Raw genomic sequence first — 122,121 nt, 5'->3', positions numbered from 1 at the left:
ATGTAATTGACAATTGTCTATCCTTGGAACAAAAACAACTTTTTGTTACATAATACCTAATCACTTTTTTTGTATTAAACAAATTACTTAGCACTTTTATGCCTACGTATGTGATTTCAAGAGACTGTGAAGACACTTCGTATTAATTATTGTTTGTTATTAACAGGATTTCTATTATGAGGTTTCACTGTATGCAGATAAGGGACAGAACATAATTTTGCTGTTAACTATGCTAAAAATTTAAACAGTTTCATGGGTTGCACCATATATTTGTCTTCAGTATCGTGCCTTAGATACTGTTGTGTTCTGCTTATAGGCGCGTAAGTAGTACAGCACTGGTGTTGACTCGCGGTCCTGCTTTATTATTACTGTGGGAGGGCTTGAGTCTGCAGTCTCCTCCCCTCTTTGCAACCCCTCCACTTCCACACCAGTGTTTGCCTTTCCAATGTATTTACTTGCATATAGGTCACCATCGCAGATAGGTCGCACCCATAATGTGAGGTCTTGAATTTGGTATTATGATTCCCCCCATATAGATCGCACTGGTAATTCATTACACATACACATTGCACCACAGTAAAAAAAATTTTAAAAAGGGGCCGCAAATTGATTGAAATTTACCGTCAATAGCGCGTCGTGCGCGGAGAAAGGTCATTGTACTCGGTCAGCTGCTGTTACGGTGTGCCGGCTGGCTCTTTGTTCACTGAGGTGCGCATTATTTACTCAATGCTCCGCCCAGGCTCGTGACCTTCCATCAGCAGTCAGCCAATAGAAGCGAGCTTAGCGGAAAAAAATATAAGCTCCACCTCCCGTGTACCAGTTTTGTCCAGTTCTAATACCAGTTTATTGGTATATGCACCAGTTTTCTCGCTGCCGTGACATGTTCAAGTTTACGTTCATCTTGATGTCTTGATACCAATAATTAATTAATTACGATCCCCAGGAATAAATTGTTAGTTTAAAAAATATGCGTCAACTGTACAATACTTCCGAAATTATAAAATACGTATAAAACAGTTACCAAGACTCCGCTCATTTTATCTTGTGAAGTTTGTCTCGTACCAGTATTTCGGCTAAGTTGTGACATAAATACAGTATCGGAACTTAACAATCAGCCACGTTTATACATTCGTGAGTTTACGTTTTTTCCTTGTGCATTTTAGATTGTCTCCTGCTATAATTACTCGGACTTTTGCACGCCTAGGCTTAAATTATTACATGTTTAGAAATAAAAGCAACTTTTCATGTTATAAAATATGTATATTTTGCAATTTAAAATGTTCATTGCCGACTTTAAACATTACGTTTTTCATGATGTTTTTAGGCCTACTAGCCAATCTTATCTACTCTTAAAGTACTCACAGTATTTTCTGGTTGTTACGTGATGTAAATAGCGGGATGGATTCGATTTTTGAGGCGTAATTCGCGTGAAAGTATTGTATTGGACTAAATGGGAACTAAACGGGACCTGAAGAATATAGTGCAAATAACGGGAAAACGTAAATAACGGTAATGTAAATAAGGGGTTTCGCTGTATGTGTACATTGTAAATAATTTTGCCTATGCCTATATAAACTTCTTTTTCGCATTTTAAAGCAAAATATTGCAAAAAAAATTCCTCAAAAATTTTTTTTTCACATATAGGTTGCACTTCATTTTTTCCCCATCAAATCTGGTAAAATTGCCGCGACCTATATGCGAGTAAATACGGTATGTATATGTATAAACAGTGACAACTTTCAATGTTTCACTTGTTTTACTGTCCCCCAAGATATTGTAGTTTCAATGGGCATTTAAGTAAATAAAATTATAAAATGTGATTTATATTTTTCTGTGAAAGCTTTTTTTTTTTTTATTTTAATCAAATATTAAATTGTTCATAAATATTGAATATTTAATGAAGCAGGTTGAAAACGCAGTAAGACAAAGTAAAGAGGAAAAACTGTCAGGTGACCGTGCACCTAAGGGGCCCGCCACATAGTCCTACGTTCAGACAGAATGTACGCGTCACCCCTCTTGTGCCTTGGGAAGAGGGGTGAGCTGATACTACCCCCTCCCTCTGATCAGGACGGTACCACTGGCAGTGTGTTCCCGGGGCAGTGAACCCTGCAGCACCCCTTGTGCTCTAACCTACGCCTGCACTACCGGGCACCATCACCCGGTCGGGGGTCAGGGCCAGTTTGGGCACTTAAAGGCAATCGTCTAAGGCCCGGTTTCGACGCTCACACCTTGCCTCGGTCCTCATCTTGGAGCTAATATACATTAATACATCTGGAGAGGACAAGGGAAGGCCAGCAGAGGATGCGAGGTGAAGCCGGGTATCGGCGTTTTGTTCCCTGCTTCCTACGCTGGAAGAAAACGAAAACGAGCCAAACACGCCTCGCGCGGCCGAAAAATCCTCCAAACTAAACTCGCAACAGCTCCGAAACTATCAAAACAATCAAACTAAAATTTTACTGGAGTATCTGTAAACATTTTTCCCCACACAGCTTTATTTTTTTCGAAACATGAATACTTTCATTTTTAAAAATTAAATACCTATTTACTGCCAAACATTTTTGTGAATACGCAGAGTAAATTACATTGAGGAAAAATTTTTGTTTGCAATTATAAGTGGGGGACACCAGCGTATGAAATAAGGAAGAAGCCTCAAATTTTTTATATACCCCTCTTGACGCATTCAACCCCATACTTTTATTTGTACAGAGAGTTGAAGTGGGAATAATGTTTCAGTGGGTAACACTACCGACATGTCTTCGGAACGCACTTCTTTATGTTATTATACGTCTCAAAATTTATAATTTCATACACAATGTTTATAAAAACGAATTCTTACTTACCTCATTTAATCTATTACAAACCTCTTGTAATATACGTGTATTAGTAGAAGTTAGAAGTCTTTTCAATAACATGTTCATGTTCCAGTCTACTTACTCAACCAACATAACATGCAAACCTTAGCTAAACACTGGTGGAGAATTTTTTGGAATAACTGTAATGCTATACATATACTGACAATGTAAGAAACTTTCAATTTTATGAATTGTTTGCATAAGAACTGATAATTTTAAAAAATCATAGAATAGGCCTTTATAGACTGAAAACCTTTCACGTAGTTTCAAGTCGCGTACATAAAAGTTTTTAAATATATATAATTACCAAATATTGTTGAATATATTTAACATTTTTATACATGTTACAACACACATATAATAACAAGCCTATATAGTATATAAAAAGACAGACGCCAAATTCCAGCATTTTGTATTTCTTTTCTCTGTGTGAATAAAATAACAGTTCTTAACGTAGTTGCTAATAACTGTACTATATTTCTAAAAAAAAATACGAAAACCCCTGACATCATCACCAAAACAATGATAAATTTGCAAAATAATTAAGGCACATCTTTTAATGCTACGAAGCACACTCTTAAGAGAAATGTTTTTAACTTATGTTGGGATTTATCTAATATCTTAAAAGCATTGTGAAACCGTTCCTTTGAGGGAAACCTTAATATACCGAACACCATACCATCCTTTAATCGAGTTCGATTTTCGTTTCTTAAGACCCATTTGTCTTCAAAATGCACTGTACACAATGCATGGTTCAGAGACGCAGTTCAATTTTTCCGCTTTTTCCCAGAGCTGTCGTTGATCGTCACGTTTTGGAAATCTATGAAAAAAGTAAAGAATTGTACTTACAACTAAAACAACTTCTCTTTGTTAATTAGTTTTCTTAGGTTTGTCGAAAAGTTCGAAGATTAGTTACTTCTGTTTAAAACATTTTCCACTTTTTTCTGATGCTTCAAAAGTTTTGGGAATTAATTTAGTTAACAAATGAAGAAAAAAAAAATTGTTATTACCTATGAAAAGCAACGCCATCCGGATTGGAATTCCATCGATTTGTACAGCCATATGCGCTACAGGAAATCACCGCTGTAGCCGCACACCAGCGCCACTCAAGCCTCAATGACAAGTGGGCTGGGGCTGTGTTTCCAGTAGAAATACGCTCTCTTCCTCTTTTTCATCCCTTCTTCGCTCTCGCCCTACACATGTCCGCTCCAGATCTTCTTACATGCTCCTTGGTCCTCACCCACACCGAGCTGCCTGGACGCTCGGGCAGGACTGCAAGTACTCGGCGACACTGGTTCGCCAGGACGAGGTGGACGGTCGGCAAGCCCGGCCGACAACCGGCTTCTCCCCGGCTCCTGCCCCCGCCTGGCCCTCGGCCGCGCTGCAGGGGAGAGCAGGAGCCAGGCTGCCTACCCGCCACTCGCTCCCCGGCCACCAGCACTAGGGATGAGCTTCCTCTCACGAGACCACCGCCCCAGAGGGAGTCGGGGGGGTGGGGGGGGGGGGGGCGAGAAATTACACACACACATATTATATATACGTACATACATATTCAATTTATTCACTTGTACAAGATTTTTTTTTTTTTTTTTTTTAAGTTATCCAAACTGACAGTCAAATCAACCTACTAATTGCGACCACCAGCAAACCTTATTCAATAAACTTTAAAACAGCAAAACATTACAAGAAATTAAACATATATATATATATATATACATATACATAAGCATATACTGTGTGTGTGTGTGTGTATATATATATATACAAACAGTACATATATATATGGTAGCACAATGGTGGTGTAAATTGCATAAAAATATTTTTAAAAAAACCTGGCTATGCACTCAACTCTCTTCGACCGGGAGAGTTTCAAGCTGTTTTAAAAATTGTACTGTCAATCAACTGATTGTGTACATGAAAAAAGTGAATTCATAACAGTTAAAATCATAACCATAAATTATTTGTTACATATATAATTATACAGTAGACTCCCAATTATCTGGGGTAATGATAGGCAAGGGATCTGTGGATAACCAAAAAACACAGTTAAAGAAAAGTAAAAAAAATGTAACCCAACTATCTAAACACTGTACAGACCCCTTCGAAGTAACACCCTAATTTGTTTTTTTTTTTCAATAACAAGAGTATTTTAATCAAGACACTTCCCATTAAAATTATTACACAATATATGTATGTCTACATTAGCCACACATTTAAATTTAATAATTCATGTACTGCATTGTTTACATAATAAGGCTTAAGCATAACATTTCTATGTAGACGCTGCCAACATTTCAAAATACGTAATAATGTTTTTTGATATAAGAGATATATTTCAGTTGTAATAAGATTTTTAAAAAAACTTAACATTTTCCTATTATTAAAAAGATCATTTAACCTGTTAACATAATTCCTGACACTGTTATTTACTAAATGTGTTTCTGCTATGATTTCCAACTAGCACATCCTAGGAGGTGCGAGGTAAATTAGCCCTGAAAGTTTTTGGCTTCTCTCTCCAGAGCTACCGCTGACACTCCTGACGTGAAATGACGGAATATAAACATTGACTGAAACTCAGGGGTCATCGGAAATAAATAAACAATGAAGGAAGCTAGCAAAATATTGTTTGATGTTTCGTCACATTTATAATTTGATGCATTACTAATTAATTGCTTTGGTTTTAATGTTACACAAGTGTCGTTGCCATTATGCACGCACGGAAATAAAGATTTAAAATTCAAAAATTGTTAATGATTTATGTACGTGAAATATGCCACGGTTAACCTGCAAACTGCATAATCCACACCCGGATAATCAGGAGTCCCTATACTATGCTGCAGAAAAGAAATCCGAATTTCTCAATAAAACACTCTTCTATATTTATACTTTTTGTGAATAAGTCCCACTTGTATGTATTGGTAACGTACAATTCAAAAAAACATTATTGGATTCACATCACTAATTGAATATCAAATTATTCACAAATACAAAATATTTTCTAATACTTGCCTGCCCCTATTGATCTGGAAAACTTAGTTCACAAAACAAATGTTTAATAAAGAGGAATTGGACTCATTACAAGTTTTGTTTTTTGTATTAATTATTACTGTTTATGTACATGAATAATGGGCACCTCAGAAATACAATATTACTGTACAAGAGTATATACAGTACCTATGCAAACTACTTCAATTAGAATAAGCTTCACCTTACAAAAATACACTTCAGTACAACATTATCACATTAAAATAAAGGCATTTTGCCAAGTATCACTTATAGTTTTTACAGTTCATCCATATAAATTGGCATACAATACAATTACTGGCACTATGAAACTAACATATAATTAGTAATTTGACATCTAAAAGCAAAAAAAAAAAAAAAAAAAAAAGGCCATACTGTACTTTCGTTGTAGCAAGCACCTTTCTCAAAATTGAGAACCAAACACACAAATTTTTCTTTCACATATTTTTCGTTCATATATTATTCTCAAACAAAATAAAATCATAACTAACAAGGAACCTAAAGGAAGGGTTTAATTAAACCGGTTTCTGATTAATCTATTTTTTGTTATTTTCAGCACCTATTGCTCAAAATTTAAGCATACCAGGGGGCAAATAATAACAGTTTCCCCTGCTTTATTAATCATTATCTGCTGTTTGGTTCTCATTAACAATTTTACATATGTAACCACCTTATTTTATATTTACAGCGTATCTACTAATACCTGGTGTAATTTCCACATTATTTAAGTGGAGGATTTCAAATTATTTAATTCACAACTATAAAATGAAGATCAAAAAATCTACATAAGCAAAACACTCCTGGAAAACTAAGTTTTATGACCTGTCGACACCCTGTATTACTGATTAGTGATTATACAGTTAAAAAAAAAAAAATTAACTGTAGGGATATGTATAAGCACAAGCCACCAACCAGCACAGAAAAAGATGAAATTGTAAATTTGTGGACTGTGTTAAAGCACCAAAAATAAAATGTAATATTAAAAAATCCCTTTGGCTTACCAAACCACGAAATAAACACTAAACTTACTTCAAAATCTGTCCAGTAAGTTGATTTGAAAAATGAAAATTGATGATGGCTGGGGTCAATAAAAAGTTAACACAAAAAAAAAAAACAACCTTGCTTATAAGATAATGTACACTAACTCCAAGTTCCTAAAATGTGAATTAAAATTTTTTTTTGTATGTAAATATATTAATTATAATAATAAATATGCTCTCTCCCCTTCCCAAATTAAGTCTGTTCCGGTATTCAAGTACACAGCTATGTATTTGCGACCTGCATACTTCACTTGTCTTCACTGTGTACTAGAGTGGTTCAGACATATATAATTTTTATGGCTTCTATAAATAGTATTAGCCAGCTTAACAGGTATAAAAAAAAATTTAAACCCAAAACTATTTTGACTAATAAAGAAATGTTTTAACACATTTAGAAACATTGACTAATAAAGAAATGTTTTAACACATTTAGAAACACACACATTTATTGGTGATTTACTTAATTTATATAAGTTAAAATTGTATTTGTATTCGTTAAAATTTTCTCATAACCCTGCTAAAATATATATTTCATTAAATGTGTTAATCCTGTTAAAAAATAAAATGAAAATTATTACAAATCTTATAATTACTTGGGTGTTCCATCATATCAAATAAAACCAACAAACAGCTTTCAAAGTGGCAGTACAGACTCGCTAACTTGCGTACGTGCATACTTCACTTGCAGGTCAGACAAACCTCGTGCCGTCACTTCCCGGGACAAGAAGGCATAAGTACAGTAAAACTCTGTCGTTACAACCCCCTCACGGTTCCTGGGAACAGTCATAATTAGGGAGGCGAAGGGGCCGTAATAAACATTGACCTGCCCCCAACCCCAATACGTCATAAGATGCCATTTTTTCTCTCGCCAAGTTCATGTTCGGTGTTCTCTGGCACGAAATCAACACGTTTTGAAAATCAAATAAAAATTTATTTTAATAACAGACGTCTTCCGAAAAGGGAAGATACCCAGGAAAAGCAGACTGTACCACATACTGTCACTGGAACAAGCGTAAACATGGTGCAATAAACTCAGGGGCATATGCAGGGGGTGGAGATGAGAACAAAATTCTGCCAACAAAAGGAAAGAATTTGAAAGCAAACAGCGAGCAAGGTGGTTCTACCCCCATAACCACAGATTAATTATGCATACGCTCCGGTTGCAACTGTATCTTTTAACCAGCGCTAAGTCCATTTGACACTGCTTTCATAAGGAAAATGAAAATAATTTTCATTAAAATGTTAATTTATTAGACTTGGGCTGCAACTATATACCACGCCAGAGAGGTAAAGAAGGTTAAGCGCAGTGACATAGCTTTGTTATCGCTCGTTCAAGCGGGCAAGACGTGGAATGTTACGCAGCGTGGAGAAAGAAAATTCAGAGTAGGATGAATGGTCATGCTTTGGTAAAAAGAACAAACAATTTTTCATGCTGTGAAGCTACCTTTTTTTGTTAACCCACAGGAAAATATATACAGTAGAACCCTGTTATAATGTTCCTGCATATAATGTTTTCCTGCTTATAATGTCATATTTTTAAAGTCCCAATATTTCCCCCATAAGGACAATGTATTTATTTCCTGCATATAATGTTCATAAATAGTATAATTTCCTGCTTATAATGTTTTCTTTCTAACATTCAATAAATGGGGAAAAAATGTTTTAAAACCAAATTATTCCAACACTTACGATAAAAAGTTTCCTTTATGTATGTTTATGTTTACAATCACTGCCATACAATACATGCAGTTTGTTAAAATACAATTTTATGCAATATACTGAAGGTACACAATGTTCATAGTTACATGTCAGTTGGCACCCTTAGTCAACTATTCTCTTCCTTGCCATTCCAGTGGGTGTTCAGATGCACGTACATAATCCTACGATATTTAAGTTGCCAACCATTGAGTCAGGGCATAACTAAAAGTGTTTTCTATTGCTTACAAATATTTTTTTTTTCATTCATACTTAGGAATTCCAAAATTAAACATTTTCAGGTGGCGAAGGAGTAGACGTTCTCACTCTTAATGTTGTCATCATGAATCGTTAGACAATTTTACAAAAAATGTGGCAGTGTATCTTTAAAGACAAACAAAATTTAACCAGGGAACAAGACGAAGTTGAAAAATTGTTGGCTTGTTTCAGAAAATTCATGTATCAAGTAGGTATACTATCTTTGGTTTTAACATTAAAGTTGTTTACATAGCTGGGTGAGTCCATTGGTACAAAGCTCGAACATTGTTAAGTGCTAAATTGAGATTTCCTGCTTATAACGTTTTCATGCTTATAATGTTTTTTTCTTGTGCTCCCTTGAAAAACATTATAACAGGGTTCTACTCTATGTCTTAGCCTTCCAGGTTAAAAACCACGGCGGCAGTTAAAACGCTAAGGGCAAAGGGGCGGGCATGCATTTGGTTGGTCGTTGAGTATAGTATAACTACTCGAAAAACATGCTGCAGCATCAAATAGTGTGCAATATTTGGTAGTATGTCAGGATAATGGAATCACTGACATTTTCTACCAGATCCTTAATAAGCATTTACAACATAAGTTCAGAAATTACCTAAAAGGAGACATTTTGTATGAATATGTATTATCTATGTACTTTTTAAGCTGTTTCTCCATCCTTAAATGAACTAACAAGTTGGCATCAGTATTATTTCATTTGAAATTTCACATTCTTTTCATCATTCAGTGACTTTTGTATTAACTAGGGATGGGATTTTTGAATCTTTGATTCGTCGAATATACAGAATCCTATGGATTCGAGGATTCGTAGGATCCGAGGTGGGATTCGAGGTGGGTTTTTAAGAGTTTTAGGTAGTAATTGAAAATTGTAGTGCTGGGCGAAGTTTGAAAATTTCGAACCGAACCCTTACGTTCGGTTCGGTTCGAAACCTCTTAAAATATATTCGAAAAACCGAACGTTCATTTAAAAAAAATTACGTTTTTCTAATTTTCCAACCCCCATTTCAGACCATTCACAAAACAGCTCAACAAAATTCCATTACTTGTAATATTCCGACTTTTATCGCATAATCGTCGCCTCAACAGTTTCAAGCGCATACAAAATAAAATAAAAAATTATTGATCGTCGCATAACTCTCATGGCATTTTTTCATATACGCGCGCTTGGTTTTTTGTTTACTTTAGAGGATTTTGTATGCATTTGTCGTACTACGTAATATAAACTATCGTACAAATGCCAAAGGTATTGTATATTATACCTTTAACTATAGTGTGTGTACGAGAAGTGTTGTAAAATCACCAAAGATTGCGTACCCCATACGTTAAACTAAAGCGCATGTACGAAAACTCTCGTATTTCGGCAAAACTAACGTGATCAAGTAAACACACGACAAATGCGGTAAGAAATGATTACGTAAATTACGGATTTTAAATTACTGGGATGTATTTATTTTCTTTGGCCTTTTTGGTTATAACAGTCAGGTACTGAAAATATTAATTTAATCTTGTGTATTAAAAGTACTGGTCCAGTAAATTTTACAGTACGGTACTTAGTTGACTAGCGTAGTCGCGGCAGCCATCATTATTTCTCGTGTTTTCTTTTTTCCGACGCAAATTTCTATAACCACACTTCTTACGTTACGTTTACAATATTATTGTTCTTGAGGTGATTTGCGATGAGCAGGCTAACGTCGTTTAAGTTTTCCAAATGGAGAAAAGATAATGACGACCCAAAACCACCCAAAAAAAAAGTCTAAAGTTTCTTCTGACAAGCAGAATTCTTCCAAGAAAACAGCAACTGCAGTCAGCGGGTTTTGTAATGTAGATAGGTAACTTAATTCACATTCCACTTTTTTATTGATGTCCTATTAAAAAGTTTTACTTATTAAAAATGTTAGGTTATGTCTACCACAAAAATATGTTATGTGGCCTTATGCTGAATGTTCGTCATCTTTATAATATATTTTTTTTAATGAAGGTTAGTGTACACTGAAAAAGGAACATAGTCTTTTTGAAATTTAGATGTAACTTCATGAATTAAAAGTAGGTACCTATATATATAAGCTAAGCTATATAATGTTAGAATTTTACATATGGCTGGGGAACCTTTCTTTCTCACCTCTCAGTTAAAGACCAAAATACTGGAACTTCTTCATGAATTAAAAGTTGGTATATATATAAGCTAAGCTATATAATGTTTTAATTGTACATATGACTGGAGAACCTTTCTTTCTCACCACTCATTTAAAGACCAAAATGCTGGTCATAGGTTCATTTAATTCAAAACAATTATTTCTGTATGAGGCTCGGTTCGGCTTGGTTCGAAACCAGAGAACTGAGGTTCGTCCAGCTCTAGAAAATTGTATACCTAAACTATATCATAAAGGTAATGGAAATAGTACAAACATAAGATAAACTACGCTGAATTTTGTCAATTAGCATAACTACTCAATCATTTCCAACCTTCAATAATATAACATTACAGAAAAAAAGTAACCTTTTTAAATGGTGTCTGTTATACAAACATATTTTATTTAAAACATAGGAAGGATTAATTTAACAGAGAATTAGACAGATGCAAACTTACGTGTGTGGTTTTTGAGGTTATTTGTCTCTATTTTATATCAGGTGTATACACTGTGCACTTATTTTATAATTTTATAAATACACATGTGATTTTTTTTAATACATAGGCCTATGTAATTTTTTAAAATAAATGTGTGATTTTTTTTTAGTAACATGTGGTGAAGTTTAGTGTGGGACTGGGATTCGAGATTCGATGACAAACACTGAGGATTCGAACAAGGATTCGGATTCGACCAAAATGTGGATTCGTCCCATCCCTAGTATTAACCATTCTTTAATACATGTAAATGTTTCACAGTGTGACAAAACCAATTTATATTACACAATAACCATGTCTTGTATTTGACTGATAAGCATTATAACTCCTACGTAGTATCTAAGAACTGTGAAAACACTGTATTAAGTATAGTTGAGAGTTTTGTATTAACAAGGTTTCACTGTAAACATTTTGCAAACAAACACATACAACATAACAGCAATTCATTATCATAGTCATATCTGAATAATATAAAAGTGTGTTAGATACTGGAATGGCTCATATGCCACATATGAAACGAAACACTATGTACTACAGCATAGTAAACGGGAACTTACACACTATCATCATCTACATTGCAGAAGAATATATCTAGTGATTTTTTTTTTAAAAAAACTAGTAAAAACCCTTTTAAGAAGTACCCACCTATGGACTTCACCAACTAAATACCATGTTCACTAGCGCAAGCTCCTCTACACAAAATCTCCATTCTCTTGTTTTTTTTACAGGTCCAAAATAGGCCTTCCTTCAAAAGCTGCATAATTTCCGCAGTATTTTATACAGCAGGTGAAGCAAGACAGGGGCCCACTCCTGAGAAATGGCAGTGTACAGGGAACAGAAGTTCATGTCGCAGTCGACAAGTTCTCGACCCTGTCATGAAACACAGTCGTTAAGCAGTCGGCTAGAACTAGACGTACGATAAAGCACATCCGCACACAGGAAGTTGCCATCTCTTACCCCCTAACTTGCTATTCTGTTCCTGTGAACACCCAACGCCCTTCCCCAGTAAATAAAATATATATAAGATGGGGGTAAAGTGGAAAAAAAAAATATCTCCTACTTCAGGGTGTCTACAAAAACCTAGCGAACAATTTCAAAATTTCTTCAAAACTTTCCAATTAAAATTTTCTGACTTTTTTTTATTTATAACACACTATGAAATAGAATGTTTGCAGAAACATGCTCATTTTTTGCGTTACAGAGATAATTTCCACCTGATTTAAAAAAGTCCCCAAACAATTTTATATTTAACGCGCGACTATAAACTTATAAAGGGGCTAGAAAACAAAATTCAAGCTAGCAAAAGGTTGTTGGATGTTAAAGGTTTCATGACTTCCAGAAGCATTACTGTTTATTTGTTTATTTCGGGACTTTTTTCATAACTTTCGTGTTCTGCGGACACCACGAAATTGATCACGTTTTCCCCATTTTCGGGTGAAAACTTTTGCAAATTTAGTGTGGAGCTAGCATGAGTACAGTTCAAATAATATGAAGGGGTAAGTGGATGAAGGTTTGTGTTACTTTTTTATTTGAAAAATTGCACCAAGTCCAGGGATGAAGGTGTTATGACGCATTCCATGTAATGGTAAAGACAGACACCTTCCCTCTAACTTCAAAAAATAACATAGTTACGAGTTGATGAAGGCGCTGTGCACACATGAGCAAGTAGCAATCAAATTACTTTCGGAGCCTTTTTTTCTCGAAACAATAGTTTCGTAACGTTAACACCTTCATCCACTTTACAAACATGCGTGAACTTCGAGTTCCGAGGGAGAACTTCTTAACAGGGTTCTTGCCGCGAGCACGGCGAACTTGTTGAAAAACTGCGTGTTCCGACGAGTGTGGAGCCAGCGTGAGTAAATATGGTAAAGTTAAAAATAATTCTGCCCTTGATTTACAAACACGTGTGAACTTCGAGTTCCGAGGGAGGACTTCTTAACAGGGTATTTGCCGCGAGCACGGCGAACTTGTTGAAAAACTGCGTGTTCCGACGAGTGTGGAGCCAGCGTGAGTAAATATGGTAAAGTTAAAAATAATTCTGCCATTGATTTACAAACACGCGTGAACTTCCGAGTTCCGAGGGAGAACTTCTTAACAGGGTTTTTGCCACGAGCGCGGCAAACTGAGGGGAGCTCAGCCGGCGAGGCCCGCCCTCTCGCGGCACTTGTGCATGAGCGCGCGCAGCATGAACTGCCTGCGTGACAGCGCGCGCACCTGCTTCAGGAACACGTCCAGGTCCACCACGCCCCGGCGCAGCGCCTCGCCCATGTAGTAGATGGTGTCCTCGATCGCGGCCTCCTCCGCGAACGCGTTCAGCAGCCTGCGGGGCAAGAGGGGCGGGCGGGGGGTCGGTCGCGACGCTTCGGCGCCTCGAAACACACACATTCCTTCCATTCCGATTCCACCATTTCCCCTCGATTCCGATTCCAATCCCCAAGCTTCTCTTTCTGAATTAACGACATTACGGAAATTCAAGTAGAAGGTTAACCTAAAGAACAACACTTAAAGAAGTCTAAACATACGTACTTCAGTGCCTCGAAACACACGTGGGCCGACTCCACGTTCCTTCGATTACGATTCCAATTCCCCAAGCTTCTCTTTCTGAATTAAGCTGGACTCCCAATCATCTGTTCCATCCGTCCGTCCGTCAATCACGTGACCGGCAGCCAATGAGATGGCCCGAAAAATTCCATCCGTCCGTCCGTCAGAAACCTTGCCAAGCTTTAGCTTTTGACGGACAAACGGATGGTCCACCGCCTTGTTAAGTCGATCGTCTTCAATACGACTTTCCGAAAACCGTGTTAGTTTTTTTTTAATTTGCAATATATAGAAGGCTGTGTCGTATTGACCGATTATTATTGTCATAATAACGGTAAAGATTGCTTATGAGAATGAGCTTTTCGGAAGAAATGCTGATAAATTATATAGCAAAGACTATCGGGATAAGCAACTGAGGGAAAAAGCCTGGATAGAAATAGCTTCTCTCTGTTTCCTTTGACGCAGTAATAAAAGAAGCATAATTTTATTTATTGCTGGCATGACTAATGTTATGTTTAAGACGGCACCCGTTTAATCCACTTGTCAAAGCACGGTTCCCGCCTGTCAAATTATTATCACATTCATAAAAACAAATGTTAATTATCCAAAGTAAATTATTTCACCGAAAGTTTACCTACAATTGAGAAAATATGTGGCGGAAAGTTGTAGCACTGATATTTTAGAATAGTGACGGACGGACGGATGGCGGATGGTTGAGAGTCGGTAATAATTGCCGAGAGAAATAACGGACCGAAATTGACGGACGGACGGGTGACGGACGGATGAAACGGATGATTGGGAGTCCAGCTTTAACGACATGACGGAAATTCAAGTAGAAGGTTAACCTAAAGAACAACGCTTGAAGAAGTCTAAACATACGTAGTATTTCGAAAATTAGCACCTGAAAAGCTTGCGTGTATTGCGGAAATACATGATTAAAAATAATAAAAAAATTCCATGATTTTTTTTTGGTTATTGTGAAATTCTTCTCGCCTGCCGCGATCTTTAACAATCATGATCGTTGTGTTTTCAATTGATTTAGGTCCGTGAACACTTGCACTGAAATTAAAACACCCACCAATCATGAGATATTTTCTATTTATCATGATTCAATTTCGCAATAATTGTTTATTAAATTTGTTTGTTTATTATTTATAATAATGCAAACTATCATTGTGACAGAAAATGAAACATCAACACAAACCTGAAAACGGTAAATTTTGTACAAAAATTTGTATACACACAGGAAGGAACATGTTAGGCACAAAAAAAAATCTTTAGCATTTGATTGAATGACTTTATGTATGCCTAAATTCAGATTTTAACTAAATTCTTTAAAGCAAAAAATATTAACGTAAAAGTATCAAAAATATAACGTAAAATTAGCTTTAGCAGATAAAAAAAATAAATAAAACTAAAATGTTTATGAATAACACAGTTGGCCAGCCTGTATTAAATTGTTTACTTCACATGGCAATGTAATTTGTCGTCCACATCGGAAGTGAAAGTTATTATGAAAATATCTTACCGATGTGCCTATAGCAGCCCACAGAATGTATCATAATAAATTTTTGAAAGTAGTGTGGTGGGTTGACTATACTATTATGAATATAGTAATAAATTAATAAATGTGAAAAAATAATAATAATTATTATTATTATTTTTTCAGGTGAGACAAAACATTTACTGTGAAAGTTCAAAAAGGACACACACACACACACACACAAACACACACATAATTTCATATAATATTAAAATTTTTCAGTTTAAATAGTGATACATTTATATCAATTTATGCATATAACTGAAATTTCATATCATGTAAGTAAGATATAGTATTTAAGTGAGCTACCCTTGAATGCTTATAAATACTTTCAGATTTAAGTTTTAAGTGTGAGTTTCTGGGTTTTATGTATCAACACTCGAAAACACTTTCATCACACTAACTTCAGTGCTTCAAAATACTCAGGGTTCGGTAGAGCTGTGAAATCTTCGTTGACAGGACCTCTAGGCGGATAGCACACCCTCCAGACAGTGTGTCCACATATCATGCAATTAGCGAGCTATCAATATCTATATTCGACCATGTGCCCACAAGACTATGGACATCAACATAACCAAAAGCGTTGGCTACATTTTTATAAGCAATACACAGCGGCGACAAAGATAAACAGAAAAAGGATATAATGTTTGAAACTTCTTTAAAGAAAATTTACACTTCGGACAATTTCGTACTTATGTTAACTAAATAACATAAGCAGTAATATCCCAATTACTAATATGTTTCAACTTTAAAATACGTTGTTTTATACGGGAAAAGAAGTTTATGGGCAACTTCTTGCATGGAAAAAAAATAAAATATATCTTATTGAGAAAATGACTGGGCAAAAAAAAAATAGATCATATTGGACAGGAAATCATATATAGTGTGGGAACATCTTAAACGTGTTTTACTGTAATTGTAATTACTGTATTTTCCCATTATGACTACCAATCTGCATAACAGCAACTTGAAAACTTATTGCTGTTGCATGGTGCTTTATCCTGTCATGTTTACTACCTACACAAAGAGCTCGGGATCTAACAGCAGGACCAAAAACATCATGTGATATTAATGAGATAATTTTGACGTGATGTCTAATAAATCGATGAACGCCCGCTGCACGCACGAAAAAGGATGACTCATTGTCCAGTTATGCACATTGTCCTATTACGCTTTGTCCCGTTACGCCACATCTATCTCTCTTCCACTCGATTGGAACCACCATCGATTTGACTTTTTCGAGGCACATTAAACTTGAAACACTCCCATTCGTTTCCTACTTTTCCTATCATCATCCTATCCTTAACAGAATAACACAGATTCGAACAAGTTAAATAGCAAAAATGTATAAAAGTTATAGTTAAAATAATCTGTTCGTTAAAGTAATAAACATATTTGAATTAATGAGTGCAAATAAAAGTAAATTTATCAAATTAAATTGTAGATTTCGTTTCACTCCTTCTTTGTATCCATACAAAATAGTGATAATTCAATAAAAAATTATTCAATTTTATTCATAAAAGTATGCAATCATTTCATCAATGTTTCGTTATGACGTCGTCACGTTAAAAGCTATCGTCCGTAAACCGACTTTACGGACAACCAATTTCTTTTTTTCCCCTTCGAATTTCGCCACCTTGAAATAACGATGCGATGATCGTGTGGCGGTACAACACGGTAAAATAATCGTCGAGGGCGGAGTCTCGTGCTTACTGCTTGTACAGCGGCGTGGTGGTGGTGACTGCCTCGTCCACGTCTATGGGCTCCTGCTCCGACAGCCGCGCTATCGACTTCTCCAGCTCCTGCTCCTTGTCCTTCAGGATGGAGATGTTCTTATCCAGCTCCAGCTGGAACACCCCCGCAAGCCGTCCAGCCGGTCAGACCGCAACACTTCAAAATTCGCACTAAATGTCTCGGTGACATTGATCTTCCTCCAAATGTGCTGATTAAATGAAAAGTGAATGGTACATCGCACATGATACAAAGCTCTGCCTTGTAGTTTTACAAGTAATATCCTTGGCAACAGGGTTTCCAAGGATTTTCCTTGTAACATATACAAAAATTTCTTTCAGTGTAGAATTATTCCAACTAACATCTGAAGCAAGAATGCTTAATCATTCTCAATTCTTAAACACCCCTTCAACTTTTATTCAAGATACCTACCAAATTTTCGATCATACGGAGTAAAATTATCATTAGGGATGGGATTTTCGAATCTTGGATTCGTCGAATATACCGAATCCTATGGATTCGAGGATTCGTAGGATCCGAGGAGGGATTCGAGGTAGGATTCGAGGTGGGTTTTTAAGAGTTTTAGGTAGTAATTGAAATTATAGTGCTGGGCAAAGTTCGAAAATTTAGAACCGAACTGAACCCTTACGTTCGGTTCGGTTCGAAACCTCTTAAAATATATTCGAAAAACCGTACGTTCGTTTAAAAAAAATTACGTTTTTCTAATTTTCTAACCCCCATTTGAGACCATTCACAAAACAGCACAACAAAATTCCATTACTTGTAATATTCCGACTTTTATCGCATAATCGTCGCCTCAACAGTTTCAAGCGCAGACAAAGTAAAAAAAAAATTATTAATCGTCGCATAACTCGCATAGCATTTTTTTCATATAGGCGCGCTTTGTTTTTTGTTTACTTTAGAGATTTTTGTATGCATTTCTCGTACTACGTAATATAAACTATCGTACAAATGCCAAAGGTATTGTCTATTATAGCTTTAACTATAGTGCGTGTACGAGAAGTATTGTGAACTCACCAAAGATTGCGTACCCCATACGTTAAACTAAAGCGCATGTACGAGAACTCTCGTATTTCGGCAAAACTAACGTGATCAAGTTAACACAAGACAAATGCGGTAGGAAATGATTACGTAAATTACTGGGATCTATTTATTTTCTTTGGCCTTTTTGGTTATAACAGTCAGGTACTGAAAATAATAATTTAATCTTGTGTATTAAAAGTACTGGCCAGTAAATTTTACAGTACGGTACTAAGTTGACTAGCGTAGTCGCGGCAGCCATCATTATTTCTCGTGTTTTCTTTTTTCCGACGCAAATTTCTATAACCACACTTCTTACGTTACGTTTACAATATTATTGTTCTTGAGGTCATTTGCGATGAGCAGGTTTACGTCGTTTAAGTTTTCCAAATGGAGAAAATATAATGTCGACCCATATGACCCAGAACCACCCCAAAAAATGTTTAAAGTTTCTTCTGACGAGCAGCATTCTTCCAAGAAAACAGCAACTGCAGTCAGCGAGTTTTGTAATGTAGATAGGTAACTTAATTCACATTCGACTTTTTTTTAAATGTCCTATTAAAAAGTTTTACTTATTAAAAATTTTAGGTTATGTCTACCACAAAAATATGTTATGTGGCCTTATGCTGAATGTTCGTCATCTTTATAATAATATATTTTTTTTAAATGAAGGTTAGTGTACACTGAAAAAGGAAGATAGTCTTTTTGAAATTTAGATGGAACTTATTCATGAATTAAAAGAGAGAGAGAGAGAGTGTGTGTGTGTGTGTGTGTGTGTGTGTCTATATATATAAAGAAATTAAATGCAAAATGATTTTCTATAAACTGTTTTATTTCCTTCATTATTTATTGCATAAACTTTACTTATAAAATGTTTTGCAATGTTTTAATAAAGCTAACCTATATAATGTTTTAAATTTACATATGGCTGGAGAACCTTTCGTTCTCACCATTCAGTGAAAGACCAAAATGCTGGTGGCCGGTTCATTTTAATTGAAAACAATTAATTTCTGTATGAGGTTCAGTTCGGCTCGAAATTTTTTTCCTATGGTTTGATTCAGTTCGGTTCGGTTCGAAAACAGAGAACTGAGGTTCGTCCAGCTCTAGAAAATTGTATACCTAAACTATATTATGAAGGTATCGGAAATAGCACAAACATAAGATAAACTATGCTGCATTTTGTTAATTAGCATAACTACTCAATCATTTCCAACATTCAATAATATAACATTGCAAAAAAAACGTAACTTTTATAAAATGGTGTCTGTTATACAAACGTATTTTATTGAAAACATAGGAAGGATTAATTTAACAGAGAATTAGACAGATGCAAACTTACGTGTGTAGTTTTTGAGGTTATTTGTCTCTATTTTATATCAGGTGTATACACTATGCACTTATTTTATAATTTTATAAATACACATGTGATTTTTTTTAATACATAGGCCTATGTAATTTTTTAAAATAAATGTGTGATTTTTTTTAATAACATGTGAAGTTTAGCGTGGGACTGGGATTCGAGATTCGATGACAAACACTGAGGATTCGAACAAGGATTCGGATTCGACCAAAATGTGGATTCGTCCCATCCCTAATTATCATAATTTTTTTTAACACACACAACAAATAATAATGTACATGTTTAAATGCATATGTGGTTTCGTACTTAAATACACAATCAATAAGAAGTCTGCTGCCCCCAAGATTGTGTTGACCCACCCACGTGAAGAATACTAACATGAAAACTGGCCGACGGCTCACATTGAGTTTGACACGCCTGTGTTACAAAAAATAAAATGGAATAAAACTGATCTGGAACTGGTAATTATTAGGATCAGATGTTCAAATTGTAATCTGCTAGTACGTTTTCATTCAATTGGTGCATGTAAAATTGGTGTATGTAAAATTGACACATAATTAAATCAGCTTAACCCTAATTGGTACACTCTTAATCAAGGAATCTCTAACTGATGCATGACCTTAATGGCACGTACCTAATAAGCATATCCCTGAACAGTGCGTACCTAAATGGTGTGTCCATCACCCCACCATGTCCCTAACTAACAGATTCCTACTCTGCACATCCCTAATTCAAACATCCATAATCAATGCATACATAATCTAAACATGAACATCCATAATCTATGCATAACTATTTTCAAAATAACCAATTTGAACATCCCTAATACAAAAACCCCAATCAATGCTGTCCTAATTGATGCATACATAATTCAAAAATTCCTAATCCAAACATCCCTGTTCGATGCTCTCCTAATCGATGCATAACCAGTTCAAACATCCCTAATTGATGCATACCTAATTCAGATATTCCTAATTGAAGCATTCCTAATTCAAACATCCCTATTCGATGCTCTCCTAATTCGAAAATCCTGATTTCCAACATCCCTATTTGATGCTCTCCTAATTAAACATCCCTATTCGATGCTCTCCTAATTAAACATCCCTATTCGATGCTCTCCTAATTAAACATCCCTATTTGATGCTCTCCTAATTAAACATCCCTATTCGATGCTCTCCTAATTCGAAAATCCTGATTTCAAACATCCCTATTCGATGCTCTCCTAATTAAACATCCCTATTTGATGCTCTCCTAATTCGAAAACCCCGATTTCAAAAATCCCTATTCGATGCTCTCCTAATTATAAACATCCCTATTCGATGCTCCCCTAACGACAGTACCTGCTCCTTCTCCATGCGGCCCAGGATGTCGTCGAGGCGGTCGCGGCCCTGGGCCAGCTCGCGCTGGGTGCGGCGCAGCGTCTCCAGCTCCGCCTGCGCCTGCGACAGCTGCTCCGCCATGCGGCGCCGCAGCTTGTCCTCCACCGCCGACAGCAGCGACAGCCGGATGTGCTCCTCCGTGATGGTGCCCGTGGCCCCGCCCGACTGCGACACACACGCGCATACTCACGCGCCGTCCTCTGCATCCGAGTCGAATCCAAGATATCTTTTTCCCCTTCGACTTTGGCTTCGACAAAAATAAACTCCAACAGGAAAAGTCGGAAGATTTTTTGCCCGGAAACGTTTGGCCCACTATTTGGATCAATATATTGATGGCTTAGAACAAAAAACCTCGTACCTCAATTTTTGGACGAAAATACGTTTTTTTTTATTATTATTTTTTTTGGCTGGAAAACCTCGTATCTCACAAAATGTTTGGTTGAAAGAAATAAAAATGTGCATCCTACTGCTTTCTATCGGTAAATCGCATAAAAGAATTGTACAACCATTAATTGAGGGGGGGGGCGAAAGAAACGGTTTTTCGTCTCCGCTGTAAAATTTGCATTTTATGAGATATGTACACGGTTTTCATTCTAAGCCATCGATATATATATATACTGCCAAAATATATCTGCGGCAAGTAGTTTCCCCGTTTATGTGCACAGCAAATTCTCTCTAGTGCGTCCCTCTTGTTAACGTACAATCCAGTATAACGTATAAAGCGCACACACACACACACACGCCGCCCTGCATCGCTCCGTCCGTACCAGCGTGTGCCGGCCAACTGTCTACTGCATTCGTAGAGACAAATATTATATAGTTTTATTTCAAGTCCAATATTGTTTTTAAAACAAAGCGAACTTGTAATACTTGCTCCACCGAAATACGGGTAGAAGTTGCATGCTGCATTTTTACGGCGAAATAATTTTCTCGATGAATTGGTCTAAAGATGCATTCAGGACAATATAAAAATTAATTAGCGAGCATTTGTGGTTTTAAATTGATTCAATAAGAGGTGCGCAGTAAAACAAATTGAATTATTGATTTTTTTTTTTGGAGATAGTTTCTGAAACCCTAAACTGTTTTTAATTTGAAAAAAAAAAACTATCAGTATTTCCTGGAATGTTTTCAAATTATTCCGCAAGATGGCATTGTGATATTTCAAGTAGTAGCTTTTCCTTTTTATCAAATGGTTAAGTTAGGTATAAATATAATAACGTGATATTTACAAATGGGTTGGTTGGTATATTTTAACGGCATTTAAAATACTGTAAAATCATTAGGAATTTCCAATTTAAAATGTAGCTAACAATCTCAGCAACAAACAAGTGTTATGATGAAGCATTTTATATGTGTTAAAATTTTTACTGAATCTGAGACCTAGATTTTGATTACAGGGGTGGATTCGAGGCACTCTTTAAAATTCATGATTGGAATTCGAGAAAATTTAGATTCAACCCATACTAGTTTTCGTGAGTGTTTTTAAGAACCGTTTTACTATCGCAATTGTTGAAAAATACACATCTTTATAGATGAACAAAATTAATAAAATAAAATATAAAAAAACACCCTTTTTCCTTTCAAACGAAACTGCCCTTCAGAAACCAAACAATCTTGTGGCTATATCGTCACTTCAGAAACAACACCGCCTATGTGACTAAAAGCAAATATTTCAAAAATATCATAGCGTACCATTCCTTTGGATTTTCGGCTAATTTACCAAGTGAGAAGATGCTAAATGCTTATGTTTCCATGGAGAAGCAAAAATATAATTTTCAGAAAACACATCACTTAGACAGTGTTTTCTCTTAAGCGATGATATATAACTAGGGACAAGATTATGTGATGAATTGTGATAAAACCGAAATAACAACGAAAAACGTGTTCATACACCATGTAACACCGCAAGGCAAGTTAATACACCATAAAAAAATTGACATGCAACTAAAATCATGAAATTAATCAGCATTTATAACAAAAATTGGCTGAAATCACAAAAACCTATCCTTTTAACACAGTAATAAACATTAAATAAACGTAATTGATTTAGCAGGAAATTTGTACCAAAATGTATGCACTACCGGTATAAATATGTATTGGAAAAATTTTTGGTTTTTTTTAATCTTACTACTGTTATTAATAGCTCAGTTTTACATTATGATAGTACATTTTCCACATATACAAATACTTGCTTATTAAGAATTATTTTATTGTAAAAATGCAATCTATATTAGTCAAAATCACTTAAGTGCCATATTTGTTTAATAATATGCTATAGTTACAGTAGAACCCCGATTTTGCGAACACGGATTTAACGAAAACAGCGATTTAACGTAAAGGTTTTCAGGAACTATCAAAAAACACCAATTTATTAAAATAATAATATAGATTTCCAAAAAATGAAAGTAAATTGTAATGGAATCTTAATAAAAAATACACTCTGTGGTGTCAGTAATAGAATGGAGGTACTATATATTAATATGTGCCTTTGCATCATTGGTCCAAAAACGAAAAAATTAAAAAAAAATTGTTCAAATTGCTTAAAAACTCCGGGCGCTGTAACTGAATAGCAAAGGTGTGTGCCATTGCGCGCGCCTGGATAGATAGACTGTCCGCGACACATGACGTCATGAAGGGTTTCTTTGTCCGCATCCCCCTCCCCCTCCCCTATCCATGGATTGACTCACCACGTTACCTTTTTTCAACTTGTGACCACGTCACACCAATACGCCATTATCATTATTCTCTAGAGGTGTAAAAGTAACGAAAAAAAGCGTACCCGTATGTATTCGTTATTATAACAATTATTACTCGTTACCATCGTATCACGTTACGTTACTCGTTACTTCTGATACCGCATAACATGCTATGTTATGTTGCAGCAACGAATCGAGTCGTATTGCGTACGCGTACAGTATGACGTCGCGTAAATAATAATACAGTAGAACCCTGTTATAACGAATCTGAAGGGAGTAGTTTATATGTTCACTATAGAGGGGAAACTTTATATCTGGGAAAACTTTTATATTGACAATACATACTCAAAAGCAAAATCTTAACTACACATTGGCCTAAGCCAAGAAAAGAACGAATGAAAATACTCAAAGCAACAGTTTTATGAGCAAATGCAGATATTTTAATGCACTACACATGTACAAACTTTCTATTAATGGTTCTTCGACATCGGCGTATTTTCCATTTTTCAGGCGTTTAATACTCTGTGACGTATTCACAGCTTGAGAAAGAAGATTGTTCAGCCTGTTTAATATTGTACTTAATGTGGATGTTGCAATTCCCAGTTCCTTTGCTATTAACACGTGCGGGACAGTGGGGTTGGAGTCTTATCTTTTCAATAATGTCCAGTTTATCTCGCACAGATAATGCCTTATGTTTTTTTACCGCGTTTTTCATCCCTTTTTATGTACATATTTCTTATTGAAGCACATTTGCAGCTTAATAACACGAAATTCTTTTTACCGTCAAAAGTAAATAAACGAAAAGTAACGAGTTTGGCGCATCAGAGATCACTACGTATCATTTAGTATTGCAGTTGCTAAAGCTGGAACAAAATTATTTCACTTTCTATGGAAAAATTTAGTCCACAGAGTTCTATCTAGTGGTAGTCTTACGAAACTTACTCAATCAAAATGTCTGAAACGTGAACGATAAAAATGAGACGTAAAAATATTGAATTTGCTGCTATAATGTACATACGTATTTGTGTGGCGGTATTTTATGTTTAATTTTGATAACATATTAAATGTACACGCGTTCGCCCATTCTTTAACTATGAAGGGAAAACTATTTTTTATTTTCACCAAACTGATCACCATCTTTGGCTACACATAGCCTACCGAGGCCACTCGAATACGACTTGTTTATAATATGAACAGTGGACAATCGAGTAGCGTATTGCGGAGAAAAACTTCAATGTGATCCAGAATAGACGTTTTGTGAAAAAACTTGTAATTAAATGAAAATATTTGAGATAAATGTGCATTATGTCGGCAAAATTTGTTCGTGGTACACGGGAAAACGTATCAACATTGACAAAAGTTGTACGCTATATCCAATAAATTAATACATAACCTCACATCATTTTGCCGGGACCGAGACGGAAATTCACAATAAACGGGAATTCATTATAGGCGGGTTCACTATAAACGGGTTCTACTGTAAATAGAATATAAACAATTAACAATATTTGATAATTAACAGTTTTTGTTAACCAAGAAACAATTAAATCTCATTAGAGCGGCTTTTTTATATTATCTCTTTTAAGATAAGAACAAAAAAACGTGAAAATACGGAATAATAAAAACAAAAACATACATATTTCTAATTTGTAAACAATACTTTCTTACGTTGTTTCTGTTCCAATCTCAAACTTTGTCTACACACACAATACCTTTAATAAACAGTAAAAAAACTTTGACGACGAATTTCCAAATTATACTTTAATTAATAAACAAACATCGTTCTTTGTAACGCAAATTCATTGAATATGCGCGCGCATGCATAAAACATACGAAAAATACGAGTAACGAGATGCAGCCGTGTGTAACGTTTCATTACTCGGTACTAGATGGCGCACCCGTTACTCAATACCGAATACATACGGTTTGCTACAGCTCTATTATTCTCAGTAAGAGCTTTGTGCGCGGTGTTTAGTTTTTGGAATACGTTTTTTATAAGTGCTGTTCAGACTTCAATTTTTTGCTTTTCTTCTTGGATTTTTACTACAGATTGCGATTGGAATTAACTACACTGCCTGTTGACAATCTGCTTAGCTTTTTCATTGGTACATGACTTTATTTACTAACCATTTCTTTCTGGGGATTGAAAATAATTAATCATTGGTATCAAGACATCAAGATGAACGTAAATTTGAACATGTCAAGGCAGCGAGAAAACTGCGTATACCAATAAACTGGTATTAGAATTGGACAAAACTGAAACACGGGCGGAGGAGGTTTTATTTTTTTCCGCTAAGCTCGCATCTATTGGCTGGCTGCTGATGGAAGGTCACGAGTCTGGGCGGAGCGTTGAGTGAATTATACTGCGCATGCGCAGCTCAGCGAACAAAGAGAGCCAGCCGGCGGCTACGCCGCGCCGTAACAGCAGCTGACAGAGTACAATGACCTTTCTCCGCGTACGGCGCGCTATTGACAGTAAATTTCCATCAATTTGCCGTTTTTTTTTTTTAAATTTTTACTGTGACGCAATGTGTATGTAGCTCGTATTTTTTATAAACGCTGCAGGTTGTGACTGTATTTTAATAAACTTTAATGTATTTCTTACGATTATGAGTGCGGGGGTCATTGAAAATCGGTAAATTGGATTTAACGAAACATCGATTTAGAGTAAACATTTTCGGTAACCATAGCACTTCGTTAAATCGGGGTTCTACTGTATTAAATAAAAAATAATTCATTAAAAATAAAAACGATAACAATAAAATCTCCTGTTTTCAAAAAATGAAACTGGCCTTAAGAAACCACACACACACACCCACCTGCGACTGGGGCGTCCCCTGCATGTGCGACGGGGGGTAGGGGTAGCCGCCCCCGGCGCCGCCCCCAGGGAACGAGGGGTAGCTGGGGGGGTACGGGGGGAACCCGGTCGAGGAGCCGCTGCTCGGGGGGTAGGGGGGGTACGGCGGCTGGTAGGAGCCGGAGGAGGGGGTCGGGTAGGGAGTGCCGGTGGGGAAGACAGGGTAGGGTGTGGTCCCTGGCCCAGAGCCCCCTGGCACCGGCATGAACGCTGCAAACACATTACCCCGTCTCCTTCAACCAAAACAAGCAATAACACACACAAAAACAGATTAGTACCTAGGGACCGGAAAAATTTGCGGGTTCAATGACCTGCAGGATGAACTCCATAGTTCTACCTACACTCGGTCAAATGTCACCCACTCATTGGCTGATGTCTTGTGAGACGTCCCAACGTAGCAGCCTGTGATTCGATAAAGCTTTGGTCGGGCGTTTTCTCGTTGGCCCAGAGTCATCCAGGTGAGTTGTGAGCCAATAGCAGAGGCAGCACTGAGGTGTAACTATTTGTATTTTAGCCTATCGCGAAATGAATTCGCGAATTTTTCCGGTCTCTATTAATACCTTAATAAATGTCTTTACACTTTCCATTTAGCTTAATTTATAGTTAAAGCACAGGTTTGCTACATTGAATGGTTTTTAAAAAATGTTGATTCGGTTACTAACATTCTAAAAACATTACATAATCTCGGAAGTAAGACTAATGACAACCTAAGCAAAAGCTTATTTTAGTTTTGGTCAGATACATTAATAATACATATTTAATGTAGCCGACATAATTCGACCAATCTTTCACTTTCGTTATTATTATTTTCCTCATTTCCAACAAGCCACTTTTCTACAGAAATACCAAAATATTTAATATACTACTAAACAAGGCAAAAAACAAAGTAAAAAACCCAGATGCTGTTAAAATTTATTTCTGTTGTTAATACATGTCTCAGCACTAATAATGAATTACTTACAATGTTTACCAACATATAATCTTTTTGAGTAAGTTTCTGCATGCATTATTTATTTTGTGATGCATTTTAATACTCTATACCTTTAAAAAAAACTTTTTGTGATTACTTGAGCTCGCCTGGACTAGAAAGTTAAGTCTAGACTCGACTCGACCGAATCCAGTATTTGCAGACTCGTCCATCACTACAAATTCCCCTTAACCAACATGGACAATTTTGTGCCTCGGCTGAATTAAATTTACCAGGTTAAAAAAAAAATAGTTGTCTTATTTTATAAAAAAGCAAGTCCTATCCCAGATGACCAAATGAAAATGTTTCAGCATAATCTAATGATAGGTGGTGTTGCATATTATTAATATTATAATATTGATTGCAATGTTAATTCATTGTTTCATAGATTCTAAAGAATATTTTATTTTTAGTTTGCTATTAAGTTAACAAAATAAGGATGCATATTTTATGTAATGGAAAAACCACATTCAATTCAATCATTGAGATTAATATTAATGATTCCTAAATCTTTAAAAAAAAAAAAAAATTGGACACAGTAAATTTGAATACTATAGGCTCAGGCTGAAATCGACATGTAAACAATCAAGATTGACATGTAAACAATCAAGAAAGTTGATTTGATTATAATTGATGTAGTCTTCACAATAAGTCGCCAAATAGTCGAGGTTGTCTAATTTTTATGTTACTTTCAAGGACATTTTTTTTTACTTGGGTGTTTTGTTTCATCAACAAGGTCATTACAGAAAATAAAACATAACTACACAAAACTAGGTTACACCTGGCCCTCAAAGTAACGCCGTTCAATTTGTGTGGTATCAAAGTAATGAAGCCAATGAATTACGGCATAATTTCAAGCAGCGCAGTCATAGATTTAGAGTAGCGCTCTTTTGCATCTACGTTAATTACTCATTTCATTGGAGGCGCGCACAACGGTAATGGGACTTGTACAGCATAAAACATGATGCAATGAAATGAATGTGTGACGAATCAAAAAACTATAGCTTAGAGCTCATTAAAAAAAAAGGGGGTACAATGATATTTGCTACGCAGGAATATCAGACACCCCTTAGTTCAGCCGTGTTTACATTTAACACCGATAGCAGCTCTGGTGGGGGGAAAGCCCAGAAACTTTCGGGACAAGTTCAACTAGCGGTAGTCATGTGTAGAGATACAGAAATTTCGCGCATTCGTTCAGTTGCAAGTTATCATGCAAACCTTCACACACTCGCACTTTGTTCATGATTGAACCGCAGTTGTTTGGACAACGTGAGCCAACGATGCCCAGCCAGGAGAGAAGTTAGCGAATGAGACAGTGCCAATTGACAAGGAAAAATTGTTCTCGCTAAGAAATCAACCAATTGGAAAGCAAACATGTGTTAAGGCTAAGATCCTGAGTTTCTCGCGAGCGGGCAAAGACACGCGTAGTTACCTACGTCCTCAACAGAGCGCACTAGCAGTACGGTTGAACGATGTAGCGACGCGCGGAAAAAGGAAGGGGGGTGGGAAAGAGGACGCTGTTCTCAGAATTCGTATCGCCCAGCGGGGAGTCATGTTTACGACCGGTCAGGTAGAGGGGGGTGGGGGAAGGGTGTACTCTGCCTCGGCGAGTATTAGATTTCCAATCCCTTTACCTCTCTGTCCATGTCCCTCACACCCACCCAAGAATACTGAATCCTCAACAAAGCGCAAGAGAATAAATATTACTATTTTTGGTACATTTCAGTTAGAAACGCGTATGTAACCGAGTGCTAACCAAGGTAATTATAATAAATATTAATTTGGTGCACTGCACATGTACGATATACAAATTGTATGTTTTACTGCGTTGATTATGTGGCCAAAACTATCAGATTTGATCTCTTTTGCAAGAACGCTCGTTCACAGCTAACCACTACATTCAAATAAGTTGGCCAGTAATGTAGTTTTCCTGCCCCCGTAAAAAAAAATTTAACTGTGTGTGTGTACAACAAAGGTTTTGGCCTTCTACAAATTTTATTTTTTTACGAATTTTGTCACAGGTGTGTGCGTATATGTATTACACAAACAGTTAAACGTTGACCACCGTTACATGTTTGCAACCTTGCGTCTTCACTTGCCTTTGACGAATCCGGATAGGTTCAATGTTTAGCCAGCCGAAAAAGATTTTTAGATTTTATTTTTAAACGCATGTGAAATTAGTCTTTTTTTTTTAACACTTCATCGCTGTCACGTGAATTTACGGCAACTTACATTATTGTTGTACTTTTGTTTTGTAGTAACGATCGGTAGGCTAAATATGTACATGTGTTTGTTGAAACTTCATTTTAAAAATCCATAAATTAATTTTGTCAATTTATTTATTTATACCAGTCAAATAGAAAATAAATGATATTTATTTTACGACCTCATAAATTATTTAAATGATATATAAAATATGACCAAACATTTTTCAAATGAAAACATATTTTCAACTGGAAGTACGCGAGAATTACACAGATTAATTTACTTGCGTATTGCATAGCATACTTCACGTCCATTTTTGACAGCCTTGCGAAGTCACTTCCAAAGTATCTACAAGTATATTCTTCAGGCGAATTCGGACACGGCATTATAATTTTACATTATATCTAGAAGACGTGTTCTTACATTTGCTTGGAGTTTTAAATAATTTTTTTTAAATAATAAAGGCAATTTTAAAGTTTATATATTATATACAATATATTTGTTGGTTCTCTGCAAGTGTATTTTGTGTTTTATTCTAGTTCGATAATGAAGTCAATCGGAATTTATTGCCTTTTTTTTTTCAGATTTGTTTACACATTAGATGTATATAAATATAAAAAATTATGTAACAGGATGAATCTTAAATGGTTTGAACAGTTATCTATAATGACTTTGTTTGTTTTTTCATTAAAAGCCTTTCTTTTTTACTGTTCAAGTTGGATTCCTTTATAACTCAAAAAAATATCACGTAACTAAAAAAATTAATGAAAGGGCTTAGTTCTGTTCGTATGTAGGTGTTAATTTTATGAAAATAATGTAATACAATTTGTTCTCTAGATAAGTAGATTTAGAAGTAAGGGTTCATATTTCAGTCGTTACCATGGTACGACTTCCGGAAAAGTTTTACATATATTTGTTTTTACAGAAGGTACCGGAGCTTGCAGGTTGCGCAGAAACGAATTGTATTGTTTGTGAGAGTTCTCTGTTCGCAGTAACACCTATGATATATGTTTGATGTTCTGTTTCCAACTCATCGTTAACTAAATTTTACAGACTGATAATTATCTTTTGATTTTAAATCTAAGTTATTTACAGTGTTTAAAATATGCTTTCTTGCGTTTAAGAATATTTCGTTTTGTTTGTATGATGTTTGAGTCACCCGCAAAGATAATGAGATAGTTATTTTATACTGCTTCTTTCGCTGTTTTTTTTAATTTTAGTCTTGACAATGGGGAATGAATTATTCGGGCTGTGCTAAATAGATAGATTATGCTTTATATCATTAAGATCAAACTCTTCTATTTTTGTGCATTTGATAGTATTCCTAGTTTAGTTAATTTATCCAACAATATATTTAAACAATCAAGGCCTTAGATGCTTTATAAAAAAACTCAATTGATTCATAATCAGTTGCCGTGTATAGATTTATTTTGTAGAAAATAAGCAGTATGTGTTTTAGTACTTAGAGTTGATGTAAAACCATGTATTAAATTTGAAAGTATGTTGTACTTTTCATACTTAAAATTATCATACAATGATCAAATATTTTTCGATATAAGTAAGGACACCTGTATTTCGCGAATACATCTCGTGTCAGGCAATTTCACACATAACTGTAGCTTTTTCCTTAGAGGTTTGGCGAATTGCGGGCGTGCAGCAGTACGGTAACTACGTCCTCATTGGCCCCGTCAAGTGCGGGAAAACAGCCTTCACCGACCACAGCCAATAATTACAAGAAAAATCTACAGTGTTTTGTAAAATAACTTGACACGAAATGTATTCGCGAAATACAGGTGTCCCTAGATATAAGACGTAATTGCTCTCGGACGATAATTTTCTTTACTGGTATTATCACCTTTCTTATGCAGGAGAATAGTTTTTGTAGTCTTGTGATACCCATTCTGAACGAATTCCAATAATGGAATATGTGTTTATTATAATAAATGGAGAAGTGTATATACTATTAGCAAATGGATCATTAAAAATATGAAAAGAAATTATAAAAAAATACAAATTACTCTACTGCACATAAATAACAGATTTTAAAAAGCCAAAATTACTATAACATTCAAAATATTACAGAGCGTGCCATGTAGAAAACACGGACGCATGTTGTTGTCTAAATGAAATAAATAAAATACAAGTCTGTGGCTTTAAAAACCAAAGAAATAAAATTTTCATAAATATTCAACGCTTATAAGGGTACAACCATTCATTACACTGATAGGACATAGTTTTTCAGTAAATCATACTGATTCCAAACCAGACACACATATATAAATAATTTGTGTTACAGTTCAATTAATTTGGCCAAGATTTAAACCTGATAAATAAACAATGCAAACAAGCGGAAGGTATTTGAGAAGCCCTCAATAGAAATGAATTTTATGTTTATTATTTTACTTCTTACCTCTATGACTTTGTCTTAGTCCTGTTATGAATTATATTTACCAGTATTGTATCTCTATGGTCAGGTCAATTTGGTTTTACTCTTTAAGTATTTTCATGTTTTATCTAAGTAATAATTTTATGAAATGTCTTTGCAAACATTTGTTAAACGGCGACGAATAGGAAATGAGCTTACACCTTTTAATATTGTTTTTGGGTCATTACTGAGGAAAGAGTATATGTGATTGGACGCTCGACTGCGCATAGATTTTATTTAAAGAATTTAGTATTTCCAGTGTGATTTCGGAGAGTGTTCAATAGAGAAAGCTTTGACTGTTTTGAAACAAATTGGAACTTGAGTTTCTGTTCTACTATCATGGGAGAAGGATTAGAGAGAAAGAGCTCCGTGATTTAGTCATAAATGAATGTAAGAATATCACGTAAAACATTGGTACGACGACTGAATAGCTAGAATCTACGTGAAATTGATGATTTTATAATAAATACCGGAACTACACAATGAAGAAGAGGTAGTTACCGATGTTCGAAGCTCTACTAAAGAATCGACGACGACGATAAGTTTTGACTAACAGCATAAATAGAACTGGATCAACGACGAATTAAGAAGAAAAGAAGAAAAGGACTATCAATCTTCGATATTGTCACGTCTCACTTTCAGAGGGGGGAGAGAATCGTAGCTCTTTACATAGAAACAACTCGCTTGGCATCAACTAGTCTTAACTTCATAAAATACTTTACTGTACCTAGGATCATAGGTTCGTCATCCCGTACAGGATGTCTGGTGAGAGCTGAACTAAGGAGATTTTGCAAAATAACATAATACTTAATTAAAATTATTTTATTCTTAAAGTCAAATACTCAACATCATTTTAAAGAACATTTAAATAGCGGGATTACAATTTAAAACAATAATCTCTTTACTTCCTTAACGATTGAACGACCTTACAAGAGAGAGAATGAGAGAACTTCACTAAACACTTCCCTAGTCCTTCCGAATACCTCAAATCATAATTAATACTTAAAATTAAAACAAAGATAAGTCCATACTCACATTTTCCGAAAAGCCTTTCTTGATCGATTACTTAAAACTAACGTAGGGGCCTCTCCTGCCCTTAAAATCCGAACGAACATTACATTTTAAAAAATTATAACTAAACGACTAGTGACAAGGGCCATTGCCTCCGCCCGAAAGCTTGAAGATGACTACATTATGACCTAACTTAAATTAAACGACTCGTGGCCTCTGGCGTCGGCCATAGCTTCCGCCCGAAAGCTTGAATTCCTACATCACGAACGAACTAACAACTCGTGACCACAGGTGAGACGCATAGCCTCCGCCTGAGTGAGCCTGAATTCCTACATCACGAACGAACTAACAACTCGTGACCACAGGTGAGACGCATAGCCTCCGCCTGAGTGAGCCTGAATTCCTACATCACGAACGAACTAACAACTCGTGACCACAGGTGAGACGCATAGCCTCCGCCTGAGTGAGCCCCGAGTCACCACTCACTTGCGCTTAAATTCGCGCGCCCTGCCGCGCCTACCATAACAAAAGCTCGTTATTGAAGTCAAATTTACTAAACAACTAACTAGAACATCTGGGAAGGCTACCCCCCTCTACCCCGATGTGCAGGCCACACCGCGCGGCTTGTTACGACAGCGCGCCCCAGTAACTGCGGCCCGTGGCTGCGCCAGCGCGCGGCCAAACAAACAAACAAAATTCTGCAAGCCCGCAGCGCGCCGCGCCGGCCCCGTGCCCCAATTACATGGTCACGCCACTTGCGCTGACGAGTGAACAGAGCAGCCAGCCCAGAGTCCCGTCAGTAAAGTCCCTAAATTTGATTTCAACAACCCTGCAAAATTTCAACCCGCGACATAACCCTCCCCTCACAGAGCTCGAGCCCCATCGAGCTACCTCAAAATTACAAATTGTCTTTTTCCATTAAACCATAACTATAAATTCCTCATTTCACAAAAATAATAATTTTCTTAGTTCCTTGCTGTCTGAACATACATCTAGATTCTGCATAAGATTTATTTTAAAACAACAAGTATTCATAAAATTAAAGGTAAAACTTTTATCTGGTTTGTTCTCACAGGAACCTTCAGAGGCTCGAGTTCTCAATTCAAAAAAAATTGTTCTGTTAGTGAAGCTCTCTTTACAAATTAAATTACTGTTCTTAGTTTCTCAGTATTCGTTAAACAATGTGCAAATTCTTGATAATTATTATTTTTTTTTTTTTTTCGGTTTCCGTTTATTACCATACTTCTTTCGTTCTTCAAAAAAAATTAAGTGTCCTTACAGTGTTTCAATTAATTAAACTCTTATCTCGTGAAGGTTGGTGCAACTCCTCGAAGTCAGTGTTGTCGAGAAGAGTAGCTCCCTGGGCTGGCCATCAGCAAACACCACTCAACTCCAACAGCTACTGGACTGGCTTCCAGGGCAGCTCACAACTTCTCCCCACATCTGCTTCGGAGTTGTGCCATCCTCATCACGAACAGATTACAATTCTGAAACATCATCAACAGGCATTACCATCACGCCTGACAAATACAAAACTAACTACTAAACTGCAATCGATGGGCAAGGATGCAAACACACAAAAAAATAAAATTAATTAATTCAACTGCTAACATAAAGTATCCCACCCTTAGCATAATCTAATCAGGCAAATAATTTGATAGGAAAAACTTAAGGAAGGGAAACATGACCTCCAATGATTTTCCCTAACTCTTGAGTCTTGATCTTCTCTATACAGCAAATAGTCCCCACGAAGTAACTGGGTTGAAGGTCAGTTCACATGACCCACCCATAACCTCTTCTACTCTTCTTTTCTTCTGGGGGCAACCACAATGCCCACCAATCTCTCTCCATGGTGCCGAACCAGCTATCCCATGAGAGTAAACAACGTAGTCAATAGGAGCGCAGAGGGGAAACACCAATCTCTGGCTTGTCGAGTCATAAAACTGCTTTATCTTCTTCTTCTTCTTCTTCTGAGTAAAACATCTGATTAATCTTGCTACTATTCTTCCCAACAATAAAAAAAAAGTTCATCAGGTATCTTCATAAAAAAACATTCTAACTAATAATAAGTCTTCTTTTTCTTCTTTTTTTTTTCTGTTAGATGTAATAGAAGGCCATGTTAGGGAGGTTATAGGGAAAAAGAGTGGCCAATTCCCACCCCATCACCCACCTAGATCATGACTAATTAACTTTTAAATTTTCTATTTCAAACAAATTAAAAAAAAACCATTTTTATTCAAATTTTTAAATTATAGCTACTTTTCCTTCATAACCTCAAAAGCAAATCAATAATTCTAAATGAAATTGTGATTTACTGCATCCTTGTTCCATCCGATCTGTTTGTTTATAACCTTTCTTGTAAAGTATAAAATTTTCAAACATTACTAATTCAAAAAAAAATTAAATTCTGGTGTCCTTTGAGTTACAATTAAATTTACTATTTCTTAGCTTGAAATAATTTAAGTTTTCAAAACTATTTCATTGTCTAATTCACAACACCTAAAAATCAACTCAAAACAACAAATCATCAAAATCAATAAGATCATCTGACCTACCTATCAGTACTGTGAACTTGAACTGTTCGTACACATTTATAATAAGCTATTGTATTTAAATTCCAACCTAAATAAGGTTTTAAAAAAAAAACTACTAATCCCTCTGTAAATTAAGAAAATTAACTTTAAAAATTAAACTTAAGGTATTAGTTCTTTTTGACAGCTACCACAACTCACTAGTTCCATTACATTACTATAACCTAAAAAGTTCTGTAAATAATGTTTATAACAAAAAAAACTCCAGTTACTGTCTTCCATAAAAAAATAAAACTTTACATGACCTTATTAATCTCCACTTGTAAGTCCATGGCTGCCAGCTTTCTCTTCTCTTGAATCTTCAGTCTTGGCTCTTGTTTCAGTGATCTTGTATCTTGTCTCTCGAACTCTTGTCATCTTGTAAACTGGACTGCTGCTCAGCTCATCTTAAGGAATCTGTAACAGTTTCAAAAATACATGTTAATTTAAATTACATAATTCCTGTTCTTTGGTCCTAAAAAAAAATTGTATTATTAGTACACATTACCCTGAAACAACATTATTATTCATTGTTTATTACTTAAAAAAAATGCTTTACCATAAAATCCTTTTTTGTTCTTTTCATTAGGCCTATTTATTTTCCTTCTTCTTAATTAAATTCTGCTTCAAATGTTAATCCTAACTTAAGACCTACCATCTATTTATTATTCATTACCTACATTATTTATGTTACCCTAAAATTCCCATAAGTTTCTAATACTTCCTATCAAAGACATTCTCTCTAAAAAAAAATTTACTTGTGACTCTTAACTTAACAAACTTAAAAAAAACTTTTACACTAGACTTAACTTATTATTCATTCTTAGTTACTAAATTTCTATATGTAAACTTTAGTACTTACAAACAAAAACTGCCTATTTCTCTCTACCTCTTAATCTCTTTCAATTATTACAATAATAATGTTACCTTGCATCTTTAAACTTTCTTCTTTTCAATTAAATTAGACATCTCATAACAATAAAAATTCTGCCTATACTCTTCTTATGGGTGTACAAACCAACAACAAAATTTCAAATTCTCAAGTTTCCTTATATTTAAATTATGCAATGCACATAACCTCTGTGGTGCCTGTACCCTTTTAGGCCTACCACCTTCTCCTCTCACAGCATGACAACTCTTATTCCTCGGGGTCTGTATTCACTGTTCCAAATCAAATATCTCAAATAAATTAAAAACAAATTTATTATTTTAAGAAAACAAAAATTTACATTGAATTTACTATGGAGCCTGGAAATCTTAATGTCTCACAGCAGCTAACATGACTAAATCCCATGGAACCCCAGGTTTACATAACCTGTGCCCAAAAATTTAAGCATACCAGGCTTTCTCTGCACTGGTTTTACAGCATCACACACTATTTAGGGCCCCTGATCTGCCATCAGTCCCAAGGAGTTTTCCCACAACCCCTCTCTACACAAGCACCTACCGCATTCCTCTCAATTGGCTATCGGTTTTACGGCATTCTTTTGAGATCCGACCATCAAGTTAGGGCTAATCGAACACTAAACCTCCATACTTCCAAACTAATGTAAATCAATTAAATTTTCTCTGTAAATTCTAAAAATCAAAAAAAATTATTCCAACATGCCAAAGAAACTTCCAAAAAAAATTCATAATCTTATCTTCAAACCATTAAAATAAAAATAAATAGATTACTCTGTTTTCTCCTTAATAACTGTAAACTGTCAACAAATATCATGTCGTAAATTTTAACTATGCTTACTGACTCTTAATCAAAAAATCTCATTCTTCCTAATTAATAAACAACCGATTTCCTTGAAATCTCACTGTATCTCTCACACTCAAACTTCACTGGCTGAATATCTCAATAAATTCAAAAACAATTATCTAAACTCTTAAAGAAACTCCTCCCCAATTATTCAAACTTACTTCACATTATTTTATTTCATTACTTAAAACACCTTACTCAAAAAAATTAATTAATTATCTAGCTATTTTCCATTATTATTTATTTACCGAACAAAACTTTCTCCTAAATTAATTTAGTAAAATTCAATTTCACATTAGGCAAGTACACTAACTCTCTACAGCAATGTTTCTCATTTCCCTCCTTCCTAACTGAATCCAATCTTACTTAACCTCCAGGGAATTTACCTCACAAAATAACCAAAAATTTCACTGTAGTGCCTATCTGCTATAGGCCCACTACACAGGGGGCTCTAACCCCACCAACAAACTTCATTGAAATGGTACCCTATCCCATACAGGATAGCCACTTCGGTACTACCATGGGGAACTCCTGCCCCAAACTACTCACAACTCTCAGGATTCTCCTGACCCTTAATTCCGTAGTCAGCCCATCTCCTATGGTCTGCGCTACAATTCCCTTTCTTCCCAGGGACACAACACCTCACCTTAGGGTCCCTCGCCCTAATGAAAACATTAATTTTGTCTCTCTGTTCTTTTGGAGTAAATTCCCTCTACACACAAAATCTAGCCTTCCCAGTTTTCTTAATGCTTATCGATTTTATAGTGTACCTCCTTAATAATGTTTACAAATCCCAAAAAAATATTTTTAAAACCGAGGTAGAATTTAACTAACAAAAACATAAACAACTTACAACGAAACACTTCTAGCCTATACATCATACACTTCTTGAATTAAATTACTTACATACTGAAAGTTCCTCTTCTTCTAAAACACACTTAAATTTAAATTTATTTAACCAATAGTCTATTTTCTTATCGCTAAGTTACCGTACAGCTGATCAAAACAAGGTCACGGCCTGTCCACGTCTCCGTATGAGCCCGTGACGTCACCGAATTCCATCAGGTGCGCCAACCCTCGCTTGCGGTTCCTCCGTTCTCCGCTAGGTCTCAGCACCTCCCCGTCACGTGTTCATTCTGCCACGTCCACTGACGTGTCGTTCTGAAACAACTCTCAACATTTTTCTAATTAAAACAAAACATCACTATAAATTCTATAACTCTCTTTTACATAAACTCTCGTTTTCTCTTTAATTCCTTTCTAACGTTTATCCTTCCCTCGACTGATTTAATTCGTACGTCTCGTCTCCTACGCGCACGAAAACAAAACAAACTTCTCTTGAAAATAATTCCTATTTACGACAAAAAACTTTATTTTAAATTATAATTCTCTTAACCTACAATCTTAAAATGAACTTCAATTAAATTAAACCACTTGCATTATCTCTAATAAGCATTTAACTTATAACGTATTCTCCTCACGTAATAATCCCCGATATAAATCTACAATAAATTCAACGACTTAAAACAACTTATCACTATAAACTTTATCCTTACAAGTATACTCAAATAAACATCTGTTACGTCAAAAAAAAATCTCAAAGACTTCCTCCACTTAGATTAAATTCCGTAATCCTCTCCTCAAGTAAACTCTTAATAACCTGCTATCAGAAGCTGAAACTAACTTAATAATAAACATAAAAATCTACCTCTCTCTCTCTCCAGAAATAGAACCTACCCGGCGCCTCCACCATTTCTGTCACGTCTCACTTTCAGAGGGGGGAGAGAATCGTAGCTCTTTACATAGAAACAACTCGCTTGGCATCAACTAGTCTTAACTTCATAAAATACTTTACTGTACCTAGGATCATAGGTTCGTCATCCCGTACAGGATGTCTGGTGAGAGCTGAACTAAGGAGATTTTGCAAAATAACATAATACTTAATTAAAATTATTTTATTCTTAAAGTCAAATACTCAACATCATTTTAAAGAACATTTAAATAGCGGGATTACAATTTAAAACAATAATCTCTTTACTTCCTTAACGATTGAACGACCTTACAAGAGAGAGAATGAGAGAACTTCACTAAACACTTCCCTAGTCCTTCCGAATACCTCAAATCATAATTAATACTTAAAATTAAAACAAAGATAAGTCCATACTCACATTTTCCGAAAAGCCTTTCTTGATCGATTACTTAAAACTAACGTAGGGGCCTCTCCTGCCCTTAAAATCCGAACGAACATTACATTTTAAAAAATTATAACTAAACGACTAGTGACAAGGGCCATTGCCTCCGCCCGAAAGCTTGAAGATGACTACATTATGACCTAACTTAAATTAAACGACTCGTGGCCTCTGGCGTCGGCCATAGCTTCCGCCCGAAAGCTTGAATTCCTACATCACGAACGAACTAACAACTCGTGACCACAGGTGAGACGCATAGCCTCCGCCTGAGTGAGCCTGAATTCCTACATCACGAACGAACTAACAACTCGTGACCACAGGTGAGACGCATAGCCTCCGCCTGAGTGAGCCTGAATTCCTACATCACGAACGAACTAACAACTCGTGACCACAGGTGAGACGCATAGCCTCCGCCTGAGTGAGCCCCGAGTCACCACTCACTTGCGCTTAAATTCGCGCGCCCTGCCGCGCCTACCATAACAAAAGCTCGTTATTGAAGTCAAATTTACTAAACAACTAACTAGAACATCTGGGAAGGCTACCCCCCTCTACCCCGATGTGCAGGCCACACCGCGCGGCTTGTTACGACAGCGCGCCCCAGTAACTGCGGCCCGTGGCTGCGCCAGCGCGCGGCCAAACAAACAAACAAAATTCTGCAAGCCCGCAGCGCGCCGCGCCGGCCCCGTGCCCCAATTACATGGTCACGCCACTTGCGCTGACGAGTGAACAGAGCAGCCAGCCCAGAGTCCCGTCAGTAAAGTCCCTAAATTTGATTTCAACAACCCTGCAAAATTTCAACCCGCGACAATATGGAAGGAGTTCGACAGCGGTAGACGGCATCGTAGACGGTGTACCGGAGGACATCATCCTTCTAGACGACTCCAGGTGACCGACGCCAGTCCTGCTGGAGTACCAGCAGCACGAGAGGAGGTGCATCAAAACGGAGACCCAACCAGCGACATCGGAGGAGAGTGAGATCTAACCAGCAACATCGGAGGAGAGACAGGGGTTCTGAGAGGTTTTCCACAGCCTCTTGGTATTGTAACGACGCGACGAGGTTTGTTTGCCCCATCCCCGAATTAACAAGAACAGCGAGAAGTTACCTGTCCTATTTTAATGGCAAGATATCTTAAACTATGATGTTTACGATCAAGACCTAATTTGAAACTCGCAAAACAACTTAATACTACTTAACTACGTAAAGACTTGTAGCTTGTACGTACTGGACCTGGTTAACTGACATTGATCAGTAATATGTACGATATCAAAGTTAAAATCTGTTAAAGTCATTAATTGTCTTGAATGTTTAAAGAATAGCCCCAGGTCCAGAAGTCTTGAGAAGTCTTGAGACAGTTTGATCTACCGAAAGAGACTGAGCTAGTAAAAACAAAGAAAAGACTAATTTGCCAGTTAAAATGTGTTTCAATAATATTTAAAATATTGACTGATAACCAAACTATTATTCAGTGATACAATTACGTAAAACGTAATTAGTTCTGAAAGACATTTAAGTATAACGGATATTGAAATTTTGTTTAATGAAAAACCTATTTAAACATGAATAATTGTCTCAAAGGTATTTGTATGTTGCTTGCTAATCATTGACTCTGTCACTTTTCATGTTACAGTTGGATATGTTGCAAAAGAGTATTGTCACCCATACAACCATGATTTTGACCCTAGTAAAAAGTTAAATTTTCATTATATTTTATTTTTCCGATTGATAACCATACTTACATATCATGTGTATGTTAAACCAGATAGACAGAAATATTTAGCTTGGATTGTCTTGAAAGAATAATTAGTTTTTATTACACTGAGATCAGCAGTCATAGAGAAGTTAATGCTTTTAAACACACTACTTATATTTGTTGATTTTAAGGTCAGAATACTTACACCAAAGAGAAGGAGACATACTGCTAAGGAATTATACGACATTTTATTGTTTGGTATTCACACTGAGTCAAACTACACCAGTACATACAACTTGAGAATAATTTATTTTCACTATCAACATAACAATACATATTTTAGTTAATATTCTGTAGAGGTTAGTAGTTGTGCTACATACACAATCACAGCACTAGTACTTTATAGAGTTTTCACGGCGCCCAACTAGACCACATTTTACATTATAGATATTGGCATTTTAGGAAATATACTCCATAGAGTAATTCTGAAAACACTTCAGAATTTTTGGCAAACAAGCGGAAGTCAGTCGCCGCCATTACTCGATCGTGCGACTTGTGTCAGAAAGCGAAACATGCCCAACAAAATCTCGAAGGTGAGTTTAAACCTATCCTTCCGGAGAGACCACTGCAGTTGGTATCAGTGGATGTATTGGGACCATTACCTAGATCAACAGCCGGGGTGAAATATGTGTTCGTGATGGTAGATTTATTTACAAAATACACCAAGTTGTATCCCATAGTCAATGCCACCAGCAAGATAGTATTCCAGAAAGTTAAACAGTTTATCGCGGAAGTGGGTCGACCGGAGAAAATTATTTCAGATCATGCCACACAATTCATGAGTCAAGTTTGGCAAGAAGGACTCAGAAAACTGCAAATCGTACCCACCACGTCTTCGGTGAGACACCCGCAGAGTAATCCTGTGGAGAGACAAATGCGCACACTTGGTAATATGTTGCGGACATTCTGCCACGATACACAGCAGAACTGGATGAGTAAATTAACGTTCATTGAATGCATTTTGAATAATACTGTACACAGTTCTACCAGTGTTACTCCATATGAAGCGTTAACAGGAAAAAGATCATTGATAATACCGTCATCGTTACTACCGAGACATCACGATGAAGCTCTGGCCGCAGAAGATAAAGAATTAGTCGAGATACAGAAGGAAACTGAAGAGTTGGTCGCAGCCAAGTTGACATCCACTGCGGATCTTCGGAGAAAATACCAGAAAGATTCCAGCAAGATGAGTTTTAATTGTGGAGATTTAGTACTCAAGAGAACGAATCCAGTAAGCCAATTTTGGAAGTACGTTACTAAGAAGCTATTTCTACTCTTCGATGGACCATATATGATCACGAAGATTATTAGAAGTAACTGTTACGAACTGTCTGACATTAAAACGAAACAAGTAATAGGACACTATAATATAACGCAGTTGAGGAAATATTACACTCCTGTAGAATAGTATACACTGTTACACATATGTCCGTTTGAAGACATATATCGGTGACAATACTCTATGTTTGCAAGTAAGTATGTAAATAAGGTCAATAATATGAAATGTAAATTTTCTGCCAATAATTAGAATATAGATGAGATGTTTGTATGATGAGAAATGGTCCTAAGACCTATATCAGAGTATAGTTCGTTAGTCACATTTCTGAAGGGGACTATTCTATAGAGGTATTTGAGAAGCCCTCAATAGAAATGAATTTTATGTTTATTATTTTACTTCTTACCTCTATGACTTTGTCTTAGTCCTGTTATGAATTATATTTACCAGTATTGTATCTCTATGGTCAGGTCAATTTGGTTTTACTCTTTAAGTATTTTCATGTTTTATCTAAGTAATAATTTTATGAAATGTCTTTGCAAACATTTGTTAAACGGCGACGAATAGGAAATGAGCTTACACCTTTTAATATTGTTTTTGGGTCATTACTGAGGAAAGAGTATATGTGATTGGACGCTCGACTGCGCATATATTTTATTTAAAGAATTTAGTATTTCCAGTGTGATTTCGGAGAGTGTTCAATAGAGAAAGCTTTGACTGTTTGAAACAAATTGGAACTTGAGTTTCTGTTCTACTATCATGGGAGAAGGATTAGAGAGAAAGAGCTCCGTGAGTTAGTCATAAATGAATGTAAGAATATCACGTAAAACATTGGTACGACGACTGAATAGCTAGAATCTACGTGAAATTGATGATTTTATAATAAATACCGGAACTACACAATGAAGAAGAGGTAGTTACCGATGTTCGAAGCTCTACTAAAGAATCGACGACGACGATAAGTTTTGACTAACAGCATAAATAGAACTGGATCAACGACGAATTAAGAAGAAAAGAAGAAAAGGACTATCAATCTTCGATATGGAAGGAGTTCGACAGCGGTAGACGGCATCGTAGACGGTGTACCGGAGGACATCATCCTTCTAGACGACTCCAGGTGACCGACGCCAGTCCTGCTGGAGTACCAGCAGCACGAGAGGAGGTGCATCGAGACGAGACCCAACCAGCGACATCGGAGGAGAGTGATATCTAACCAGCAACATCGGAGGAGAGACAGGGGTTCGGAGAGGTTTTCCACAGCCTCTTGGTATTGTAACGACGCGACGAGGTTTGTTTGCCCCATCCCCGAATTAACAAGAACAGCGAGAAGTTACCTGTCCTATTTTAATGGCAAGATATCTTAAACTATGATGTTTACGATCAAGACCTAATTTGAAACTCGCAAAAACAACTTAATACTACTTAACTACGTAAAGACTTGTAGCTTGTACATACTGGACCTGGTTAATTGACCTTGATCAGTAATATGTACGATATCAAAGTTAAAATCTGTTAACGTCATTAATTGTCTTGAATGTTTTGACGACAGTCGTCGTACCCTCCCAGATACAGAGGCCGTACCTGGCCACCGACGCGGGCCTGAGGGGGCCTATTTTCCCCCCCAGTGAACCCCAGTGTGTGCGACGGCCAGGGACGCACCCGCGTGCGCCCTAGCATGCCAACGAGTGTTTTTTCTATGTGACTTTATCTTTTATTTCAGTGTGTATATATTTGTAAACGATTAAGGGATTTGAATGTGTGTAATTAACTTATTTTATTTATTATTCATTGTGCAAGTTCGCTGTGTAATTAATGTCTCGTGTATGTCTTTGTAAATAATTCAATAACTTTTTCTGAAGTGTTTCGCCGTAGTATGTAATTGCAGCCTGGCGCGCCGCGGGACGGAGCTCTCTCCCACGCCGGCCGATTTTCCCCTCCCTCCCCGCCACCCGCGGGCGCCGGCCCGCGGGCGAGCGGGGAGAGGCAGTCGCGTCCTGGTCTCGAGCGGAGACAGACGTGTTCGTTGCTCCGCGAGCCGCGCACGTTGCGCTCGGGATTGAACGTTCGCTCAGTCCGCAGTCGGTCACGGCAGCTGAGCTGCCACCGCGAATCAGCTTAGCATTGTTAACTTACGAGTCATCGGGAGACGTGTCTAGCGGGCAGTTTCTACAACGCGAACGTGGTGCTACGAGTCACTGAACTTTTCGCCGTCCACGGCACATTACGTAACGGGCCGCGTATGTACAGCGTTCCGTCTTCGGGCCCTTTCTCACTGGGTCAGCCTAGCATTGATAAACTTTACGATTCGCGCCGAAACGTATTTGAGAACCGCCCCGTCATCAGGGAGTCCGTGTCGCCGTGGTAGGGCACTTGTTCCGCGACGGTTCCGCCAGGCTGCGGCAGGACTTTATAAGCGTTAATAAAAGACGGCTCGTGAAATTCGTTAATGCCGTGTTCTGCTTGCGACAACCTACCAACATTCCTCGCAATCACTTCACTCTCCCTCCAGGTCCCGCCTTTCCCGGTCCCGGCCACGTTGGCCTGGACCCACACCTCTCCGACGAGGGCAGTACGGGCATAACAGGACATTTATTTCAACGGGAAAACGGGGACCTGAAGCCGAGGGACGTCATTTGGCGCCCAACTAGTGTGGCCGTAAGCATACGCAAGCGCACGCAAGCGCACGCAAGCGCACGCAAGCGCGCAGGTGCAGGACAGAACGGAAGCAGGTGCGGCTGCGCGGCGTGGGAGCGGCTCGAATTCGAGACGTCGCGCCGGCGCGCCGGCGGGAGATAACGCAGCGCGGGAACGGCGCGAACACGAGACGTTTCGGCGAGAGATAGCGCGTCGTGGGGGACAGAAATACAAGACGGCGGTGCAGCGGTATCCCGGACTGAAGATAACGCGCTGGGGAGGATCGTATTGTATTACTGGGGGAGATTGTGTTCACGATCCGCGGATCAGTAGCACAGGAGGACAGGATGGCGTGGAAACAGGCGGGACAAGAAAGATACGATCTAATGAGTTTCGAAACGGACTTGTGTGAGGAGGGAGACTCCGCGAAAATGGACGTAAAAAACGAGGTTTGCGGGTCCGGCGGCGCGGCCGAGGGCGCAAACAGCACGGACAGCACAGTTGAGGGCAGTAAACGGGAACAGGGGGACAGGCACGCGGACGCAGATGGGCCGGTAGTGCGGTACGTGAGCACGCAGTTTGAGTTGCCAGAGTTTGCGGGGAGAGACAACGAGGACCCGCGGGAGTTTTTGCGGGAGTGTGAACACCTCCTAAAACTGTACGAAGTGCGACGGGCGGAGTGGACGCCGCGAGTGGCGGGACAGCTCCGCGGCGAGGCAAGGAACTGGTGGTCAATGGCCGGGAGTTTTGATACCGAGTGGGGACATTTTGTGCGCCAAGTCAAAACTAGGTTTGATAACGATCAGGCGCGGGCAATGTGTTTGCGGACATTTTATTGCCGAAACCAGGAGGAGGACGAGAGTGCAGAGCAGTTCATTTACGAGAAGTTACGCATGTTCCGCCGATTGGGGACAAGTGGGGACGTGAGTGCGGCGTTGCCAACCATTGTCGAACAATTGCTGCCAGAGTTTCGCCCCTTCATGAGGACGGCTGCTGGTCGTGACACGGAGGAGTTCGTGGCCCTCGCCCGCGTGATCGAACGTGACATGTCGCAGTGGAGGACGGCACTCAGGGGCGCGAGAGCTCCCCGTGCTCGCTCGGGGCCGCGAGGGGTCACCGTCACAGAGGTCACGGACAGTGACTTGACCGTGGTGAGCTACGCCGGCGGCGCGGGACCGCGCAGGACAACAGACCGCGGTGGCACCAGGGAACGCCCGGAACCAGCTGCGACAGGAGGAGGACGTCACGAGCGGACAGATACGAGAGAGAGGGACGAACGTCCGCCGCGATGCCGTTTTTGCCCGGACGCGTACCATTGGCATCGCCTCTGCCCCACCAGAGCCGCGTGGGAGGAGGCGCGCGAAGGCAACACGTCGCAGGCGGGAAACGCAGGACCGGGGGCGGAGGGACAACTGGGTGCCGCTCCCCGGCCCGCCAGCCACCGGCAGTCCCAGTAACTGACAGAACACGTCGACCACCACCGGCGCCTACCGCACTAACGTCCTGTATGCCGCCGGGAAGCAGGGGACAACGGGACTACTCCTCATCAGCTGTCCCCATGCCGAGGCAACTGCGGGGACAGCTGACTGCCGGCGCCACCACCGCGGCCCTGAGGCCGGGTATACCAGGGCCGGACCAGCCGCCTCGTCGACACGCCGTCGACGGGGTGGACAACCAGAGCGTCAGCGCAGGCATCCCGCCGGCCATCTCCGTGCAGGGACAGCTGACTGCCGGCGCCACCACCGCGGCCCTGAGGCCGGTTATACCAGGGCCGGACCAGCCGCCTCGTCGACACGCCGTCGACGGGGTGGACAATCAGAGCATCAGCGCAGGCGTCCCGCCGGCCATCTCCGGGCAGGGACAGCTGACTGCCGGCGCCACCACCGCGGCCCTGAGGCCGGGTGTACCAGGGCCGGACCAGCCGCCTCGTCGACACGCCGTCGACGGGGTGGACAATCAGAGCATCAGCGCAGGCATCCCGCCGACCATCTCCGGGCAGGGACAGCTGACTGCCGGCGCCACCACCGCGGCCCTGAGGCCGGGTATACCAGGGCCGGACCAGCCGCCTCGTCGATACGCCGTCGACGGGGCGGACAACCAGAGCATCAGCGCAGGCATCCCGCCGGCCATCTCCGTGCAGGGACAGCTGACTGCCGGCGCCACCGCCGCGGCCCTGAGGCCGGTTATACCAGGGCCGGACCAGCCGCCTCGTCGACCTGTCGTCGACGAGGTGGACCACCGGAACGTCAACACGTCGGCGCCGGAGCGAGCCGCGGACCTCGCCGCGAGTTCCCCACGCCCGGACGGCCAGGTGGCCGGGGGCGGTGGGGGACAGACGACTGCACAGCTGGGGCAGGTCGGCCCCGAGGAGCCGGAGCTGCTGCGAATTCCTGTCCGCGCTAACGGGCGGGAGATGCTGGCCCTGGTGGACACCGCCGCCAGCCGAACCTACATCGCGGCCCACCTGGTGGGAGCGGAGGCAGTGACACCGCGGAGGGAGCTGGTGCAGCTGGCCACCAGGGATGCCGTCGTTGCAGCAGGGGGCATCACTCAGGTAACAATGAGCATCGTTGGTCACGTTAGCCACGTCGAGGCCTGGGTGGTCCCCGAGCTCCGCGAGGGGCTGATTCTGGGGGTCCCATGGCTGCACGAGGTCGACGCCACCGTGGAAGTACGAGCTGGCCGGATGCACTTCGGCACCCAGGGGCGCTGGACGGTGTACGGCGTGCACCAGGTTCCCCCCAGTCCCCCTCAGTCAGTCATTCGCCTAGAAGACCTTCAGCACGGTGTTCCAGAGGAGTACGTCGATGTCATCAACCATGTCCTCACCTCTCAGGCACAGGTATTTGCGGCCGCGGACCGGCTACGACGGACAAACGTGACGGAGCACCGGATACCGATGGTACCGCACCGCCCTCCCTTTGAGAAGGTATACGGATTTGGCATCCGGGAACGGGAGGCCATACAGACTCAAATTGACGAGATGTTACGTGACGGGGTAGTGGAACCCAGCACCTCCCCGTATAACTCACGGGTGGTGCTGGCCACCAAGAAAGACGGAAGTCTACGCTTTTGCGTAAACTTCAAGGCGATAAACAAACTGACCATTCCCGCCCCGCCCCCGCAGATCAATATCACAGACGCACTGGCAGGACTGGGGGACGCCACTATTTTCACGACACTAGACTTAAAATCAGGCTACTGGCAGGTGCCGGTATGTCTGGAGGACCGCCCTAAGACGGCATTTACGGCACCAGACGGTCGACGTTACCAGTTCTGCGCCATGCCGTTTGGTCTCATGGACGCCCCTGCCACGTTCCAGGCCCTGATGGTACGTGTTCTGGATGGGTACATTGGTGAGTTCGCCAGTGCCTATCTGGACGACGTTATCATCTGGTCCAGGACGTGGGAGGAACACGCGCACCATCTGGCATTGGTGCTAGAACGTATGGCCAGACACGGACTGACGTGCGCCCCAAAGAAATGCCACATTGGGGCCACGGAAATAGAGTTCCTAGGACACATAGTGACGGCGGAGGGGTGCCGCCCCCGACCTGAGCAGTTGGAGCTAATAGAGGGAAAGGGGGCACCGAAGACCAGGAAGCAGCTCCAGAAGCTGCTGGGGCTGCTCAACTGGCTGCGGTCCTTCGTCCCCGACTTCGCCACGGTGACGGCCCCGATGACGGACCTACTGTCGCCGAAGACTAAGTTCCGGTGGACCCCCGCCGCGGACGAGGCCTTGCGACAGGTGAAGCGCCGGTTCAGGAACTGTCACACGCTCTCACGCCTGGTGCCCAGCCGCCCCATCTTCATCCAGACGGATGCGAGTCAGGAGGGGATGGGGGCGGTGTTGTACCAGATGGATGACCGGGGCGAGAGGCGCGTGATCGAGTACGCCAGCGCCAAGTTTGGGCAGGCTGAGCGGAAGTATCACGTGAATGAGCAAGAGTGCCTTGCGGTGGTCTGGGCCCTACAGAGGTACCGTCACCACGTCGAGGGCCGCTCATTCACGCTGAGAACCGACAGCCAATGCCTCCGCTGGTTGGACTCCGCTCAGGGCCGGAAGTCTAAGTTCACTCGGTGGGCCATGCTGATCCAGGAATTCTCGTTCACGGTCGAGCACATTCCTGGACGTGAAAATCAGTTGGCCGACGAGTTGTCCCGGAATCCGGACCCTGAGAATGAGTTCCACGACGACCAGGGCTGGGAGGAAGTGCTCCTCCCTGAGCGTGAGCGCGGGGTAGAGGACTCGGTGCCGCGACCGTGCGCGTTGTACGCGCTGACAAGCCCCACTGCTCCTGCACCTGACGCGCGACCCGAGACTATGACTGACCTGCTGGCGTGGGTCCACGCGGCGCAACTCCGGGACCCCGACACCCGGACCCGACTGACAGAGTGTGGGGAGGGGGTGATACCGGGCTGCCGGAGCCTGAACGGGGCGCTCCAGACCAGGGGGGCTCACAGGTCGAGCGGGTGGCGGACCCACGTGCCGCCCGAGGCCAGGCGCTGGGTCCTGAGCTACCTGCATGACCACCCCCTGGCGGGACACCCGGGCGCGGAGCAGACGCTGCGTGAGGTCAGACGGACGTTCCGCTGGCCTGGCGACGCGGCAGAAGTAAGACGCTACGTGCGGGCCTGCCTGCGTTGCCAGGAGCGGAAGTCCAGGCGACCCGACGGCAAGGAGCAGCAGGTCCCACGACGGCCCCGGAATCCCTTCCACACTGTGGCGGTGGATATTATGGGGCCGTATCCTCGCACGTCCCGTGGTCGGCGATTCATTGTTGTGGTCACGGATGTCTTCACCCGCTGGGCGGAGGCGTTCGCAGTACCAAACGTGAAGGCCGGCACCGTGATTGCCCTGCTCGAGCGCGAGTTCTTCACGCGATACGGGTACCCCGCGGTCCTGCTGACGGACAACGGGGTGCAGTTCACGGGGAGAAGCTGGCGAGTGTCCTGCGCGGGTTGGGGGGTGGAGCATCACACGACGCCCACCTACCATCCGCGCGCGAATCCGACCGAAAGGCGGAATCAGGACATTAAAACTCAGCTGCGCATCCGGTTGGACGAGGACCACACCAAGTGGGACCTGCACCTGCCGACGCTGCTGTTTTGCCTGCGCCGTCGGACGAACGCGGTCACGGGCCATTCCCCCGCTGAACTGGTGCAGGGCCGGAACCTCGCCCTGCCCGGGGAAGCGCGCGCAACCCCCGACTTGCACAACATGACCACGGACGATCTGCGCGAAGACGCCCGACGTCGCCAAGCTGACTACCTGACTAGACGTACGCCGCAGACGCACCAGCCCCCAGCACGACTAGAGCCTGGCCAGCAGGTGTTTGTTAAGTGTCATCACCTGTCGGCTGGCGAGCGGGGCTTTTGCGCCAGTCTGGCTCCTAAGTGGGCGGGGCCACAGGAGATCGTAGACAGACTGGGCACCACCTCGTACCTCGTGCGTCGCGCCGACGGACGGACAACTAAGGTGCACAGGGACGACATTCGACTGATAGGCGACCCGCACGACGAGTACGACCACGACGACAGCGGACCAGTGGACGGTGACGAGGCCGAGGATGACGTCACCGAAGGTGTACTGGCCGACCTCGGCGCCCCTGTGGTGGTACCGCCGGAGCCGGACCTGGGACGTCGACGGGGACACGCCCACCCCAGGTCACTGCGGGGGGTTGGCAGGGACGTTGACAGGGACGACGACACACGGGACGGGACCGATGACAACGTCGCAGTAGGAGTCCTGGTCGACCTCGATGACCCCGTGGTGACGCCACCGGAACCGGATCAGGGACGTCGACGGGGACACGCCTACCCCGGGTCACGGCGAGTGGCAGGCGAGAACGCTGACGGGGACGGTGACACACGGGACAGGACCGATGACAACGTCGCAGTAGGAGTCCTGGTCGACCTCGGTGACCCCGTGGTGACGCCACCGGAGCCGGATCAGGGACGTCGACGAGGACACGCCCACCCCAAGTCACTGCGGGGGGTTGGCAGGAACGTTGACAGGGACGACGACACACGGGACGGGACCGATGACAACGTCGCAGTAGGAGTCCTGGTCGACCTCGATGACCCCGTGGTGACGCCACCGGAGCCGGATCAGGGACGTCGACGGGGACACGCCTACCCCGGGTCACGGCGAGTGGCAGGCGAGAACGCTGACGGGGACGGTGACACACGGGACAGGACCGATGACAACGTCGCAGTAGGAGTCCTGGTCGACCTCGGTGACCCCGTGGTGACGCCACCGGAGCCGGATCAGGGACGTCGACGAGGACACGCCCACCCCAAGTCACTACGGGGGGTTGGCAGGAACGTTGACAGGGACGACGACACCTGGGGCACGACACATGGACGGGCCCCCACGACGACACCGACTCAGCCTCCTACGGGGGGACAGCAAAAGGGGAACGGTGGTTGGCAACTGGCAAGAGGGGGCGGGGAACGGACGCCCGTCAGAAGGGGCGGAAGGGGTCCGCGTGGCGCAAGCATGGCAGAGCTGGAGCGCTTTGTGGACCGGGTGCTCCCGCCTGATGACGTCAGCGCCTACGCCAACGACACTGATGGACCGCTCATCGAGGACGTAACACATGACAACACTGCTCAGGGCGACCTGGTCGACCTGAGTGAACCAGTGGTGACGTTGCCGGAGCCTACCCAGAGACGTGGACGGAGGTACGTCCACTCCTGGGAACGGCGGGTGACGGGGACGGACGTGAGCAAGGACGTGACAGACGGGGTAACGGTCCGGCTCCTCAGTGGGGAGGGCGATGTCGACAGGGCCCAGCAGGTGGTCCTGGACTTGCCTTCCGGGGAGCCGAGGATGACCGCTCACGCGGGGAGGGGACCGGCGTTGCGCCGGTCCACGCGTGAGAAGACGGCCCCCCACTACCTCCGGGACTACGAGTGGGGGAGTCAGCGCAAACCCCGCGACGTAAGACAAACGACCGACGGGGGGTTACGCTGCAGCGTGATGCAGCTCCTGCCCCAGTTTGCCCGACCCGGACGGAATGACGTGACGAGCTCCGACGACCAGACAAGTGGCCGGACGCGGACGCAGCTGCCGGTCTAGGTCGGCGTCGGGGGCCAGGACGGCCTCGGGAGAGGGGGGGCATATGACGACAGTCGTCGTACCCTCCCAGATACAGAGGCCGTACCTGGCCACCGACGCGGGCCTGAGGGGGCCTATTTTCCCCCCCAGTGAACCCCAGTGTGTGCGACGGCCAGGGACGCACCCGCGTGCGCCCTAGCATGCCAACGAGTGTTTTTTCTATGTGACTTTATCTTTTATTTCAGTGTGTATATATTTGTAAACGATTAAGGGATTTGAATGTGTGTAATTAACTTATTTTATTTATTATTCATTGTGCAAGTTCGCTGTGTAATTAATGTCTCGTGTATGTCTTTGTAAATAATTCAATAACTTTTTCTGAAGTGTTTCGCCGTAGTATGTAATTGCAGCCTGGCGCGCCGCGGGACGGAGCTCTCTCCCACGCCGGCCGATTTTCCCCTCCCTCCCCGCCACCCGCGGGCGCCGGCCCGCGGGCGAGCGGGGAGAGGCAGTCGCGTCCTGGTCTCGAGCGGAGACAGACGTGTTCGTTGCTCCGCGAGCCGCGCACGTTGCGCTCGGGATTGAACGTTCGCTCAGTCCGCAGTCGGTCACGGCAGCTGAGCTGCCACCGCGAATCAGCTTAGCATTGTTAACTTACGAGTCATCGGGAGACGTGTCTAGCGGGCAGTTTCTACAACGCGAACGTGGTGCTACGAGTCACTGAACTTTTCGCCGTCCACGGCACATTACGTAACGGGCCGCGTATGTACAGCGTTCCGTCTTCGGGCCCTTTCTCACTGGGTCAGCCTAGCATTGATAAACTTTACGATTCGCGCCGAAACGTATTTGAGAACCGCCCCGTCATCAGGGAGTCCGTGTCGCCGTGGTAGGGCACTTGTTCCGCGACGGTTCCGCCAGGCTGCGGCAGGACTTTATAAGCGTTAATAAAAGACGGCTCGTGAAATTCGTTAATGCCGTGTTCTGCTTGCGACAACCTACCAACATTCCTCGCAATCACTTCACTCTCCCTCCAGGTCCCGCCTTTCCCGGTCCCGGCCACGTTGGCCTGGACCCACACCTCTCCGACGAGGGCAGTACGGGCATAACAGGACATTTATTTCAACGGGAAAACGGGGACCTGAAGCCGAGGGACGTCAGTTTAAAGAATAGCCCCAGGTCCAGAAGTCTTGAGACAGTTTGATCTACCGAAAGAGACTGAGCTAGTAAAAACAAAGAAAAGAATAATTTGCCAGTTAAAATGTGTTTCAATAATATTTAAAATATTGACTGATAACCAAACTATTATTCAGTGATACAATTACGTAAAACGTAATTAGTTCTGAAAGACATTTAAGTATAACGGATATTGAAATTTTGTTTAATGAAAAACCTATTTAAACATGAATAATTGTCTCAAAGGTATTTGTATGTTGCTTGCTAATCATTGACTCTGTCACTTTTCATGTTACAGTTGGATATGTTGCAAAAGAGTATTGTCACCCATACAACCATGATTTTGACCCTAGTAAAAAGTTAAATTTTCATTATATTTTATTTTTCCGATTGATAACCATACTTACATATCATGTGTATGTTAAACCAGATAGACAGAAATATTTAGCTTGGATTGTCTTGAAAGAATAATTAGTTTTTATTACACTGATATCAGCAGTCATAGAGAAGTTAATGCTTTTAAACACACTACTTATATTTGTTGATTTTAAGGTCAGAATACTTACACCAAAGAGAAGGAGACATACTGCTAAGGAATTATACGACATTTTATTGTTTGGTATTCACACTGAGTCAAACTACACCAGTACATACAACTTGAGAATAATTTATTTTCACTATCAACATAACAAGACATATTTTAGTTAATATTCTGTAGAGGTTAGTAGTTGTGCTACATACACAATCACAGCACTAGTACTTTATAGAGTTTTCACGGCGCCCAACTAGACCACATTTTACATTATAGATATTGGCATTTTAGGAAATATACTCCATAGAGTAATTCTGAAAATACTTATAGAATTTTTGATCACCCAACGGTGGCACACCCTTTTGAAATTTTGGTCGCTCATCCTTGGAGCTGTCTGAAAAATAACAGAAGAAAAGGGAAAATTCTGAAAACACTTCAGAATTGTCTTGTTATGTTGATAGTGAAAATAAATTATTCTCAAGTTGTATGTACTGGTGTAGTTTGACTCAGTGTGAATACCAAACAATAAAATGTCGTATAATTCCTTAGCAGTATGTCTCCTTCTCTTTGGTGTAAGTATTCTGACCTTAAAATCAACAAATATAAGTAGTGTGTTTAAAAGCATTAACTTCTCTATGACTGCTGATCTCAGTGTAATAAAAACTAATTATTCTTTCAAGACAATCCAAGCTAAATATTTCTGTCTATCTGGTTTAACATACACATGATATGTAAGTATGGTTATCAATCGGAAAAATAAAATATAATGAAAATTTAACTTTTTACTAGGGTCAAAATCATGGTTGTATGGGTGACAATACTCTTTTGCAACATATCCAACTGTAACATGAAAAGTGACAGAGTCAATGATTAGCAAGCAACATACAAATACCTTTGAGACAATTATTCATGTTTAAATAGGTTTTTCATTAAACAAAATTTCAATATCCGTTATACTTAAATGTCTTTCAGAACTAATTACGTTTTACGTAATTGTATCACTGAATAATATTTTGGTTATCAGTCAATATTTTAAATATTATTGAAACACATTTTAACTGGCAAATTAGTCTTTTCTTTGTTTTTACTAGCTCAGTCTCTTTCGGTAGATCAAACTGTCTCAAGACTTCTGGACCTGGGGCTATTCTTTAAACATTCAAGACAATTAATGACTTTAACAGATTTTAACTTTGATATCGTACATATTACTGATCAATGTCAGTTAACCAGGTCCAGTATGTACAAGCTACAAGTCTTTACGTAGTTAAGTAGTATTAAGTTGTTTTGCGAGTTTCAAATTAGGTCTTGATCGTAAACATCATAGTTTAAGATATCTTGCCATTAAAATAGGACAGGTAACTTCTCGCTGTTCTTGTTAATTCGGGGATGGGGCAAACAAACCTCGTCGCGTCGTTACAATACCAAGAGGCTGTGGAAAACCTCTTCGAACCCCTGTCTCTCCTCCGATGTTGCTGGTTAGATCTCACTCTCCTCCGATGTCGCTGGTTGGGTCTCCGTCTCGATGCACCTCCTCTCGTGCTGCTGGTACTCCAGCAGGACTGGCGTCGGTCACCTGGAGTCGTCTAGAAGGATGATGTCCTCCGGTACACCGTCTACGATGCCGTCTACCGCTGTCGAACTCCTTCCATATCGAAGATTGATAGTCCTTTTCTTCGTTTCTTCTTAATTCGTTGTTGATCCAGTTCTATTTATGCTGTTAGTCAAAACTTATCGTCGTCGTCGATTCTTTAGTAGAGCTTCGAACATCGGTAACTACCTCTTCTTCATTGTGTAGTTCCGGTATTTATTATAAAATCATCAATTTCACGTAGATTCTAGCTATTCAGTCGTCGTACCAATGTTTTACGTGATATTCTTACATTCATTTATGACTAAATCACGGAGCTCTTTCTCTCTAATCCTTCTCCCATGATAGTAGAACAGAAACTCAAGTTCCAATTTGTTTCAAACAGTCAAAGCCTTCTCTATTGAACACTCTCCGAAATCACACTGGAAATATTAAATTCTTTAAATAAAATATATGCGCAGTCGAGCGTCCAATCACATATACTCTTTCCTCAGTAATGACCCAAAAACAATATTAAAAGGTGTAAGCTCATTTCCTATTCGTCGCCGTTTAACAAATGTTTGCAAAGACATTTCATAAAATTATTACTTAGATAAAACATGAAAATACTTAAAGAGTAAAACCAAATTGACCTGACCATAGAGATACAATACTGGTAAATATAATTCATAACAGGACTAAGACAAAGTCATAGAGGTAAGAAGTAAAATAATAAACATAAAATTCATTTCTATTGAGGGCTTCTCAAATACCTCTATAGAATAGTCCCCTTCAGAAATGTGACTAACGAACTATACTCTGATATAGGTCTTAGGACCATTTCTCATCATACAAACATCTCATCTATATTCTAATTATTTGCAGAAAATTTACATTTCATATTATTGACCTTATTTACATACTTACTTGCAAACATAGAGTATTGTCACCGATATATGTCTTCAAACGGACATATGTGTAACAGTGTATACTATTCTACAGGAGTGTAATATTTCCTCAACTGCGTTATATTATAGTGTCCTATTACTTGTTTCGTTTTAATGTCAGACAGTTCGTAACAGTTACTTCTAATAATCTTCGTGATCATATATGGTCCATCGAAGAGTAGAAATAGCTTCTTAGTAACGTACTTCCAAAATTGGCTTACTGGATTCGTTCTCTTGAGTACTAAATCTCCACAATTAAAACTCATCTTGCTGGAATCTTTCTGGTATTTTCTCCGAAGATCCGCCGTGGATGTCAACTTGGCTGCGACCAACTCTTCAGTTTCCTTCTGTATCTCGACTAATTCTTTATCTTCTGCGGCCAGAGCTTCATCGTGATGTCTCGGTAGTAACGATGACGGTATTATCAATGATCTTTTTCCTGTTAACGCTTCATATGGAGTAACACTGGTAGAACTGTGTACAGTATTATTCAAAATGCATTCAATGAAAGTTAATTTACTCATCCAGTTCTGCTGTGTATCGTGGCAGAATGTCCGCAACATATTACCAAGTGTGCGCATTTGTCTCTCCACAGGATTACTCTGCGGGTGTCTCACCGAAGACGTGGTGGGTACGATTTGCAGTTTTCTGAGTCCTTCTTGCCAAACTTGACTCATGAATTGTGTGGCATGATCTGAAATAATTTTCTCCGGTCGACCCACTTCCGCGATAAACTGTTTAACTTTCTGGAATACTATCTTGCTGGTGGCATTGACTATGGGATACAACTTGGTGTATTTTGTAAATAAATCTACCATCACGAACACATATTTCACCCCGGCTGTTGATCTAGGTAATGGTCCCAATACATCCACTGATACCAACTGCAGTGGTCTCTCCGGAAGGATAGGTTTAAACTCACCTTCGAGATTTTGTTGGGCATGTTTCGCTTTCTGACACAAGTCGCACGATCGAGTAATGGCGGCGACTGACTTGTGCAGATTCGGAGAGTATAGCTGCCTAATCAATGACTGTGTCAGCTTCTTTGAACCAATATGCCCGCAATTCCTATGAACCTCCCAAATAATCGAGTTGATGTTTCGCTTCGGTATTACCGGCTTCCATGGCTCTTCAAATCTGGCTTTTCCCTTGCTATGATTGAACAATACTCCCTCCGACATGCAGTATCTCTCCTCTAACCTAGTTGGAACCTCTGAACCCTTCAATTTATCTATTATGACCTTGCAGAATTCATCTTCCTGTTGCAGTTGAGCTATCTGGTCAAAAACATTCTTGATTGTTGCGTTATCTTTAAGTTGTTGTGTCACAAGATTAGCTACCAAAAATTCCTTGGAGTTCTTCCTCGGTGTCAATTCATCATTCAATACATCGGGTATTCGACTTAGGTAATCGGCGACTACATTCTCTTTCCCTTTAATGTGGCATATTTCCAAGTCAAACTCTTGCATCAGCAAGCACCATCGTGTCAGCCTGCTACCAAAAATTTTGCATGCTTTTAGACACATCAGGGCTTGATGGTCAGTCATTAGCTTTATATGTTCTCCCAGAAGCAGGTCTCGAAACTTCTGCAGAGCCCATATTATTGCTAGTGTCTCTTTCTCCGTGACCGTGTAATTTCGCTCTGCCGAATTCAATGTTCTACTCGCCATCGCTACGGTACGTTCTACTCCCTCATCGTCCATTTGCGCGAGCTTCGCCCCTAAGGCATAATCAGATGCGTCTGTGTATAGTAGAAATTCCCGACCTAACATGGGATGATAGATGACTCGTTCTTCGAGAAAGACCTTCTTGAGTTCTTCAAAAGCTTCCCGCTGTTCTGCTTCCCATTTCCACAGCTTGTCCTTCTTGAGTAGATCAAACAATGGGACTGCGATCTTGGCTATCTTGTCGCTGTAATTTCGGTAAAACCCGATAACTCCCAGGAATGTACGTAGTTGTTTAACATTCTTTGGTGTAGGGAAGTTGGAAATACTGTTCAATTTTTCAGGATCGGTATGAATCCCGGTCGGTGTCAGAATATGCCCTAGAAATGGTAACTCTTGTCGGCAAAATACGGATTTTCGCAGTTTCACCGTCATTCCTGCGTCACGTAGTTTCGTTAGGACAATGCCGATATGCTCCAGGTGTTCTTCGAATGATGACGATGTAATCAAAATGTCGTCGACATATGCTCGCGCGAATCCTTTGCACTCAGATCCTAGCGTTTCGTCCAGACAACGAGTAAACTCAGCTACCGCATTACATAAGCCGAACGGCATGACTTGGAACACATACTGCGAGTTCTTGAATAGGAATGATGTGTACTGTCTAGATCTTTCTTCTAAGGGTATTTGCCAGTACCCTGCCGACAAATCAAGTGTGGTTAGAAACTTGACACCCTGATATAATCGCAGAATATCATTCGTTGGTCTCGGACTTTCCCGATCTCGAACAGTAATTTTGTTGATCTCCCTCGCGTCAAGGCATAAACGTACTGTTCCGTCTTTCTTTCGCACACAGAGTATCGCATTCGTGAATGGGCTAGGCGCTCGCTTTATTACATTCCATTCCAACATTAAGTCTAGATATTCTTCAGCCTCTTTCAAATATTTCGCCGGGATGGGATACGACTTTTTATGGAATGGTTCACCGGGTATGACCTGAATACTAGCTGTATATAATTTGTTTAACCCAGGTTTTTCGGAAAATATATTTTGAAAATTTCTTAAGACATGAAGAAGATTATTTCTACCGGTTTCATTTACCATGGTAATTCCCTTTACAGCTTCTATTAAATCAGCTCCGGTCGCCATCAAATTTATGTCACTATTAATACACGAAGTTTCCTTATGAATGATTGCAATGCATTTTTCCGAAACTTCCCAATTTTCAGTAGTTTTCGTATTTTCTGTGTCATCCATAGCAGTTACCATCCAACCTGCAAAATTCAAAATTATTTTATGGCTAGTTAGAAAGTCTACACCGAAAATTACTGGTTTAGCCAATCCTTTTACGATTAATACATTAATGTACTTGGTGCTACCTAAACCTTCTACTTCCAATAAGGTCTGACGATTAATGATGGGACTAGCCCTTGATGTAACCCCTAGAATCTTTGAACTCGGTACTGGCATTCTCGGTAATGATATTCCGGTGCTCTCTATCATGGCTACGCAGTCTTCGCTGATGCAGGATATCTCTGCGCCGCTGTCTAATAGTACAGGCACTTTAACTCCGTTTAAAGTTAACGATATCTCCGGACATAGTGCTTGTTTCGCTTGAACTTCGGTTTCTGTGGGCTCGCTGAGTAAAAATTCACGCTCGTTTTCTTTGAACATAATGGTGTGTATGCTTCGACAATTATTCTTGTCATTTGCGTCGGGATCCAATTTTATACTAGCCCCGTCTAACTTACAATTAGGGACTGACGTGCGGAGCGGGTTTTCGCCATCCCTAATTAGTTTACCGCACTGTCCTTAAATCCTCTAAATTGCTCTTGTGACAAATTAGCAAATCCATTATTTGCATTCGGTGAAATCAAAAATGTGTTATTACCTCCTTGGTTTGTATCTGAGCTTCTGCTAGATTGCATGCGCGGCCATTCCGTGTTGCTTTGCTCGTGACTTGGCGCTATAGAATATGAATTTCTTTCTCCTTGTCGCGCGTCGTGAATGGTGGTGCTAAAGCTGTTCCCTTTTTCAGACGGTACAAACGTTTGTGCATTTATGCTGTACTGACCTCCGGAATGATTATTGTAATTTGCCGATCGTTCTTTCGTTGTTCGATTTTCGCCTGAATTCTCTCTGAAATTAACTGTCCCCTCCTGACGTTTATTCTCCCACTGTGATTCATTTTCGCGTCTGTCTTGTCGCTTCTCGTTTCTACGACGATAGTACTGTGGTTTATAAAATCCGTTACCATATCGCTGACCTCGATATCCATTGTGATACCAATTACTTCCGCAGTTTTCAACGTTCAGTGTGTGAATTTGAGGTTGTTTGTGTCCGCTGTTCTGCCCTTCATTTCGGTTACGCCAGTTATTGTATAACGGTGTCTGTTGGTTCGTGTTCTTGCGCTCGTTAGTTTCTTTGTGCGTTACCGTTTTATCGAGCTTAACGAGTCGTTCATACGTTAACAGTTGTTCCTTGAAATCTACAATATTACTGTATTGCCGTCCACTAAGTTGTAATTGATAATTGAGTGGTAATTGCGAAATTATCATGGCAATAAACTCTTCGTCTTCCATACGGCAATCAAGATAACGAGTTCTCTCGTACATATCGCTGATATGCGCCTCTAAATTTTGAAATTTACGATTTTCGAATTTTTCAGAATGCAACTGTATTCGCAAATTGCTTTGGATACGAGTATTCCAAAATTGGGATATGAAAGCTTTCTGAAACGATTCGTATGCGTGTACCGAATCTTTCGCCAACTCCCACCAATAATATGCCGTGTTTTTCAAGCAGTGGCTAACGCATTTCAATTTTTCTGCGTCTGTTAACTTAAATGTGTGGCAATATTCTCCAAACTGATTTAAGAATCTTCGAGGGTTTTCATTACTTTTCCCTGAATATGTTGGAACGTCATCCAACCATTTCTTAGAAGGGTGGTGTAGTGTAAGTACCGGATCTGCTGACATAATTGCAGTACTAATATTCGCGGGATTTCGCTCGGCTTCTATCGTTATCGATTTGTTTACCGGCGTGTCTTCCTTGTCGGTATTACATTCGCTAGTGTGGTGAGTCGTTAGTTGGGGCGAGAATGTTGCGATGTGTCTGGATTCTCTTTCTATTTCCCCTATTTTCGCCTCTACCATATCTAACCTTCCTGTTAGACGCTCGCTTAAGTGTACTACTTTATCGTCAGTGCGTTTACTGAATATTTCTACACCTTCAATACGAGTGTGTACACTGGAAAACTTCTGTTGCATCTCGTGCTGTGTTTCAGTTAAGTCATGCCTGATTTCTGCTGTTTCATCTGCAATCCTGCCTAAAGTGTTATTTAAGACTTGCACTAAATTGTCTAGTCTTTCGGCGTTTTCTCGCTCCTTTTGTTCCCTTTCTAACTTCTCCTCCTGTTCTATACGCTCACGTTCTTGTTTCTCCCGTTCCCGTTCTAGTTTCTCCTCCTGTTCTTTACGCTCCCGTTCTTGTTTCTCCCGTTCCCGTTCTAGTTTCTCCTCCTGTTCTTTACGCTCCCGTTCTTGTTTCTCCCGTTCCCGTTCTAGTTTCTCCTCCTGTTCTTTACGCTCCCGTTCTTGTTTCTCCTTATTCATGAACTGGAACAGTGCATCTAGGGTAACAGTTGGTGTCGGCGGCGAATGACCCAACTCCATTTCCTGCTGTGACTCCATACCAGTAGTCTCGATGTGCTGTTCTGGTACTACTTCTCTAGGTTCTCGTTCAGGACTAGAGTCAGAAGTGTCATTGCTACCTCTCAAAAAATATGACTTCCTACCTGTGTCTGTCATCTTGACAAAATAAAATTACTGTCTGTATTTTTCAAAGTGTCTTGAGTTGTTCAAAAAAAAGATCATAAAATAGTCCCTAACGTTGGCTTACACGTTGTGCGCCAAAAATTCTGAAGTGTTTTCAGAATTACTCTATGGAGTATATTTCCTAAAATGCCAATATCTATAATGTAAAATGTGGTCTAGTTGGGCGCCGTGAAAACTCTATAAAGTACTAGTGCTGTGATTGTGTATGTAGCACAACTACTAACCTCTACAGAATATTAACTAAAATATGTCTTGTTATGTTGATAGTGAAAATAAATTATTCTCAAGTTGTATGTACTGGTGTAGTTTGACTCAGTGTGAATACCAAACAATAAAATGTCGTATAATTCCTTAGCAGTATGTCTCCTTCTCTTTGGTGTAAGTATTCTGACCTTAAAATCAACAAATATAAGTAGTGTGTTTAAAAGCATTAACTTCTCTATGACTGCTGATCTCAGTGTAATAAAAACTAATTATTCTTTCAAGACAATCCAAGCTAAATATTTCTGTCTATCTGGTTTAACATACACATGATATGTAAGTATGGTTATCAATCGGAAAAATAAAATATAATGAAAATTTAACTTTTTACTAGGGTCAAAATCATGGTTGTATGGGTGACAATACTCTTTTGCAACATATCCAACTGTAACATGAAAAGTGACAGAGTCAATGATTAGCAAGCAACATACAAATACCTTTGAGACAATTATTCATGTTTAAATAGGTTTTTCATTAAACAAAATTTCAATATCCGTTATACTTAAATGTCTTTCAGAACTAATTACGTTTTACGTAATTGTATCACTGAATAATATTTTGGTTATCAGTCAATATTTTAAATATTATTGAAACACATTTTAACTGGCAAATTAGTCTTTTCTTTGTTTTTACTAGCTCAGTCTCTTTCGGTAGATCAAACTGTCTCAAGACTTCTGGACCTGGGGCTATTCTTTAAACATTCAAGACAATTAATGACTTTAACAGATTTTAACTTTGATATCGTACATATTACTGATCAATGTCAGTTAACCAGGTCCAGTATGTACAAGCTACAAGTCTTTACGTAGTTAAGTAGTATTAAGTTGTTTTGCGAGTTTCAAATTAGGTCTTGATCGTAAACATCATAGTTTAAGATATCTTGCCATTAAAATAGGACAGGTAACTTCTCGCTGTTCTTGTTAATTCGGGGATGGGGCAAACAAACCTCGTCGCGTCGTTACAATACCAAGAGGCTGTGGAAAACCTCTTCGAACCCCTGTCTCTCCTCCGATGTTGCTGGTTAGATCTCACTCTCCTCCGATGTCGCTGGTTGGGTCTCCGTCTCGATGCACCTCCTCTCGTGCTGCTGGTACTCCAGCAGGACTGGCGTCGGTCACCTGGAGTCGTCTAGAAGGATGATGTCCTCCGGTACACCGTCTACGATGCCGTCTACCGCTGTCGAACTCCTTCCATATCGAAGATTGATAGTCCTTTTCTTCGTTTCTTCTTAATTCGTCGTTGATCCAGTTCTATTTATGCTGTTAGTCAAAACTTATCGTCGTCGTCGATTCTTTAGTAGAGCTTCGAACATCGGTAACTACCTCTTCTTCATTGTGTAGTTCCGGTATTTATTATAAAATCATCAATTTCACGTAGATTCTAGCTATTCAGTCGTCGTACCAATGTTTTACGTGATATTCTTACATTCATTTATGACTAAATCACGGAGCTCTTTCTCTCTAATCCTTCTCCCATGATAGTAGAACAGAAACTCAAGTTCCAATTTGTTTCAAACAGTCAAAGCCTTCTCTATTGAACACTCTCCGAAATCACACTGGAAATATTAAATTCTTTAAATAAAATATATGCGCAGTCGAGCGTCCAATCACATATACTCTTTCCTCAGTAATGACCCAAAAACAATATTAAAAGGTGTAAGCTCATTTCCTATTCGTCGCCGTTTAACAAATGTTTGCAAAGACATTTCATAAAATTATTACTTAGATAAAACATGAAAATACTTAAAGAGTAAAACCAAATTGACCTGACCATAGAGATACAATACTGGTAAATATAATTCATAACAGGACTAAGACAAAGTCATAGAGGTAAGAAGTAAAATAATAAACATAAAATTCATTTCTATTGAGGGCTTCTCAAATACCTCTATAATGTTTTATATTTCTTGTGTGAGATACCAGTTGCAAAGACTTTGCAGTTTGATTTTATGGGTAGTGAATCAGTGGTATAAAATAACTTCATTTATTTTTTCCCGATAACATATTTTTGACATTAGAATAATTTTATCACTCGCCAAGCAGAGAACCTTATTTTTTTTAGTCACGAAAAAAATTGTTTGTATTCAATATCAGCTAATAACTAATTATTGCTTATGTCATCAAATACATTTACAGTACTGTTCAATTTGTACAAGCATCAGAAGTAAACAATAATTTCTGCAACAACGTTCTTCCGAAAGAAGGTATACACCGATTTGAAAGGTGCGTGCCTATTTCTTAATTTTATTTTTTTAATTATTATAAAATAAAAATTGGTAGCCTACTTTTCCGAATTTCCTCATTGAGGCTGCGACCCAAATTTCAAGTTTCCAGCCCTTTTGGCAGTGGGTTGGAATTTGTATTGGCCAGTATGTGAGCGAGGGAACTACTTTTTGCATATTCGAGCAATTCAAAATTAAGGCCCTAAAGTTTAATTATAACAATTTCACGTAAACTAGATAGCTCAAAGGCTGGTAAAACAATAGAATTTTATTTCATATGATTCTGTATCAATTTCATTGAAGTATTACACACCCATTTAAAGACATTTTATATACATAATAATTTTACTTCAGCAAGGTCTTCGGTTTCTTGTAACACAAATAAAATTACCTAAAAAAATTACGGGACATACTTAAAAAAGTTTTTAAATTGTAATATTTGCCAAAGAATTTAAATAAATCTAACTGCAAATGTAAGAACACAGTATAAAGGTCTTTAAAATTGTATTTTGGAAAATTACCTAAATGTTTATTTGCTAAAACTCCTCATTTCACTTGTTCAAAAGTATTTACATGTATACATATGCGTGCGTGTGTGCGCGCACGTGGAACTTATGTTTCTATGATCATTTATAGTTGCAAATAATGTAGCGGAAGTTAAATTGAAAAATATATAATTCTTTTTGGCCAATATTTGTTTTAAAACATAATGAAAGTTAACTGTTGGCCCCTAGTTGTGGCGACACTGAAAGTACTATATGCTTTCTGCTGCTACTCCTAGCTTGTGGTAGCCACTGTAATAAACCTCCTTGCTATTGTATTGATGTGTTCTCATGGGGTTCTTGGCGCCTACCCTCGTTGCAGTAAATGCCAGGACCGCTACTGCTGGATGGTCTGCCCAGACTGATAGTCCAGCTAGCACGTCACTGCCCTGGGTTACTGTATGGAGAGTAATTATAAAAAGTAAATTTAGTGGTGTTACGTGAATAGTGGAAATTTGCATATAAATGAAATAATAGTAATTGAATAACATATGATTTTAATGGTTCTTAAATATTGGTGTGAAGTTATGTTTAAAATGAGATTAATTGAGAAACAACCAAGGTATAAAATCTAGGTGTTGGAAATTTGATGCAAATGACGTCACTAGAACACGTTGAATATACTGCCGGGTCTAGCTATCCGTCGTCGGAGGCTTGAGGCTCTCTTCACAGGACCTCCAGGTGGTCTGCTGCTACACTGGAACTCTGGATGCTGTAATGCTGTAATTAGCGAACTACAGAGGTGCTGAGGTCGCCGGGTATCAGCTGAAGACTCGACATCCCTCTCGTCCTGGAAAGTCTGGTCTAATTCTGGATTGGTCTCACCAATCTTCGTGGTCGAATCTCAGCTGGCGCTGCCCTCAGATGTCTGGAACCACTACGAGACGAAAACGGGACCGACGCGGAAGTTGGCACTCGAAGTCGCCGATACTCCCTATCTAGGATTTATTTAATCCAGATACAATTCTCTCAACTCGTAGAGAGGAGAATGCTAAGCAGAACACGATCGCGGATGACGCGAAATCTTCTATTTCTCGGGCGGCAACCAAGGCTTTGGTTCGCCCCAGCCCGAGAAACGTCTTCTTTCCGCAAGATGGCGATGGCGTCTCCCTCTTCCTCCTAATATCTATTTACTGGCCTCCCTAGCAACCAAGGAGTTATCGATATCAGCAAACAGAATAAGCTGCATAGTGAAATAAAAACGTGGATGTTGGAGTGTAAAAGAATCGAACTAAGACCAAATGAATAAAGTTTCCAAGGAATAATTCTTAGAAGACCCTGAAGTTGAAAGTGTGTCGTCTATGGTAATAAGATGTGTCATATTTGTTATGCCTTGGTTGTCCTCTTTACAATCAAAACAATTAAATACATAATATTCGCTCATGGAATATACAATTAATATTACAATCATAATAAAAATAATAATATATAACTGTAAACAGTTGTACTGGTTACAATAATTTTACATGACCCCAGAAGCAAAAAAAAAAAAAAATCGCCACTGCCTTGTAATTGCGTTTCTAACGAACTTGTGTAACTAACGAAAATGCTCAAGGTTAGTGATACAATAAATGCTTGGGTAGTGAAAAATCCATTGTTAAAAACCAAAGGTAATTTTAAACGACCTTTAGTTAACCATAATTGAACGACAGCATCGAGAGATTGTCCCTTATTTTTTTATCGTTATATACATAACTAACTCATTACGGGAGGAAGTTGCCATAGGCGGCTGGTCCTTCAGTTACTAATTTTTTTTAAAAATCTATTAATATTTTGATAACTCATTTATGTAACATTATACCCAGAGGTATAGCCCATACTACCAGAGCTAAAGTCGAGGTACAAATATAATTAAATAAACATAATTAAATAAATTATAACTAAAGAAATATAATTAAATAAATTTATACAAAATCATTGTCATTTTGCAAATCAATTTTTTTACAATAATTATTGAAATATTCTAATAAAATCTTAAACATTATATATTTGTCTTGAATGTACGAGTCTTGAATATAAGTATAAATAATAATTTAAATTGATTTTGGAAGTTATATTATTATATGAAACCATTTTGCTATTATTTTAATACACCGTGATTGCAGGATTCATTCATGTGTTACGGTAAAGAGTCATATCAAAATACATAATGAAGTCACTAAGGTAATATGTGAAATAATGTTGTAATAAATATAATTTGCGACGTTCACGTAGATGCCCGTAAACGAAACAGGTTAGATATCATATTTAGCACTTTAGTATTTCCAAAATAAGTTTTTTTTAAGGCGCCCAACTATTATAATAAATCTCTATCTACTAAAACAATTCAGTATTTGTAGTTAGATGATTTTAAATCAAAAATATTCTATGAATAAATTTGTCACGACAAGTGAAGCATATTAATTATAATTTACATCACTGAGAAGCTGACAAATATATCTATAGAAATTGTCGACAACGTGAGACGGTTTTCAATTCATTGATTACTATTGCTGATACTCTAGTGTTGTGTTTTGACTAGGGATGGGGCGAATCCTGATTTCCTCGAATCCGAATCCTAACTCGAATCCTCGACTGGAATTGCCGAATCTCGAACCCAAACCCGAATCTTTTAATAGATGATGTCCACATATCTAATGTAAGTGAGATGTATTCTGCTTGCACTAAAAGTCCCTTGACTTTATCACATGTAGATTGGTACATTTCTGGTATAAGTGTATATAAAGACAACAATTTTTTCTTGAGAAATTTAAGTTTTAGTACAGATTAGCGGTTAGGATTTTTTCTATAAATAAGCTAGAGGTCTGCGAGCCTAAGAATTTTACTTCGAGCCGAGCTCGAGCTTTTGTGGTACAGTTACACTTTTGGGAAATTATTTTTATCTTAAACTTAATATCATGTTTGAATAAAGTATTAAAATGAAGTGGGCTTATTAATTTTGGGTAACTATTTACAGAGTGTGTTTACATTTTGCACTGCTAGAAAAAAAATAACATTTTTTTTCATTGAATCTTACCTGTTTCCATTGGTTCATTAGTAACTGATATCATCCAACTAACATAACCAAGTATATGTTTGTGTAAATGTAACATATCTTTGGAAAAATTTCACCCTTGTCAATTTTTCTGGAGTCCTTACTGAGCTTCAACAAACTTAGCACCAAAAATCATGTTGTTTGAAAAGTACATTCACATTGTTTCAACATTTCCACTTTTCAGCACAATAATTCTGAGAGAGATTGTCACAGAGTATTAAATTCTATTCTTTAATCTATCATTCAGAACAATAATTTGTTCTGCACGTTCAGGAGTTAAATTAGCTCTACGATTGGAGATAGTGTTTCCAGCAAAAGAGAAGTGTCTCTCGCTGGCAACCTGCTTGGCTGGAATGCTTTAGTAAAATTGCTTAACCTCAAAATTAGTGCCATAAATATCTGTAACTGGTCATTAAAGTTTAATCAATTGAAAGTAATAAAAATAAAAACATTTTACTTCATTCAATTTACACTTGCAAAAAAAACATACACACAATAAACCTACATGGAAATTAAAGTCTTTTTCAATATCCTGAAGTCTGAAATATGTTTACTCATGTCATTAAATGTAGACCTGTATTGAAGAAGCCGATTTTGCCAATATTTAGTTGAATCGGCATTTCTGCCGACTTCCGATACAGTACGCTCGTTAATTTTCGGCCGATATTACTGAAAAACGAGAGAGACTGCCATAACCTAAAAATCCAAGAGTACCATTTTCACTTTTCGTAGTAGTACTGCATTCTTTCAGATCGCATTATTTCTTAGCAACATGTGCCAACCGTACATAACAAAGTTTAACATCTTTTTTTTTTTTTAACAATGTTCTTTAATTTAATATGTCATAAATAAATAATACATTACTATCACGGTAAATATACATCTCAGTTGTTACGGTAACTATAGTGCAAATATGGTAGCTATCATGCTTCTGTAGTAATTATGGTATTCTACAAAGAATCTTTAGTTCTTTTTATGGTAATTATCTTAAAATAACTATTGGGTTTGTACTGTAGTTATGGTACATAATCCATATTTCTTCGTATGTTGTTGTTCATTTGTCTTTTCTTCATATTTACGTGTGCCATTATTTGAGACAAGAAGTTTCAGAAAAAATTTTAACGGACATTATATCACACATTTAATGGCGTAAATGACGAGACCTCGGGCAATTTAAACGCTTTATACGGAAATACCTACCATGCGGGACCTCGTAAGCGAGTTTTACTGTATTTTTTCCCCGTAAATAGTAAAAACCGAATCCTTTGACGAATCCTATATCAGACCCGCCGAACCTTCGAATCCCTAGGATTCGGCGGATTCGGCGGATATTGGATTCGGTCGCCCCATCCCTAGTTTTGACCGTTTCGAAGCGGTAATATTCCCGCCTGAACTCCTGCGATATTCGAGGCATCTAGTGAGTAAACTCGGAACTAATCGGAGCTCTAGCGGCAAACTGTTGAACTCGTTCCTTTCATGTGCGGCAAGTGACAGTTAAATCACAATATTTTGTACTCAGATTATTTAAATTCTGTACGTTGTATTAAAAAAATTATACGGCAGAATTGTTCATTGTACCTCCTTTAAGTTGTGTGCAAAGTAACAGCCATGTACCGTTTAAATATATACCTAATATTTAGTTTTGAAAATTTCAAAATTAAAATTAAATAAGAAAGCATTTTTTGAGAAAATTTTAATCATCATATTTACAAAATTTAAAGTTTTGTTTACAATTCTGCCGTTTATACAGTAAAACCTTTTTGTTGCGACCCCATTTATTGCGACCACCTCTCTATTACAACCCGATTTCGAGGAACCGTGAAAAAATTGCCGAAAATCCGAAGATAAACAGACAGAAAATAAGTTTCTTGTGGTGAGTAACGTGTTGCTGCGTTTCTCTTGCCGAGTGCTTCCTGTCGACCGCTGTCAGCGCTTAACAACCCCCATTCCACGTCCCTTTGTCGGCAGGGTGCAGATAAAGGTTTTTGTGGCAACGTGTTTACGTTTAGCTTATTGCGAGTGTCTAGTGTGGTACGCAGTTAAGGCAAAGCTACCTGCTGGATTTCTCTTGATTTTGATTACTATCGGTTGACAATACACAGCGACCGACTGGATGCACGCCCGCCTCGACTTGTTTTAACTGCCGCAGCGATGTTTATTTTGACAGCTCAAGCAATTAATTTTTCCCGTGGGTTGATAGAAAAAGGTCGCTTCACCCAGCATAAAAAAAAAGGCTACGCCACTTATTCCCCGCGCAGGAAACACACTGGCTGCCGTCTGTCTACCCCGCATTTATCTTTCTTCTAACATTCCACGTTCTCCTCTCGCGCGAGCAATAACTAGAGCCACGGTTATATGGTGAATCGCGAAATCGCGAAATTTTCCGCGAATTTATATGGAAAATGCGAAAAAAGCGATTTTTAAGAAAAACCGCTAAATAACACCGAAATTACACAATACAAGTCTCTTATATTTTAATGTGAAAAGCTTAATAGTCAAGACTTGCCCGGGTCCTGGTTGATAAGCTGGAAAAATTTCCTGCCTTGCATTTCTACATGCTTCCTCTAATCAGCTTTAGGGCGCCGTCTGGTCAGCGTGTGTGTTAGTGAAGCGGGATGATAAGATCGACGCTCAATGGTAGTTCTAGCGCGGTAAAACCTCTAAGTGCAAGGCTTCTGAACTGGCGCGCAGTCATCTCGTTCCCGTCAGATAACAGTGAAATTTGAGCGGTGACCATAACATTATATGGCGGAAAAATAAAGATAAAGGTGTAATGCATTTCCCTATGATACTTTCAAGAAATTTGTAACGGGTTTTTTACACCTAAAACTTCGAAAACATGTCTTTTAGCCATTTTATCTCAAAAGAACCATTAACAAATTCTTAAATGCTTTTCGTAAACAGACTCCAGTCGGATATATAGTATAGTTTGGAAATTGCGTAGGTTTTTCGTGGCTGTGCGCGGCACACGACTGTAGTTGCCATGCGTCACGCGCCGAGAATGTTGTCCGGCAGGAAGGGCGAGTATAGTTCATTTGCGGCAAAAATGAATACTTTTACGGCCCTGCTAAATTTTTCCATTAAATAAATTTTGAAGTTTCAGTGATTTTCCTTCAGAAATAATGTTGTGTAACTAACAAACAATTTGTATCAAAACAATTAACGGTAAATGGCTGTCGCGGGGGCCCTTAAAAATTTTTCATTTTACCAGAACTGGACTATACAAACCTGGCTTTAGTCGCACACAGTTTGGTGAAGGTGAGGAAGGATGTTGACAGTTTCACATGCCAAAGGACGTTGAAGTAGGAGGGGGAGAGAGACACGATGGTTTGTATGCCTGGGAGGGATGAACCTTGAAGTCTAGACAAGGGAAGGAGAGGTAAGCCGTATGACGTCATGCATCCGCCGCCTGTGCTGCCGCCAGCCTGTCTAGACGATATTCCCGCGCTCCCACTTACGTTGCACAAGCTACTGCTGCCGTATTTTTAAAGGAAATGTCCCATTATTTTTTTGTTATTCTCACATGAACATTATTGGAAATATTAAAGCCGACACAAAAAATACGCTGTGTGTTAAAGTTAACAGATTTTAATAATCTTTCATTTTGTTTTGTTTTAAATTTTTTTTCTTCTGATTTTCACATTTTGGTCAAAATGTCCAATTTTTTGACGGTTCTCGAGAATGTATTCGTAAAATCACTGCTTCGTTAAATCCGGGGTTCGTGACATCGGGGTTCTAGTGTATTTAACTACGGCAAGCAAGAAATCGTACATGTAATCTAACCAGTAAAAATAAACTGTCTATTGACATATTTTCTTTAGAGGTGGCCTGTAGGGCGACGGACTTGTCATGAAGGTTTAAAGCACAGCCGTCTAGCATTGTGAGTGACAGCATCCTGCCATTGTATGGCTGGTTTCTTAGCGAGTAGCGGTTTGGGAAAAGGGGTTGGGGGGGGGGGGGGGGGGGTTGAAATCAACTGAAAATTTCGGAAAACATCTATTACGACCCCCCCTCTATTCCGACCCTATTCCTGGGAACCGTGAGGGGTCGTTTCAGAGAGGTTTGACTGTATATATTTTTATCTACTACGATATTCATGGCAGAAATAATTTTCTTGGAGGCTGCAAAACTAAGGATCTTAGCCTTAAGCACAACTATGACTTTGAATTCTACTCTTGAGTCCAGACGAATCCACGTAATTTCCGGGTCTCTAGTTGTTATAGCGCGATAACTGAGTGGACTGTATGCGATAACGATTATAGATGCCATTATAATTCAACAATTTAACGGTGAGGCTGCACCATAGTACTACTCACCGCCATGATGAAAAAAAAAAATGACTGACTTCTGGCTGGAAGTCCAGGGCTGCCAACTATTGGCAGAGGATGCTGAATAATGGTTGCCACTACACAGCGGCACGGGAAATACAAACTTGAAGTATTCAGAGACTTCTCAGAAGCACTGATTACGTTGAGGTCTAATCAATGTTACTAACACAAAATTACACACACTAATATACAGTCTGAACACTAGCCATGTGGTCAACGATCCAGGCGTTACAGCCGGCCGACACGCGGCAGTGCCGGAGGTGAACAGTTGTCGAGGACTCACAAGTGGGCGGGTACGGCTTCGGCATGGCGTTGCTGCCCCTCGACTTGGCGTACACCGGGGGCTGCTCCCCGAACGTCACCACCATCACCTGGATCAGCCCCATCAGGTCCGACGAGTTCTGCCACAACAACAAAAAAAAAAGTGGGATTGTCTGTAAAGTCGGTTTACAGACGATAATTTTACGTGATAACGTCATAAGAAAACATTGATGAAAAATTGCATACTTTTTAATTTTCAAATATTATTTACAGTTTTTGCAAATTTAATTGAAATAATTTGTTTCAATATAATCACGAACAATTAGTTAAAAAGCCAGCCTTAACCTGTTTGATATTATAGAAGATTATCTCACACGGTGGTTGGCCGGTTCTTGCACACTCGGCTCAGGTGGAACGTGACAATGAGTCATGCTTTTTCGTGCATGCAGCCGGCGTTCAACGATTTATAAGACGTTATCACGTCAATAAAACACCAATGTGTCTACAAATTTCTGGTGAACAAATTTCTGGTGAACCAATTTCAGGACCGTTACAATAAACTTTTTTAACATATCCTTAAATTTTTATGTAGTATATATATAATAAGCAGAATTAAATATGCTCAAAAACAATACAAAATACATCTAATTTCTTTAAATGAATGATGCAATGGAGAATTTTGATTTAATACAATTTTTTGGACATACGCCATTGCAGTTTTGCAATTTTTTGTCATAGGAAACCTACTGTGTTTGTTGGTGTTGTTGTTGTGTTGTCCATAATATCTGTTTATCTTTATCATTGTGTTCATATATTTGCTGCATTGTCCATGTTTTGTTGTATGCCTGCATTTAATATTATTGTTGATACTGTATTGTAGGGATGTGCGAAAGTGACTTTATCCACACGAAATGAAAGTGAAAGAAAATTTATCAAGTTTCGCGAAAGTGAAACGAAAATGAATTTTTCTATGAGATAAATATATTCTTAACGAAAGTTAAGCGAAATTTTTTAATTAACAAAGAAAAAAAGTGCCCCAAAATTTGCTCTTCAGTAATAAATTCTATTACATAAATCATTTTTGTACCTTTTGATGTATATATAAATATTACTACAGTAAACTCTCGCAAATCCGGACCACGAGAATCCGTAGTACTCAGAAATCCGTGGTGTTTTGTAACTGAAAAATAAATGTTTTTTTTATAAGCGTTCTGCAGTGTTGTGGTGCTCTGTGTTCCCACGGTAAAAAAGTGTGTGTGCCGCATCGTGTAACTACGATACACGCACTCGCATCTCTGTTATTTTTTTCTGCCTGTCAAAACGCGTGACATCTGACACGAACAAAATAAAAGACGCGCTGAGAGTGTAGGATATTTAGATAGGGGGAAGATAAATGTCTCACGATAGAGAGCAACTGCTTAGTGGAGCGTTTACGGTAGCTCAGAGTAGACGTGCACAGCAGTTGATTGTACATATTTAAAGGTTTTACTGAGTGTGGAGAATTATGAAGGTGAAAAGAAAACACGTAACACTGACATTTAAACAAAAGCTTGAAAAAAACTCTTCACACGCCCAAACACGCACTCTCATCTCTGTAAACAAAAGATTACATCACTGGTTACAGCCAGCTGGTTGGCGCAGCGCCGCGTGTCTGCCGTCCGTGCGGCCGGCTGGCTGTAACCAGTGCAGTGGGAGATGCTTTAGTACACAGTGTCAAAGAGACGTGGCGTTATTTTAATTTTAAGTAATTTTGAATCTTTTTTAGCAATGTATTCTGTTTTATGTAATTCCATTAGATAACTGCTACCGTGTCATTTACCTACACGAGGGAAGAGAAAAAACATGTTTTTTAACAGTAAAAAAAAATAAACAATTTTTTTACCTCTCAAAAATCCGGAGTATTCACAAATCCGTGGTCTGTAAATCCCCAAGAACCCCGGACTGGAGAGAGTTTACTGTATTTAATATAGTCAACATCCGCCCTAGACCACACAACACAGCCCCATGTCACTCGTAAATTTCAAGAATCAATCCAGATCTTTCAGCGCACAGATTATTTCCTTTTGTCTAATTGGCTGTATATTATGAGGATTTTATATGCCAGTCAGAGTATGTAAATTTTAAATAAAGCAGACGACAATGTTTTTGTTTGGCTGTGCGCGAATAAAAGTAGGTACGTTCTTTGTTTATGTGTATACGGTAAATACTAAATAGTGTACTAACAGTTCTGGAATGTATGTTTTACGAATATAGTACCTACACTACTGTTTGAAAGCAAATGAATCAGGTAATTTTTCAAATATTGCATGATTTTGTTTTGATACCTAGGCCTACTGTAATCACGGTTGAATTTTGTTTACTTTATCTGCCATGTTTGTTCAAATTATGATTTTACCGTATTTTCATTAACGTGAGTTTTTTTCATCACCACGTAAATTAATCTTAATGGAAATCTTTTTTCTAATTAATGTCTTTATATGATTTGCATATGTTATTACATTATTAGTAATAACAAGCAAATCATATAAAGACATTACAGTAGAATCCCAGTGCTAAGTACTTACAGGGACCTCCAGTTTTTGTACTTAGTACTGAAACATGCATACATATCTTTACAAAGAGAAAAAAATATATAAAAAAAATAGCTACAGGAGAGCCGCAATGCCATATGTATTCGCAACTGCGACTTGCTTTTTTCCCCTTGTCTAGTTCTCTGAGTATATCCACTTTTTCCTTAAGCGTGAATTGCTTTCGTTTCTTTTTATCTCCAGGATCATTCATATTGTAGCACAAATATAATGCGGTGTCTAAATAACGTAACCTGAAAATAAACTCAACAATAACAATAAACAATCCCGGCACAGACATCAAACAGTATTTTTAGCGTAGCGTAACACTTTTGTCTAAATAATTAATACTTCTCTCAAACCTCCGTCTTTCGATGTATCGAATGGTGTTGTGTTGCTCACGTCGCATACTACGTACGGTATAATCTATGGTTGTGCGCGCAACTGTTTGTTAACTTTGTTTTGAGAATTTAGAGGTTAGAAAATACGTTGCGGTGGTATTTGTGTATCTTTGTTCTACTACATTAATCATTTAGCTGGAAATTTATTTACCAGTTTAAGTAAATTTTGGTGTAGTAATGCCACGCTACTAGTAGAATTTATACGTTATAGTGAAAATATGATACTTTAAACTGAAACCGTTTTGCATGGCGAAGATACGATTTTTGGCGGGCACTTAAAAAAAATTTGTTAAGTTAAATATACTTTATAATAAGGTACGTTATTGTACCGGTATTCTACTGTACATTTTTATTAAATTACGATTTCTTTTTCAACTAGAACAAACGAACTTCGGTAAGCTATTGAACTTTCGTTTGGCTCGAAATATTTCGCTAAAAACGAACTTCGACAGATGAAATTCTTACCGAAATCGAAAATGAAAGTAGCAAAATTTCGATTTCGGTATCGGTATACCGAACATTCGCACAACCCTACTGTATTGCCGTTATTAGCCCACTGTGTTCATTTGTGCTGTTATTGGTTTTTTTCATGACTAAATTCCTTCCATGGAATTTTTGTGCTGTCTGATATTTTATTTAAGTTGGAATGTGTTTGTCTGTGCTGCCATCACTGTGTTGTTCATAATACCTGTTTAGGTTCATCGTTTGGTTTATCTGTTTGACATCAGCTGATTGAGGCTTGTTCTGTGAGTTTATGTTTTCATTTTTAATTATTAATTTGCGTTCTTGTATTTTTTCGATGACAGTACAAAACTGCAATGGCTATGTCCAAGAAATTGTATTAAATAAAATTACATTTACTATTCACATATCAGAGATAAATTTCTGAACTACATATTTAAGTCGACAGTTTGAAAATGCAAGCTAGCAAAAGGGTGCTGGATATTGAAGTTTCGTGACCGCCAGTACCATAACTTTTAATTTTAGTACTCTTAGGTGACTTTCAATTCCTTCAGATACTCTGGATACCAGTGGCAGATCCAAGGGGGGGCACCAGGGGCAAGTGCCCCCCCCCCCCCCCCCAAAACCAGTTGTCTGCTACATTAATATTGCTGACAAAAATGATTGTTTCTGAAACCAATAAAATATTTTAATATAATTAATGAATTTCTTGTAGAATCATAAAATCTGGTGGTTGGATGTTATGTGTAGTGTGAGTAGATTAAATTCAAATTTAGTAATTTTAAGACATTTTTTCTCTGGCTATTCTGAAATCCTAGAGTGCCCCCTCCGAGGTGAAACTCTGGATCCTCCACTGCTGGATACAGCGTGGGTTATCTCCTGGGTCACCTCGCATTTCAACTGAAGATCAGGAAATGAGCTAGCAAACACCTCTGCACCTCAGAGCCAAACAAAAACGCAAGTCCAAATTTGTCAACATCTGTTTTATTGCAGATGATTTCTTGAAAATTCATTTTTAATCAAACCATAGCATCATAACGCACTCAAAAATTTTTTTCTAAAATGTTTAGTAAGTTATAAGAACTTAAGTCCAAAGGTTAAACTCATTTTGCTGCTTCAGCTGCAAGCCCGAGTGGTAAAAATTAAACCATTGAACATGCCTCACATCGTAAACCAATAAATGTTTGGGTAAAATTTCACATTTTATGGTAGTTTTTATTTAATACACAAAAAATTCATATTATAAATAACTAATTTGTGTAAAATACCTCTTGGTATTGTAATGGAACTCTTTAAGGACAACTGGATTATATAAAAAAAAATTAATAAAAGAGAAGATACTATTAATACTGGAGGTTGGATATCATGGATCTCAATCATATCCCCAAGCTACATATTTCACTTCAAAATATTACAACTTTCTGTTATTTTATGTTTTCCAATGAGAGACAATTTTCCAAAGTATATAATTATTAGAGACTGGAAAAATTTGCGCTTTCGATGACCTCTAGGATAGACACCACAACCCTCTACATACTCAGGCAAATGCCACTTGCTCATTGGCTATTGACTCGTGACACCTGTCAACTGGGACACTTGCGATTCGATACTTTTTTTGGTTGAAGGTTTCCCATTGGCTAAAAGTCCTTCAGATAAACTGTAAGCCAATCACAGAAGCAATATAAATGTAGGTACAGTTGTTAGGTTTCTAGCATATCGTGAAACGAATCCGCGAATTTTTCCGGTCTCTAATAATTAGGTAAAAAAATTTTTTCAGCAATGGGCAACTAATCACAGCATAGTTCTCGAGTTAGTTTTGCTGGTTCCTGGACCATTCTGTCCTCGTGAACAAAGTCAGAGGCACAAGATGAAAAACAAACACGGAACTCTTACCGGCGACCACTCATGGAGGTACGGCAGATATATCCTGCCATTCTGGTCCACGAACATCGACGGCTTGATCTGCATGTCGGCCGTGGGCTTGACGTAGCACATGGGGGCGTTGTTCGGGTGGGTGTCCATCAGCCAAATGCACACCGGTATGTTGTACACGCTACCTGCGAGTGTCACGGTAACAGCTTTGAAAAAAACTGCATCAACTTCGCCAAGAACACAACATGTATCAAAACCTTAAAACTAGTTTGTCCATAAAATAATGTCCCAGTTTCAATGGTATATTATAAAAGTTTAATTTAGACAATTTAGATTCAAATAGAAGGTAAACTGCCATAGATTTCTTACAAATGTTCAATACATGCACCTTTAATTATACAACACACAACCAACCTAAAAGTCCAATTCTTCCCACACTTTGGTTAACACGTCTGGAGTAATGGAAGCAACACATCTTCAATTCCATCTCAACTCTGGCAAATATAGGTAGCAGCGGAACGTAGACACAATCGTTTATAAAACACCAAAAGGAAAAAATTGCATGGCGTTATGTCCGGTTCAACGTGGAGGCCAGCAAAAAATAGCTCTGACGTCTTCACCATTACGACTAATCCAACAGTCAGGGACTTCGACAATTAAACTTTAAAACGGAACGCATGTTGAACTAAATTTACAGATTCACTCTCACACTCTTAACAAACTGCAGAACAAAAAACGCTTTACGCTCAGGAGTCGCCATTTTGCATAAGTGGCACTGCACGAAAACAAAGCAGAACTCACGCATGCACTTATCTAAAACTGTATGAGTTACTCTTTGATTGTGACCTCGAACCAACTCTCTACAACGCTTACAGTTGATACTATCAAAATTTATAACTGGGGCATTCTTTTATGGACATACTGTACATCTAGATATCAAGAAAAAAAAATTAAATAATGTATAAGAAATAAAAGATATCAACTATGGTGTCGTTTCATTCATCCCCATTCGATGATGGTATCTACAGACCAAGTTTACCGGATCAATACATGATTGTAATTTTATTTACATAGTTACATGTTAACAGTACAATTTCTTGAAGAATGGTAACAGGATAGGATGAAGAGAAACAAACTGAACTAGTAAACTTCAGAGCTGTCAGTGTGGAACTACATTTCAACCACCAGAGACTCTGCGGTATTCAAGGGTCTGAGATTTCGTCCGGAACCCACATGATAAATATAACACCAGAGAGTTTACATAGTACATTATAAAAATGGAAAAATCAAAACCCTACCCCCCTCCCCCATTTCTTTTGCCTTACGGCAAGGCCAACACGGCTGCGACAACAGATGCATGATAGAGCCGGCAGTCCCAATCGAACACAGATCTGCCTACCAAGCCGACCTGAGGCGCACAATGAGGCAGATAACGGAACAAGCTCAGTGGAGAAGGCATGCTAGTATGTCATGAACACTGCCTGAAACTTTTAATAATTGTAACCACTTAAAAAAAACTGGCTGAAAAAAAAAAGCTGACCCTGAGTGTAGGCAGATGTATTCATCACTTCACAACGAGGATATAGTTTTTCAAGCCCAGTTACAGACCTAACAACTTAACACTAATATTCTTCAAATGGTAGTTTTTGAAGTGAATTGGATTAGGTATAACTTGCTACAACTATTTGAACTCTTTATTCACAAAAAAAATATGAAAGTTCATTACAAAAAAATTAACATGAGTTTATGTAAATTGTCTCATTATAAAAACGGTCACACATCATATTGTTTTAATTCACAGGAATTATTCTCACCATAGTAATTATAATTTCTTTGCAATAAATGCTCATGGCACATATACTATCAAAGTTTTTTTCTTTCAGAATGCAACTATAGGCTATCAGCTGGTTTTGAGATTGCTCAAATCAGAAAACAAATGGTATTCTTACATTGAGACCACAGTGGTAACTATGTATTTACTATACACTGTGGATATTTCAATCAAAATCTCTGATGTAAACACTGACTGCATTGATGCAATCGGAAATAATTATCTTACATTGTGGAAGACTACACTGATTGATGATGGTTAGAGGTACCTAACATTGACAATTGCTATAAATGCAAAATAGATGCTACATTTTTTTTTTAATTCTATAATATGCTAAATTTGGACACTAACATAATTTTCAGCGATTATAAGTTGAATAACAAAAACCAAGAATTCCAATTAACTTTTTCTTTAAGAGGCTTAATTTCCCAAGAAAAGTAGCATTAACACATTAGAGCACACATTTTCTTTTCAGAAATTTAAATTCATTCACACCTGCTGTGATAGTTATTTTGAGTCTACTTATCTTAATCCAGAATTTTCTAAATGTGATAATTAGCTATTTGACTACACATGATACTACATAAAAATGCATTTACAGTAATATCGTTAATTTATTTTAATATACAAAGCATCAAAACCATTTTTGATTTGAATTTTATTATAGTTATAAACAACTCTGCTGAATCTACTGTGTGCAAAAAGCTTTAAGAAATATAATAGTTGCTCTCTTGTACAATATGACCACTCAATACTTCAACAATGATTATTGATGAATTATATTCACTTTCAAGATATTATTGACTCATCTTTTGTTACGAGCATCATCAATAGTTTGAATGCACCTAACCTAAACTCTTATGTCTGATGTTTTATTACTATATGCATTTTCAGTAACCTGCTGTCTGCTAAACAAATGTGAACAAACAAGTAATAATCAATTCAGAAAACTAAACTTATGGTATCTTACCTTTGAACTTTATTGGTATGGTCCCAACAAGTTGCACAAGGCTCTTCTGAACACCGTTCGAGAACACTTGACATAGAAAGCAAACACTACCCATTATCACAGTGAAACACTCCCTCTCTCCGACCACCATCTTCCAAGCCCTTTTCAACCGTGTAAAGGCAACACCGTTTGCATTATCGCGACAATCACGCCGTGTTCGTGACCGCGGGCGATGCCAAATGCCCATCTCAACTCGCGAGAGACGAGAGCAACTTGCGGACAAAGCGACGACCACTCACCTTTGTATCGAACAGGAATGGTGCCGTCCAAGTTCAGTAGCTCCACTTGCCTTCCGTCGTTGAAAACTGCCGAAACGCCCCCACGACAAGCACGCAACATAACAAAAACAAAAGAAAATCAACTTTCACAAAATCAAAAACAACCCAAAAAAAAACTTCAAAAAATTGCATTACTTCAAAAAGCACACAAAAAAAAAAACCAAACTCATACACTAGCAAAACGACATGCTAAAGATTAATCAGTAAAAATTCATTTTGTTACCTTTAAAAGAGGATGCTAATGAATACCATTAGAAATTTTATTCCAAATACAGTACATATTTAAAAGTTCTCTGAAACAGACTTATTGTACGTTTTGTTAACATTTTGCATCACAAAATACTACAACAAAATTTTTTTTAGGTAGACGAATATTAGACATAGAAACAAGAATTTTTTTTACAAAAATGTTTACCAAAAAATTTAAAAACTTGTGGCTGTCATAGAATGACTTCATTAAAAATAACTGGTGGTAACACCTTTATTTGCCAGTCAATTTTGTGATAAATTTTGTGGTGGTTGTAGAACTATGTCCAATAAAACATTATCCATATGTGTGGTGTCCACGGAGGTTTCTTGGCGTCAAAAGTGAACATATAGTCAACTGTTTTGCTTTTGACGTGGCTTGAAACCCACTAGTCATTAAACCTCAAACAATGGCGTTAAAGCCTGCGATTACTATTTAGCTTAGTATAAATATTAATACACTTTCGCTATTATTTGCGATAAACCAGCTTCAACACTCAGAGTATAGCAGCCTTGGGAAGATATGAAAGTAGGGACATGATTTTATGGTTTCAGTTTTAAGACAATTTCAATTTTAAAACAGGAGATTTTGGTGCTATTTTTTTATTATATTTTTATATATTGTCTTGATCCTTTTAAGAGAGTGTAGTTATTGTTTTCAGTTTTATAAAAGCTATATTGTAATACTTACTCCACAAAAATTGGGGTAAATTTACATGCTGCATATTAACACTATAAAATAATTTGTAATAAATGGGTCCAAAACAGAACAATAAAAACATGTAAGCAGGCATTTGTGGTTTCAAAGTGATTCAATTCAATTTGATTCAATTCAAAGTGAAACAAATTAAATTAATTTTTCTGATCCATACACTTTGGTTCAATTTTTTGTCTGGAAATGACATTTTTGAATATCAAACATTAAAGGATTACTTTTTTTATGATTTTAATTAAGTTATGGTTGAATTCTACTTAATTCCATGACATAATTTGCATTGTGGTGCTACATGGTGTATGACTGTGCATCTTGGTCTCGTGTTATTTTGGTTTTATCGCAACTCACCGTATAATCTTGTCCCTAGGGATAGTGTGTCACAATCCTATTGCGTTCCAAACCAAACAAAATGCAACTTGCACAAGCCAGACAAACAAAAAATATTTTTTTTTGCCTAGACAGGTTTTAAATAATTTAAAATAGTGGTTTCCAACCCGCAGCTCTCGAATTGCTTGCATCTCACCAGGCAATTCTCTGCAGCCCGCGGAAATTGTTTCCATCAGCATTTTTCCTTAAGGGGCCCGCCTAGTCAGCGGTGTATGTGTGTTGGTGAGGCGGGATGATAAGTGCGACGCTCGATGTTATTTCTAGCGCGGTATCGCCTCTAAGCGCAAGGCTCTGAATTGACTCGTAGTCTTCTCGTCGTCACAGGATAACCGTGAAATTTTAGCGGTGACCGCAACATTAAATGGCGTAGAAATGAATATAAAGGTGTAATGCAAGTCCCTTAAGTGCTTTTAAGAATCTGCACTAGTTTTACGCCTAAAAATTACTCTGAAAACATGCGTTTTAGCCATTTTAACTCTTCTAGAAATACAGTTTAAAAACATGATCCGAAATCAAAAGTACTTTTCAGCCCTCAGCGAACTCTATAATGCTTTTCGTAAGGAGACCCCACTCGGATATCTCAAGTAGTTTTGAAATCGTGTAGTTTTTCCTGAAGCTCTGCGCACCGTGTGTGTGACCAGGTAGGCGGAGCCCTTAAGGCCTCCACAAGCGCGAGACAAATACGCACAAGAAAGACGTCCGTACACGTCAGAGCCTCTCTCATCACGCCCAAGTTTGCTTCATTCATTAAAAGCTCAAATTTAAACAAATTAAAGACAAAAAAATGATTTCATTTATTTTTGTCAAATGGTTAAAATGTAATACCGTATAATTGTTTGTTTTTTTTTAAATCCAATTTCTTAACACAAATTTTTAGTTTCAGAAATGTATTTTACTAACTTCAAAAAAATTGAAGTAGATATTAATATAAAAACTAGTTTTATTTAACTATAAGTATTTGAATCAATTTACTTATACAATCTTGCAAAATAACGACAAACAAACAGTAGTGAAACAAGTCATCATTATGATACGGTGCCGACGCAACACTGCAGCTGAGGAAACAACTAGCTTTTAGTTGAGAAAAGGTTGAAGACCACTGATTGATTTAAAAAACAATACAAAATAATTAATGGATTCTACCACAAAATAAAAAGTTACATAATCACTCAACTAAAGCAAAAGCAAAAAAGTAAAAACAACTAAATTATAGGATGTCCATAAAAGAATCACCCAGTTATAAATTTTAATAGCATCAACTGTAAGTGTTGTGGTGTGTTGGTTCAAGGTCACAGTTAAAGAGCAACTCAAACAGTTTTAGATAAGCGCACGTGCAAATACTGCTTTGTTGATTTCTCGCTTGCAACACGAAAGAATGGCTCTTTCCCCAGTTAGTAGAGGGCGTAACTGTAAACTTTATTTGGCAACAGGATGCAGCCCCTCCCAATAGGAATCTCTCTGTACGAGAGTGGTTGAACGTTGAAGTCCCTGACCGTTGGATTGGTCGTAATGGTCGAGGCGACAGAGCTCTTTTTCGCTGGCCTTCACGTTCACCTGACATAACACCATGAGATTTATTCCTTTGGAGCTTTATAAAAGATCGTGTCTACGTTCCGCCGCTACATAATGATTTGCCAGAGTTGAGACACAGAATTGAAAATACTATTCCTTCCATTACTCCGGACGTGTTAACCAATGTGTGGGAAGAATTGGATTTTAGGTTGGATGTGTGCCGTATAACTTAACTATATTTGCAATATTTGTAAGAAAAACTAGGTTAGTTTACCTTCAATTTGATGTATGATTTGTTGTAAATATTCTAAATTATACTGTTAATAATATACTATTGAAAAGGGACATTCTTTCATGGACATCCTGTATTTCAAGCAAAGCTTAAAATGATACATAAATGCCCTGCTTAGCTCTTAAGTTTATAAGCAGCATTTTTTATGTAATGCTTACATAGTCTCCTACCTTGAAATATATGTATTCAATTCTAAAGACTAAGAAATAAATATTTATAAAAAAAGTGAGCGAGTCTTTTAGTACTAACCAATGATGTGTAACATCTAACCTTGGTAACTAGCAAATTCATGTATTTTCATGTTCCAATACACTTGTAATACAAAACTCGAGACAAGAAATTTAATGCAGAATTCTTAAAAATAATTCAGAGCGTGATAAATATACACAAATTGTGTTTACAACTACATGACATCACGTGCAGTTTCCGCACCTGCCACTAGAATTCACTGCCGGAGCAGCTAACGTCGATTATTAAATCATTCTATTTGCAGACCAAACTTCAAACTATATATTGAAATGTCTCTGATAAACACGAAACAGACTTTTAAAAAATTCGAAACCCTATATTTGCACATGATTTTTAACAAATAACTCTATTAAAATACTGCCCATCTTGTTAAAAATTCATTAACAGTTACTACTATAAAGTTTCCCTTTGGCTTTGTGAACTTTATTTGTACCGTCCGTCACGGAAGCAGCACCGTTGGTACACATTTCTATGGCGTGCAACTTCCGTCCCGTTCACAAAATTACTCCCACCAAATTCCGTATGCCAAGAGCTAAGATGTTACACATCAAAATTATTGCTCACAATCGTGATTAATCACACAAACCAAAAAAAAGTTAACACTAAACAGATGTAGGATTTCATGGTAAAGCAACTGGCACAAACGGTTACAAAACACAACCCTAAAATCCGTGTGAAATTAAAAATTTCCACTCAAACCATTTATCATATCAAGGTAGAGTTATACTTGCACACATACCTTTCTCAGCCTGAAGCAAGAAGAATGTCTAGGATTTAAAATTATCTGCTCTTTTCAGTGAAACATTTCTGCTTAAGTGAATCATATTTATATGAGTACATGTTACAAAAACTATAAATCTTGAAACAAAAAAAAAGTGAAAGCTAAAAAAATATTCTTAAAAAGATTCAATATGAATGAAACTGTATATATAGCACACAAAATTATTGAATGCTAGAAACACAGGCAAAATTAATAACACAAAACTTCTTTAAGCTAAGTTTGACATTCCCAGTTTTTTTTTATTAATTTTGACATTAGTATTAATAAGAGATTTTTCTGTAAACATATTGCATTTGATATTGCTTCAAAAATCTTCTTAAAACATATTTAATAATTTTTTTTGCTGCAAAGGATCACACTAGTGATAACAAATATCAACAACATGCATGACTTTTAACCCTATGAAATGATATTTAGTACATATTTATTGAGAAAATTTAGATGAAACATGAAATGCAAGAGAACTATCTGAATAAATTTACATGAAAAGCATTAAATGATGTTAATGCAAAGAAAATGAGATAAGCAACTCTAGTTTGGTACGAAAATGTTAAATATTCAGCGATACTTTGTTTCTAGCATGTAAGATACATTTACGCAAACGCGCCTGATAACAGCTAACTTCTTCTTGTTACATATTAAAAGCAAGTATGTACTATGTGGCAGAAAATAATCCATAATTCTGAATAAAGCTTCTTGGCTTCATACAAATTAAACTCTTTTCATTAGTTTTTTTTTTAACGAGTCCCGCTTGCTGTGACGAAAATTATATATATAATATTTGAAATATTGAATCATATATCACATTATTACAAATGTGGAGTATTTAAAATTAGTTTTAGTTGGAATTTGATGGTATTTCTCTTTAATTTTCTGTGGTCATTATTTCATTTAAAACAAATAGATACTGTGTTCTAAGCCTCTACTTCATGAATTAATTATACATTGGGTATCTTGACTTGGTGGTTCAAAATTTTAACAAAATAAAATGTACACAGCATCTCATACCTCCAAGGTGAAGATTTTACTCACTTTCAATTTAAAAACATACACATGCATGCCATTCAATGCAGGTCACACAGAATACATAAAATACAAACTTTCTAAGCACCTGTGTTTTGAAATAAATACTGTTAAGTACATACGTTATCTGTGAATGAAGATATAATGAAAGGTATTTTGTCAAAAAATTATGCGCCACAATTAACATTTATAAGAGTATGGGACATTACACTAAAACAGTGGTTCCCAATCTTTTTCAGTTGGCGACCCACCTTTCCTTATAGGAATACCTCCACTGTCTATCGGTCCATGGTGGAGTAAAAAAACCTTATTTGTATCGTATCCCTTCCTTATGTATATATGATTTACCATAAATATTGCAAATATATATGTATATAGTGTGTGTGTGTGTGTGTGTTTTTTTTTTAAGATACTGATTGATTATTGATAAACAATTTGTGTTCTGATTTGAAAATGGTTGACAAAATATAAGTACTTTGTAGCAAAACAGATATTTATTTAACAATAGATATGTGTCTGCAAACAATTCAATTTGTTTAGATTTTTCTTATATTTTCTGGTGGTTTATTCGATGGTTTCTGATAGTTTTAGGATCGAGTTGCGACCCACTATTGCGTCGTGACCCACCATTTGGGAACCGCTGAGCTAGACTAAAGAATGAACACTTCCGCTCCTTCCAATACTGCGACAAACCTTTCATCTTCCCACAACCACCACATCTCGCATCTGCAGGATGATTCACCTGGAGTCTTCGCCACTCACAGGGCTTATTTCATACATGACTGAGCAAGGGTGGGTGCAATTGACCGGAGTATAATTAGGAACATTTAGAAAAATGGTCAATACAATAATAACCTATTCAGCAGTGAACGCGATGATGTATTATCAGTAGGGTCAAGATTACATGGTGAATTGCGATGAAACCAAAATAGCAAAGCCTGCTAATACAACATGTAACCCCGAAATGCAAGCTATACAATATTTATCAACAAACTGTAACTAAAAACGTGTATCAATTGACAGTTTGACATCACTTAACTCAAATTACAAAAATTGTTATCTTTCACTATGGTAAATTCATTGACTACATTTTATTTAGCATGAATTTTCACCCAAATGTATTAAATAAATGGATTCGAAAAAATTATTATTACCTACATTGTTTGATATTGCATTGCTTTTTTGGTAACATGTTTTTACATTAATGTTGGCACATTATTTTTCTATAAACAAAATTTTGCAGATTTTATTTTATTTTTCTGAGTATTTTTTGTACCTAGACATCCTTATTACTAATGATTTTATTGTATAAGTGTGCCATGTTTCCATAAAAATGTGAATATTTTGGTTAAAAAAGTATTATAACAATATTTTAGACTGGTATTTGCTGAATAGTAGACTATTTTTTTTATGAAAAAGGACAATGTATAAAAACAATAACACCGCAAACTACTGTTTTAAAATCGAAATTGACCTATGAATTTGACTATGAAATCATGTCCCTAATCATCAGACAGTATTGATGTTCAAAATTGATTCTGTCCACTTGCACACACTTGTCCACACATGTTGCTCTAAGCGGGCTGTACCAGGCTGTCTCAACTGTAGAGGCCTGCGTGATACGTGTTTGTGCAGTCCTTTGGTGAGCTGTGTCCTTATTCATTACTATACGCATAAAGCTTCTCACTGTGAGGTATTTACAATCTGTCTAACTACTCCGTCAATACTGGGATACACTTATACGACATATTTCGCTCCACAACAGGCGAAGAATAAGCCCTGGGGCGACAGTAACTCCTCGTGAATCATTGGCTGTTTCACTCAATACAGGTTTTACTCTTCACTTTCAACCTTATCAAATGCACCACACTCAAAAACAAAGATCCACACCTAGAAATAACAACAGTTAGGCGAAGCGTTGGTGGAAGTCGAAGAAAGACCGAAACTACGCCTTAAAGTGGTATGTTTCCTAAACTATATTTGTTGTATATTAGTATTTTTTTTTACCACAATTTAAATTTCATTCATTACATTACTATGGGTGGATACTTTTAAACGGTTTCATCAATCCAACAGGTGTTTATTTAATGATTTTATAAACTTGAAAGACTGATCCGCATTTCAACGTTAGTGTGAGCTGAGAGCATGTACGTATTCGTGTAACCTACATTTTGAATTTACCATTTGCATGTTGCCTTTGTTATAAAATGTTTAAAATTTTAGCATTTAATTCATAAATTTCGTGAAAATCTGATTCTTCCAAAACTACTGAAATAAAACTTACAAATTTTGGAAAAATTTAGACTTTAAAGTTTTATGAACAAATTCCTGCAAATGAGTTTTCACAACAAAGATAACGGACATAATGTTTAGTTCAAAACTGTATATCACACGAATACGTGCTCTCAGCTCATGCAAACATTTTAAGTATAAATTGGCCTTTAAAGTTATGTAAAAAATAAACATAATATTTAAATAAACATCTAACTATAGTTATGTTATAGATACATTGAAATCATGGTCAAAAACACAAAATTACAGAAGTAAAAAAATTTAGGAAACTATCCCTTAACCCGTGCAGCAAAAACATGGCAGAAAAGAGCTTGGGTACTGACCAAAAAGCACACACCACATCTTAACATAAATTCCAAGATACTTAGCGACAGCAATCATTTTCAGTTTAACATCTCTTTCCTCAAATTATAACTAACATTCACTATATAAATCACTAAATAAACTGCTTTTCATTACAGTCTAACATCATTAATACAAACCTGAAGAAGAAACCATAATTTAGTCACTTTGCAATAATGAGGTTTGTATTAACCGAACTACATATTAAAAAATGTAATCACAATTTTTAATATAATCTCAAAATCTAATTCTAATAGAGTTTTGTTTTAATTTGGTACAAGCTAGCACACCTAATAAAATTAATACACTCCAAGGACAATTGCAAACAATTTAAACGATTTAAGACAGAAGAATAAAGCACATGTATAGAAACTACCTACCAAAAGACATACCAACATTTTAGAAAAACATATAATTTTAAGCTATTTTCCCAACCTACACTGAACCAGAGCAATGGCATTAGTATTATTTTAGTTGAAACTTCACATTGTTTAATAACATTATTATGGGATATTTCTATTCACCATCCTTTGCTACATGAAATTGTTTACCCTCAGAACAAAACCACTTTGCACTACATAATAACCATATTTTTGTATTAAACAAATAACACAGCATTATAACACCTATGTAACCTGTATGGAATGTGAACACTCTTTGTACTAATGAGCGTTTTGTATTAACAGGATTATTATTGAGGTTTAACTGCATTAACTTAAACAAGAAAAACATACATATAGATAAAACTGGTCAGCCTAATAACTCTTAATAGTAGAACATTTACTAACAAACTGGTAAGAAAAACGATACCAATATGACTAAGATCAGGCAGCCGAATGTCCAGCAAAACAACACAACCCAAATTCCCTGACTTTTCCAGTTATTTTTAATTTTTTCACTGACTATTAACAATAAAAATTTCCATAGAAAACAATCAATCTTAATTTTTTTTGCGCTACTTCATAACTAAACAAAAACTCCCATAGCCACAAAGCACGTACATTCTATGTCGTAACAAAACTGTTAACAGTGACAAAAATCCTGGAGCATGTGGACAAACTGATGTTCCTCGCATCATGTTCTGAGGCCGACCCTCACCTTCCCCAGCCGTACTTGACGTTTTCCCACGAGAAGCAGTCTGACCAGCAATGGATTTAAATCTCACCCCCCCCCCCCCCCCTTGCGACAATCACTCAAAGAACGCAGAACTACATGTGCTCACCAAAATGCTCTTGTTTACACGCCAACCCACTATAGTTGCTGATGGCTGCCAAGACATCCCGTCTCGTGGCATCTGGATTCTGGTACTGAAAAAAGTTTAAACCAACCTACTGTAGTAGTGGAAGCTGTTAGGAATAAGGGTGAGTTTCTCATACAAAAACTATATCGTGGGCTTAGTGGAAAAAGTCTGTTAGTTCACTTACCAAGTTTTGCTTGCCTAGAATAGCGTTATAATGGACTTGCCGAAATAAAGCTAGAAGAAAACGTCCACAATCATTCATTATTTGAACTTCCAAACGTTTTCTTGGCGAAGATATTGCCCTTAAAACTTCATCTGTGAAGTTAACTCATTTTCACAAAAAAGTGGACTTACCAACTTTTTCCACTAAGCAAACTATATTATATTCTTTCTTCTAATGAGTTTGTACCAATTTCCAAAAGTTGTCAAGTTAAGTTTAATATTAAAAAAAAAGCATCTGTGGTTCTCTAAATTTAAAAAGAAACCAGTATCAAGAATCAATTTTTTTAAATATAAACTGTCTTAACAAATCACGTATGAAAAATATATTTTTTTTATCTTAAACAGCTAGGCAACATGACGGAGCACTTCTGTACAAGGGTGTATTATTCTCCCTTTCTCTTAAAACGAAGAATTAAAGCAGTAAAAATAATACAAACAACAAATTTCTGAAAAATGTATTAATATGTAGGTGGTATTCTAGTCCTCAAACACTATTCTTCAAAAAAAATTGTCTCAGTAAATAATGTTCTTTATTTCATGATTGTTTATTGTTGTACAGCACCGTCAAACCTCCACCCTTAAAGAGGTTGAACCTTTAAGCTAAATACATCCCTGATTCTGTACGTAATCAAAGGACAAATTTTTTTTTCTGGAAATACTATTATGAGCAACTGTTGGCGAGCCTGTAATTTTCTCGTAGATCGTGATTACGAGCACCTAAAAACGATTCACAATTTGAATATCATGGCTCTCCAACACGGCAGTGAACACCCAAAACCTATAAAGTGTGGAGGGATGTGCGGTAGAATGTTGGAAGTACAAGTGGTGACTCACTCATAGTGTTGGGTACCTCGCCGATTATTAAATGTTTGAACTCAGATTTCCTGAAAAACATGAATGTCTGCATCATTGCCAAAAAATTATATCCGCTTCTAAAATAGGCGAGTAATTTAGGCCTATTGTTTTTTGTGTAAATGTGTAGTTATCGTTTCGATAGTTTGAGAACTAGTTTTTTCAGGCGGATGTGTGTTCTAGTATGCAATTTAATTGTTTTTCCAATTTTAATACATACAACGTTCCCTCTCGTGCAATCAAAAATTAAGGAGTTTTTAAAGACCCTTTGACTTCATTGCATTCACAACTACACAGAGGTAGAAAACTATCAACAATATCACAAAATCTCTCATGGAAATAGTATCAATGTTAAATAGTTATTGCACAAAAAATTATTTTGTTGGTTAGTTAAATTCTTACAGATAAGCCCCTTTTGTTCAAACTTATCTCTGGAACACATATCTAACCCAACATAGTGTTTACTTGAAATGTGTAACCTTAATATTTAATTTCATCACTAACAATATTTACTTTATAAGTTCAAAGTAAGTCAATATGATAAACCTTTTTAGTTTAAAAATATGAAACAAAATACAAAAAAAAATTTAAAGTATTAAGTTTTTTTATACATATAAAATAATATTAAGTAATCCAAAATTTGCCAATTGTAATGCACATTCACAAAGTGTTGTTTGCTACCAACTCTGAAACAAAATAACATTAAAAATTCAGCATCCTTGCAAGTTATCATTCATTATTAAGGTGTTTTTAAGAATCCTTAGAGAAATTTAGGAACTTTTGGGGCCCTTATTTAATTAAAGAAAAATTAATGACTTTTTAAGGATATTAAGGAGGCTTACAAACCCTGTAAGAAATTTATCTTTAATATTGTTACGATCGCGCTTGGCTGCAGTGCTTGGCGTTGCCGCGCTTGTTCGGCCTGTCTGCGCCCCCTTCCACCCGCATCCTCCCCCTGGTATCTCGTGTCATACTATCTCACGACATCCTGACCGTCGCAGTGCGCACCTGCCTCAGATCGGGTTACTTAAAAGAGGCCGCACTGCGGAATAAAAGGACTCAGACATGTTTATCGGCGCATTTTGTGGGAACCCGATGCTTGTTGCATTTATCGGCGTTCTTTGAGCAGCCGCCGCGTCCTTCGACAGGACTCACGACGCGTTTATGGACATTTCGATGGCGAAGGTCGCGCGATATCTCGGAGACATGCCCGATTGTTCTGGACGGGAACCCAAGGGCTATATAAGGAGGTTGGGCTGACCTTCAAGTCAGTCTGAGTGGGGAGTTTCCGGGCGATAGTGCCGCGGGTGCAGCGGAGTCGCGAGTGAAGTTGCGAGGAGTCGAGCGGATCCTCGGCGAAGGGCAAGTGCGTCGGCGGCGGCGGAGTGCGGCGACGGAGTCCCGCGGCGAGAGTTGCGCCAGAGGTGCGGCTCAGCGAGGTGTGTGAAAACGAGTGACTGGCGAATAGACATTTCTTTAAGTGTAGTTAATTATTTGCCATCTTAGAAGATTAATTGTAAGTAACATAAGTAGTGGAAATAAATAAAACTGTGTGTGTGATAAAAATCTTTAATTGGGCTATCCTTTACGAACCCGCGGTAAATCGTAACAATATCTTCTCATTTCTAATTGTTTTTAACTTACTAGTTCCTTAGAATTCATTACCCTCCCTACTACCTTTTTTTTTTTTTGAGACTCCAAAGGAAATTTTTTTTGTTTTTGCAGTACAATCAAGCCACACGAGTACTCCAGATTTTAGGAAATTTTTTATCATGAAGCTACAAACTTTAAATATTTACCTTATGCAATAACTGTTTCAAACACTTATGATTGAGTCATTACAAAAATCTCAAGGCTGCATAAAATTTAAAACTAGTGTGTATTGTCTGCCACTGCTATTTTACTGTCTACACACAATACTGTAATAAAAATTTAGTACGAAATTTCACCGCACCACTTTCCCATGCTTTCTTTCATTAACATGTTGCTTAAAAACGAAAGGGCAAGCGTAAAAAAACAGTCCAGATCTTTTGTAAAATTATATTAAAAAGTACCTCAAATTGGGGGGAAAGCCTCAATATTAAAAAAAAAAAAAAGTGTTCCTTATTTAAATTTAATGGTTAAACAATTACCATACCTTGGCGACATACTGTTTAATCTTTCCTTCCTCAAATCTGTGAAGCATGTTAGTAGACGTAACTCGTACGCTGTAAAAAAACATTAAGTACAGTAATATCATAATTGACAGAAGGAAAATAACATAGCCCTACTGTTATTTACAGATACCAAAAATACATTAAGTATTAAGCCCGAAGGAAAATAACATAGCCCTTGTGTTATTTTTAGATACAAAAAAAACATTAAGTACAGTAATATCACAATTGCCCAAAGGAAAATAACATAACCCTACTGTTACTTCCAAAAAAACATTAAGTACAGTAATATCACAATTGCCCAAAGAACAATAACATAGACCTTATGTTATTTATAGATAAAATAATGTGTCTGCTGATACACAATGCTTTCCTTGAGACACCAAAAATGCTAGAGTTCTCCTGATAAAACTAGTTCTGTTGGCGTACAATAGGAGGCAATGTGATTGCTACTTTATTAAGTACATAAATTGGCACATGATTGTAGCATTACATGAAATATACCTCAAGGAAAAGTTTTAGAAATAACTTGCACTATCAAATTTACATATTCTTTATTGTTCTGATAAGTAACATGTCAGCTTGTATAATTATAAATTTTAAATGAGCAATCATAGGTAATTTTTGTACCTATTCTACAGGAAATTAACTTGTATTTCACTTGAATATGTACTTAGTAATTTAATGTAATACATTATAAATAACTCTATTTATTAAAAAAATTAATGTCAGCTTCCCATTTGTTACCGTCAGTTGGGGTGAAGTTGACCATTTTTATGAAATTTGTTTTGTTGGCCTGACACAATCCATGCAATGAAGATAAAAAATTATGTGGTTATGTTTTAAAATCTAGGAGAATTTCTCTCAAAAGAAGTGATTTTGGGACTGAAATTACAATTTTAGACAGAAATTTATAAACAAATAAAAACCAAGAACTATTTGTTATGATTAATAATGTTGCTAAAACTTTATTGCTGCCGGGTGTAATAAAAAATAATTGCAAATAAAATTGCTGTGTTTGCTGATTTGAGAGGTTAGAAGAGTAAGTAAATAATAAAAATTGCCAAATAAATAAAAATTTCTAAGGTAATCTAATTTTATTGAAACTGTGCAGTTTCTTTAGCATTTTGGGGTGAAGATGACCACATGGTCATGTTCACCCCAATGTCTAGTAATTTATGTTGAGAAGTGTCTAATTCAGAAAACAGTTTTGCCTCCTTATAAACTAAACAAACAAAGCCATTATGTTGCCGTCGTCCGGGGTCTCGGGCTCGAGTCCCGGTGTGGCTCCTAGTGGGAAAAGGCGGTTCTTGCTACGTATTGTCCGGGTGGGCGCCAGACTAGCTCGGTTCTAGTCGTGAGTTTGGGGGTCGTGGATGTATGTGCCCCTGCGTGGCCCACTAGGGCCGGCGGCGGTGTTGCGTGAGATGATTTTAAATAAGAGGCGTGGAGTTAAGGTGGTGGTGTCGTACCTTTTATTCATAGGAACGAGTCGTACACAATACAACACTCTACAGAGGTCCCCGGGGGGGGTTTTACTCGTTATTCCGTGGCGCCGTATGGTTTGTGTTCCGCGTTACGTGGCCTCGGACGCTGCTACGTCTCATACGTCTCACTGGTTACACGGGTAACGTAATTTCGTAACACAAAGGCGGGACACAAAATACACTGAATTAAGGGGGTGCGCACAAGTTACGTGGCACTCGTTACTCGGGTAACGTAAGTTAGCAATACAAAGTACGGGACACAAAAATACACTGAATTAAGGGGGCGCGCACAAATTACGTGGCACTCGTTACTCGGGTAACGTAAGTTAGCAATACAAAGTACGAGACACAAAAATACACTGAATTAAGGGGGCGCGCACAAGTTACGTGGCACTCGTTACTCGGGTAACGTAAGTTAGCAATACAAAATACGGGATACAAAAATACACTGAATTAAGGGGGTGGACGATTGGAGACGGCCAATCCCGTATGCAAATGTCTCGGCGCGGGTGTTGTGCCCACTGTGGTGAAACACGCACCGCAATTAAGTTTGTCCAAGTTCCCTTGCGGGTTTGTGGTCAGCGCCGTGCGCGTGACCTTAAATAAAGTTCTGTAAGTTGCGGGAGGCGGCCCGTGCCGTATACTGAAGAGCAGCCCCGCTGACCAAGTGTGGTGCGGGGTGTCTTTAAATTGATGCGGCCGGATTAGGTCCTGGACCGAAAAAAGGGACCGGGTACTCACGGAGAGGTTAAGTAATAAAAGGGGTTCTGTTAATTAGTGACTATATTTACCGGACGTTACTTTCGATGTAGACAAAGGATGTTGCCTCTCCGTGGGACGTAGGTCCGCCCCGGTCCGTGAGCTGCGCTGAACTGCCGAACTGGCATGGCGTCCGAGGGAGGCTCGGCCTCTCTCGCGCCAGGCGTGACCTCATTACGCTAGACTCCAAACGGGTGTGTCTGGAAGAGATTTTATTGTCGCTAAAATCCTCATTTAATGTTTCAGGAGGAATGGGTACGGTTCTTCTCTTGTCTACTCAGGTTTCCGCGGCTTTGTCTTTAATTGCTGTTCGGGTCGCCTGACTCGGGTGGGCCATGGCCAGGGGTGTGTTCCGTTAGCGGGAGCGTATACTGGCGGGTGCAGGTCGGGCTCTGGGGTGGTCGTCGGCCAGACGACGTCAAACGCCCCCCCCCTGTGAAGCCCGACCTTGCGCCGCTTATGGTCCCGCTAACATGGGGCCACCCCTAGCTCCGGCCACTCCATCCCGGCGTGGTTCGCGGCTCAGCAGCTGGTTGGCTCCGCGTACTGGACCTGGTGATCAAGGCCGACTGGGCCAACGTGCGCGCCGCCCCGGTTGCCGTCGTGGCAGGCGTGCCGGGGGCGGCGTCGTGGCGCCTGGGCGGGGTCAGCGGCTGATAGGGTCAGCGCACTGGACCTGGTGAACGTGGCCGACTGGGCCAGCGTGCGCGCCGCCCCGGTTGCCGTCGTGGCAGGCGTGCCGGGGGCGGCGTCGTGGCGCCTGGGTGGGGTCAGCGGCTGATAGGGTCAGCGCACTTGACCTGGTGAACGTGGCCGACTGGGCCAACGTGCGCGCCGCCCCGGTTGCCGTCGTGGCAGGCGTGCCGGGGGCGGCGTCGTGGCGCCTGGGTGGGGTCAGCGGCTGATAGGGTCAGCGCACTGGACCTGGTGAACGTGGCCGACTGGGCCAACGTGCGCGCCGCCCCGGTTGCCGTCGTGGCAGGCGTGCCGGGGGCGGCGTCGTGGCGCCTGGGTGGGGTCAGCGGCTGATAGGGTCAGCGCACTGGACCTGGTGAACGTGGCCGACTGGGCCAACGTGCGCGCCGCCCCGGTTGCCGTCGTGGCAGGCGTGCCGGGGGCGGCGTCGTGGCGCCTCCTAGCTCCGGCAACAGCTCCACCCGGGTAGTGCTCGCGGTGGCCGCAGTTGGTAGGGCCCGAGCACCTGTCCCGGGTCGTCCCACGCCAAACATCCGGGGGTCGACTCGTCGAGGTGGCCTGTTGACGTTGGCCCTCAGCGTCTGGTACGGCGTGGATGGGTACAGCCTCCTCTCCCGTTCCGGTGTGCCGGGCGGGTTTGGAGTAGAGGCCTCCTCGTCCCCGTCGTCCAGTTCCATCATCATGAGGGTGGTGTCGGCGTGGTCGTTGTGCGGTTGTGCCCTAAGCACCTCCCCGGACTCGTTCTCGGGGGGTGACAGTGGTTCCGAGTGTGGCTGCGGTGTCTCGCAGCGTGCAGCGGTGCGGTGGTGGCCAGGGTGCCGGCCGGCAGGGGCGGCGGCGACCAAGGTCAGGTGGCTCTCGGTAGGCGGGCTGCAAGCGCGGGCGGCGCTCGGCACGGCCCGGCTCAGCCTTGCCGACATGCGGGCGTTTCGCGGCCCGTCGTGCCAGACGGATGACAGGTGTCATCGGCCGAGTGGCGGTCACGTGCGGTGGGGGGGCGGTCGGGCGTCCAGGTGCCGTGGCGTCGACCTGCATTGCGTCAGGCAGATGCAGGGAGCTCAGGCGACCCGGTAGCCGCGGTGACGTCACGGTGTGGCGTCGTGGCGCCTCTTGAGGGCGGAGCGCGCGTCGCCTCGGCAGCTGCTGTGGCAGGCCGGCCGAGGGGCGGCGTCGTGGCGCCTCTTGAGGGCAGAGTGCGCGTCGCCTCGGTGGCTGCTGTGGCAGACTGTCCGAGGGGCGGTGTCCTGGCGCCTCTTGAGGGCAGAGTGCGCGTCGCCTCGGTGGCTGCTGTGGCAGGCTGTCCGAGGGGCGGCGTCGTGGCGCCTCTTGAGGGCAGTGTGCGCGTCGCCTCGGCAGCTGCTGTGGCAGGCGGTCCGAGGGGCGGCGTCGTGGCGCCTCTTGAGGGCAGAGTGCGCGTCGCCTCGGCAGCTGCTGTGGCAGGCCGGCCGAGGGGCGGCGTCGTGGCGCCTCCTGAGGGCAGAGTGCGCGTCGCCTCGGCAGCTGCTGTGGCAGGCCGGCCGAGGGGCAGCGTCGTGGCGCCTCTTGAGGGCAGATTGCGCGTCGCCTCGGTGGCTGCTGTGGCAGGCTGGCCGAGGGGCGGCGTCGTGGCGCCTTTTGAGGACAGTGTGCGCGTCGCCTCGGTGGCTGCTGTGGCAGGCTGGCCGAGGGGCGGCGTCGTGGCGCCTTTTGAGGGCAGTGTGCGCGTCGCCTCGGCAGCTGCTGTGGCAGGCTGTCCGAGGGGCGGCGTCGTGGCGCCTCTTGAGGGCAGATTGCGCGTCGCCTCGGTGGCTGCTGTGGCAGGCCGGCCGAGGGGCGGCGTCGTGGCGCCTCTAGCGTTTTTGATGTTTCAGGCGGTGCCGAAGACGGCGTCGACGTCGATGTCGTGCGCGTCTGTCTCGTTTTGGTGGGCTCCATCCCCTGTGCCTCGAAGCCAGGCGGGCACCGCGGGGCGAGTCCCGGTGGCGGGGCCTCGCACAGGCGTCTCGGCGTCGTGGCCCTGGGCATTCCGTTTTCCAGCGTCCCTTTTGAGACCGCGCGCTCATGTGGCAGTGACGACGGCTGCATGTAATTGAAGCTAGGCGGTGGCGACGGTGTGGCGCGACGTGTCGGTGCCGAGTCTGGTGGCGTCCCGGATGAGGCGTGTGTCGTAGACGACGCGGGTTGCGTCGGAACGGTCCTTCGCGGCACTGTGACAGTGGTCAGGTGCGGTGGCGAGGCCATCCCGGCGTCGTGAGGTGTCTCCGACACGCTGCGGATTCGGGTCGTCGTGGCAGACTGCGGTGGGACGGTCGGCGTCGTGCGTCGTTCGGTCGGCTTTGGCGGGTCAAGCGTCGTCGCAGTCATGTTGAGTGGCGTCAGGTCTGCGAGGGGTGTTGAGGCTGGTGGCGTTGGGCCCGGAGGCGGAGGGAGCAGGATTGGCGGCGAGAGGGTGACGAGCGTCGGCGTCGGGACGGAAGGCGTCCTTGGTGAGGCGTAGTGCGTCGGCGTGAGTGGCGTCAGGTTGATGTAGCGTGGTCTCGCTGGTGACGGTGTTTCCGGACTTGGGTCGGGAGGCGTCAGGTCTACGAGGGATGCCGAGGTTGGTGGCTCCGGGACAGGAGGCGACGGGAGCGGGATTGTTGGCGGCATGATGAAGGTCGTCGGCGTCGGGACGGTTGTACGTGACGGTGCGGATGTCGTCGGGGCGTGAGTTCGTGATACGTCTTGCGTCTGCGTGAGTGTCGGCGTCGGGACGGTTGTACGTGACGGTGCGGATGTCGTCGGGGCGTGAGTTCGTGATACGTCTTGCGTCTGCGTGAGTGGCGTCTCGATGTCGTGAATTGTCGCGGCGTATCGTAGGGGAGGAATTAGTAGCGCTGCTCCCGAATACTGCACTTGGGTGGCTCGTCCTGCGGTACATCGCGCGCACGTGAACGTGAAGGACTCGCGCCTCAAAGTACCTTCACGCTCGTTGGTGCAGTCACGATGCCATAGGTCGGTACACTCGTCGCAGTGGTAGCCCATGCTACTTCCTCCAGGACACGACCGGCTTCCACACATCGTCATCCCGTATGTGCGATACTCTTGACAATAGCCACACTCGTACCCCGCGGCGATCCTGCCGTTTAAGTACCATCTCGGGTAGAGGTGGTAACACCCACTGCATTCGTCTGCATCCATCTCTTGTTATCGTGCGTGTTCAGCTGTGTCGAGTCGTGTTTTTCACTCGTGGCTCTGTGCGCGCTGTGCAAGTCTGCGCGCGGGGTCGCGCTCGCCGGCTAGGCAGGTGCCCGGACAGCCGCACAAAACAGAGGCCGAGAATGGCCGCGGCATGGGCGGGGGTGCGGATGGGCGTGTGAGGCGATGGCCGAGAGCGCCCGGACAGCCGCACAAAGAGGAGGCGAAAACGGTCCGCGCGGGGTGGGGGTGGTGACGTCGCTCCGTTGCTCGCCTCGCCGTGATGACGTGTGGAGGTGGGGGTGGTTGGAGTGTCCTTTGTCCGCTCGCCTCGTCGCGCCGGTCTGTCTGGCCTTCGACCCTTCCTGTGTCCAAAATGGCCGTTTCGTGTCTCCGCTGTCGCCTGTTGGTGAATTTATCTCGAAAATGTCCAGGAGGTGGAGAAAAAAAAATTTTCACGTTATTTTCTGCCCCACGCAGCGGGCGCCAAATGCCGTCGTCCGGGGTCTCGGGCTCGAGTCCCGGTGTGGCTCCTAGTGGGAAAAGGCGGTTCTTGCTACGTATTGTCCGGGTGGGCGCCAGACTAGCTCGGTTCTAGTCGTGAGTTTGGGGGTCGTGGATGTATGTGCCCCTGCGTGGCCCACTAGGGCCGGCGGCGGTGTTGCGTGAGATGATTTTAAATAAGAGGCGTGGAGTTAAGGTGGTGGTGTCGTACCTTTTATTCATAGGAACGAGTCGTACACAATACAACACTCTACAGAGGTCCCCGGGGGGGGTTTTACTCGTTATTCCGTGGCGCCGTATGGTTTGTGTTCCGCGTTACGTGGCCTCGGACGCTGCTACGTCTCATACGTCTCACTGGTTACACGGGTAACGTAATTTCGTAACACAAAGGCGGGACACAAAATACACTGAATTAAGGGGGTGCGCACAAGTTACGTGGCACTCGTTACTCGGGTAACGTAAGTTAGCAATACAAAGTACGGGACACAAAAATACACTGAATTAAGGGGGCGCGCACAAATTACGTGGCACTCGTTACTCGGGTAACGTAAGTTAGCAATACAAAGTACGAGACACAAAAATACACTGAATTAAGGGGGCGCGCACAAGTTACGTGGCACTCGTTACTCGGGTAACGTAAGTTAGCAATACAAAATACGGGATACAAAAATACACTGAATTAAGGGGGTGGACGATTGGAGACGGCCAATCCCGTATGCAAATGTCTCGGCGCGGGTGTTGTGCCCACTGTGGTGAAACACGCACCGCAATTAAGTTTGTCCAAGTTCCCTTGCGGGTTTGTGGTCAGCGCCGTGCGCGTGACCTTAAATAAAGTTCTGTAAGTTGCGGGAGGCGGCCCGTGCCGTATACTGAAGAGCAGCCCCGCTGACCAAGTGTGGTGCGGGGTGTCTTTAAATTGATGCGGCCGGATTAGGTCCTGGACCGAAAAAAGGGACCGGGTACTCACGGAGAGGTTAAGTAATAAAAGGGGTTCTGTTAATTAGTGACTATATTTACCGGACGTTACTTTCGATGTAGACAAAGGATGTTGCCTCTCCGTGGGACGTAGGTCCGCCCCGGTCCGTGAGCTGCGCTGAACTGCCGAACTGGCATGGCGTCCGAGGGAGGCTCGGCCTCTCTCGCGCCAGGCGTGACCTCATTACGCTAGACTCCAAACGGGTGTGTCTGGAAGAGATTTTATTGTCGCTAAAATCCTCATTTAATGTTTCAGGAGGAATGGGTACGGTTCTTCTCTTGTCTACTCAGGTTTCCGCGGCTTTGTCTTTAATTGCTGTTCGGGTCGCCTGACTCGGGTGGGCCATGGCCAGGGGTGTGTTCCGTTAGCGGGAGCGTATACTGGCGGGTGCAGGTCGGGCTCTGGGGTGGTCGTCGGCCAGACGACGTCAATGTGTTCCAAGAAAAAGTGATAGCAGAATGAACTAGAATGGAAATGCAGTTCAATGTTTACTAACATATAGTTTCAATTGTTATTTCCAGTAGTTGTTGTTTGTTGTTGTTGTGGTTGTTTGGTCTATTTTTTCTATTATTGTAAGGTTTACTTCACATATCAGTTAAATGTTTTATTATACTAATAAATATATATTCTTTGGTTATTGGCTGTTTTCATAACTTGTAGGTTCCTCTATTTTAGGAAATAACCATCAGTCATATTCTGGAATAGCCTAAATGATAATGTTTGTAAAATATCAATTCAATTATTTTCCAGTTTTGCGCACAAGTAGTTTAAGTGAAGTCACCTTAACTATTGACAGGAAGGTAAATAAATCTGTCCACTTGAGTTTTCATTATTGGCAGTCTAAATAAATAACACTTTATTTTGTTCTAAATTGTTTATATATTTTTTATTACAGAGTAAAAATTCAAAATAAGATTTTTTTTTCTCAAAATAATTTTTTTGGTGTTTCTCTTACAAATAATGTAGTCAACTTAACCCTAACACTAGCAAGGTGAATATTACAATGAAAATAAACTTAATGGTCACATTCACCCCACTAGGGGTGAACATGACCAATTACATAAAAAAATTAAAAACATCATTAAAATATTAGTAATTTTTTCTTTCAATGACAGCATTTCAGAAAACAAGTATAGATCTATACACATACATAGTTAGATAAATAAACATATTAACATTTGTTAGCAAAAATTCATTATGAAGATGAAATCTGGTCACCTTCACCCCAACTGACGGTATGAGCCTGCACACATGTAGCATGCACTTAATTGATTTACGTCATTCGTAACTGCCAAGAGAAGGAGAGAGCAGGTTAACAGCGAACCAGGGAGTCGACAGAATTAAAACAAATAATTCTACCAGGCAGCTTAGTGAATCGGACACAAAATGGTCGGAACTTTGACCTGGCTCACTGTACCAAGAAGATCTTAAATCACCTTCTTTCGAAACACCACGACCTTAAACAATCATCACCTTAGAAAACAAGGAACACCAAAGCAGAAATATTAAGTAGTATAAACTATTAGGGTGTTTGATAACAATCAAACATGTTAATGGGGGCTAGGATTATTTTAGGTTTGGCAACAAAAGGAGAAAGATGTAACCTATGTTTAATAAAATACTGATCTCTATATATTGAACCACAGGAAGAAATATAAAGACATAAAAAAGGATGTATTGCATTCATTAAATGCTAGGCAAAGATAAAATTAGGTATTTAAATGGCAGTTTCTTCAATCTCTTCAAAAAACTAATAGACGTGTAATTGCTTTTTATTACTTTCGGATGATCACATTCAACTTTCATTACCTACTGCCTCCAACTGTTATTCCTATAAATACAGACATACCATCTGGCAACGAATGGAAAAAAAAAATATGTGCTGGGGAATTTCAAAAGGCAAATATTTCATTTTATACACCATTTTAAGTGTAATTTTCTACTTTTTTTTTGCCTTTAGCTGGCAGAAATTAAACTAAATGTTTTAATTATTGTGTGAAAAAATTAACTAGTCATTTTTATTTAAATTTAAAATTTTCTTTTTTAATAAACCACAATAATGAATATTCTTTGAACACAAGCTCTGAACACCAAACAGTTATGTCGGGATGATTGTACAAGCTCACAATGTTCTCGATAACCTGATATATAATCGACACACCATTTGACGAAATGCTAGCTACACTTTACGACAACATGACACTGTCGGTTACTGTGTGTAAGACTCCCATTAAAAATACATTCATTTTCACGTCGTCTGATATTGCTCACGTATCCCATTTAATACTGGTGCAAATGTCTGTGTGAAGGCTTTAACTTACAGTAAATGTTTACTTCTCACAGAATATAACATTCAAATCTTTTAAGGCCCGTTCCACAATGAGACGGAAATTTAATGATAGAAACGGATCACAGAATCGCAAGATATTGACATGCTTACACAGTGCTGAGCATTGCTGAAATAATCTGTATGGGTCCACTGCATGTAGATACTCCATTCTACGAGATTCTTCTTTGTTTACGTAATCCATCCCTGCTTCCGTCTTATTGTAGAACGGACCTAACAAGGGTTTGATCAAGCTCCGTACCTCTCCCTCAGTTACCTTCAAATTGTATTTTACTTGGTCACAGGGTCTTACGGAAATGTAAAAACTGAAACAGATTGCAGACCCGCAAGATATTTACGTTTCACTATCCTTCTGCCACTTATACATTGCACGGAAACATAAAAAATTAAAACCAAGGAGATTGGATTTCACTTTTACAAAAAAAATTAAATAGAAAAAAAAATTCTATGAAAATAAACCAGACACCGCAAAGTAATGATGAAAAAATAGATATTCTTGTATATGAAACAATTTTTAACGTATTTAAAGACGTAAACAAACATGGGTGCAAACACTGCTAAATACTCTGCTTCTATTGGTTGCACAGAATAATGATAAGGCCCTGCCACAACCAACACTAACATTTCACTGAAAAAACACACTATTATACATTACAGTTAAACTTCACTGTAACTCGATCTAACTGGCTACAATTGAACATTGCAATAAGCCCGGCATTAGTATTAAGTAGTTTGCACTAGGTTTAACTCTTGCTTAATACTACCTTACTGCGAAAACAGTAATACACTTTGGCCAATCACATGCTCTCAAACATCCTATCATTTGAGAACTTTAGTAATATGAAAATGTATTTCTTGACTAGATTATACTGCATATTATTTTATCTTAATTATAATGTTTGCACGATGAAGTTCAGCATGGAGCGATCACGGGTGGAAGCTACGTGGGAATGGAGGCAGATGGAAGATGAGAAGAGGAAGAAAGTGAAATGGGCTGGAGCAAGGAACGCTGGGGTGAGAGATGCAAGGGATCTGATGACTAAAGGATAAATTGGGGTGGGATGAGAATAGGGGCCATCAGCTGAAAGTTCAATTGTGAGTGTAAATCAAATCATTAAACATTACAGCCCAATGTTCAAAGGAGAAAAATAAATATTTGTGCATATAATTTTACGGTAAATATGTAGTTTAGCGGTATTTGCGAAAAAAAATGTTAAAAATCTGAAAATACTTTTATTGTATGCTCTTCAACTTCCTCTTTTCATTAAAAGCAGCGGAGGTAAGGAATTCCAAATACTTTAGGAGATATCGCCATTCTTATTTTGCTATAACCTGACCTGTGTAATCATTCGACCGTAGCCATTTTTTTTATTGCCATGTGTTTGTTAATGCCTAATTAATGAAAATGGTCGATTAGGTCAGGTCAGTTACATTATAAATACTTTGAAACTAAGCATACATTAAAAATAATATTAATTAATTTCAATGGTTCTTGAGTTTTAACGTATTTATAATGTAACTGACCTGACCTAACAAACCGGGACAAAGGATGAACAGTAACAACTTGCGTAAAATTTTTTTGTTACTTATTACTTGCAAAACAATATCCAAATAACAAATAAGACTTTAAAATTAGAAACGTTAAAAACTCACCTAAGTTGGAGGCGGTAATTAAACACCGTTTTAAACAATAAATGAACTAAATAATCACGTATTGGTTCATTTGAATTCTGGCCTATCACGAACAATCACGTGATATCATCATACAATAAAAAAATTGATATTCGTAAACAAGAAACAATGGTCAACGCCACATGAATGCGCAGGTATTGTGATGAAATTTAAAAATTCAATATCTCCTAAAATATTTGGAATTTCTTATCTCCGCCGCTTTAAATGAAAAGAGGAAGTTGAAGAGCATATAATAAAGGTATTTTCGGATTTTAAACATTTTTTTTTGCAAATACCGCTCAACTACATATTTACCAATTTCACAATTCCTTTTTTTTCTGTTAGAAAATTTCTTTCCTTTACCAACTAGAGAAGCATTAATTTTTCAAAGGCGAATACAACAACAAAAAAGAATAAGGTTAAATTAATGATGGTTGTAGCCTGGCCGCTGTGCTAGATTTGTGTTGAGTAAGTGCTTATCGCTGCAACCATCCAGGTATTCATACTATGTTGACTGTGCCCGGGGCTTAAACAGAACAGCTGAGAATTGCCGGGTAATCCGTTCAGGTCCGCATCTGCTTGCGTGTCGTTGTAGACACTCCGTTCCAAGAGATCCGTCGCTTAGGCCCGTTCTACAATAGCCTATCATGGAGACTATCTCCCAGAACATTTCACAATCACATCTACTGCTTCCACAATGCAAGGAAACGTTAACAAATAAAACCAACAATGTTGTACTTTTAAGTAACCAAACAATAATTTCATTTATAAAATATTATGCTTCCAGATCATAGAAGGGGCAGAATTAACATAAAAAGACAAAATAATACAACCCTCGATATTCTGGTATGTAATTTCAATTTTTAACGCATTTCGAACAAACAAATAAGGCTACCACGGCAGCCAGAACTTGGGTGCTATTGGTCGCACGGAGCAACGTAAACGTAAGAGTTAAGCCTCGCGTAATATTGCAGACACTGTAGCGTGCAATCAGTCACTGTTTACGTGATTCATAGTAGAACGAGCCTTACGTTTTCCATCCTCGTATCACTGTAGAACGGGCCTTGCGTGATCCGTATCCTGTTGTGTCATTGGTTAATAGGTCTTAAATAATAATTACAACTGTACCTTAAAAGAATTATAAAATATGAAGAACTCGCTTGACAAATTAGTCAGGATTATATGCGATGTAACGTACTTAGAAGGAATGGCAATTATCAAACAACAACGTAAATAACAAAATAAAATTGAAGTCACCAAAATTCACCTTCAAAAACACTTCTAAATGGTGATAATTCAACAAAATATATATACCAACAGGAATAATGACACCTCTTCGGACAGAAAAAAATATAATCAACCTTCCACAGACAAATAGAAATAGAAACATCCCCGAACATGATAAATATGACATGACAAGCATACGTAATACTCTATGGATTTTGTATCATCTAAAGATTAAGTTACTCTATTTCTAAATAAAAATTATACAAAAAACCATAATTAAATAAATTGATGTCGTGCCTCCTATTGTTACCAAGCCCGGTCCCCAAACTGCTAATATCTGTCACTGCTGGCGGCATGCACCTTACCATTTGCACAGCGCCTTTGGACGACATTAGGAAGTAACCAGTGAACCCTCCGAACCAATAAATAATTTATATATTATTTTGATCTGGTTAATAACCCCAAAAATTAAAGTGCACTGTAATAATAATAATGCAGAGGTGTCCACCCCCCCCCCCCCCCCCCGTGTGCCTAATGATGCGCCCCCCCCCCCCCCTCGAAATTTTTTATGCCATTTTTTCAATTATTTACTCAATTATTTTATAATATTATACTTTTTAGTATGATATTTTATCACATTTTGCATTAATTAAAACTGATTTTCTAATAATAATTTTGGTCATATCAGGTAATATTTCCATCCTGAACCGACAGATGCCAAACTGCTTTTGTTGAGGAAAGTGCGGGGTTGACAATTTGATTTACAAGATCCCTTTAAATTATCAAAGCACCAGAAACGTATTTTCACATTAGAAGCTATAATTATGTAAATAATATATACATTTTTCTCGTCTTTAAACCACCCCCCCCCCCCCCCTGAAATTTTAATGACGCAGTCTGCATCGTTACCCCCCACCCCCCTTGTGGGCACCCCTGAATAATGTGTGTGGATCCTTCAGGGAGTAAAACAACACTTTATATGTGGGTACCATCTTCAGCACTATTTGATGGGGAAATATTAAGTGTGTAATATTGAATGGAATAGTCCAAGCAAATGACCTACCATTTTCTTTTTGACTCATGCAGCCAATAATTATGCATAACAAATAATGATGTAAATAATTAAACCTTTTAAAATAATGTAGAACGCCATCGTATTTTCAAGAAATGTTGTAAGATTCTTAGTCTGTAAGTATACATAAGAACAGTTAAGTTTTGTTTGCATGGAATCGCGGCCCCTTCGCCGTCTCGGGCAGTTAACATCGGAGAGCCTTCAATGTTGCAACTTTGATCGAGTCGTTCTGTTCCATGAGTAATTAAGCTGGAAACTTGGTATATGCTAACCAACTTAACTCCGAACCATTACACGGTATGAGATTAACCTTGTTTGGCTACAGCTTAACCGCCGGGTGATACTCCCGAGCATGGTTTGCTTACGTGCGACACTGGCCGACTGCCATCCGAGATCTGCGGATAATTGTGTCGCACACACACCTACCGACTGCACTTATCATTCTATACAGGTATTTGTGTGTAGAATCCACTCCACGTAACTGACCAATAAATGGAATCATACGCAATGTTCGTGGGACGTGTGGTTGAAGAGACTGCAACAGAAGTAGGTCACAAGTGTTTACAGTAAATTATTTATAAAGTGTTGTGTGCCAACATGGTTGTATATCATCCTGACAAACATGTTATTGTGTCCCCAGCGGTAACCAGAGGTGCTGGTGTGCTTTAGATGCAGAGAAGTAGCCCCGATGTTAGACTGGCAGCTGTTCCTTCTTCCTGCCTTGTCGACAGTTGCATTGCCTAGTACGCTGTTGATCTCCCATCTTGCTAGGTATGGAAGAGGCAGAGGGGGAAGGATACAGACTGGAGATTGGTGGTGGTCCCCTAAGTGTTGCTACCAGCCCATAGGGAGGGGGCTAGAGCATATCCCCGAAGGGTCACTACAGAAAAGGTAAGAGAGAAAAAAGGAAGGATAGCACAGTCAATAATACCCAGTCAAAATTTTCTCAGATTTCTCTGGGGGAAGGATCTCTGAAAGACCTAGTTTATCCGAGTATAAATGTATAAACGTATATACTGATGCCAGCCATTAGTGCTCCTCAAATCCGCACAGATCGCTATGGCACGTCGCTGCCTCACCCCGAGCGTGTGCGACGTGAATGCACCTGGGTGCAGGGTGGTCAATGCCTCGAACATAAGCTGCCCCACGCGATAGTTGATCAAGGGGGTACCGTGAGGTGACCTCATTATCTGGACATTGTAATTAACTTTCAGCACTCATAAAAACAATCTTAATTGAGTAATGGCTATGGTTAAATGTTATTTGTAATTCTGGACGTTAGCGCGATCAGGTGGCGTGCATGGCCCGGGATTACTTTTTCACACGACACGTTTTCGCGGGAGCGAGACTGGGGAGTCGTGCGGACGCCACAGCCATCGCCAGTTGATCACAGCCCTCCAAGGAGATTAGTCGCTAGTCGCCCGCGGAGCCTCTCGACCTCCGCCCTTGCTGTCCCTACCGGAATTGCGTGAGTTTTTAAACTCAGCTCCGAGCCTCACAGACAGCCCGGCTGGTCGACCTGAGTTCACCCCTTACTTAATTTGTGCTCACCACCGGAACTCCCCATGTTACGTGGATCCTTGAACTGTGTGTAACTTCAATGTAGTGTTACTTAAATTCCGGGACTGTTTAAGGTTAGTGTAGTGTGAAGTGTGCACGGAACATTAGGGTAGCGCAGCACAAGCCCATCAGAAACGTGGACAGTAGAGCCCGGCTCCCAGTAAGCGGGCCATGCACGACACAGCTCATGTATAGCGTGCTTTGTAATAAAAAAATTAAATTGAGCCTCCGCGTTTCTGTTACAACGCCCGTAGCATAGCGTCCCTGGTGGCTAAAACAGCCGGGGTAACTCTGACGGAACGACTCCTACTGCCTGCCGGCCACGTGGCGACGTCACGCCCTGAGTCAAGAGTCTCGGCTATGCACTAGCACATAGTTAATATTGCTAGTTGGCGCCCCAAAGCAACCCCACACCCTTAATATCACCTCGGCAGAAGGCAGAAGGCATAAATACGCATATACATATGTACATATATATGTATATGCATACATACACATAGGTTAAGTCTTATATCATATATATGCATACATATATTATTTACATTTTAAGTTCACATAAAGGGTTTTGGGTCTTTTCCATCTCGACAAATCCATCATACATAACTATACTACTTGATACTTATAATAATTACCCTAGCTGTCCACAATTGATGTTAGATCTGCTTTATATATACATATAGTTTGTAAATCTATCCACCTGCCATCTGTGGGTGGGTGATGACACTACCTCGTTCATAGATATTGGAGTGTGGCGCACTTCGATGCTAGTGATGTCGTGTAGGCTGGGCCAAAACTGTGGACATGACAATTCGCCCCCCATCCCACTATGGCCTTGGCTGGGATTGTTGTACAAGTCTGGGGGTCAACACACTAGGCTTCAATCCCAGGGCTGATCTCTCTACACTGGCCACTGCACTACACTTAGGTTAACCAGTAACATGCTGATTTTGTAAGGCCTTCCCTTGGTTGTAGACTCTGGTTCTGTCTGGGGTGTCCTGGAGGGGTGCTCGAGGAATATGGAGTGACTTGGGGTTCTGCTGATGAGGCCTTTGGTTGCTGGGAGGTGGGGAGGTTATCTGGGACTGAACTAGGCAACTCGGCTGGACCTCCCAGCTGGCCCTTTCTAGTGGACTTTGATTGTTTCCCTGGGATTCGGTGCTAGGTAGAATACTTGCATGTGCATCCCCACTATCAGGTAAAGTAGGGGAGAGGCTGGTGCTGAAGTTATCCTCTTGGGATGACAGGAGGTGTATCTGCCAGTAGGCATGATCTTCTATTTTGAGTACTGATACCTGTACTTCTTCAGGAGGCAAAAACTAGGTTCTAAGGTGTTATTGGTCCTGTTGGTCTCTGGTGGCTTGTTGTCTGGCTTTGGCTTTAGCTTTGGGGCCAATGCTATTCCCTTAGGCTTCTTCGCTGCATTGGGCTTGGAAAACGGGTAGTTCCCAGTCACGAAGTTGTAAGAGGTCGTTTCCCAGTAGCAACTGTCTGGGGCTACAGCCCATCACCTTGTTGTATTTGTTCTGAAGTGAGAATAATATCACCGGGATGTGTGAGTCCCATTGATGGTGGTCCTCCTGGAGGCACAGGCATAGTCCCTTCATAATTTCCTTAATTCTATGCTCCATGTGGTTTCCCCCGGGGTGTTACAGTGCAGTGGTCCATCAATTTACTCACCATCACTTGCAAGCCATGCCCCACTGCTGCCCCGTGAATTGTTTTCCATTTCCTGTGAGGATCTGTTAGTGGTATCCCCAGCAGTAGAAGACTTCATTCCCTAGTGTTTTGATTAGTTTGGTGCCTTAGATCCTCAGGGGGTAATCCACAAGAAGTTGGCAGTTCAGCTACCACCGTTTGGGACTCTTACTACGTCACTAAGTTGTCTCCAGAAACCACTACTCTGTTGCCGCTGGAAAGCGGCTGTCCACTCGTTCGCCGACTCCCTTCTCCGGAACGAGCTGTTGCTGCTTTCCCTATGACAGCTACTGGTAGGTGCAAACTGGGCTGTCCTTCCTGGCCGCTTCATTCCGTCTCCGGCTCCCTCGTAAAGCAGGACTGGGCTTTAATTTCTCCCATTACTTACATCTCGTTATGTTTCAGTAGCGAACCATTGACCAAGTCCAAAGATATTAATGTAGTGCTGGGTACTGAATTCTGACATCAACAGTGTCACTGCATCCTGTGATGATCGCAGTACTCCGTCATACAGCCTTCCTTCAGCTATCTGATGACTGTCACTATACTTTGTCACTTCTTATGTCAGCACGTAATCTTCTTTACTTCTTACATAACTCGGTATAGGACACTTACATAAAGCCCTTTCTCTGTTATATATATGGTCTCGTGTGAATGCAGCTTGTCTAGTCCAGTATACTCTTGTCTCACTCGTGGTTCTTTATGATCTTCTGTTTCGCCGTCTCTTCTGTTCTGCTACGGTTCTGCCTGGTGAGCGCCAGCACACTACTATTTAAACTCGTCGGCGAAGGGTGGTTGTGCCGCAGTGCGTCATGACCAATCAGAAGTGCGGATTTGAAAACGTCCGCATTGCAGATATTTGTGCTGCTGGTCCCATAACTCCCAGGCATACGCCTTGCCAGGGATGCGCTGCTCACACACTGCTCCGAGTTTCTAAAACTCGTAATGAGTTTGTCAGGGAGGGGGGAATTTCACACCGCAAGAGCATAATAAATTTAATAATATGCGTAGCATATATCTATTGCAACTACAACTGATACGATGGCCTGTTAATAATAAATACTATTGCACTCTAGTGGGTAAAAATTAAACCAATATGGCAGTAGTAATCATTAGAAGACAAAAGCAAAATGGCCGAATCAATATGGCTACCATGACTTCATACTGATTGATGTAATATACATTCCTTGACATTTGTGGTGAGAGGTCAGTCTACTGGTAGCTACCGTGGAGGATGGGCCTGTCGCTTTTTTCTCTCTCATTGGATTAGAATAAAGGTCTCCAATCTCCATGACGTAAGTGCATCTTTTATTTCAATGTTACTTATTTACATTTTAATTAATAAGATTTTTATTAATTTAAAATTTTCTCAGTTTTTTTGATTTGGTAGCTATATATAATAATTTTCAATATGGTGGAAGTGACATCATAATTAAAAATGGCTGAAAGTTCTAGGCAAAAAATTGTGAAAACGAAGATGGCGAACATTCTAGAAAAATGCAGAACATTCTATAAAATTGAAATTGTGGATATTACATTATAATTCAAAACAGCGAATTATTCTAGGAAACAAAAAGGTGGATGTGACGTCATAATCCAAGATGGCGGAAATTTCTAGAAAACAATATGGTGGACGCAATGCCATAATTTAAATTGGAGAAATCCAAGATGGCAAAATCCCAGATGGCAGTGTGATGTCGTCCAAAATGGCCACCGATGTAAAGGTAAAGGACAAAGGTCCCTTACAGTGCCTTACTGGAGGCTTGTAGATGGGCGATGGATATATATATATATATTATTACGACCTATAATGTGGGGAGATCTGGGTTCGTAGGAGATAGCCCCATTAAGTTTTATTACAGTTTTATTGATTACTAATATTTACATAAATTATAAATAATTGTACTTAAAAATTTCCGATCAAAAATCACGGGCACTTAAAAATGTTTATTTTCAAGTCACTCAATGTCTGTCAAGTTATACAGCTCACACTCCTCACTGGATCTAGGCTCGACAGTGGTTCGCCCCCTACCTCGCGCCTGTCCACACACACACAGTCTCGCGCCACTCAGTCGTCGCACTCTCACGATCCAGCCTAACTCCTCATCACGCCACTCACAAAAGGGGGGGGGGGGGGGGGTTGGTCTCTTACCCTCATCGCCGATGTCACACTTCCCTTAGCTCAAAATCCGCTCGTAACTCCCGCGTAGGCCAGCGTCACTGCTTAAGTACTTGAGACGCCCTTCTCGAACCGACGAGAGCGGCTATGTGACGAGTCGCGTCATCCTGGGCCGACCCGAAGCCCGAACAGTCCAGAAGGGCAGCGTCCATTCTCGCTACTCCGCGCGGCAGCCCGCTGAATTCCCAAGGCCGTTCAACGAATAATAACAGCTCCGAGGCAAGATGTTGCGCGGGGAGCGTAAGGGGGGAAGGGGTAGCGACGACCCTAGTAATCATGCCAGGGACGCGTAGCACGCCTTACGTCAGTGGACGGCGCGTGACGCCAGTTGGCGAGCAGGGCCGTCAGCCAGATTCGAATATGGAATCGCGGTCTGGTCTCTCACCTTTCTAACAATATGAACAGGTACTGATTTGCCGTTGAAGTAGGAGATATATTCCAATAGTAACTGGTACCCTTTAATGTATTCAGTGGCGTAGCCAGGATTTGTGTATGGGGGTGTTAAGAAGAATGCCCCCTCCCCCCTTCCGTATTAAAGCGGGGGGTCCGGGGGTCCTCCCACGGGAAAATTTGGATTTTAAGGTGTAAAATAGTGCTATTTTAGCAGTTTTCGGTTCTTAAATTTAAATTTTTTTATTAATTTTAATATGAAATTTGTTTGAGTGATGAATAATAAGAAATTAATTAAAGATTTCTGCTAAGGGGGGGGGGGGTGAACCCCTAACACCCCCCCCCCCCCCCTGGCTACGCCCCTGAATGTATTCATTATTTCAGAGTATGAAAAATGATTCATTAACATTTGTTTTTATTCAATAAATTATTTGCAAAATATAACATGGAAGATATATTCCACGAGCATATAATTCCAAATACAAGAAGTACGTTGTTACGTAAGTACGTATCATGCGTATAGTTTACCTCGCAATAAAATTATAAAAATATATTGCATGTAAACGAGGGCTTAAATAATAGTTAGCCTCGATATCCATAACGTATTTAAGGAGATTATAACGTCTCACTTAAATAATACTGGTGTGGTGTGTACAATAAACGTCATGTAAGCAGTTAACTTGATGTAAACTTCCAAGAGCGACAAAAATTCATTACAGCCAAGAAAATATGGCGTAATATTAGTACTGGCATTGTAATTTTTCCTTTTTTTTTTAATTTCATTTAAAAGAAAATAATATGTTTTTCGTGATTGCAGATGTAAGTATAATATTCTTACATATATAGTATATAATTTGATACAAGCACCTTATTTTTTTACACATAATTTGTGTTTACACATAAAATTTTAATTATAAATTTGCTTGAGTAAATAAAACTGGACAGCTTATATTATGCTTATTTTTATTTAATTGTTTGAAAACTTTGTTCTAAATTCCATTATTGGATGATTTCGTTAAGAAAATGTGTATATATGTATATATAGTAGGTTAATAAATACTCGAAACATACATTTTTAGTTTGAATTAACGACTTTTTACAGTAACATGTGCAAACTGGCATGAAATACATCCTGTAGTTACTTGGAAAAACCATTTTTGGCCGTTTGTGTATAGGATGGCTGTAATATGGAGGAAATACACTATTGTTACTTATCACAGAATGACCTTCAGGTCCCCCCCCCCCCCTTTTTTTCTCTCAAGGTTTCGGCCTAGTATTCTGGTAGTGTTACAAGAAACCTTTTTCAAACAGGTTCATCAAAACCAGTTTGAGAATATAAATGACTGCCGAATTTGTTTTGCGAATGAAATAGCAGGAAAACAGTTTTATATCCAGCTGTTTGTTCAAGCTTGTCACGTGGTTAACGACCACAAGTTCACGTAACGCGATATTCTGCCTTTCAGACGTGTCTGCATCACACCTACCGCGCTGTCGCCATTGCGGCATTACAGTTTCCAAGCGAACGGGTGTGAGAACCAAAAACTATAGTTTGCCGTAGAAATCTGTAAGTGGACGAGTGTCATAGGCGCAGTTCGAGGGGTGTCAAGGGGTGGCAGTTGTCATCCCACAATCGTCCAACTCAGTATTTAGCCACCCTTTTTGAACTAAAAATATCATTAATTTACGAAACTAAAAATAAAGTTTCACAAGCACGGCACTTTCTTGATTCATTATTAATCAAGCTTTGTTTATGCTAGCGCAGAGAAATGAAATGTTTCTTTGGAACGTGTGTATTGAAATGTTAAATAGAAGTAGTGGAGTAGTAGGCGTGACCATAGGCGTGCGCAGGACTTCAGTATTGGTGGTGCCAGATTACACAACAGCCCTGTCATTCACGGACCCCGAGCCTAAAGCGGGGGGTCCGGGGGTCCTCCCCCGGAAAAATTTGGATTTGAAAGCGTAAAATGGTGCTATTTAAGGTGTTTCCGAACAAAAACATTAAATACACAGATGTAAATATTTTAACATTTTTTATGACAAATTATGGCTTTGAACGTTATAATCACCAGGAAAACTACTAAACTATTTACATTTTTAAGCTTTGTTGAGCGAGCCATAAAGTAAATTGCACAAATTGTTTGCACGGAATTCATGCTGGTGGCTTTGAAAAACCGTACCTATATGTTTTCTGAAGACGCCAAATAAATGCTAAAAAAAATATTCTCAAATTTTAAGTTTTAAAATCAACAAATGAAGGGAGTTTTTGAAACACACCTAAAATATGTAAAATATTAAAATAATAAAAATACACAAATAAGAGTGGGCAAAAGTTTTAACTTTTGGAATACAACAAAAATGTTTTGTCGGCGACTGCATATAAGTCATCGAGTAAGCCTATCCTTTTAACTAACTAAACTCTCTCTCTTTTTTTAAATAAACCCTGGCGGACGGCGGCTATTATTCCGTGCGCCTGCCGAGTGGAGTGAACAGTGGACACCGAGCGCGCATTCTATGTAATTCGAGGATAACTAGGAGAAGTATTTACATTTCAGAAGTTTCGTAGCCGCGGCCCGCGTTTACAACACAAGTAATTGCACCGGGCTTGTTTCCGTGTGTATAGTTGGTTCGATTGATAATTGATATACTGATAGTGTTATGAGCACATATCTGTAACTCGACACGATTGGAAAACATATTTTTTTGGAAATAATGCGAATTTTTGTAATAATGTATTATTTGTGCTTGTAAAAAACAAAATAACGTTAACCCTAATGGTGGTGCCAAGGCACCTGTGGCACCTACCGTGCGCACGCCTATGGGCGTGACATAATAACACAGATGCTAAAGAACGAGAATGAACGAAGTCTCGTCCGGAAGAGGCAGCACAGTCGCCGCAACAGTTGTGGGCCCGGCACACTGTAGATTTTTTGTCTTTTCTAACGAGTTGTATGTCGAGTCGTCTGCCTGTTGCTGGTGTGCTCTTCTCAACAACAACAACAACAACAACAACAACAACAATAACGATCTACTTGTGCAGTATGACGTATGCGCGTTTGTTGTTTCAGTTTCCTTTTTGTTTTGCGTTTAGTTTATTTATTACATCATTAATATCGAGTGAAAGACATTGATACACGTCGGACACGGGTGAACAAGAACTTAAGAATTTGCAGACGGCGTACGAGGTGACAAAATTTATTTATAAAAAAAATTGACCAATATTATTCAAAAACACAAACCCCTCCCCCCCCCCCCACACACACACAAACTCACACAAACACATATATGTATATATAAATATATTGTTACGGATTATTAAAATAAATAATAATTGACGTGGGAAAACTACTGAGTTCGTAAATGAATAGCCCGATTAAAGATTTTACTACACTGTTTTATTGATTGCCAATATTTACATCACTAACAAAACAAATAATCTTCTAAAAATGCCTAATGATCAATTACACTAAAAAAATGTTTACTCGGTATTTACACACCGCACACCTCGCTGGGCCGCACCTCTGGCGCAACTCTCGCCGCAGCACCCCTCGTGGGTCTCCGTCGCCGCACACCGCCACCTCCGCCGTCGCACTTCCCTTCGCCAAGGCTCCGCTAGACGCTTCGCTCGGGACTTCGCTCGGGACTCTCGCCTCACCTGCGGCACTCTTACCACTCAACTATCGCCGAGAAACTCGCTCGCCAAGGAACTCCTCGCCCAGAAACTCCGCCGCACCCGCGGAACTATCCCCCGGACTATCACCCCGGAACTCCGCTGCATCCGCGGCACTATCCCCCGGACTATCGCACATGAACTCCGCTACATCCGCGGCACTATCCCCGGACTATCACCCCGGAACTCCGCTGCATCCGCGGCACTATCCCCGGACTATCACCCCGGAACTCCGCTGCATCCGCGGCACTATTCCCCGGACTATCACCCCGGAACTCCGCTGCATCCGCGGCACTATCCCCCGGACTATCGCACATGAACTCCGCCGCACCCGTGGCACTATTGCCCGGACTATCACCCCGGAACTCCGCTGCATCCGCGGCACTATCCCCCGGACTATCGCACATGAACTCCGCCGCACCCGTGGCACTATTGCCCGGACTATCACCCCGGAACTCCGCTACATCCGCGGCACTATCCCCGGACTATCACCCCGGAACTCCGCTGCATCCGCGGCACTATTCCCCGGACTATCACCCCGAAACTCCGCTGCATCCGCGGCACTATCCCCCGGACTATCACCCCGAAACTCCGCTGCATCCGCGGCACTATTCCCCGGACTATCACCCCGAAACTCCGCTGCATCCGCGGCACTATCCCCCGGACTATCACCCCGAAACTCCGCTGCATCCGCGGCACTATCCCTTGGACTATCACACATGAACTCCGCCGTACCCACGGTACTATCCCCCGAACTATCACCCCGGAACTCCGCTGCATCCGCGGTACTATCCCCCGAACTATCGCACATAAACTCCGCTGCATCCGCGGCACTATCACCCGGACTATCACCCCGGAACTCCGCTGCATCCGCAGCACTATCCCCCGGACTATCACCCCTGAACTCCGCCGTACCCGCGGCACTATTGCCCGGACTATCACCCCGAAACTCCGCTGCATCCGTGGCACTATCCCCCGGACTATCACCCCGAAACTCCGCTGCATCCGCGGCACTATCCCCCGGAATATCACCCCGAAACTCCGCTGCATCCGCGGCACTATCCCCTGGACTATCACACATGAACTCCGCCGTACCCACGGTACTATCCCCCGAACTATCACCCCGGAACTCCGCTGCATCCGCGGCACTATCCCCCGAACTATCGCACATAAACTCCGCTGCATCCGCGGCACTATCACCCCGGAACTCCGCTGCATCCGCAGCACTATCCCCCGGACTATCACCCCTGAACTCCGCCGTACCCGCGGCACTATTGCCCGGACTATCGCACCGGAACTGAACTCTTAACTCCACTCTGAAGCCGGCGTCCTGGGCTTATATAGACCCAGACGCCACTTCTAGAATTCACGAGCGAGCTGGGGCCAGTCGCGTCATTCCGCGCCGACCCGACGCCAGAGTTATCGAGACAGGCGTCGGCGGCCCGTGGAACTCCCCAGCTGCCAGGTGTCAGATAACGCCACAAAAGGCAGAGAGTCGCTAGGGGAGTTGGTGGGGGGGAGGAAGGGGGGTAGCGACGACCCTTGTAATCCACCAGGCGCGCGCGGCATGTCTCACGTTACGGTGGCCACGTGACCTCAGTGGCTGTGCGGGGCCGCCAGCCAGCTCCGAACATACGCGCGCCGCGGCCCTGCTCACGTTCGTAACATTATATATATAGTTACGATCATCACTGACTTAAGTAATGATCGCGTAACGCCGTGAGACAGCGCCTGCCTGCAGAATGCCAACGTGAGGCGGGAAGTCGCCCACCAGGAGTCTAAGCATCAGGTAGCCATACTTGCTGTTTTACACACAACAACACTTTCATGTTTTTTTATATCTTGTAAGAAGTGCATTTGTATTTTTTCACCATAAATGGTGTTAGAAGTTAAATAAGAGCTTTTAATTTATTTTATTGGTGAGATTTCAATCATTCCTTTACGTTTATAATTTGAATAATTAACTTCGCAAATTAAGTAAATATTCAATTTATCGCTGAAAATAAATTTTTATTACGAGAGTATGTGGTTATATGTCATTAAAGATAATTGAATGAGACGATTCACACGCAATTTAGTTTATCAAGAGGTTCTTCAATTAAAGCAATTTTTTGTCAAATACATTTTTATCATTATATGTATATATCAGAAATAATTTTCATTTGATCAATATTAAAATTAATTGAAATTTTAATAAATATTTCGTGTATATTAAATTGTTATATTCATCATTTTTCAACTGGCGCCTTAGGTGCCTTACCACTAATTAGTTCACAATAATTGCTTTGAAGTCGTTATTGTTCTGAGTGCACAATGCACTGGGACTCTGAGAACAGATGAACAAATTAATATTAAGAAATGCCCACAATAAAACGTTGTACCAACACTACCTGGCATAATTATTTAAAATAGGAATATTAGTAATTAATTGAAAAAATATCAAAATACTGCTGAGAGGCGAACTGAAGAATACAGCTAAGGCACATTTTAGGGAAGGCTCATTTCAACCACGCGATTTAAATTTTTCTAAAACTCATGGAAGGTAATTTAGGCTAGAGTGGCATAACATGTTTTCTTGGTTTGAATACAGTCCTATAAACGGCAAATCATTCTGTTTTGTCTGTCGTGCGTTTTAAAACCCAAAAGAAAAAAAAAAACAATGTAGAAGATGTGTTTGCACTCAGTGGATTGTAGAAGTAGAAGAAAGCTATTCTCTAAAAAGAAGCAGATAAAAAGTAAGTGGCACTATTATTGAAAAAGTAAATCAACAGTATTCAGAAGTACAAGAAAACAGATTGTGTTTAGGAGCTTTGTGCGAGTCATTGATATTTTGTGGCAGGCAATCTATTGCTCTAAGAGGCCATGATGAATCGCGTGGGGGCATTCCATACCACCTGAACCCCCCCTCCCCCCCCCCCCCCCCGAATTCACCACCCTGGCGGGAGGGGGGGAGGGGGCGTTCGCCTTGCCACCCTGGTTAAAAAACTGAAATTACCCTTTGACAAGGTATATGTTCGCTTATCACCCCAGCTGCTAAAAGCTACGGCCGTGTTATCAGCTTTTCTTATCAGAGCGCCCCCCCTACACAGTTAAACACCGTCATTCACAAACAGTTGTAAGAGAGTCTGCTGGTCTTAGGCAGGGTCGCCCACAGACATTTTGTGGCCCGGGGCAGAGTTTGGGTTTGTGGCCCCTTCCCCTTAAAAAAAAAAAAATAATTTGTTTGCATTCCATCGGCCCAAATTGGCCATTTACACACTATTCCCCTGAAACTGAAGAAGAGAAACCTGGGTCTGGTGTCTACGTCTCTATATAAGACTAATGCCACCAGACCTGTATGTAGTTTAGAAAAAATGTATTGGAATGATTATGGTTACTGTTTCAGGGAAAATAAAAAAAGATGACAATTTAAAAAAAAAATTAATATCACTAACTTTGGTATTGAACATTTTTTATTTAAAACACAACTATTATATTCGAAGTGTCGTTTGATAGCTCTTAAATTTAAATTATATCATAACACAAAAGTGCTTATATTTACTAACACTTAACTTTGTCAAAACATTATGTTAAACGTTATTTCTTAAAAAATTGAACTTAAAAGCAAGAAATGTAAAAAAAAACACACACAAACACACAGAAACACTCGAAACTGTTAAGGTTACACACACAAATAAATTAAAACCTTCTTTCCTATTCTTCATTGCAGTAAAGTCATTTATAATCTTATGAAAAGACAACTTGTCTGCAAGCTCATGCTCGATACTTAATAACATTAGGTGATTTGTCTATCTTCAGTTGTGGTTGATCGTAAGCGGTTTTTGATCAATGGCAGTTTACTAAAAGCTCTCTCATCAGATGCTACAGATACTGGAGCCGCATTTGAGAAGACGAATAGCCGTACAGATCTCAGGAAAAGACCGACTGGAATCCTTTTTTTTTGTAAATCATGTTAAGAATGCCTAGGGCAGATGAAATACGACCACTCACATACAGTTTTGATTCTTTTCGAATTTTGTAAACAATGTTTTTTTTTGTAAATCTGAAGGATAAGTTGACACAACGTTCTTCAGCTTGTTCACGGATTTGCTTCTCACTGAAAATATATTCTGTTGGTAGGACTAACGTCTTCTTTTTGTGCTTGAACAGTACTCTTGTTCTTCATAAAACGGCGGCGTTGAATTATAAATGGCTTTGTTCAGTGTGACACTCAGTTCGCCTTTGTTTGTATAAGAGCGACGAAAGACTCTCCTGACAGTTATTCAACAGTGTTGATCCTTATGGCCCGTCTACAATAACAATGTCGTATACTGTGTCCGAAGGACACTCGTCGCTGATTGGTCCACGTGACCCTCTGACGTCATGCGTCAAGTGGGCGAAGGTCCGAACCTACCTGGTCCGAAGACATTCGTCAATTTGAACTTTTTGTCCCAACCTGTGTGCTTCGGACACAGAAAAAGAACAGAACACTCACGATATTTGAATTTCCGGTTCCCGTTTGAAAACGTGGTGTTTGTTTTTGTTAATTATCTGAATAAATATATAATATTGAACTCCCACAACTTTCATAAGTTCAATCTCAAACTACAAAGCATCAAAACAATAAACAAAAACATTTGGTTTGGCACATATACTGCGCTCTGGTGACAACTTTAGAAATCAGTACATTCGGACATCGGACATCGCAATTGTGGACAGGGCAGTTTTCAGTGAGACAATGTGACGTCACTCACATTCGGATAAGGACACGGGCCACGCACAGGTTAGGACTATTGTAGACGGGCTCTTATTCGGACTTGATAGTTGCAGAAGCATCAACAAGGAAGGCCTTGATGACATCTGTACCATCAGCAATGGAAGGGTAGTAGTTAGGTTATGCCGATCCGGGGACAGAGGCTGGAGGCATAGGAGCCCCGAGCAGTGACCTTTGACCCCTGACGTCACTGTTATGACCTTTGACCGATGACATCATCACCGATTTCCTGGAAATTTCCCGATTTTCCGCCAATTTTCCTCAAAATTTCCCGTTTTTCCCTCAAATTTTCCTCAAAATTTCCCATTTTCCTACAAAATTTCCCTACAAAAATTCCCCATTCCCCCAAAACTCTAACAACCCGCAAATCTCCGGATAGAGGCTTGGCAATTTT

At 40.3% G+C, this 122,121-nt stretch overlaps 2 protein-coding genes and 1 long non-coding RNA gene across 7 annotated transcripts in view; all 3 read right to left on the bottom strand.

Moving 5' to 3' along the window:
* Nucleotides 1–6,320: 6,320 nt before the first annotated feature.
* Nucleotides 6,321–106,555, bottom strand: LOC134541235 (tumor susceptibility gene 101 protein). Of its 5 annotated transcripts, none has more exons than XM_063384505.1 (10): nt 106,452–106,555; nt 93,573–93,642; nt 90,344–90,428; nt 81,244–81,309; nt 78,186–78,349; nt 72,885–73,002; nt 26,615–26,862; nt 21,061–21,264; nt 17,302–17,435; nt 6,321–13,827 (listed from the first exon to the last, which is right to left on the bottom strand). In XM_063384505.1, the coding sequence occupies exons 2-10, from the start codon at nt 93,618–93,620 to the stop codon at nt 13,641–13,643; spliced, it is 1,254 nt and encodes a 417-aa protein (XP_063240575.1). In that variant the 5' UTR covers nt 93,621–93,642; nt 106,452–106,555; the 3' UTR covers nt 6,321–13,640. The 5 variants fall into 5 exon arrangements, with proteins under 5 accessions (XP_063240575.1, XP_063240573.1, XP_063240574.1 ...); XM_063384503.1 differs by having other exon boundaries at nt 103,755–106,550; XM_063384504.1 differs by having other exon boundaries at nt 106,313–106,544.
* On the bottom strand, nt 34,467–40,545 carry LOC134541237 (uncharacterized). The gene is made up of 2 exons (XR_010076577.1): nt 38,487–40,545; nt 34,467–36,247 (listed from the first exon to the last, which is right to left on the bottom strand). It is a non-coding gene; the product is annotated as an uncharacterized LOC134541237 (long non-coding RNA).
* Nucleotides 106,556–117,135: 10,580 nt separating the features above from the next.
* Nucleotides 117,136–122,121, bottom strand: part of LOC134541351 (serine-aspartate repeat-containing protein I-like) — a 6,182-nt gene continuing 1,196 nt past the window's right edge. Inside the window, exons 2-3 of the mRNA XM_063384773.1 lie at nt 117,439–118,304; nt 117,136–117,370 (exon numbers count right to left, since the gene is read on the bottom strand). Coding sequence (XP_063240843.1) covers nt 117,136–117,370; nt 117,439–118,304 — 1,101 coding nt within the window. The remainder of the gene's footprint in view (nt 117,371–117,438; nt 118,305–122,121) is intronic.

Source organism: Bacillus rossius, chromosome 18 (genome assembly GCF_032445375.1).
Source record: "Bacillus rossius redtenbacheri isolate Brsri chromosome 18, Brsri_v3, whole genome shotgun sequence".
NCBI lineage: Eukaryota > Metazoa > Arthropoda > Insecta > Phasmatodea > Bacillidae > Bacillus > Bacillus rossius.
This window is presented reverse-complemented; position numbering and strand designations above follow the sequence as displayed.

Bases quoted from the DNA above. Each gene is read 5' to 3' on its own strand.
- LOC134541235 (XM_063384505.1), bottom strand. From the start codon at position 93,620: ATGCTTCACAGATTTGAGGAAGGAAAGATTAAACAGTATGTCGCCAAG. The intron at 90,429-93,572 runs GTATGGTAATTG...AACTTTTTTCAG, and splicing joins TTAAACAGTATGTCGCCAAG to TACCAGAATCCAGATGCCAC. The intron at 78,350-81,243 runs GTGAGTGGTCGT...TGACACTCGCAG, and splicing joins CATTCCTGTTCGATACAAAG to GTAGCGTGTACAACATACCG.